A 142,436-nucleotide genomic window follows, 5' to 3' on the forward strand; every position below is an offset into this window, starting at 1 on the left:
GTAGTATCACTGAGATGCCTCTATAATGCATAATCCATAACAGTAAGAGTGATGCCAGACTGCACTTTCCTGAATGAAATGAGAATGAACCATAAACACTCACATGAATCTTTGGGGGGATATCTCATTACTGCAGGAGATAATGGCCAATATTGCATGCAATTTTCTGGTTTTAAATGATAGTAAACTGTCAGTAAGAGCCTAATACTAATAAGAAACCATTCCTTTGCCAGAAGGATTGCTCCTTGTAGTTTATCCTGTGTTCCCTGCAGTTAATGTTTTCTATAACATTTCTGTTGAAGCTGAAAAACAATATGTGATTGCATGCTGTATTGTTATAATTTGAGCCCCTGGGTACTGTGTTAGTGATGAGATTTTCTTTAAGCACTACACTTTTATAGTTCTTTCAAAAAGATTATCTTCCTCAAATTTCCCCAGAGAATTTTAATTATTAAGAGTACAGCCTCTACCAAATGCTGTTGATTCAAACAGTCAGAATTGAATCACAACAAAGGTGTTAAAGAGGTGGCATGGTGTGAGTGCAGTAAGATACAGTTTTAAATTTTTTTTCTCTCACATTAAATTTGCCCGTAGTCTTGGACAAACCTTAGAATTGCCTTCTTTCTAGGGTATGCTAAGACATGTTTATAGAATCTCAAAATTATCATCAAGGTTGAAAGAGACACTCGGGATCATCCAGTCCATGTGTCCACCCAGCACTGCCACTCTAACACCTAACCCACATCACCCAGAGCCAGAGGCCTCATAAACACCCCAGGGATGGTGACCCCAACATCTCCCTAGGCAGCCTGTTTCAATGCCTTAACACATTAACACTGATTTATTATTTTTTCTAATATGTAATCTGAATCTCCCCAGTTTCATCTTAAGGCCATTCCCTCTCGCCCTCTCACTGCAGGCCCGGTACAAGAGACCGGCCCCGCATGGGTACAGCCTCCTTTCAGGGGCTTGTAGAGAGCCATGAGGAGCCCCCTGAGCCTTCTCCTCTTGGAGGTTCCCCCCTTGAGGGAAGAAGCTTTTCCTTGATTTTTTTCCTCAGTCTTAACCTTCACCCACCAACCTGACTAAACTGTACTGAGACACTCCTCAGCCTTCTCTCTGGGCTGCCACTAATCCGTAGGACCGGCACTCGCCGATCGCAGAGACCTTTCCCACGCTGGCTAGCCTTGAGCTCCGGGAGGGTTGGGCGGAGGGCGGCGCTGAGGGCCGTGCCCGCCCTCCCGGGCCGGCGGTGCGGAAGCGCAGGCGGCCGGGGCTGCGTCCCCGCCGGACCCCGGGGGGCGGAGCGAGAGCCCGGGCACGGCGGCATCCTCCGGCGCGGCCATCGCCGGGCTGCTCCATGGAGAAGCGGGGCCCGGTGCTGCACATCGTGGTGGTGGGCTTCCACCACAAGAAGGGCTGCCAGGTGAGGGGGTGCGGGTGTCCCTCGCCTCTCCGCTCCGCTCCTGCTTCCTGCCGGCCCTCCCGCGGTCCCCTCCCCCGCGCCGAGCGGCGCCTGCCCGGCTGCGGGAGCCGCCGCCGGAGGGGCGCGTCCCGCGGGGCCGGGGGGCTTCGCTCTGCTCAGGGGGCGGTGAAGGACGGGCTGGGAGCCGGCGAGGCCCCGCTTGGCCGCGGCCTCCCCTGGCCGGGGGATGCCTGGCTGGGCCGTGACTCGGCTCGCCCCGGGCAGTTCGTGGTCATGGAGCTGCCTCCATTCCCGCCCCGCCTCGGCGCTCCGCCGGCAGCGAGGCGGAGCTCCGGGAGTGAGGGGCACCGTGGCACCGTGTCTGTTTCGAGTCGTGCGTGCTTGATGCGTTCAGACAGAGAATCCTGAGGAAAAGACTCCAAATGGTGTTTTAATCTACCTTCCTCTATCCCTGCCGGCCCATCACTGAGTGCTCAGGTATATCTTGTACCAAACAGCCCTAGGGTAATAAGCCTGTCCTGGATTTAAGTTTTCTTTGCCTGTCTCTTCCCTGCTTTCATAGATGCTTGATTGCTTCATGTCGCCTGTAAGGTTAGAAGGATTTTATGTCATGTATTTCATAGCTGGTTTATGTTGTGGTTGTTTTAAATTTTTTTTAACCCTTGAAGCAGGAGATGCGATTGCCCAGCTGGGCTGCCCACACAGTTGCTTTGCTATGACAAGAGCAGATAGACATAATGTTGGATTTCCAGTGAGTCTTCTTCTGTAGCGAGTTCTTGGCATTTATAAAAATTGCCAAGACATAATCAATGTGATGGCTATTGTTACGCAAGGGTTCATCTGACATAAACACATTCCACACAAGATAGCTGAGAATTAAATTATTGCTTCAACAAAAAATCCAAGCGCAATTCCTCAGAGGCTAAGGTGCAATAACTCAATTTCATGAGTTTGTGTTCACGTGCATGGTTTTCAAGTGCATCCTTTCTCCTCAGGGTGTCTGAGTGCTGTTCACATGTGGATGTTCACAGGATCAGTTCCTGTGAAGTAATTAGATCATCTGGGTTGTGAGGTTTGTGATATTTATCAGGCACTTTCTTGTCAAACACTGTTACAAGATGAGCCTTAGTTGGATATCTGTAGGAGGAAGAGCACATTTTTGCCCTCTCCTTGTTGTTGGCCTCTTGGAAAAGACCTAGGCTTTTGTTTCTTCTGTTCTTCTGGAGTGTGTATTAATTTTATTGCACATTAAGTGGTGTTGATGCAAGGAAAAAAAAGGAAAAAAACCCAAACAAACCCCTAAACTATAAATTAGTAGCATTGATTTTTTTTTTTTATTGCCAGTAAAATGTTTATAGAAGTACATTTTGAAGTTGTCAAAAATTAGGTTGGAATACCTCTGAACTGAAGTTTTCTTTATCTCAAGAAATGACCTGGAGCAGCTGGAGAGGAAGGCAGTTTGGGAAGGGGACAAGGTAGCTGAGTCACAGGGAGGAGAACTGCAGGAATAAAGTGACAGCAGTAGAACCACAACCAGGCTTGAATCTAATTTTAAATGTATCCTACTTCTGACTTGGCAGATTTTTTACTGAACTCTGGAGAACGTTTCCTGAAAGAGCTGGAGGTGAGGAGTGGCACAGCTATAGCCTAATGAGTTTGACATCAGTAGTATGCAAGACTCCAGGGAATTTGTGAAGGAAAGAATTAATTAACAACATGAAACTAAGTAGACTGGGTCCTATGTGCATTTGCTAAAGATAGATCATGCTTGACTGACCTGCATCTTTTGTAAGAATAAGTGATTGAATTCCTTTCTCTGTGAAAGAAATGGAGTAGCTCTAATCTGCTGGGAACTTGATAACAGATCACACTTATTCTTAAGGCAGAGATACAAGAGAATTAGTGCAAGAGCTGGTACTTGGGTAAAGAGTAGTATGAAGGAGAGGAAGCAGAAACAGATTTGAGTCAGAAGAGGAACCATTGGTTTGAAAGGTACTTGCAAGAAGTGTTTCTCAAGATTAAAAGTGGTGCTGGTATTGTTTACACCATAAAATTGAACTATGATAAGCAAACTTGAGGAATCAGTATTTCAAAGGAAAACTGGAAAGTTGTGCAAGAGCTGGACAATAAGGAATACTGGCTTGATAAAAATGGGGTGCCTTATGAAGTTGTGCAATGGGAAAAAGTAATAACAGTATAAACTTGGGAATTGACACAGAGAAGTGCCTGGAAGAGAAATGAGACCACGTGTGATCAAGGCTAAGTCACCAAAGTAGTGTGATTTGAGGGCAAGAATGGCAATGTATGTAATCCTATTGTGTGATAAAATGTTTATCAATGCATGTAAATTCTGATCCACTTTTCAGAGAAAGGGATTTGAATTCTCTCTTCCAGAACTGGATGAGGTAGTCCCTGGGCAGTCTGTATTAAAGGAGAATGTAGAAGAGCTTCCCTAGCTGGGCTAACAAAGTAGATTTGGAGGCTGTATTCACCTCTGTAGGTATGGGCACATTCTTCCCTTTTCCTCTCCTGCCTCTTCACAACTGGTGAGCAGAGGCAGTTGTGGGAAGCTGAAATGGGGAACTGAGGTGACCAAAAAAGCAAGCCTTGTTTTGGTGGGTTGCTTTTGAGGTAGTTGTTTCACAGGTTCTGTTTGCCAGATGCACAGCTGCAGAGGACAGACACAAGGGCACTAGAGGACCAGTGAGGGTGAATCACATCTTTTGACGTGCTGGCCACATTCCTTAGGATGCAGCCCAGGATGTGGTTGGCTCTCTCGGCTACAATGTGCAAAGTGCACGTTGCTGGCTCATGTTGAGTTTTTGGTCAACCCTCACCCCCAAATCCTTCTCCACAGGGCTGCTCTCAATGACCTTTAAAGTATTGATAATGGCCTTTGAAGTGTTCATTGAAACACTGCCTTACATGTAGTTACATTCCAAGAACTGTTGGAAAGTTAACTATGAGGAAGAGAAACCACATGTTTAATCTAAATGAGTGTTGGCACAAGAATCAGTGGATAGGAACTGTCTGAGCGTGTGCTGCAGACTGCATACTGAAACTGTGAAGTGCAGAAAAGCAAGGAGCACTACAGCAGTGCTCAAATGGACATCACTCAGAGTGAATTTGGAAAGCTTAAGATGGAAAGATCATAGAGCTAGGCTGCCTAACAGGAATCCACCTGGTTTGCCTGAGAAGGCTCCTTTCAGTTTCTGTTCCCACCTCTTTTCTCTGTAGTCTTACTAGGAAATGCATGTGAGGTTAGGATTTCTATGGATTTCTTGATGCTAGGTTCTTTCATTAGCTGCCTTTGCTTCTGAAGCTTCATGACTTGAAATATACAGCTCTTCCTTTTGGTTAACTTAAAGTGTGTATCATGTAAAGGCTTTGATGTGCCGTTTGGAAATGTATAGGAATATCTTTTTCTTTCACAGACTTGAAAAACAATCCATATGCATTTGTTTTTGAAAGAGGAGAGTCAGAGAATCTCTGTGTGCCTTTGCATTGGGAGTATGAGTGCCACAATTGTTCCTCATGCTCCTTTCAAGGGGTGACTGTTTAACTGGGGGTCATTTTTGCTGGAATGTAAGATACAAAGTGAAGTTTTTCCATGTGTACATTGTTGAGTCTGGAGATCCAGTTACCTAGGCAGTTGTTAAAAGCTTGGGAGTTGCCACTCACTGTTGGGAAGGCTTTCTGTTATCTGAAAAGGAAAGCACTAAAAGTTGTGAACACATTGGGAGGAGTTTTCTCTAGCAAGTATGGAGTAAATGTTTGGAGAACCTGCAGGCTTTTGTTTGTCTACATGAGCAGATTGCCATACTGTTTCTTTGGAGTTACTGAGTTGAACTGTGAATCCAAGGAGATATACAAACAGTGCTGGTTGCTGTCTCTTTGCTAAGGATTAGAGGTAGTTATGGCAGTGTCCAGAGAATGGGAGGAGAAACTTGGCTGCAAACTGCTAGGTCCACCTAGTGTTTGACACACTTTCAACAGGCCCATTAAGGAAGGGAATGGCAATTGGCAGGAAGCAGGAGTGGTGACAAGTTTCTTGGCTTTGTAAGTGCTGGCTGACTTATTATGGGAACCTTCCTCAGTGAGTCATTAAATAGTAAATGTCCCACAGTGGGCAGAACTCATGGGCAGTATGCATTCAATCATGGTCTTTATGCATCTGAAATGAAATTACAAACATTAAAAATTCCTTTTTTGATTCCTCTTTGCTATGGATAAGAGGAATAGCCTCAGGAAAAAGTAACAGCAAAACCAGTGCTTCATAGTTGCTCAAACTCTTGCCCGTAAATATGAAACAGTTTTGGTGTAGTAGGAGTTCTACACACTTCTCAGGGTCTGTAGGACTCAAGGCACAAAAGCATTGGGGCACAAAGTGACAGTCAGGTAAGTCTGCCACAGAAATGGTGTGATGTGTTTTGGGGTGTCTGTAGCTGCTCAGCTCATTACCTACTGCAGCAGGTTCTGTTCATCTGCTGCAGTGTAGAGTGGCAAGTGATTCAGGACTAATTGTACCTTTCTACTGGAGCAGCTGAAAACAAATTCCTCAGTAGTTTTGAGGAACTGTAGTAGTGGTGACTAGTGATTTCAGAGCAGAAAAGGAGAAAGGTTTTTTTTTTAATAATAAAATACTTTCCCTCATTACAAGCGATAAAGCACCTGATTTGCCTTACAATGCTTTAATTTTTGAAAGCATTAACTAGTGTGGAAGGTTCCTCATCTACCTTGTAGTAAAAGTCTTTAGCAAAAATGCAACCTGAACAGACCTTAACTAGAAACTACACGGAAAGACCTTTGATTTATAGTCATGGTAGAAGACTGAAAGTCCTGAGGTGCAGTTCTCCCGTTGTGATCACGTGTGCTGTGACCGTCACTTTAGCTCTGTCTCCAAGCTTTATTTACATGGAGAAGCAGAGAGATAATAGTCTCTGAGGGTGTAGGAGGGCTTAAAATATCACGAGTACTCTAGAAATAATTCATTTTGAAGGCAGAGTTAAAATGAGAGCTGATGTATTTGTAAAGGAGAGGATGGAAACATTTCAGCAAAGCTGGAAAAACCTGTGGGTAGGAGAGCTAGGCACAAATCCCTGTAAACCCCCTGGCTGGTTGCCTAGGAAGTGCATGGTCCTTTTGCTGCTGCAGTGCTTGACCTGCCTTTTCCTGATGCTGCAAGGCTTCTAAGCTAATCACACCTGAGTGAACTCAGGCACTGTGTCACCAGCAGTGAGGCCACACAGAATCTCACTTTATTTGGTGCAAGGCCCACCTTTTTTGCACTTGCTCAATTGAGCCTTTGAGCACATCACTGCTGACCTTGTGCAGCAGGTGACCATTGTCTCATGTACCCTCTTAAGAGCTTAAAATTATTCCACTTTACTCTTGGCTCTCTTTAATATATGCACTTTTTACTGTGTTGTGGGAAAAAAATTGGATTGTGAGTCGTAGGAAAATGAGGAAGTGCCATATGTGTCCTGGAGTGCTCGCGCTGCTGGTCGGTTTTGTTTGTCTGAGATCTTTGATCTGTGAAATAATGGCAGTGTATCCTGACCCACTTCTCTGTACTTCTGTGGAGAATGACATTTCAAACTCCCACAGACATGGCAAGGGATTACTGTAAATACCAAAAGGCAAATTTCCATGGAATCCTAAAGTTTGCTGTAAGGATCTTCAAGGTACTGAACTTCATAGCATAAATGTGATGCCTGCTTTCTCCAAAGTAGTGTCTGAGTGCTTGTATGTGTGAGACTATTTTTGGGTGGACTGTGCTTGAAGAGCAGTCCCCCTCTCTTGCCTGACCAGAGGTTTTCTTCTTGGCATGCAAAGGAAACCTAAGATCAGGAATGAAACAGCTGATACCCAGTTTAAGAGAGGAGCCTGAATATAATACTTGAGAGGGGAGAATGTCCTTTAATTCTTCCTGAATTGTGTATGTGATCATCATTTGAGAGCTTCAAATACTTGAGCTCTGGAAGGTGGTGCTTGTTGTGATCTGCAGAAATTGGCACCTGACATGGCCTGAGCAGTCTGTGCACATGGCCTTTTTCCCAGGTGCCTGGGAAGGTGTCTTTGAGCAGAAATGTTGGCAACTTAGGCTTGACTTTGGAGGATTGGGAGATGTCTAAATAATGAGCAAGGTCAGTCTGCGCTTCTTATCAGCTCTTGTGAACCTGTCTACGTTTCCAGGTCTGCTGCACTCTTGATTGTAGCACGTTTTTTTAAGAGGGAAATACTGAAGTTGTTCTCTTCCATAGATTCCATGGGTGGGAAGTTTCAGGGGAAAACTTTCCAGCCTTAGTCCCTGTTTTGTTTGCTGCCTTTCTTCTAAGACTCTGCTTTACTGGAGAATTATTTTTTTCCCTTCCTGATCTTTGTCACTCCAGTAGTTGCTGTGATTCTCTTAGATGTGCTTGATGCTCTTAAACATGCAAGTGAAGTGTATGCTTTGTTGTGTTTAAATTCCCAGTGTCTTTGTTTCAGGGGAGCACAGCATGCAGGTATTATGCAATAGGTAATCTTGTCTAGTGATTAAACAAGATCTTGTTAATGGAACAACAGAAACAAAAATAAGTTGAAAAGGAACTAAGCTGGAATCAAGCTGAATTGCTTTGTTCCTATTTCTATTGATGATAACCTATAAACATTAGCACAATTCCTTTGATTTTGTTCCCTGCTTTAATAATATTAAAGCACTTTAAAGGACCACTATGAGCATGAAATCTTCTAATAAAGTTAATCATAGCATACATCAAGTATCAAAGATTAATCTTTTGTCTAAAATATGTGGATTTTATGCTCAACAGTTTGTAACTTTTAAAGAGGCTTTTAGCTTTTATTTGTAAGGCTACTCTAATTGGCATGGGGTGCTAATAATTTTAAATACACAATGAATTGCTGGTACACATGTACTTCTGTAAACAATACTGCAGATTCTGATCTCTTGTGTAGAGTTAATGATGAGTTCCATTTTTTGCATAACTGTTGAATCCACTTATATAATACTTGGTGTTCAGTGTTCAAGAAGAACTTTGTGGTATGGTTGATTAGTTTGTTTCTTTATTTTGTTTCTTTGTCTAGTTTTTCAAAGAACCCTTTACTTTGATTATCCTGCAGTTGCTTCTGTGAAGTGCTGCCCGGGAAGTGAAGTATTCCATACTGAAGGAAGGATTCCATACTGGATATTTTTTCCATAGTTGCCCTGATATGCAAGTTGAGAGAAGGTTCCTGAATACCCATTTGCAGTTATGTAATGCTTCCCATAGTCACCATACTTAACTTTCATCTTATGATTTGTCTGTTCTTTGTTTGTGTCTTAACATCTGACTAGCTATTTAAATATCCTGTGCCAGGAATCTCAGCCTTTCTCTTGAATAAGTGAATGAATGCCAAGTCAATAAAGCATGTATTTCTGTACTTCTGCTGCACCTTTCATTTCCCTGTTCAGAATGTTTTCAGACAGTGACTTGGGCTCTTAGCACTAGAGGTGGCAATGTAATTTACATACAGGTAGAATAGAGGCAGGTTCAAAGCTATAAAATCACTGAACAGAGGTCACTCCAGCAGGAGTAAATTGGAACTTGCAGGTCTCCACTTTGTGTTCCCTGTCCTAATATCACCTGAATTCATGATCTGTGCCTAATTTTGGTAATCCATTTTATAGCTTGTATGAGGTGCTGAATTAATACCCCTAGGCAGCATGCTGTTTCTAAAAGCAAAGCAAGTTGTGGGTACAAGATGTGAAAGCAAGTTCCTTGCTGCCCCAGCATGCTGGGGGGCAGGACATGGGGCTGGCTGCCTGCTTCCTTGGGGTCACTGAGAGCAGAGTGGTGTGTTCTGTGCTTCATTGTGTTACTGTGTTTGTGCACCTTCTCAGCCTCATGTGTGGCAGTGAACCAGATTTGCTGCCTCTCAGGAGTAATTCTGATGTTGAAACTTGTGAGGAAGGAGCAAATTGACTAAGAGCAGTTCTGGGCCCCTCAGATGTCCTGTGGCAAAGAGCCTGAATGCTTGTTGGCTCCTAAGGCCAAGTGATGGCTCGCTTGGACTGCATTGGTTCAGCAGTAGGTGCTGGGTGTGTGACACTCAATGGTTGTTTCTAAACCCATGAGTCCAAGTGCTTAGAAGTGTGCTGGCTGTCCTGGTCCTTACATTTTCCCAGGGGAAGGTGGATTCAGTGTAGCATTTGTCAACTTGTTGCCACCTCCTTGCTATTTGGAGCCACGGCCGAGCTGAGGAAAGGCTGCATGCCTGAGTCTCGTGTGAGCTGTGAGTGCTGTCCCTGGAGAGGGGAAATGCCACAGTCCTTGTGGCTGGGTGTGCTCATCAAGAGCCAGTGGGCACCAAGATGGGCATTAAGAGCTGATCTGTGGGTGAACAATTGGCTGCTGCTGACTCCAGTCTGCCCTGGCTGCTGGGTTGGACAGGCATCTTTGTTAGGGGTAGAGATTGGGGTGCCCTCGCTTGTTTAATCAGGGAAGCTGCTCTCTCTTGACAGTATTCATCTTGTATGAGTTCTTGCTTTCTGTAATGTATAAAACTTGTCTTCATGGCACAGAATTCCCTAGCAAGTCCCCTTGGCTGGAATGGTTGCAGTAGTATTAAGTTCTTTTTCTGGGCAGAGTGTGTGTGTCTCTTTGAAGAGACTAATAAGAGCCAAACTTCCAAAGCACAGTATTGATATAGGGCTTGAACCGTATGACTATAGAAATAAAGTGTTAAATAATTGGAAAGAGTGCTTAGAATACATGCTAGCATGGCATTGAAAACAAAGGTTTTGGTGTTTCAGGTTATTTTATCTTTTAAGGGCCTCAGTAAGAGTCAGAGCTTTGCTAATGTAGTCAGAGGTTTTGAAGCAAATTTGAATGGTGATATTGTACCTACAGATGGTGCCTTAAAACTTGTGTAAGTGGCCACTCTATGGCTTTAGCAGTATGGAAATGTGAGCAAGTACCAGCTTCAGGAGCTGAAAGGATAGAAGCAACTATGCCCTGCCTCCTGGTAATACAGGGATTTCTTTTGCTGTTGCTATTTGTGTATATAGTGTATTTAAAATATATATTTATGTAAGTATATATTATATGTATACTTCATATATATTTTTGCATGCATATATACATGTATTATACATAGTAGTTACAAATATTCATATTTATATAAATCTATAACATATATTTAAAACTCTGCTGTTAGATGTCATTATATTACTGCACAGGCATTATTGTCATGTGAATGGGCTCTTCAGCTTGCAGATCCTGATCTGTTGGTTTTGCTGTGCAAATATGGGAGAAGTTTGTAATTTAAATTCAATTGTTATATAAGTAATAAATAGTTCTTAGTGCTGAAAGACAAACAATGCTCTTAGATTTTCATTTGGCTGTGTGCTGCAGTTGTTATGGTGACTCAGATAAGGTCATTGCTGTGCTGTTCTTCTCTGGGTCTGGCTATGCTAGGACTAATAAATTATGAAAACTGATTTTAGAAATCCCTACTTTGAGTGAAGAACAAATACTGACTTATTTATAAAGAGGTATCAAGTTTTAGGTGTAATTTTTATCTATTGGGGTTTTTTGATTACTGCTGCATAGTTATACTCTCTTTAGCATACTTCTGCCTTTCTTTTTTGGAGAGGAGGGCTGGTATCCTTGAAATTAATTGTGTTGTAAGGATTTTTGAAAGGAAAAGATTCTCTAAATAGAAATGTAATTAGTGGGTTCTGCTGATCTCCTTTTCTTCATTTCAAGCAATTATCCAACCTGTTTGTTGCAGTTGAAGCAATGGGAGAAATCAAAGCAATTGTTTAGAGGATGGAATGGATTTGCTTCCTGTAAATTAGATTCTATAACTTACTGAAAGTATCCTGGGTCTTTAAATAACACTGTCATTCTAAAGATTTCAGATTTTTTGAGATTAAATAATCTCTCCATTGTATCAATGCAAAAACTTACTTGGGTCCAGATGTTTTTTCATAACTTATCTGAAGATAAATCTACCAAAATACCTGTTATACTAAAATGGAGACCTTATATTGTGACTATAATTCAAATGTGATAGTAGATGAAGTGAGCAGGGTGGGAAGGTTGTACTGACTTGCTAGAACATTTTAAATTATCACTGTTTGGTGCTCACTGCAAGCAATTTTTACAGATAAGGAGAACAAGCTTACCTGAGTGTAAAATTAATGCCAACTGCCTGTCAAATGTTTGAGTGCAATAGTTTAGCTGGACATGCCCATATATTTGGAAATCCCTTTTTTATCAGTGTCCTTTTTAAACCTCTCTTCTTATTGTGTACTTGCAATTTAGTCGAAGACACTATCAATGCATTTTTCTTAAACAACTATCATGTTAATTCCTAGACGTAGAAACTTAAACGTATTTTTCCTTGTCTGCCCTCATGTTTTCTTACTGTGACTTAATGAATGTGTAGTAAATTTATTCTGGCTAGGAAGTACCTTTAAAGAGAAGGAACAAAACCAAATTGCCTTGATTTTTTTTTTTTCTCCCCACTAGAATTGTGTGTTCATTGGTGCTTTGCATCCAAACTGTTAGGTTCAATGCAAACTGCATTTTGAAGGTTAGTTAATGCAGCAGAATTCCAGAAAAATAAAAAATGTTAGTTCCAGAAATTCAGTTGTACTTCTGTTTAAGGAGCTCTTATAAACTAGATTTTATTTTAATAATCAATCTTGATGATTTACAAGAGTTGAAGTATTCTGTGTAGTGAAGAGCACAGTTATTTATTTCTCCCCTAAACCTCAAGATAATATTCTGTGTTGTTTTTAGTTCTGAAATCCATCAGGACCCATCTGCTTAGAGAACATGACAGTTTGCACAGGCAAAAAGCATTGCCATCAAAACCCCTTGACAGGCGTGACCAATATTTCCAGCTGGAACGGAGATCCCTGACGCTTGGAAGAGGAAGAAATGCATGGAGATACTAGTTCATGTTTTATGTAGTTTATTTTGAAGTCTCTCAGGAGTTCAGCTTTGAATTGAATTTCATCTTGTTGAGGAGTCTTCTTTAATTCAATTAAGGTGGCAAAAACCTGTAAAATTTTCTCTGGCAGTCAGCTCTAAAAACTTATGTGTGTATCTTTGTTCCTCTTCACTACTGGGTTTTATGAAAACATTTGATTTCTCATATTTGCCGGCATTTTTGTAGTGATACATATATTAATGACATACAGGGACATTTAAGTGCATGTTTATGCATGCACATGCATATGTGGATGGATTTACATAACAAGCTGTTATATTTAAATAAAAAATGAGCTCCTCTTTCTTCATTCTGTGAAGAGAGTGAAAAAGAGGTATGAGACAGGTCTCTTCAGTAGTCCCATCTCTTCCCCATGTCATGGTTTGTCTTGTGTTTAAGATGGAAAATGATAAGAATATAACTTTTTAAGTTGCCCTCCCTAGGAGCACTGCTCTGTAATTTGCACACACAGGCTGGGAAGGGTTTTGCTGAGACTCTAGTTGTTTGAAAACTCAGAACTGATAGAACTGAAATTCTGTTTACCCCATTATTGCCACCTCTATACATGTGCACTGCTCAGTTAATTTTCAAAAACTGTGAGGTTTTAGCCATTTTTGAAGGCTGCTCAATATTCTTATAGCACTTTGGTTTTGAAATAATGGTTTCTTTCCATGCAAAGGATTCCTAACTGCAATTGATGCAAGTCTGCAAATTGAGCTGGAGAAATCAAGCAGAATATCTAGAGGATGGAGAACAGTTAGGGTGAGTTTCATTTGCATTAAGTCAGTCATCTGCAAATTAGACTTAGAGCTAGCTCTCTTCAGAGATGGTCAAAAGAAACAGATCAGATGAATCACCCTCTGCAGGTGTTTGTTTTCTCTGACTTTGCAGAATGCTTAAGAAAACTGCCTCGGAGATCTTGCTTTTTGACATACACTCAGCTGACATGACTCCCACCTGCAATGATTGCTTATTTGATATCAAAAAGTCAAACTTTCTCATCACTGGCAACTGTTAAGTTGGAGGAAGGATGGAAAGAAGTGCTTCAGGGCATTGCCTGCTCTTCCTGCTGTTGGATTGTTCCTTTTCCTGTTTCTTTGTTACTTCCATGCTTTGGGTACTTCACCAGCAGCAATTCTATTAAATGACGTGAATGTGGTTCCTCCTTAGAAACCAGGATATGTCCTATATGGGTCCTCTTGGGGAGGAGGAGAAATAATAGTATGTCATAGTGTAAATCAGGACTATCATAAAGTGTAAAATAGAGTATTTAAGGCCACTTAACTCAGGCAAATCAAAACTAAAACTACTTTTGTAATCTTCTCTCTTATACACACACATGCATACAGAGATTTATAATAAAACCGGTTTTTGAAAGAAGACAACTAATAGAAAACAAGATTATCATCAGTGTTATTAATGCCTGTACAATTTAGTGAATTTGGAACTGACAGAACCTGCAGAAATCCCTGTTGCTGGGATTATCTGATAGCAACAGAGGTGTTGATAGCATATTGTGAGCTAGAACAAAGTAGTTCTTCGTTAAATTTCACACTGTAAAAAGAACACAGGAGCCAGATTTCTCAGCTTTATTCTGCTCTTTAAAAAGGAGTGTTCCTTACTGAATACATGTTTTTCATGGAGCTTGAGTCCTCTTACGCATTGTTCCTTTAAATTTGTCTCCTAATTCATTATTTGGCTGCAGTGCAAAATACAGTGGTAATTCTGAAGGTGGTTGGAAGCAATGATGTCTTAAATCCTTAAAGTATTTCCTTGTCAGGAATGATGCATTGAAGGTATTTGCTGGAATCTAAGGGAACTCAGGGTTTCTTCTGTATTTGTTAGAAAGAAACTCCTCCAGAGGTGAATTTGAATCCCTCTCTGTTGGCCATGCAGTGAAATAAAATACCCAAGTCAGGACCTAAGTGTAGATGCTCCTTGACTATCTGTGTTTTAAACTTAGTAACTGTGCTATATTTATTGCTAAAGTTACTCCTGCAAGATTCTAGTAATAATTTTGTAAACATTGTTTTCAGCCAGCCACTTTGAATCTGAACATCAGCAAAAGGTATGATACTGCAGACATTTATGTGACGTTTCTACCATTTTAATTTTATCTACCATTTTAGTTTGGTGATTTGAAAAGGATAGCAGGGAATTCTCAGGTTGTATGTGCATACTAAGTGGCAGACAGTTTCTCTGCTCCTTGTATGGATGCTAATTCCAGTGTTTGTCTCTCATTTAGAAATATTTTTTTTCTTAGGGGCATATTTTGTTTAAAAGACACTATGGATTCCTCATAGTTACAGGGGGTTACAGGGGTGGCTTCTCTGAGAGAAGCTGCTGCCCCTGCCAGAAGCTTCCTCCATGTCTGACAGAGCCAGGGAGAGACTCAGGGCTGGTCAGTGCCCGTCAGGGGTGGTGGCAGCTCCTCTGGGTTCCTGTGTTTGAGAAGGAAGGTTATTGCAGAGCAGCAAATTGCAGCCAGAGAAGAGAGGAGTGAGAGTATGTGAGAGAAAGAGCCCTGCAGACACCAAGGCCAGTGAAGCAGGAAGGGCTGGAGATGCTCCAGGCCCGGGAGCAGAGATTCCCCTGTGGGCTGCCATGAAGGCCACAGTAAGGCATGGCTGACCCCCTGCAGCCCAGGGCGGTCCATGGAGGAGCAGAGATCTCCTTGTAGACACCCCCATGGCAGAGCAGGCAGAAGCCTGAGGGAGGCTGTGGCCCCATGGGAACCCTGTGCTGGAACAGGCTCCTGGCAGGACTTGTCACCCCAGAGGAGACCTGCACTGGGATCTGTTCCTGAGGGACTGCACTCTGTGGAAGGGACCCACCCTGGTGAGCAGTTCATGAAGAACTGCAGCCTGTGGCAAGAACTCACTTGGGAGAAGTTCATGGAGCAGTCTGCTGGGGGAGGGCCCCCATGCTGGAGCAGGGGAAGGGTTGCTCCCTCTGAGGAGGAGGCAGCAGCAGAGACAGCGTCATGTGATGAACTGACCATGAGCCATTCCCATCCCTCTGCACTGCTGGGGGAGGAGGTAGAGAATCAGGAATAAAGTTAAGTCCAGGAAGGGATTAACCCACCCCAGGGTGGGGAGAAAGTATTTTCAAGATTTGGGTTTACTTCTTATTATCTTACTTTGTTTTATTTGTATAAAGTTAATTTCCCCCAGCCAAGTCTGTTTTGCCCATGACAGTGACTGGTCAGCGAGCCCTCCCTGCCCTTAGCTCAACCCATGAGCCTTTCATTATATTTTCTGTCCCTTACCCAAGTGAGGAGGAAGGTGATAGAGCAGCCTTGGCTGGCTTCTGGTGTCCAGACAAGGTCAACCCACCATAACATGGAATAAGAAAACTTGAAATTGATACAAGTAGCAAGGCTGATTTCTCCTGGTGTTTTCTTGTCCTTTGTACCTTTTTGTCAAGTTGGCAACAGTTGCAGACAGTGACATCGTGTGTTAAGGTGAAGAATTTCACTTTTCCTTGGTACTTTCATCTTTCACAGGTTTTTTCTTTTGATGTTATTATTAGTATTATTACTATTCTATTACTACTATTCATTTTTACTATTTTATTATTACTATTTTATTATCCATCAAGTATTATTTATATGCTTGCTTTGTTGTGCTTTTTCTTTTCCATGTGTACATACATTTTACAGCTCACTAGTTATGCTCACTAAATAAATATCCTTGGAGAGAAGTTGCAGTATCAATAAACAGTTTCTTTTACTGAGAAATCTGTGCTTAGACTTTGTTCACTGAATTAAGAAATGCTGTCTGAAAGAGAGTTGGTGGAAGTGGCTGGAAAACCAGAGAGGTCTCCACAGGAAAAGAAGATTGCACTGTAAAGATGCTGATGGTGGGGTTCTGTGGTGGATGTGTAGTGCAAGAAATGGAAAGGTTGTCCCTATTTCTAGGAAAAAGGACAATGGCAATTAAATGAAAGGCAAAATTGAAACGCAGGATTTCTTAGTGAAAGAGAAAGGAGATACTTTTGGGCGTTGTGTAAAAAATGTTGCAGTCAGGGACATAGTATAGGAACCAGTGTTTTGCTGTTAGTACAGTTTCTGAGACAATTCAATGTCTTGCAGGGTAAAAGAGAGGCCTGCATGTGTCAGCATTACCCAGTCATGAGCACCTGAAGGGCTGGGAAGTCAAATCTGCTTTCAGGATATGTGTGCCCCAGCAATGACCCCTGCTGTTGTTGCAGGTGTGGCAATGTGCTGCTGGCTCTGTGCACACAGGGAAGAAGATATTCAGCTCTTGGGTGCTGTTTTCTGCTGGAAGATCTCTTTTCATTTCTCTTGAGGGAAAGGAATTAGACTCTAAAAGCCAAATCTGCCCAAGGCCTGTTAGTTAAACCACACAAGTCAGTCTGTGGGTGCATTGAAGGAAGAGACAAGAAATGCTAGTTGGAGGAAAACCATTTTTCCCCATACTATTGATAGGAATAAAGTGCTAGGCTGAATCATAGGGGCTTGCTTGTATGGTAACTGTAATGTATTCTCTCTTTCTCTCCCCTTTGTTTTCATTTGTTTGTTTAGGTTGAATTTTCCTATCCTCCCCTAAAACCTGGAGAAGGACATGACAGCCACAGTTTACCAGAGGAATGGAAGTACTTGCCATTTCTTGCCTTACCAGATGGCGCCCACAACTATCAGGAAGGTGAGAAATGAGAGAGAAAAGCTGTGTGTACTTCTGCTGCAGCCCAAAGAAAAAACCTGGTATCTGAACAACTGATCAGTGATTCTTTTTACTATTATACTTCCTGCACTTTTTGTTGAAGTTGCAAAATACATTAGCAGTGATATATTCCTTTAGATGAAAGTAAAGGTGTATCTCCTACATCCAGATGTTAGTAAAAACTTCAGGGTTACATATCAATTTTGCATAGTTCTAGCACAAAGCAAGGCTGCTGGCTTTCTCAGAAGTTCTTTGAAGGTTGAAGAAACACTCCTCCACTAATTTAGAGGTGCTTAAAAATTAACTACAAGTCGTGGAAAGCCATGTCAGTATATTGGTGTGAGCTTTAAAAAGGTTTTTGTTGGCAGAATAAAGATAGAAATATCCATTTGGCATATAGTCACCACCAAGTTTGTGGCACTTTAAATTTTTTTAGTATTGCATTTATTCCTTTATTAGCAATTCTGTTTACCCCTGACATTTTTATTTGTGTCCAGTTGTTTCATTTTTTTTCTGCGCAGCAGACAAGGAAGTCACTTTAAACAGCAAAATCACAGAAACACTTTAATGCTACTTTTAATTTGTTTAGTTTTTTAACATGATATACTTAGTTTCCTTATTGTCCAGCTTTTGGAGATCTCATTTGGAAACAAAAGAAGTTTATCAAAATAGTATCTTTCCTAGCAGCAGTAAGAGTGTCTCTGACTGCTCTGGGCCACTATTTTTGCTGAATTTCTGCATTGTTAAATACATTACAAAAAGCAGACAACATTCAAAGGTAGGAAAATCAAATGCAGCTGCATTTACCTGCTCTTTCTTGTCTCAGTACCATTCCAGTTAATACTCAACTTTGAGCATTTTTATTGCTGTGCTAGAAGAATATAAATGTTTATTTTTTTGTAAGGACAAAATAGAGTTGGCAACAAAGGAGAAATATATATCCTTGTGTTTTGTAGGCAAGAATACACATGAACTTGAACCAGGCAAATAGATTTTCTCATCATAATTGTATTTCATTTACTGCCACTTTATTAGATATCTGGTTTTGAGTTTTAAACTAATGCCTATGGGTAGTTACATTTGTGCAAAGAGGACGACTTGGTACAGGAAATCATCATAGAGATTTTCTAAAACCCTAGGGTGATCTCCAGAATATAAACTTGATCAAAGTGGTAAGCTTTGTTATAAGAAGTCTCCCTCTCTGTTGGTCATAATGCATGTGGGATTGTCTCTCCTGTTAATATTCTTACTGTGAAGCTAACAAAAAATTAATAGTTGATTTCAAAAAAGATTTCACTCATGTTTTGAAAGGAGAGGACAACTGTCTTTTGCTTAGGCTTTAACAACTTTTTTGCAGTAGCAGCAGGTGTGTGTGTATATAAGTGTGTGTGTGTATATCTCAAGCCATAAAAGTCTTTCTCTTGTAATATTTTATAGATACTTTTCTTTTTCATTTTGCACTTGCACAGAGACACTAATTATTTTCTGTAAGACTAGGTTTCACAAATTCTTTATGGTAGTGTAGTGCTGGTGGTGGTGTAGATATCTACCTTGGCGGAGGTAGGAACTGCTCTAACCTTTCAACTGTGTGTATCCTCCTTGCTGTTTGAGATTTTTTTCCCTATCTTGGCTCTGTTTGCCTTCTTAATGGCATCACACTCTGAGCTGTACACACTGACTCACAGAGCCTTGCCTTTGCTCCTTTGTGCTGAACTGGGAAAGCAGCTTGCCTGTAGCTTTCAGTGGTGCTTCTCTGCTGCCAGCAGATGCTTCTGAAAAGCAATGTTGGCTTTGTCTAGCTAAACATGAAGCTGTCCTGCACACCTGGAGATTCTTCCACAAATTGTCTTGCAATGTGAAAACTAATTTGGGTCCAGACATAACTTTATAGGTAACTTGTTCCTTTTTATTTTTTTAGAAATAAGTGTCTGCCAGTACTTTGTACAGTAAACCTTTAAGAGATGCTGTAAATAAATATACCAAACTCTTGTTAGTGAATGACCAAATAATCTTGTCTTTTTTTTCCAGATACTGTGTTTTTCCACCTGCCTCCGAGGTGCGGGGATCGAACCACGGTGTATGGAGTGTCTTGCTATCGGCAGATTGAAGCAAAGGTAACCTTCCAAGCTGGAAATTAATTATATTAATGAATAATAGGCTCAGTGCATTAACAAACCTAAAATTCAGTGGCTTACATTACACCAACAGGCAAAAGCTGCATGATTGTGTTACATTAAAAGTCTTTGAAAGTGCTCATAGTATGTAGCTCCAGAACTTGAGAAGTATTCTGTCCCATACATCAGCAGGTGTATTGTGATCTTCTGAAATGTTCGAGGCAATTGAAAAATACATTTTGTTTCTGGAAAGCCAATCTAGCCATCAGCACCCAGCAGCAAAACTCAACTGACTGTCTGTCAAGTGGCAAAGCTAAGTTTTCAGGTGGTAGGCCTTTTGGGTGGAAAAAGCTGAAATTTCTCCCCATTTCAGTACTTCCTGGGATCTAGCCATGCAAATGTAGGGATGTTTCTCTTCACCTGCCCCCATTGCCAAATGTACACTTGTAGAGTAGACTGGAATCTTCCCATTCAGGGTAGCTACTTAGTGATACCAATCTTTAGCAGTAAAACTGGAAAATTGAGGAGAGCCACAGTGTGCAGGTGATCACACTGAGAAAATTAGGTATTCGATCTACTCAAATCATTCCATGTTTTCAAAATAGTAATGGTAGTATGATCTCTGCACTTACAATTGAGAAGTTATTACAACTTTCTTTTAAAATTACTTATTTTTTTCAGTGAATTGCCAATAATCTGGAATGTCACATGGGTTTGATTCACCCTCTGAATATATGACTTGTTTATATACTCTATTTCTGTGTTAATTACATCTTGATTATATTTCAAGTTCCTTTTCTTGGAAAAATTTCTAGGAGAAATTTTACTCATGCAATTTTTAATTCCATTTCTTTTGAGCTAAATTCCATATTGGTTTTCGTTCGCTCATTATTTTTGTACCAGCCTTCACTGTATTCTGTGATTTAGAGTCTTGCTGTATTTAACTATACAATAACTTAGCTTCATTGTGCTCTTGATTCCCGTTTATGCTTTTTAGTAACCAATTAAGAAGATAAATAGATGTTTAAAATGAACTCTTTGAAACAACTAGAATAAAACCCAGTGTGTTTCATATGACAGCTCTAGCACTCTCTCCATCTGTCCTTTTTGATGTGTGGGCTGCAGTCCATACATTTTCTGTTTTGTACAGTTAAGTGAATCATTTGTGTGTGTTCTGCCCTCACCATTTCTTGGTTTGCTGTTAAGTGCTGGGACCATTTGTTCTGGCTGAGAATGTAGCTTAATTTGTGGATAAGCTTTTATTTTATGAGTGACTCAAAAAAGATGCTTGAATATGAAACAAGAAATTTCTAAGCAGAGACTTTGTAATCTGGTCCATTTTCACAGATGATGTTAGAGAAAAGCAAGTGATGTGTTGTGGTTTCTCTCCCATACATCCCCCTGAGTTAGAATGCCATTTCCTTTTCCTATTGCCTTTTTCTCACACTAGGGTCTTTTAAATGGTGCTTTGCCCATCATCACAGCTGTGTTTGGATCTTTGCTGGATGTGGTGAGATGAGAATACAGCTCTGACATGTCAGTGTTATGACCCTTTTTACTAGGTAGAATCATAGAATCGCCATACAATGGTTTGGGTTGGAAGGAGCCTTAAAGATCATCAGGTTCCAACTCCCTGCCGTGGGCAGGGATGCTATCTGCTGGACCAAGTTTCTCAAAGCCCCATCCAGCTTAGCCTTGAAAGCTGCCAGGGATGGAGCATCCACAGGCTCATTGCTTTCCTAGCCAACATCCAAGTGGTTGAATTCCCCCATTAGGATGAGGGCTTGTGAGCACAGTGCTTCCCGTTCTTGAAGCAAGGCCTTGTCAACAGGCCCCCCTAATCAGGCACCTTGTGGTAGACCCCAACCAGGTGTCCTTTATAGGTGCTGTCCTTGATTTCTACCCACAAACTCTTGACCTGTTTGTGACTGTTTTTCAGAGGGAGTTCTTCACAATCTTACCATTCCTTAGCATAGGGGATGACACCCGTGCCCTCCTTCCCAGCCTATCTCTTGTGAAAACATAAGGGCATACTGTTGCATGGTTTGGATGTTCCACCACTGAAGATAGCTAGTTTTAGGGTCTTGTTTAAATGGGGGGGTAGTATGTGGAAACTAGACTTGGTAAATAATTATTTTTGAAATTATGTTTGGGTAAAAACACTGTAATACTTCTATTTCTTAGGCTTTAAAAGTACGGCAAGCAGACATCACCCGAGAAACTGTACAGAAAAGTGTCTGTGTTCTCAGCCAGCTGGTAAGAGTGTTTATTTGACTCCCAAAACACTTTCAGGTTATTTTAACAATTGTTCTTCCATATTCTTATTTGGAACATTTGGCTTCAAACATCTGTCTTAGCTATTTCAGAGTAACAAAATACTGGAGTAAAATGGAATTAGAAGGCTGTGGCATTTGAGTGAGCTGCCTTGATTTGTGGTATCTGCTGTGGTAACTGGAAAAGTGTCTGCCTGTTGTCATTGATGAGGATACTTTCTTAAACACTGCTAACTCAGTTTAATGTGGTAGAAATGAGGAGTTTGGCTAGTATAATCATGGAATGTGTAGGGTTGGAAAGGTCCTCAAAGATCATCTAGCATAGTAGCTTGTGAGAGTGGCCACCACCTTCAAGTGTGAGGGAGGTTTTCTGATAGCCACACATGCAGCATATTCTTGTTTGGAAGAGATATCTTTTATTTCTACCTATTAATCAGAAGCTGCTGGTCACCAGGCAGGGAACAGAAATTATTTTTCCGCTTAAAGCTGAAGAAAGAACTATTACTGAAACTCTTATGAACGGTGTTAAAGCAGGAAACTACTTTTCCAGAAAGATGTTCAGTGAGGGTATGGTACGTGCAAATGGGAAGAAAATGAAATTATCATCATTTAAAATGAGCACAGGAGAAAGATGCTGGGAGTTAGCTACTGAGGACTGCTCATCCGTGAACTCAGTATATAATAAAATGTCAGTATTGCAACATAAGCATGGAAGAAGATTAAAGTTCAAAATGAGTGACTAAATAGTTTCATTCACTTGCTTTTTGTTTGTTTTTCTTCCAAGCCTTTGTATGGGTTACTTCAGGCAAAGCTGCAACTCATCACACATGCGTATTTTGAAGAAAAAGACTTCTCACAAATTTCAATCCTAAAGGTAACTTTCCAGTAAAATGCACACAGAACAGCTTTCAGTGTATAGCCACAAAGTTTAGTATTTTCATTTAATGCTTATGATGACTTCTGCTTGTGCTTGCATAAGTCATTCAGTTGTTCAGCTCCTGTAATACTTTAACATGAACTAAATGTACTACCCTAATCTGACAGAGAGTCCACTTTCTGATTGTTATGAGATACAAGTGTGGTTGTCAGCCTGTATCTCTGTGGATTCCATTAGTAAAACTTTGTTTTCTTTCTGGAGTAAGCCATTAAAATCATTAAATAAGTGAATTTTATTCATACTGGATTTTGTGTGACCATATGCCATTAACACCTTTTTTTTTTGCCTTTGTTCTAACTTTTACAGGAACTTTATGATCATATGAATAGTTCCTTGGGCAATACTTCCTTAGAAGGGTCACAAGTTTATCTTGGTAAGTGACTTGTTTTGTACAAAGCAGCAGAGATTATGTTACACTAAACAACGCCTGCCTCTCCTGAGCTAATTTGTTGATATGCATTAACAGGTTAAGCACCAGAGGTCTGAATTTCTTTATTAATGGATTTAAATAAATGTAAAATGTATTGTTGCTTTCATAGTAGGAGTCAGTTGCAGGTTGAAACCATATTACTCCTTGACCTAACAGTCTGACTAGCAGCTGTTTATCTGCTTTTGGTGAACAATACCTTCTTAGGTTTTAGATTCAGCACCCCACACCATCCAATTGCTCAAGCTTGCATGTTATTACCTGTTATTTAGTGTATCTCACCAGCCAGTTCTGACTCTTCCCTGTGCTTTCTGAATGCACAGTGTAGTATTTACCTCAGTGGTTCCTGTGTGGCAGCCAACAGGTATTAACTCATGTTATTCTTGTCTCTATGGTCAATGAATTCTTGCTCCCACTAAAAAAAAAAAAAAAAAAAAAAAAGGGAATTTTGTATGAATTCTGCTATTGAAATAACCAGAATCCATAATGGGTATCTCCCACATGCTGAAAAATGGTGCAAGAAGTAAATTAGTATCCCCATCAGCTGTTTAATTGTAACAATTGCTCTCTTTTTGGTGTCTCAGGTCTGTCTCCTCGAGATCTTGTTCTCCATTTTAGACACAAGGTAGGTATTCTGTACTAGATTTTTAAAGGACTGCACTATTTAGAAATAGAAATATAATAGAAAAATGAACATATCTAGACATACCTGAGCTAGGAGTAAGAAGACTGTTTCCTAAGTACTGGTATTTACAGCCTCCTGATTTTTCCCTCCAATTCCACCTGCATAACTTCAGCAAAAGCATATTCCAGACTAAGGAGTTCTGTTAGTCTGAGAGATTCCTGGAGATTTCTAAGTTTGTAGGACATTTTTTAGTTCTGTCCCAAAGTGCAAATGCTATCTCATTGGTGATCTTGTTTCTATTTCCTGTTTCTTGTTTGATGAATATAAGAAAAAGACCATTGCTAAAATCTGTGCAGACACAACCTGGAGCATTTTTCCTGTGTTTTGTAAATTTTGTAGCTTCTGCCATCACAGAACTTGAAGGGACTTAGACCTGTCCTTCTTTATCCTAATTTCTGTTGAAATTGAGTATATGTGCTATAGCTAAAGTACAAATAGCATTTAGAATCTTTTATTAACTGAGATGCATCAAGGGAACAACTTTGAAGATCTGAATTTCATGGTATATTTGCACCTGTTCAGTAGATTTTTGGGGTAGAACTCATTTTTGTTTAACTTCAGATGTCTGCCAATCATATCCCAGAAGCATCTGTGTTTTTCCTTAATGTAGAGAATCTGGACAGCCACTTGTGATCTAGATGCCTAAAATTAGGTGAGGTGAATATTCTTCTTGGTATTTTATTGGACTTTTTTCAGTAATTCTGTGGAGGATCTCTTTTATGTTTATGTAGTTTACTGTTTTTTAAAATGCTGGAATTGTGCAACATATTCTTTCTGCTAAGCTACGTATGATTCAAATTATACAGGGTTTTTTTTGTGGAGGTTTTGGTTGTTTTTGGAGGTTTTTTTCCATCTCATGCTGTTTTTAAGTGTGTGCTCAGGTGGAGAAAGGGTATTGGAACACTGGTTTTCACTGGTCAAATGCATTTGGTCATTTGATTGTTATGCAGTGATTAACACAAAACCTTGAATAAGAGCTTATGCTTGCACATTATTTTTGAGAAATGGCACTAGTTCACTCACCATTTTTTTCTTTTTGTTTTTTTTTTTTTCAGGTCTTGATCCTTTTTAAATTGATTCTTCTAGAGAAAAAGGTAACATTTTGTAAGCTGATGCAGGTAGTTTAAATAGAAACATAGCTGTTAAATATTTTTTATCTGTAAAATAGAAGCATCTGAAGTCATATCAACAACTTTGCATCAATATATAAATTAGGTTATTAGGCTTAAAGAAACTGCTGTGTGTTGACCTATACATTTGCCTCCACTTCTATTTTGTCCACACTTTGTTTCTTTAATTTCTATCCCAGCCAAAGTAAAATGTGATGAAATGTGACCAGAGAAACATAAGCTACTGTAAAATATAGGATGGGATACAAATGAGATGCAGATAGGCACCTGTGTGGAGGAACTGACAGGAAATGTGGGTACCTAAAAAGGCACAGTTTTATAGAGATTCAGCAAGTAGAACTTCTGGTTCAGGCTTTAAATAGACACACCAAAAGAAATGAGTGCTAGAAGTGTCTTTCAGACCTGAATTCCATGGACACCTGCAGGAGACAATGAAGAGAGCTGTATCTGTTAGGTCAGGCTGAACTCAGATTATAAATTGGTAATAACTGCTGGATTCTAGGATCAGTGCTTGCTTTGGGCTATCTTACTGCCTCAGAAGCAATGCTGTTTTAGTAATTGAAGTGTAATATGCAAAATGTGAAAGCAGATGTGAAATAAAGACTTTTTTTTCCTTCTGTGCTCATATTAATGCCCTAGAGCAAAAACTTAGAGTGGAATGACTGTATCAGCTGCCAGACATATTTATGCAGAGATTTTGTTTTGTTTTGCTTTAAAAATGTAATTTAAAGCTTTGTTTCAATTTCCCAAATGCTGCTTTTTTTTCAGTGGACCTGCTGTATTAAAACCCAATTTCTTCAGAGTGATGGGAAGGCATGTTAGGATTTCTTGTTAGCTGCAGCTGGAAAGTCAGTAGGATTTAATCTATAAGTTATCAAAACAGTTGTGGAGGTGTTTATTTAAGTCTGTATCCTAGACCTAGATATCTTTCATGAGGCAGTAAATATGCTATTCTGTTTTAAAATAGATCTAGCAGCTTCTCCAAAGTTTTTGCACTTGTCACTTAATTCTGTAAGTCAGATGCACCTTGACAGCCCTCAGTATTTGTTGATGAGAATAAATGCAGTTTCTGCATTAAGGAGGCATGTGCTGAAGATGACTATATTAAAGGCTGTGCAAAAGTACACTTGAGAAATACAATTATGGCACAGTAGGGGTCACCAGATCAGTTCAGCATTTGGACATGTACAAAGAAAATACTTCACTGAGCTGCAGTTCTTTTGTGAAACTGCTCAAACCACAAGATGCAAATGCACAGGAAGAGAGGAGAGAGAGGGTTTCCCAAGTGTGTTCACATTACTCAAACATACAAAATTGTTTTGAAAGTAACTGAATGCTTATGGAACAAACCTGCAGGTTGCTTTGTGTCTGGTTTTCCCTAAGCTCTGACAGGAAGACAACACTTGCAATTTCAAAAGAAAGTTTTGGTTTTCAGGCACTGCCTCTTTTCTGGCAAATGTTATAGTTTCATAATAGCTGTGGGAATCTGTGTGTTCAAAGACTTTAAATATAATATGCAAGAAGCCATTTGTAATGCCAATTTTCCTTGATCTGGAAAATGCCACAGACTAATTTCCTTTAATCTGTAGTAATTTGGTTGATGTTTTTCCACGGGCTAAAAGAATTTTTTTCACCTCTCAGTGGTTATTAGGCTGGAAGACTACTTCCAGATGGTGATCATTTCAATTTCTCCTGCCAGGACCACCCAGTTTGCTGATTTAAATGCAGTAGGCTGTGTAGTGGGGTTGGGAAGGGTAGTGAATCCTTATAGACAGAAAGATGGCACAGGGACCTGATGAAACAAATATAGAAAAGTATTTGCTTTAAGTAAGTGGTATACCCAAACAAAAACCTAGACTGGAATAGATTTCTTTAAAACAAGGTACTTCTTTATAGGCTTAATTATTTCTGTAGGCTTAAAAATAAGCTTGACTAAGAATGCATGGTGTCTGAGAATCTAAACCTGTTAGGCTTTCTGTTGCAGTTCATTGCTATTAGGCTTTCTGTTGCAGTTCATTGCTATTATATCATGCATTTTTCATGCATACATTATAAAGCAACATCTTCAAAGTTACACATTTTAATTCCCATTGGAGTCAACCAAAACTCTTTCCACAGATGAGCTGCTTGTTCATCTCATCATACTTTTTCAGTGGTTGTTGGTATTTGAATTCACTTGCCTTGCACAATTTTTTTGGTAGTATGTTTAGGATCATATACAGAGTCTGTTTTCAGCTGTGATACCACTAAATATCATTTGGCCTGTGTTAAGGCTGTGTAGGTCTTTCTTTGTCCCATCAGTTCACTAGCTTGAAGATTGGCAAACACTAGTGGGACATGAGCTATTATTCATCAGTCTCTTCTAAAGTGTCCTTCTTTCTTACAGCAGAAGTCTCTTATGAAGACTAAGTCCACAAACTTGCACTTATAATTACATCATCTGCTTATAAACTGGACTGCAAAGTCGTAAAGTTAGATTATTCTGTATTCCTTTGCACTCTTGATTCCTTGGAATGCTCATCTATGGTTTTTTACTGATATTGTGCTGTGTGTTGATTAAGGATGTAAAAATGGCATTTTGGACAAGTTTACTTTTGTGGGGATTTTTGGGGGTCGGATTGTTTTTGTTTGGTTTTGTTATTTGTTTTTTTTGGGGGTTTTTTTTTCCTTTCCCCCCCTCTTTTTCCCTGAAGGCATATTTTGAAGAAATTTTAGTAGTAATATTCAGTCTGGCTTCTATTTCTTCTTTCATTGCTAGCCTTTGACACCCCCTTTTGAATTCCTAACTAATTTACTAATTCCAGTCTCTCTGATTTAATTAAGGAGATTCTGTTTTCCCATGTTATGCCTTAAGTGCTTTACCAAAGTTAGTACCACTCATGTATTCTGTTTCTAAAAAAAACTTTTTTGTAACATGTGAATATTACTGTAATAAATGCATGCAGCAGTTATCCTGTTTTTAATTTATCTACATATCCTTAATATAACTCCTTAAAAGAAATGTTTTTGCATAGGTTTGTATCAGTGTTCTGGAATAGAGATTATTTGGCCTCTTTGATTTATAACAGAGAATTTAATGTGCTACAAATGAGCAAGAATTTATGCAGCATGCCAGGAACAACTTTTTTCTGTCAGTTCTTCAGTAACTGGATCAATTTGGAAAAAGTCTTAAAAACCTGTAGAAAAACCTGAATAACTGAGAAGTGTGTTACAAACACACACATATATATATATATAAAAAACATATGTTACAAGTATCATATAAGGATTCTGTAGGCATATCTAAATGTTTACTTTGAACTGTTGCAGGAAGTTTTGTTAGTGAGCAGACTTTCTAATATAGCATAAAAAGCAGTGCCTTGAATAGTTTGCATGTGTCATTTGTCATGCATAAGTATAATGTTGTTTTTCTCATTCTCCCCTCCCTAATTCTGCTTTCCTCTCTTGCACTCTCTCTTCCTCCCATTGTCCTCCCTCCTGCCACCAGGTGCTGTTTTATATTTCTCCTGTAAATAGATTGGTGGGAGCTCTGATGACTGTCTTGTCACTCTTTCCTGGTAAGAAAAGAAGTTTGAACTTCTTTTTCTATGTTTTCTGGTGATAACTGAGACAGGTTGTGCTGTCACTTGGAAACCAACTCATGTGATAATAAAGTTAGGTTGATATGTTGCCTGAAAAATGGGTGACTTGTGTGCATGTCCATGTACTATGTACACACCTCCTAACACTTACTACTTGCATTTTATGGGTTATTTCTTGTGCTTCACTGGAGCCACTGGATTTTCTGTATTTCCTGTGGGTAACATAGGTGGGGCCTGAATAAGTAACACATTCCTGTTTAGTTCCTTAAAGCCCCGAAATATGAACTTTTCCTTCCACATATGCTCATAAAAACAAACAAACAAACAGTCATTACCCCTAACCTTGCTAATCCTTAGCTTCTAACCAGTCTTCTTAAAGCAAAATGTTAAGGCAGATTCTTTAGGAAAGAAAGTGTAGGGTTTGGGTTATTTAAAACACCCCTCCCTCCCCAGAGTAGTGTTATAAATTACATTATTTCCTCTATGTACCCAAAAGCAAATTTTTTCCTCCACAAAAGTCACTAAAATTTTGATTGAGTTGCTGATATTTGTGTTTGCTGTTCTTCCCAGGTATGATTGAACATGGTCTTAGTGACTGCTCACACTACAGACCAAGAAAGAGCATATCAGAGGATGCTGGCTTGCAGGAAAATCCACCACGGTTAGATGACTATGTTTCTGTGTCTGCTGCTGATGCTTCGAATGCAAGCTTAGGAATGGGGAAGGGAGACAGGAAGATGGCAGGAGATAATTCCCTGGAAGGTCAAACAGCAGATATGCCTTTCTCCCAGGCTGAGAAGGCTTGCAATGGAGCTCAGTCCTCCAACGGAGCTGTGCAGCGCTTGAAAGTTCCTTCCCGTGCTTCCCCAGCCTCCTCAGAGAGTGACTGGGAGACCCTGGACCCCAGCATTTTGGAGGAGGCTCATTTGAAGGAAGAAGAACGTGAGAATGCAGCGTCAGAACAGGCGGGAAATGTTCGGAGCAAAGGCGTGAGCTCCGAAGGCCTTCCCATCACTGTGCAGCCCCAGGCAAACACGGGGCACACGGTGCTTGTGCAAGGACTGGTGTCTGGCCTGGAAGAGGACCAGTATGGGATGCCTCTGGCTATTTTTACAAAGGTAAGCATGTTCTTTGTGGTACTTGGGAACTCAGAAAGACTTTTTTTTCCCCAGAAGTTATTGTAAATCAATGGCGACTCGGACAAAGAGAATTATGCATCTGACTCTATCATCAGAAGGCCAAAGAATTATTCTATTATACTATGCTATGTACATTGTATCTAAACTGAATCTGCCATGCACTCAGTCTTGCTCAGAACTGCTCACACTGCACTCGTCTCTGATTCTCTCCTGACTGTCCCGTGACAGTCCGACACACACACACACACACACACACACACTTGGTCCTGACAGGCCAAGGGAACAAAACATCCTCACTTTGGGTAAACAATCTCCATATTGCATTCTACTTTAGCACAACACAGGCACAGCAAGTGAGATAGGAGTTTTGTTTTCCTTCTTCTCTGCTTGTCTCACAGCTTCTCTCTGTTCAGAGGGCATGTGAATACCACAAGAAGTGGCTAATAATTTTGCTTACTGAGCTCCAGGTGGACAGTAGGGTTCTCCAAAACATGTGGAGTATGGTCTCCCCTAGGTGGAAAGGCTTGAGAGGGCCTTGCAGGCATATTTGCATTCCACTTTCATACCTTTGCTTTAATACTATTTGCAATTTTTTTCAATTTTATGTGGTGGTAACCTGCATCTTCTCTGTGGTTAATAAATTGTATGTAGCAGAAACTACAGTTTTCTTTTACTCTGAGGAATTGGTGATCTAGCCTATATAGGGCAAGATCAGAGTGCTTCAGTAGCCTTTAGATATCTTAACCTAAACAAAGATTCTGAAACCTCTACCTTTGCTGACACCTAAGTCTGTTTTCCTCTTTTCATTTGTATCTGTATATGTATTTTTAAATGCATATGTGTATATATGCACAAAATGTGTATATAAATACATATATACACACATAAAAATATATAAAATGAAATTTCACCCTCCTGTGTGAAATTTCATCTTATATAAGATGAAATTTCACACATATTTCATCTTATATATTATATTATATAACTCTTTCTGTTTGTCTGTGTCTCTTTCTCTGTACATGGTGCTGAGCTGCTGAATTTTAAGCTTGCATTGATATCTAACTGAACTCCAGGTGTTTCAGAATCTCTAAGGACTTTGATAGGCATAGTCAGATAACAAGCAATAGGTCTGGTTAGTAGGGCTGGTTTCCCATAAAAACCAGGTAAAATGCATCCCTTTCAAAGATACTGCTATGAGTACAAGAAGTTATTTAGTACATTTCATTGTTTCGTTTTTAATGTAATAAACTTTTAAATGAACATTTCCCCATAGTAGAAGATAGAAGATTCAGATTTATTTCCTCAAGCTGCTGATGTTCAAAGTGTTTTTTTCTTCCTTTGGAGGGGTTTATTTGCATTTCCTTGCAGAATATTGTATTTTATGATTGTGTTTAAGTTTCCCCCTGTAGCTTTTGTTGAAAATAGTACACTGTGTGGGCCCAAGTGAGCAGCTCAAATGTCATTGCCCTCAATGTATTGCCTCATGTCACCATTAGAAATGTTGTTTCAACAAAGATCTGCATTTGATGTTTGTCTCATGGTCGGTCTAATGTGAACTATAGCCTGTAAATTGTATTTAGTCTAGTTCTTTGAAAATACTAGATGGAAAACAAGAATAAAATAATTGATAAGGGGGCCTCCAAGTGCAAACTTTTGTTTGCTGCTGTGCTCATCAAATGGAAAAGAATTTTAAGGAAGCTGACAGTTTCTACATGTTTGCCTTCTGTTCCACAAAGGCACTTTTCACTTGAGTTCAGCCAGTGTAATTAAAGCAGAAAGGGCTTTGCATGTCTGAGTTAGCAGAAAAATCTGATTCAGAGTTACAGTTTTAACCACTTACTGGAAAGTTTACATCTCATTTAGAGCTCTTAACACAGGGTTGTTTTATGCCATGCCATGGAAAGACTTATAAATCTGACAAATTTGAATGGGAGGAGGTTTTGCCAGGTGGCATAATACATTATCCAGGTACACCTGAGCATAAGGGAAAATAGCTTGTGGTACTTGTTTCTTTAGTACCAGTTCTGTCAGATCTAATAGTCATTTCATCTGCACTCTTTTAAAAAAGAATGGAACACGTTCATGAAAATAAAAGTTGTTGTACTTACAAATGTGCATTTGTAAACTGACATTTGATACTTTAAACAGTGAAAGATTTCCCATACTTTGCTACTTTAGTATACAGTAATTAAGCCTTTCTTTTCCTGCTTCTTAAGCTGTATTTTTTGAAAACTTTCCATCTTAGGTTTGTGATTCCTTTCAAAGCACTGTTGTTCCTTTGACACAAGCTGTTTCTTTTCTACTGATAAGGGCTTGTCATCTCTAAGGCCATCCCTGTGTCTCACAACAAAAGGGAGTAGTTGTGCTCCTTTCTTCCATATGTTTCCAATTACCACGTACTGGGTGATAAAGTGTGTATGCTCTTTGTTTCTGTCCCAACGTGCCATTAGCTACAGTGAATAAATTTGCTTTGGGCTTTATGCAGTTGAACAGCTGGAATTAGACGTCAGGAGTATGTTGATCCTATGTTTAAAAAGGAATTTACCTACATCTGCCTCTCAATAATCCCTCAATGACTAGCTCAAAGCCTTTTTTCAAATTTTTTTTAATTATTTTTTTTAATAGGAGCGTAGGATACTAGATGAATTTACAACCCTGAAGTGGCTGAAAAGCACAGTGTGTTACTTTCTGTCCTCTCCTTCTTAAAGCAGGCTTGCATATGGTTATCAAAAATTGATTGCTATCTCTGGTGTCTGGAAATCCCCACCCACAAAATGTGGATAAGCTGTCTGTAGCTTTCCTGCATTTTGTGCCTCACAACTACCAGAAGACATCATGTGCACTGCTGGAGAGATGAATCCTTATCTCCATTGGCTTCTTGTCTCTGAACTGACCTGAGACCTCATTCTTGTTGCTTATTATTGCTCTTATACTGCTTATTCTGTTGCCTTACAAACACATTAAATTCTCATTCTTTGCTTTGGATTTCAGTTTCAATCCTGAAACTGAAAGGCAACACAATCTCCTAAAAAATTCAATTCACTTTGCAAATGTCATCTAGCAGAGCAACAGATGATTGTGGCTGAAACTGTAATAACCAAGGTTCATTCTGGGTGAAATATGCTGGCTTTTATTATGAAAACTTTTGAATCCAGGCACGTTTTAAAATGTTATTTCTGTGAATGTCTCTGGTTCTGCAGGGGTACCTGTGTCTGCCGTACATGGCGCTGCAGCAGCATCACCTCCTGTCGGATGTGACCGTCCGCGGCTTTGTCGCGGGAGCCACCAATATCCTGTTCCGTCAGCAGAAGCACCTGAGTGATGCAATTGTGGAAGTAAGGATCTTTGCATCTGAGCTGGGGGCAGCTGAGATTCTGTTTTAATTGTAGCTTTGCAGTTTCACATGCTTGCCTGAATTCTGAATTCCTTCCATATGAAATAAATTCTCAGCTGCAGAAGTTTGTTAAATTCCTATGACTTGAGAGGATTAGATAGCTGTGCAAAACTACTATCCATGTTTTTATATATGTCTGAAATTTGAATTTTTAAGACACTTGTTAAATTTTTTTTGTGTTGGTGATATAATTTCATTTTTCATATCATGGGTTTTTTCATGGCTTTTTAGTGAGGTCTTCAAAAATAGATGCTTGCAGATGAGAATCACGTGCAGGTGCTGATTTGACTTCCATCTGATTTAATCAGGAGGGTAAATACACAGCATCTGAAACACCCACTGTGCCACTTCTAGCAAATAGACACAACTGTATAATCAGCATCTGGTAACATAAGATAGTTCCATATAGGTAATCACCTTAATAAACAGAGGTGATAATCAAAGAGCACCATGCTTCCCCTGCCAAACTTTCTGCAAAATTCTGTCAAATAAGCAGCTTTTACTGTGTGCCAGGGAAATGATTGAATTCTGGATAAATCAGAGCAGTATCTGACTTTCTGAGAACAGTTAGTTCATTGTTTCTTTGGCCATTTGTTTCTTCTTGGTATTTTGGGGGAATGAGGGTTAAGATTTAGGTAGCAATATGTAGTAGTGTAAGTTTGTATAAGCAGTTTTATTTAGATAAATGTTTACCCTTGGAATCATTTCAAACAGATAGAAGATGCTCATGTGCAAATCCACGATCCAGAACTGCGTAAGATCCTGAACCCAACAACTGCTGACCTGAGATTTTCAGATTACTTGGTGAAGCACGTCACTGAGAACAGAGATGATGTGTTCCTTGATGGCACTGGATGGGAAGGAGGAGATGAGTGGATCAGGGCTCAGTTCAGTGCTTATCTTCATGCACTGCTTGCTGCTGTGCTGCAACCAGGTAGAACAGATCCCTTGTCTAGGGATGGAGATGAGGGTGGACATGTCAAGCATTTGCTCTGTTCTTACTCTCAGTGGATCTCCCTCTGCCTAAAGTTTCATTTTTAGGCTGCTTTTTCACTTGTCTTTGGCTATCCTTGTTATTTCTTGACAAGCTTGTTATTAATCCTTAATCCACAGCCTTACAGACATTTTTTTATTAGAATGTTTTCTTCTCCTTGATTTAATTAAGTTTTCCTCATAAGTAGAAGTACCTGAAACCTGTATGTGATGAGACTTACAAATCTGAGTGTCTTCTAGACTTTGTTGCAATCTGAAGTTAAGTTTGGGAAACTACTTGGATTCAAGGAGACATGAAGTTAAGCATCTGTCTTCAGGAAGTTTTGCTAGACTGTTCCAGCCCTTTCCCCTTCTTGCCATGGTCATAATTAGGGATTCACATACTATAAAGTGTCATCTACAGGCTTTATAAGCTTTTGTTTCCTGGAGCTCAAAATTTTTTCTTTACCTCAGAAGGAATTCTCTATTATTCCAACATTCTTTGTGAATATAAATGAAAGAATAGTGTTTTTTATTTGTGGAAAATGTTTAGTTTGCCCTGCACTCACCCTATTAACTTCATTCTCACAATGATTTTTCTCTATTCACACCAATTAAATTCACATTTTGTTTTGTGGTATATGTGAGAAAACATGGGATTGAGAACCTGATTTTAAAGTCTGGAAGATGCCACGTTCTTGGTCTGACAAAATTAATATTTTAAGATGACTAGATTGATATGAAATATCAGGGTTTTCTGGGAACTCATATTACATCACTGGCTGGCTGTCAAATTATTTCCTATAGGCTTCAGTGTTTTAAAGGGGTTGTTGTTATGCTAAGTTCATTCCACAGTATTTCCTACTGCAGTTTTGGAATGGATTTGGGAGTTACTAAATTTGAATGAGTAATAACAGTACAGCAAAATCCAGTGTATCTGACCAAGACCAGTGCAAATTGTTTTTGTTCTTGGTTGCTATGTGGCCATTCTTTTCCCTTTCCTGTCATCCCCCAGAGGAAAAGTCAATTTGGATTATTTTTTTTCCCAGTTGAGCTCTTGGAGCTTTATAAATGAATTAAAAATAAGAAAAGTAATTTTTAGATTTTTTCCCCCTCTTACCCTGGTACTGTATATTTTTGACATTTTAAAATAAAAATAAACCATTTTTGAAGTATCCAGGTTTTAGTACTGGAGTTTTGTTATGGACTTGATAAGAGCCTGGAAAATGATTTTTTTTCTTACAAGAAAAAAATTAATTTGTCATGTAATTAATAAATCTCTAATGAATTTCTTCAAATTCTCTTTATTTTAATTTACCAGACAATGAAAAGATTTTGTCAGACTTTGGAACAGGATTTGTAACAGCCTGGAAAAATACCCACAACTACAGAGTATGGAACAGCAACAAGCATCCAGCTCTTGCAGAGGTAAATTCTAGGTAAGGAAACTTTGTAGTATTTACTTGAATTTTGGGCAGTAGTTTTATGAAGAAAAACATATCCAGAGTCAGGAGAAGTGAAAGTTGTTCAAGTTGATTGTCAGCTGCCCACAGCTACAGAAAGTTTGTCATTCCTCAGGAATTGTCCTCAGATGGTTCTGCTTTGTGTTAATTGCTGCCAGGTGTGCAGGGAGTAGCTGTGTCCAAGGCTGTCACTGCTGGGATAGAGGGGAGCTGCCTGTTCTGGGTGTGTTTTCACTGGGAGATTTGACCATGCCAGGCTTGGTGCCACTGTTGGCTGTGCATGTGTTCTGCTTAGTGTGGGTTATTGCTCTGCTGCAGGGAGTTCTGTTTGCTTTTACTTTGCCAATTGCTGTAGTGTGAAAAAGGTTTTTTCTTAGACCTACAAAGCTCTTTTGGTCTACTTAAGGGATGTTTTCTATTTTCTGTGTGCTGCTGGAAGGAGGTGCTTTTGACTTAGTGTGGAAAGGTTGTTAATATCTCATCTGTAAATAGAAGGCACCTTTTAGGTAGTTCATAAGAAATCTGTCATAGAACAATCACTGCAGCCCAGACTTCTGTGAAGTATAGAGCTATAGAGTATGAAGTATACTGCTATAGAGTAGTATATCTGCAAAGTATCTTTTAAACTTTCTTTTTTTTTTTTTGGTAAGTCACAGAGGGGAATACAGCTAATAATTGTGTGATACAGATTCATCATGAAAAATAAATTAATGTTTTCTTGGGTTTTTCCTCCTCTTCTAGCCATCCATTCCAGGGCCAGTACTCTGTATCAGATGTTAAGTTAAGGTTGTCACAGTAAGTACATAGTACTTTGATTTTGTATTTTTTAGAAGTGTGGTCAAATATCAATAACTGCATAACTGTTCCTATAATGAACTCAACAAGATATTCAAATTGCCCATCTTCATGAAACTATACTCAAAAGTTCTGCTGCAAAACAGCACCGCATCTAAAGATGAAACATTTGCCTGAAATAAATAATAATTTTTTAAAAAGTCAAATGCTCTATTTTGTGTTGGATTTCACATAATACAGCCTTGATTTTTTGCATTGCAATTATAAGGTTTTTGTACATCTACTTGTAATTTGTCAGCTAAAGCTGTTAAAACTTCCAGCAGTGATTTGACTTTAGGTCTCATTATTAGGAGAAAACAGCTTTTTTCTAATTAGCTGGTTTTTAATTAAGCATTGTTCTAAAACTCAGTTCACTATGTATGCATAGTGAGATGTGGTATAGTTCCTTCAATTTACAAGTTTCAAATGAGTTTTGCATAGTGGTCTTGTACCACAGTCATCTGAATTTTAAGTTGATCTCAACTGCTGCCTTTAAAATCCAAGTCTACCACTCAGTGGTGCTTGTTTTTTCCATAGCTGTTCAGTTCTAACTGAAGCCAGAATTCAGCCTGGGGTTTATGCACCAGGCAAAATGGATTTTTTTTCTCACTTAGCTCTGCTGACCATTAAACAACAGTCTCTCTCTCTTTGATTAATGGATGATCTTTATACAAAGTCTTAATTTGAAGGCTCTGGAGGTGTCTTTAACATTTGCCTGTTTTTGTCCCCTTGTTTGAAAGGGGAGTTACTAACTCTTCTGGGTAGTGTGACATCAGTTTAAAAGGACCAGTAGTTCATAGTATGTTTCTAATAATAACTATTTTTACAACAGTGCCTTGATTCTGTAGGTGGGACTTAGATACCAGCTCCTCATCAAAATTACTTGCCTTTGCAAACTGAGCCTAGACTTGGTTTTGGTGTATTCTGTTTTTTCTGCTTTTTCCATCTACACTGAAGATTTTGGAAATGGGGAAAGAATAGGCATGATGTGTTGTTAAGTTTTACATTAATGGGTTTGCAAAGCCTTGGACTTTGTGGACTTGAAAGTTACAATTTAAAACTAAGTGAAATTATTTTCAAGTGATTGTATTTGTGCAGTAGAACTGATCGCTTTTGTGCTCTTCTTTCCAAATGATGATCATGTCTGTCATTTTCTTGCATTTCTTTAACAAAACCATGAGTGTAAACTGTCCTTGATCAAAAATTTAATCTTGGACAAAGATACAAAGTAAGCTTTATCTAGAAAAAAAGGACTGATCATTTACACTTGTTCTATTTAAAGGTTATGTTTTAGGGCTAAGAATTGCCAAAACTAATGAAAATATGACTTTGCAATTTTGATCATAAATGCATTTTGGTAAACATTTAGGAAAGATTGATTGAATATTGGAATGGGCTGCCCAGGGAGGTGGAGTCGTCACTGTCCCTGGGGGTGTTTAAGGAAGGACTGGACGTGGCACTCAGTGCCAAGGTCTGGTTGACAGGGTGGTGTTCAGACCTGGGTTGGACTCCATGATCTCAAAGGTCTTTTCCAACCCAATGGAGTCTGTGAAAGGTTTAAAGTGTGCTGTGTAAGAATGAACCACTGGGTGTTTTGATTTCCTGTCCTGCCGGCAGCATCTTTTCCTCTTCTGAGGAGCTTGCCTAGCTGATCTCTGTGGCTAAGACGAATGCAGGAGTTGGGCTTGACCATGTGAACTATATATATGTATGTTATGTAAATCTGTGTGTAATGATACATAATTTAACTAGTTTATTTACACCTGAAAGTAATGATAAGTCAGCTACTAACAGTCTTCAGTATCTCTCTTGTTCAGTTCAGTGCAAAACAGTGAGCGTGGAAAGAAGCTTGGAAATGTGATGGTTTCTACCAGCCGGAATGTGGTACAAACAGGAAAAGCTGTAGGTAAGAAATCTGTTTAAAATCACTTTACATCTATGCTGGATCTTTTTTGAAAGGCATCCTTTTTCTCAGTTGTATTTTGTTTTAATCCGAGTGTACTTTATAACATGCACAAATCAGAGCAACATTTTGAAGGGTACAGCTGCTGATTGAGGCCCCATAATTGTGTAATAGCAGAAAGAGAAGCAGCTAGGTAAAGAAATTAGTGTACATCCCTTTTCCAGTGTGGCCTGGAGGTGAATATGGGAAGAGAGATGTTCAGGTAAGAGATTCCATGTAATCTGGTAAATACTTTGACCACCATCTGCATTGAGTTATTCTCAACTTTGATATCACTTTGACTGAAACTATCAAGAGCTGGCTGAGATCAGAAAAAGTCCTTGTGTCAGTTTCTGCAGATTTCACAGCAGTCTGTAACTTTCTGGAAAAGCAATTGTTGCATTGGACAGGGGCATCATCACATTGTCATCTTGCAGTGTGAGTTAATGGGAGTTAATCCATTAAGAGGTCTGATAGGTGTTTGGCAATGGCTGTGCCAAAAATTGTTTAGCTTTCTCTTAAATTCTGTTGGAGTCTGTCTTTTCTCTTTGCTGTGGTGCACTCTGGTCAGGAGTGCCTTTCAGCCCAAAGTCTACCAAGTCTTCCCAGGCAAAGCACACCATAGGCCATTTCTGCTGAGCTGCTGTGTTCAAGTTCTTAGAATATTTTCTGGCACAGACTCTGTGCCAAATCCCAAACTGGACAACTGATTGAATAATTTTTTTTTTTTTAGTATTTCTTTGTAGCAAATCAGTAAAGATAACACTTCGCTATTGATCTTTGTTTTGTGTTGCAGGTCAGTCTGTGGGAGGAGCCTTCACAAGTGCAAAATCAGCAATGTCATCATGGTTTTCCACTTTCACACACTCAACCCAAAGCCTTGGGGACTAAATGCTGGTTTGGCAGAATGCTGCTGACTATTTCAGGTGCAATCTTTCTCTGAGCTGTAAAAAGACCACTCCAAAATGTAGGAGTGGAGATTACCTACCCAGGACCAAAATAAGGTATATGTTGCTTGCAAGCAGATGTGGAATGTTATTATTCACTTTCCCTAGAAGTACAGAAGAATGGTGAGTGTCACCATACAATGGGATGGCATTTGCAGTGTATTGGTTATATTTAAAATGACTACTTCTCTTTAAAACTGAGCCTTTATAAAGACATTAGCAAACGGGGCTTGTTATAAGCCAAATGTGTTTGACTTTAGATTTGTACATTTTCTTGGATGTTGAAGATATTTATGTAAAGTAGTTCTATTTTTCAATCCAGATAGCCAAATGTTTGTGAATTCTTGTTAGAAATAAGCAGAATATAAATAATAATTTGTCTTTTAGGTTGGATTTGAGAGAATCTCTGCAACCCTTAAAGGGTGGAACTTTCACACTTTTACCTGCAAATTAAAATCAACAAGGTGCAGAGTAAGACTGTGGCTGACAAGAGTTTTCTTTTCCTCTATCCCCCTTGTATCCATATAGAGTTGTTTGAATGAATCTATCTCTAGCTCTCTTTGTGTCTCCAAATCTGTGTGATAGTTGCAAAATCAGTAGTTTTTTTCATGTTATGCAGTAAGCCTTCATACCTTTGCCTATGTTTTGGCTGAGTTTTTCCCCTGGGACATGAATGGGATTCCAGTTGGAGAGATCTCTTCAGGGAAAGAATTACAAAGCATTTCTCCCAAACTGGGATTTGATCATAGACAGTTTTGTAAGTTAGGATTACAACATTGATGTAGTTGCACACATTTGAATATGAACTACTAAACCCAACCAAAACTAGCACAGTAGCAAACTCTGTGTGTTTTTTGTTTTTTTCCCCCCAGTAAAGTTATGAGGACTCTTCCAAATGAAAATCAGCAATGTGGATTTTCTGTGTCGACTCAGGGAATGTGCTGTTTGGATAATTGCTTTTTTCATAAGGAAAGTAACACTAGAATTGAGAGTAACTAGAGCAGCTCTGTTAGTATCCTTGTATGAAAAAATACAATAGTTTATTTGAAAAGATGTGGCATAATGCTGTATTTCCTATGTAACATGCATGTAGTGGTTTCTGTATGCAAGTGTATTGCACTTCCCACATTTCTGGATTCCAAGGGAGATTATTTCCTTTTTTCTTGCAATGTGTGTGCCTCTAGATGCCTTCTGACATCCCCACGTGTTACTTTTACCATTTTCTACATTACATTATCCAGTGTTCCAACTTTTCTGTACCAAAAGGCTCTTAGTTTATTGCCTCATCAGTATCTGTCAGCATTTTGCTATGTTCTTTTCTGGGGCCAAGATTTGTGGTCATGGTTATATTTCCTATTCCTCAAATAAAATTAAGCAGCTGCACAACAGATAAACAAGAAGGCTCGAATGTTTTTAGGAAATTATGTTTTAATTCCTTCTGTGCATTTGTAAAGTTAATAGAAAAGCCACACTTGCATCACACTGTCACTGTCCAGCAACTTGGTTGTCAGTTTTTTTGCTTCAGTGATTTGAAAAGGATCTGATTTAAAGCCTTCTTTAATTTTTTTTCCAGGACAGACTAGATAGAATGACTGTGGAAAACCTAAAGACAAGCAGCCACTTTGAATAGTTTGATTTGAGAAGGGCAAAAAAGGCCCCTAAAGCTCTACTAATTTATTGCTTCTGACACACAAATAAGATGTATCTATCAAACTGCAGCTATTGCTCCTCATCTGTGTGTCTTTGTGTCTCTCCTCAAACTTCTGATGCTCTTTTCTGTTTTATTCCACAACTCTGTAATAGACATTTATATCTTTTAAAAGACTAGATATTATTTATATGCAGTGAATTAAGACTAGAGCTGTTTTATTCATGGTGTGTCTAGAGCTTTCTGAATCAGCATGCAGATAAGAAAATAAACACTTGCTTTTGTGAAATGACTAACATATCTGCACTCTGGGATTTAAGTGGTCACAGTCCATGTTCTAATGAAGACTGAAGAAAGGTGCATAAAGGATTTGATCACCTATAAAACTAATTCCAGCAACTGAAGGCATACCTAGGTAGATTTAGGCTTAGGAGCTTGCAGTGGTGAGTTCTAGAAGCCAGGCAAGTGGTTGGTATTTACATGTACAAGCTATAGAAGCAGGACCTTCAAGGATCCCTTTTCAATATCCTTGTCTTTGTTACCCCTTCAGCTGAGTTTTCTCTGTTGAGTAATCAAATGCTCCAAATTTATATGGCAAATTTATTAGCTCTCTGCATTCCCCTTATTCCCACAGGTTCCCTCGCTGGCCTAGGAGTATTAGAAAGCTGACCTTTGTTTGTTTGTTTGTTTTCTGGTGGATTAATCTGAGGAAAGACAGAAGGAGGTGCCCTCATTGGCTGCTTGTTGCTTTGTACAGTGATTCTGTTGTGACACTCCACAATTTTTGTTATGCACAAGAAGACCAGACAGATCCTTCTTTGCAGCCTTTTTCTCACTGTCCCACCTGTCTCTGTTGTGGAACCAAACATACAACCTGATTAAGAATATTTTCCTTTGACAAATGACAGAATAAAAAGCTTTTCAGTCTTTTTAAGAACTGACACCCTGCTAGCAAGTTGGACTCAGATTTAAACTCAGATTTAAAGAGTGATTAAGACTTAATGAGTGGGTGGAGGTGCAGTGATCTTCATAATTAGTTGTCTTCATTAACATCTACGTTTGCTCTCCAACATTTGCTTAGGTTTACTTTGGGGCTGTAGGAAGGCATGCAGCCACTGAGGTTCTAAACTCATGTAGTTCTCTTGTTAACTTAATGTTTGTAACCTCTTTAGTTAAATCCAATGCAAATGCCAGTTATTTTCCTATCCTCTGCTTTAATATTTCCAGGGCAGGCATTATTAATTATTCAGAAAGATTTAGGCAGTCGACTTCCATCTCAAAAGCCCTGACATCTTTTTCTGCACTGTAAGAAGCAAAGGGTCCTGAGTGAATTGGTGATAGTGCCTCCATTCAGTCAGCTGGGAAGATATTGTTACAGCTCTGTCCTGATTTGATGTTGCAAAGATATTTCTGGCTGTCAGCATGCAGCTGACTGACTTACAGGTAACACAATAGCAAACCTCTCAACTTTCTCTCATCACAGCCATCAACCTCAGCTTTTTGTATGTGCCAGCATTTGAGAAACTGCCTGTTGAGCATAAAAATGAGATTTAAGTCCCCCAAAGCCCACAAGACTTAAGTGTTGCTGACCTTATATTTCATTTGACTGAATTGTTCAGCATCTTTCATCAGTCATTTACATGTCACGACCTTAATTCCTGTACACATCTCACACCAGTTTCCTTAAATATCACAATTTAATTAGAATTTTTAGGTCAGTGTTCTGGTACATTGCACTTGTTTGACTTTGTACTTCTGTTTTAAGCACCTTTATAATTATATATAGTATTTTGTGTAAACAAGCTTCTGATTTCCATACAAATTATTACTAAGCAGAGAAACTAATGTGGCAGTATTTAATTGTAAAAGTGAAGGTGTGAATGCAGTTTTTAAACATAGGAACTACTGCTTGATAATTGAACATACAAGTAATGTATTTGATTTTTCCTGTGCTGCTTGAAAAATAAAATACATCCAGCCTGTTTAAAGTTCCATCTGCTCAGAAAGCTGTATTATTTTAATAAATTAATTCCACCAGAAGACACTTGCAGGCATCTGGTTTTTATATTGGTAGCTGCTTGTAATTCACTGGCAGTATTTTTGAAATTTGTCTTCCATTTAAACTGGTTATGGATGCTGCTTTTTGAAAATTTAGGACAAAGGGCTCCTCTAGAGTGACTTTTTATTCCCTGTGGGGTGCTGCATCTTGTGGATTGATTGAAGTCCTCAGGAGGTCACAGACCTCTCTTACATCAGTAAGAATTTCAAGTACAACTAAAATTTTGGTGTAGATTTAGCTTCAAAGTAACTTGTAGTTTCTGTGGATTGTGACATCTGGTCAAAATCAAGATGCTGTGTAAATTAATTGCTGCACATCCAGTTCTCTGCCATAGGGAGCTGTTTGAAAACTTCAGAACTTCTATTGCAGCTGTCACTGTACCTGTCTGAGGAGGATTTGGTAAATGGGTTTTCCAGAAGGAGGAAACTGACTGCCTTGGGTAAGGTTTAGATGTGAGTTAGACAAAGGTTCTGTCTAGAGAATGGTTGCAATTCCCTAAAATTTGTTAAGGTTTTTCTGACCATGTGCAAGTAGTTGGGCAAAGACACTGAAAGATAAATTAACATCATGCTTTTTATGCACTGCAATTTCACTTTCTTGCAGGTATTTGGTTTTCATTAAAAAGGGCGACATGGAGATTATTCATTAAAGGGAGAAACACTACATTATTGTATTATGATTAAAGATGTATGAAAAATTTCTTCCTGGTGTTTCGAGTCTTTCATGCTATATTAGAGAAGGGACTGACTTAAAAAAGCAGGCAGAGAGCTTTACTTCTGTGATGTTTCTGGTCTTGACCTCATTCTTTAACAAACATCAGCAGCAGTGTTTGGATTCATAAAAAATAGGGAAATGGATCACTTGTGTCAGTTAAATAGTGACCCTTACTCAGATTACCTTATTCCCTGCAAATTGGCATCATCTGTGCATAACATCTGTACACAGGTGGCTCAGTCTCAGTTGGGGTGGAACTTGGAACTCAAGCTCTCTTGAGTCAAAATTGTTGGATCATACATTGTTCCTCTTGTAATAATACTTCAAAATCAACTGATCAAGTAATGTGGTTTTTTTTCTTCCACCCTTGAATTTATTGACTAATATTGATGAAAGCACAATTACTGTTTGCCTTAATAGTAGCAGAGAATGCCTACAAAATCTTTTTTTTTGCTCTGAATCCAAATCACCAGTACTGTGGCACTGCTTTCTGGATCAGGTGAGCATAATCAAGCATGAATGCTTAGACTGGAGGAAGAACAGTTATTTGAAGGGAAGGGCAGATGTACAGCTGTCATCTTGTCTTTAAAACTATGGGAAATAACATCACTTGCACACTATATGAAATAGATGGAAAATACTGGAGAAGGGAACTTAGTTGCTCTCTCACATCTGAAGAAATGCACACAGAAACACAGTGGGGAATTTAAAAGCCCAGGCATACCAAAAAGTGGCAAAAAATGACACTGAGCTTAACATACTGCGTGATATAACCTGTGGTTTCTGACTTTGCTGCTGTGAAAAATGTGTGTGTCTATATGGATATTGCCATGTGCCAAAGAGCTGGCTGAAGCATATGTCAGCTCTTAAATTTTGGGAATTGTTTAATGTTTTTTTTCTCTTCAGACTCCTCCTCTGAGTTTTAAGGCTCTGTAAGAACTCTGCCTTGTTGAACTGTACTCATGAGAAATGCTGTAGGAGGGAGGTATTTAAAATACTTCTGAAAGTGGAACTAAACAGAACTTTGTGTGGCTAATGTTAAGCATGAAGTGGAAAGAAACTGGTTTTAAGGGTGAGCCTGGTTCAGAGTCTGCCTAAATTATAATTCCTTTTATGTAGGAATTCAGAGCAAAAAAACAGGAAACAACTGGAAGGTAGCTGGAAATGGGAAACAAAGGAGGAAAAAAAAAAACTCTCTTGACTAAGTTCAGTGGTCTGCAGGTCTGTCCACACGTGTCCCTTAGCTGTATGCAGTGTGGCAGGTACTTGTGCATCTTAAAGAGGCACTGAGAAGTGAAATGAGAAAAACAGTAGTGCTTTAAATGCTGAAATAATCTCTAAAATGTTATCAAATTATTTTCCCCCCAAATGTAACTATCTGTCTGAGCCTGGTTTCTGCAAAGCTTGGCACAATTCACTGTCCCAGCTCTGGCTGATCCTTTACAACAAAAATTAAACTTGCAATTACGTATGTGTTTAAACAACTGCAAAAAATGATTGAATGCATTAAAAGTTAGCAGAGGCCAGATCACTTCTTTTATTACTTTAGGTAAGGGAAACTGAAACTATGTAGGACTGGCTTAAATTAGCTTTACCAGGAAAGAGGCAAACTTTGCAAATGCAGCAGAGCTTGAGGACATGAGTTGATTCACTGAAACTTATATGTAAATGTACTTGAAAGCCAAGTACATGTTGAATAGGCTAAGATTAGGCTGAAGCTTTGTAGTGAGACACTAGTTAGACCTCTGTCGAGGCTTTAATCATATTTGCTCCATTTATGACATGAGAACTGCATTTTTTTTCAGCTGTTGTCTTTGTTCCTGCAGAAGTCTTTCTCTAATTCTACCACTAGTGACCACTTCCAGGCAGATGACAATGCTTTGGCTGCACAGTTTCCATCTTCAATTATGCAAGGCAAGAATTTAGACTGGAGAATAGCATTTGCCAGCTGTTTTTCTTTGGGGATGAATACTGGCTCAGAAAGCAGTTGTGTAAGTGAACTACTAGTATGTCTTCAGCAGTCACTAGAGAACTGTTCACCACTTGACTAGTCTTGTCTTTAGGTGCCATATTATTAATAGCAAATACATTTTACATAAGGTACTATATAATCTTGGGCCACATAAGAAACAAAACATACTGGTAATGTACAGGAAAAAATTATAAAAGGTGCAGATGAGCAGGAAGCCATGCAGACTGTCTGCATTTCAAAAGATGTTCCTAAATGGATAAAACCAAGTTCTTCCAGGTTCTTTGAGGCAGTTGTGACTTACAGCCATGGCAATTTAGTATTTCCTATTTAGTATTTCTTATTTTGTACTCAAGTACACTTTTTTTTGTTTGTTTTCCTCCAGTAAGAAACTACACATAATGTTTCAAACTCAAGATAAATGTACTCAGCAACAGAATGAGCCCACTTTGCCCCTTCACTAGCTATAGATCATGTGCAGTTAAAACAACAAAGCCTTGTCCTAAAGCCTAATACAGCCTGATAACAGTAGGGTGAAGTGAGAAGGAGCCACAGAAGTGAGCAGCCCATGCAGGCTGCAGTTACTTGGATACAGCTCATGTTTTTGCCTGAGGTATGTGATTCTCCAAATTGCATTATAAAGGAGTATCTATCCTTCTTTTTATGTATGCTCCCTTGCACAGGCTTGCAACATGAAAGCAATATAAACAGACCTATCAGCAGGAGCTCCTGAGTCACCTCACACCTCTTATCTAAAATATGTAGGTGTTAAAAAAAAAGTTTATGTAATGGTAAATGCAAACATGTTATGTCACCTTCATACAAAAAATAAAAATTGGTAGCTTGCCATTGTTACTGTGAGTCTCATAAATCCTCATATGGCACAAAATGCCAAAGCATCTGGAAGAGTTTTAGATAAGGCAGCTTTCTTATTTAAAGCCCCTTTTCTAGTCAAAACTTTTAATAATTGTACAAGACAAAACTTTGTAAGGCCCCTTGAGACCTAGCCCAAACAATACAAAGGTGTTGTCTTTATTGAAGGCTGCAGTTGTATCTACTGCAATAGAATACAATTAAGGAAAAGCCAGTGACAGTCTGGTCAATGGAGTAAATAAATTTGCTTTTGATTACTCGAGACTGAAAATAGGTCTGCTATGTTCTGAACTTACAGAAGATGTTCCTCCTTAATGCCTGCTGTTCTTCGCTTTCCGTAGGGCAGAATTTGTACGATAACCAGAGAAGTGCTCATTTACAAAAATGATAGCAGGGGATTCTAGTCCTGCGTAATCCTCAATTTCACTTCAATACCTAATTTCCAGCTTCTGCTGAGTAGTAGTGAGCAGAATCAACTTACCGTACTCATCTCCAGGCTTTTTGCAGCTTAACTATTTCTAGCTGCCTTCAATAAGCAACTTGCTACAAGTGTGCATGTGGTGGGAGGGTGGCACAACTCTATTTATTTCAGCCAAAAAGCACACTCAGGCATTTAGATTCAGTCTTTTTTAATAAATTAATGTCATTCAAAATACAGTGCCAGAACATGATGCAGCTGAACATGCTAGTAAGGTTTGTCATGAAGCACCTGTGTTCATGTTAGGTTGGCGGCACCCCGCTACTGCTAGTGGTTCCTGGGATTAATGCCAGAGCAGCACTAGGCATCTGCTCTCCTGCACACACAGCACAGGATATTCCTGAAGTTTGCTTCCCCCCCCAAAGTAAAAAACCTGACAGCTAAGGGATATCTATACACAATCACACTACAGTAATGCTTGTTATTAAATTAACAGAAAATAAAGACCAGGTTAATCCACACTAAAACTTCGTTTTACAATGGAAAAATACATCAGCAGCAGGAAGTAATATACATGAGCCAATGTTACTGTAATACAGAATGTGGAGGCATTTACTGATTAAAGCCCCACATAGACCCGCACTATGAGGGCTGGCAATTCCTATCGCAAGCCCAGCAACTTTAAGTCCACACCTGGTAATCTACCAGCTGCTTGGAAGACCTGTATTCTAAATAGACAGGTATAAGTTAGTGAAAATAGAATACATGCACCTCATCATACAGCTTGACTGAACCTGCAGTCATTTTGCCCAGCATGTTACCATACAATGGAAGATCTACCCTTCCTACCACAGGTGTAGATCCATGGGATTTGTTTCTTTTTCTTTTAATGGCATTACAATACCAACATAGATATTAGTATTTAGTAAGTGCGGCACAGTCCTTTAATTAGGCCACACTGACAATTATATAACTAGCACTTAAGCAGAATATCCAGAAGTAGTTAAAATGTAACTGGAAGATACTTTCAAAAGAGTTGTGACATCATCCTAGAAACAATAACTACTTTTTTTCTTAAGCTAATTTTCCTGAATGGAGACTTTATAGAACTAGAATTAATTATTTAGACAAGTCAGATGCTCAAGCTCATGATATACATATATTTTTCTCAATTATCTGATAATAGTATTTGAGATTATGGAAGCATATCTGCTCTTTTCACTAATTCATACTGAATGGCGGCAAGTGTTAGGTAGGGCATAAAAATACAACTCATGAAAGACAGCTCTGAGATTTCTGTCCCCAGACCTGTTCTTTCACAGCCATTTATTTCTTTTATTATTTTATAACTGAGCACAGACTCAGTTGTGCAGTCTAATTTGGGAGCTATACAGGTGGTAAAGTAACCATCTCCCCATCCAGCTCGAATTCATCAGCTCCATCTGGCGAAAAGAGATACGTTGGAGGTTTCCACGGGGACTCTTCAAGGCAGGATGGATACAGCTTTCCTACAGTGCACCGGAAGTCTTTGCCCAGGTCCCACAGCACGCGCTCCGATATGTGCTGCCTCAGGAACCAGCGGTCGAGTTCCAGGTCATACTGGTAGGTGGCATACTTGGCTCTCTCGTTCATGTGGGTCTCCCGTATAAAGACACATAAGGAATTGGAGATGACGACGGCCCTGACGCACGGGTCGGAATAGCGCTTGGCAGGGATGTTGGCTGCCATCCTCCATTCGTTTTTATTCACGTCGTAGATCTCCACCGTTACAGAAGACCCATCCACAGTACTGCTGGGCAGCCTTATCCCAGAATTGCTGGCAATATGCAGCCCTCCGATATAGAATATCTTATCGCCAAAAGCAGCGGCTGAGGCAAAACATCTGCTCGTCTGCCGCATGGCCATCTCCACCCAGGCATCCGAGCGGGGGAAGTAGCAGTACATCAAGTTGTGCGCCATGACGTAGATGCAGTTGTGCACCGCCACGGCCGTGCTCCACTGCCACGCGCAGGGCAGGGGGCTCACCATGGTCCACTCGTCCTTCTCAGTGTCGTACCTCTCCACAGTCCTCCTGTTGAGCTCCCCGCCGACGCTGTCGCCCCCGATCGCGTAGATGTATCCCTCGCAGCACACCAGCGACGGCTTGATGCGCACAAAGAGCATCGGCGTCTTGGGGAACCAAGTGTTCTGCTGCGCGTCGAACCAGTAAAAGCAATTCACAGTCCTGAAGGCAGCCTGCAGTTTGCTGCTTTTACTGTGATTGGTTTTTGTGTTCTTCAGAGGAACTTGCCCACCTGCTATATAGATGTCATTATCGGGAGTTACCAGCGTCCCAACCTTATGCAGGTCGGCGGGAGGGTTGCAGAGTTTGTAAACTTTCTCTGCCTGTGGGCTGTAACAGACAGAAGAGTAAAGACTACCAGGGTTTTCAGCAGCAGCTTCGATGAATATCATCATCTCCTCTTTTGTCATGCCAAGTCTGGGCTTGAAAAATTTGGGCATCGATTTGTACAGTCCTTGCACCACCACTGATTTATCATTAGGTGGCAAGCCTTGAAACCAGGCTCTCTGTGTTACTTCTGAAAGTGCATCGATCCGGATTTGGCTAAGAACAGAGGACAAATACTGCGAGCGGGATTCCGTGTTGTACTCCAGCCATAACATAGCAGCCTCACGCACTGTCTCCTCCTTTTCCACATTTAAATTGTCACTGCTTAAAATATCTATCAGTAGATCATGTGACAGTTGCATGAAAGCCTCCTGGTGGTACACAGCTGTGAACTTGTGCTCCACCATTCTTTTAGCACTCTGTTTTAACTCCTCACAGCTGAAGAGATCAGCAAAGCTTAACAGACGCACACAATTTTCTGCGTTAATTTTTTTGATTAAGTATTCTCTACATCGTTGTAACACATCATCTACCTGTAATGCAAAGAAACACACAAACTATTACACACACAGTCTATGCTTTCATGTAGCATCAGCACATAAAGTACCTGTGTCTGTTGAACAACACAGTTCAGGCATGGAATAATATACATACACAAAAATACAGCAGTGACTCACTCAGCTGCTTCATACAGAGCGAGTACACAACGTGATTATGTCTGCTGGCAAAACTAATTTTCTAAATGTTAGAAGTACACTGATTTAATTCCAGCCTTCCAAAGGGACTGTCATGCAAGGAGGGATGGCTACATGAAGCAAATTTGGCAAGCAACTGTCTATACAGAGCGAATGGAGCAAAAGTGTTTTGAAATGACTGAAGAGGAAAGATCTTTTAACAAGATAAAGTGGTTCAGAGCTTAGGAGCTGTTATTTCCTCCTGTAAACATTCCTACCTGTAAGAAGCAGGCAGTTTCATAGAGCTGCTCTACTGTGCTGTCGCTTATTGCCAGGTTACCCGTGTACGCGTAAGTGATGATGATCTGCAGAGTGGCTGCATCCACATTCCTCAGGTGTACGTGTGTCTGTTTGCTCTCACTCAGCCCGCTCATGAACATTGCTCTGAGGAGAAACACACATATTAAGACAAGGATCAGCAGTGAGTAATCTTAAACAGTCACCTGTAAGCCTCTGGTGATTACACTCCTAAAGGTGAACAGTCCTTTTGCAGGCCTGTTACCAGGTGTTTAGAATTTACCTTAGGCTGACATCTGCTATTTACAATATAACATTTGGACAGCACATCAAAAGAGTAACATCAGTGTCTTCTGCAGAAATACTTTATACTAATGCAAACCCTTCTGTGTTAATCAGCAGATAGCGCTAATGATTTTGGAGTTTTAATGACACAATTTAAATATTTTCTATGATAGGTGATAAGAGGGAAGAAATATCCTCCAGAAAACACTGTTGAAACATACACAGTTAGATTTTAGATTCTAAACCAAAAGAAGCAGATTTATGTAATGGACTGAGCTAAGTCATATCAAAAAGGATGCTCCTCTGGGAAGAGAAGAAATGGAGCAAGGACTAGCACTTTATGAATTATTTCTTATATACCATTCATCACAACATGCAGTAAACTTCAAATTTGCAGGCAACAATCAATAACAGAAAAACCTATCAGATATAATCTGGGAAAAAAGAGCGAGTATTTCCATTACATCTTCCTGAAGAAGACTAGAAAGGCAATTAAAAACATTATTATTGTTTCCTTAATGTTTCACACACCTCTTGCCCATCCTGGTATTTTCATTGTAACACAGTTAAGAACTAACTGCAATCTGGTATTATAAGCCATGTACTTGTCAATTTTCTTAAAACATGGGACATTGGTTTCAAGAGCTTTATATTGATTCAGGTTTGGTATTTATGGTTGTGCTAAAAATTCAGTTCAAGGCTCTTTATATTTATTTGGGCTTTTCTTTTTAGGAAACCAGGCATGAGAGAAGTTAGAAGGGACAGTGAGTGCACCTTTTAGTCCTGCTTCTGGCTGCAGAGATGTAAGGGACATAGAGATACACTCCCTAAGCAAAGTATCCCATCCCCTTTTCTCTGTCTTCTTCTAAGCTCCTTAACTCAAGGAAACTTGCATTTTAGGAGGGATCACTGACTGAGTATCAACTTGCTGTGCAGCTGTTTAAAGATAAACAAGAAAGTACAAGAGGGTACAGAGACTCCTCAGAAAGGAAGAGGGAGCTGTTGGAGGCTGGCTCTTGCTCACACACCGCTGAGCAGCCTGTGCTGGAGCAGGGCTGCACATCATTCAGACACAAAGATGGAAGGGAAGGTAAGCTGACTGCAATCACACACAATGGCTGGATCACACAGAAAGATGCTTTGCTTTTCTTCCCCCTCCTTCAAGGCTATCAATTTTTCATAATAAAGCTAAATTTAGGAAGCTGAACATCTTTTTGTAAACCAAAGTAGAGAAGAAAAACAGAACATGACAAAACCACAAGTTTGATACTTCTTTTAACCAGTGCCAAAACCTCATTCCATAAATAATAAACAAACACATATGAATAAGAGATTTGACTGCACATTCTGATGCAGCACACTGGGTGGACTCATGACAGCTTTCCAACCTTATGATTAGCCACCCACATTAAATTTGGCTACATTTTCAGTGGGTGTTATTTTACAAATTGTTTGAACTATGTCATCTGCACAGGGCCAATGGTAATAATTATTATCTAGTGATCACACAATACTTGTTGCTAAAAGTTGAACCAGATTCATCTGAGATGAAAAAATAAACAGAAAAGCCAGCAGGGACAAATTTTCTGTAAAAGTAATAAATTAATCCTTCCACAGTTTTCTACAAGAAAGGAGACAAAGTACAGAAAACATCTCTGATGTGTTCTGTACAGTGAGCCAGTCTCAGGAAAAGCAAATTTGTAAACTTTCCAGGGATTGAACAGGAAAGAAAAGTTATAATCCCTTTACAATGCATCAGGAAGGTAGAACATGTGTGGATGTCAGACTAGTTTCAAGCTTCAAAATTCCTTCCAGACAGATTAATGATATTATGTTGCCAACAAAAATGATTAATCACTGCAGAAAACTGTTGGTGCCTCATCATCCAGGTCTTACTATGAAGGCATTTGCACAAAGTGGTACCACTCAACATATCTTATTAATAAAAATGTTTTAAAAGACCAAAACCAGGACATTTGGAATACAAGAGCTACTGAACTAAGAATTTCAACAGTATCTTGGGGGGACCATGATAAAAAAAAAGAAACCCAAACCACACAGAAAAACTTCACTTGCATTGGCACAACACTCAAGCACAAGGGAAGAGTTTCCAGCTTTGCTGAGCAGGGAAAACCAGATGATTCAGAAAAGAAAGCCATGAACTTGCACAGCAGTCCCTACTTTTAGCAGATGCTTCTACTAACAAACTGCAGTTAAACATGACAATGGGATTCCTGCGGCCAAATCTCAGTAATTCCTTGTTATCCTACCTTGGGAAATAAAAACAGATTAAGTATTTTAAAGATTCAGTGTGAAGAATAAGAAATTCACTAATTTTTCAGACCCATTTAACTCCCTAAAGAAAATGAGCCATCACAAGTGTGATTTTTTTTCCCCCCACACTCATTGTAGGAACTACAATAAATATCTAGAATTAGTCCCAGGAAGCCAGAAATTTTATTTTATTCTGTGTTGGAAAGTAAGGATATGTAGGTTTTGTACTTAAGTTACCGATCTTTAAGTCTCTGCAAAATGTTGTCAATCAATTACCATTACACTTAAAATCAGGTAGCACAGATTTTATAGCATTTGAATACTCACCTGAAATATGAGCTGCACGTTGCAAGAACCATCTTATGGCAGGGAAATTCAGTGCCCTCAACAATCAACACTATGTCAGTTAGCAACTGCTGTTCATAAAAGAATTTCAACTGCTCCAGCAAGGATACAGCATACTCTGTATTTATCTGCCTCTCGTCCTGGGTAGACATGACTGTATTCCATTAATATTTCCAGGACCAGAGAGAAAAGTCAAGATTTCTTCACCAAAGAAAGGTCAGCTGAGTGGTTTCTGAAGTAGCCAGGAATGAAATGGCAGGAGGTCTGTAGCCTTCAGAAGTGATACTGATAAAAGGGCAGTGTTATCTTGAACTGCTGAATCAATGTTTCAGACTTTGACCTCCTATTAGGTCATCATGCTGTGACTTGATGTCCCAATCTCTTCAGAGGCTTTCAGGAGTGTCTGCAGAGCTCCTGTTGAGATCTAGGGCGCAGCAACTGACTGAACAAAAGTGAAGTCTGAGGTAGATTTTGTGGTAACATCTCGTGATCAGTGGCTGCACTTGACTGACTGAAAGCAGGAAAATAAAATTAATTCACACATTAGCACATTTTGGAAAACCTTTCATAGTTACCTCTTAGAAGTAATTATCTAATAAACACTTCTAAATTAATACTTCATTACTTGCAATAAAACCCTTCTAAGAAAAAAAAAATTAAGCAACAAAGGTATCTAACAGAAATGAAAAGCAGAGGAGTTTGTACATTAATTCTCATATGACCTAAACTCACAAACTAAAATTCTTTATTTTGTCAACACAGTCCCTAAAGCTGGAGAGTTAAAACAAGTTTCAGTAAGACTTCATTCCTCTTCAAAGAACTACCCAGATTTCCCACTGAGTCCACCTGTGAATTTCATTCAACCACTGATAAGATAGCCACTTTCCCCCCCATTTCTACATTAAACAGCAGGTTTTTCTGCTTCTTTGTTTTTGTCTACTAAAAGCTTATCAATACCAGGCCACTAAAAAGATAAATGCAGTAATTTTAACATTCCATCACTTTCCAACTAAGCTCTCATCATCATGATCAGCCTGTTTATTTCACCCTTGGCATTCTAGTAGAGATGAAGCAGAACTAGCACTAAGGATTAAAAAAAAAAACCCAAACAAACAAAACAAAAAACCCTAAAAGTCTATATTTCCAATGCATATTAAATTTATCTGCTGCATGCAGAAGGGCTTCACCTATTAATTTTTCACATTCCCTTGTTTTTCCTTCTGAGTAATTTCCATACAGCCAGGTAAGCTTCACTGCTGCAGACAGGAGCAAAGAAAAACAAGGAAACAGGAGCAAAGGGATGCTGGAATAGCAAGGCTCAAAACACCTACAGTGGCTGCCAAGGTCTATTATCTTGTTTGGACATTTCTCCTCTTAAAAATAGGGTCAGGTTTTATTTCATCTTCCACTTGAACACAAAAACCTAATTAAGAATAGGATAGTTGTGACAGTAAAATTACCATCATAATGGGCACCAGAGTACCACAGCTATCAAATGCTTCCAGATTTATTTAATCTTGCTATGTTCTTCTGCATTCCAGAACTGAGGAACAGCCAGGACATGTTTGTCTTGTGTCTAAGATATCACTATCACTACAGTTCATGATGAACAGAGAAACAACTTGGGTGAAATGACATTCCTTAAATTCCACACAAAAACATAAGATGTAGTGTAAGACCAAGACAGTTGAAATACCTGCAAGCCACACCAAAGATCTACTGTTTCAACACATCCCTGCCTGTAATACAATTCAGAAACAGCTGTCTTTCAACATTCACTCACTTGAAACAGATATACTTAATTAATGCCACTTTAATTACTACTAATTTAGTGTGCCCCATCTTTTTCTTTTTCAGTGATAAATATACACAAACAGAAATCTCAAACTCCTAGTGTTCCCTGGTTGTTTAACTGGAAAACAGCTCAACTGGTCAAACCCAATGCTCACTGTTGAGGTGAAGGCAGTTAATTGAGGAAAACAGAAAAGGCTTTGATACCTGGGGGAAGGAGTAGATACTACAGTGTGCTACAATAACAGATACTAGCACAAGTCTTGACTGGAGACCTTCACCTTCCAGGTAACCTCTGAAGTCACTAAACCATAAATGCATGGAGGATATAGAGATACTGCTCCATCTAAAGCATGACCTTCTGCCTCAGATCACAGCTCCTTTCCACCAAGACAGTGTGCATCTCATCTCTGCACTACTGCCCACCCTGCTGCTACTCTGGGAACAGCTCACCATGCAACCCAATCCACTGACAGACTTTGCACTGAACTTTAAACAGCTACAGACACAGACTCCCTACGTGTGCTAGGCCCACAGCAATAAATAGCTTGTGGCTCTGCTGGTATCCCAAGTCTCCCTACAGCATTGTTTGTCCTGGCTTAGGAGTAAAGTTTCAAGAACAATACAAGCTGGTGGATTAAGCTCTGTATGGACAGAGCATCAGTAACACAAAGCTTTAGCAAAAGAACTCATTGATACCATAACTTCCTTTTCTGATGTAATGGTAAAGAATAGAAATATTTTTTCAGAAACAGGAAAAAAAAGAAAACCAATATGCACTGGTTCAGTCATTAGGTACCAGAACAAGTCAAGGATGCCATGGAGGAATTGATATACACCTGCTCGTAAGATTAAAGACATTTTTGGCAGAAAGCTGCTGACAGTCAATAACTGAAAAAGCAGACCTGTTCAGCAGAAGACATGTTGAAACTGTGAAATTAATTACTATAAATAACTGGAACATTTGAGTACGACCCTCAGTAGCAGAAAAGATTGAGGAGATGACAGGAATCCTGTTGCAGAACATTTATGTGATGTGGATCACCTTTGAACCATACACTCACAAAGCTGGAGCCTTTGGTTTACAGAAAACCATCTGTTGTGTACTCCAGGGAAGTGCACATGGTAGGAACATGCTACATACACGATTCCTGTTTTCCACATCCACACTGCCAACAATAACCATTTGCTAAAGAACAAAGTTTTGTATTTGTCACAGAGTCAGGACTCGCATCCCATTCCCTTGTAATGGAAACAAATACATCAAGGATCTCTGAATTACTGGTCCAAAATTGCCATAATTTACATTGTCATTTGCCCAAGAGAATTGAATCTGTTCAAAACATTAGGATAATGGTAGTAACATCATTTAGTGCCTGGAAAATCATCCAAGATTACCTCTCACACCTCTTTGGAGAGTTCAAGACTATTTTAAAGGAGATACTCTCCTCACTTTGAGGCTGAAAAACTGAGGCATCGAAATAAAAAGCAGCTTGTCCAAAGCCATGGACTTCCAAAGGAGGAAAGCAAGAGCCTTAGCCAGTCCCAATCCAACATCTCTCTCATTGCTCTGTGCCTGGCTGGCTCACAGTCATTGGATTGGAGATAAATGAAAAACTGTGGACTTGAGGAAATGTCTACAGATGCACTACTGTCTGCTGGTGTCCCAATAACTATGCAGCAGTGGACATTTCTCATTTCTGGATTAAAAGATCTATGGCTAAAGTTAGCTTTATATCCTGAACTGAAATTCTGACAGAATAAAAATAATCCCTGAATGCAAGTTCTAGGAATGAGACTTTCCTCTTCAGAAATGTCACTGGAGTGTCCATTTTGTTCTGGGTTGTTTCTTGGAAGGCAGCTATCCCAAACAGGACTGGCAGGATGGCTGGAAGGCCACAGGGTGCTACACTGCAAATGAAACCATGTAATCACCAGGTGATATAAAGTACCTCCCTATCAAGCTGCAGAGCAACATTAAGTAACACCTTGATAAGAGGGTTTGTTTTTAAGTAATTATTCCTTTTTGCTTAAGTAATTTTAATGAGGTGGCTTGTTAACACTTGTTCATGTACTTCAAATCTGAATGAGACCATTCAGAAAATAAGTCATCAAATGTTAATGAGTTATGGGATAGGCTATTAATTGCCTTCCTTGAATCTGTTTATTTTCTGAGGTCAGGCAAAGATTGATTGATACATGCTGCACTACAAACAGGTATATTGACTATTTCCAGTTTGGTAGGGAAACATATAAGATACACAGACATAATATTCTTCAAATGGACTTATTAAAAAAATTAATTTATTTTCTACCCAAATTAGAAGCAGGGAAAAAGATATATAGGCATCTTTTGTTTGGGGTTTTTTAAGCGATTCTGATTCCTTTTGAAAATCCCATTAATTAGTCTGTCAGATTGGATGCCTAACTTTCCATAAAATGATGGGAAACATGTAAAAGATCTATGAAAGTGTTACAGGTTCCCATCTGCATCTTCAGCCATCAAATACTTCTTAAATTCTAACTTTACTAACGCAAATTCACACTTTAAAAACACACTTCAATTTCCATATGTCTGGAAGAAAATTTAAAAAAAAAAAAAACAACACAAAAAAACCTCAACAACTCTAACCTATCTCCCTGGACATTCAACTTATTTAATCTAGTTTTAACTAATTAAAAAAAAAAACAACCAAACAAAAAACAAACTTTAAAAACTACCTTTGTGCATTTTTAATCAAAATCCTATTTCCATCCAAGGGCAGCCTCATACAAATCACAAGTAAAAACACATCTAAAGAAGTGAGTCATTCACTATTTTTAACATAATAAAAGGTCAGAATTTAGACCTGAACAACCCTAAGCCAAACTACACAAGCCCTGGTGTGTGCAGATAGCAATCCTCCCAGCTAGCAACACAGTGCCCAGCCCAGGCACTTCAACACTTAGTTACTATGAGGGATATTCTGAGTTAGAAACCAGCCAGCTTCAAACTTAACATACCAGCTAATAGCAAGGGGGAATGTGAGTACTCAAACTGATTAGAATCAATTATGTAAATCCACACACCTAGCCAACAGATCTCAAAGATAGGAAAGAAAGAAGAAAAAAGGAGTTGGAAGCTCTAGATTCTTGAGTAATGTATCAAATTTGCATCCTTGGCACTGAGAAAGAAATAGGTAATTGATGAAGCAGTTGCAGACTTGGAAGTTTTCCTCTCTTCTAAAGCCATCAAAGGTGTCTTTGATAGCACAGTAGTCCAGAAAACTGAGGACATCAAGGAGATTCTAATAAGGCAACAATGTGAAATTTCACTAAAAACAAGGAAAGGTTTAATCCTACAATGTTGTCTTGAAAATGACTATTCACTTGGAAACTACTACTATTTTCCATACATACTATGCTTGGGAGGCAAGTTTTCTGAAGCTGCACAGAAACTAAAGAGTGGAAGTGTCACACTCCATGTTAACAACATGCTTGGTCACAATGCACTCCTGTTTTTCTGCTCCTAAAGGAAGTTATGCACTAAAGGAAATACCTGCTCAGAAAGAAAATTAGCATTTATGACATGATAAACCAACAGCTTAAATTGACAACTGGACTTCTATGCTGAGCACAGGTAGTTTCCATCCCCAAGGGTGTTCCTGTTTCGTGGAAGACTTGACCTGTTTTCGAAAATTAACCTTTGAAGAAAAGTGGGCCATGGATGTCTCCAGTAAGATCCAGCCATGTATCCTACATAAACAAATTTTTTTTTCTCTGAACTATAGTACATTAATGAAACTAGTCTGTTTTATGTAACAACTTAAATTCCAGTTAAAAGTACATGTCATTTTCTTGAATATTCACTATATGTCACTTAACTATAAATTCAAGCATTTCTACATTAAGAAATTTATTAGTCATTAATGTAGCTTAATTAATTGTAAGTTAGCTCTGGAAAGGTTAAGTATTATAATGGATATCATACTCATGCATATAAAATTTATTCTCAAAGCACAACAGTCAGTAAACTAAGAGAGGGAAATTTTAGGGCTTGCACCAATTCTGGTCTGTTTCATAATCACATGACCAAAACAAAAAAGCCTGCTTCAGCAAAGAAAAAAACAACAACAACCATCTGTCTAAAATGCAGTCAAAAATATTAAATAAGCAGCAACATCTTTTCTTCCTCTTTGGACTGTTCCTGAAAGATGCTGCTTATACATCTTTGCGTACAAAGGGCCCCCTCTACTCGACACACAAAAACAATTTGGAAAAAGGACACCTATACTCAAATCGTGAGAATACTTGATGTATACACTTACTATTTAATGTAATTAAATACTAAATACTAAAAATTACCTATTCCTCCCGATAGATTTCTGAGAAAGAGAAATATACTCAGTGTGCATCAATCTCTGAAATCCATCATCTGAACAAAATTCATGTAGCTACAGCCCTAGGTGAGCTCATAACAGCACACAGCCTTTCAGCCCCATTATGATCACAAAGTAGATGTACACGATGTAGAAAAGCCAAGCTGGGGCTTTGCAATAAAACCTCTAAAAATGCACATGCTAAGTACAGCACAAATCCATTTCTAAATCATAATTAAAGTTATTTCAAAAGCAGCAGGTAGGTATCCCGTTTCACAGCAGAAATAATGGTAAACGCCGGGAAAACGTGACTAACGTCAAAGCGATACTATGTGTTTATTTAGTCCGGAAAAGCTTACTAAGAATTGTGACTCTTTACTAAGAATTATGTGACCTTTTAAAGCTACATCCGAGCACGGCAGCCACCCCGGTCACTGCAGGTACCCACGGCATACACATGCCCAATGACATGGATCAGTAGGGAACGCAGGGGCAGCTACAAGGACCGGCACTGCCACTCCACCGCTGTTCTCCCCCGAGACTTCACAGTGCGTGTCCCGGCGAGCGCTGCCAACACAAGCACCCGGGTCTGAGCCATCCCCACCCGCTCAGCGAAAGGGGAGCCCCGCACGCCCCGACCCCCATCACAGCCCCTCCTGCCTGCGGGACGCGCCGATGCCGGACTAGGGGCAATGAAACACATCCCTCCCCTCTCCCCGATGCTCAGGTGCGCCGTCCCGTCCTCCACAGCCCTCATCCCGTTCCTGCTTCCCCCAGAAGGAAGCGGGCACCTTCCCGCTCCTCCAGCACCGCCGCACTCCGGGCTTAGGAACGATCCCCACGGCCTCTCCTCCTCTCGGGGCTCCCGGGAGCCGGCCCTGCCCGAGGGCGCGGACACGGCCCCCGCTGCCACCTCCGGCGGTGCCCGGCGGGCCCGGGGCCGCGGCCGCCGGGCGGGAGCGGCCGCGGTGGGAGGGGGCGGGCGGGAGCCGCGCCCGCCCGGGCGGGGGGAGCGGCTGCCGCAGAGCCCCCACGGGCGCCCCCGGGACCGAGGCCTCCTCGGGGCGGCCGCTCCCCCCGCGGGGACGGGAAAGGGCCCGGCGGCCGCGGCGCGGCGGGACGCGAGCGCGGGAGCGCCGCCGCCAGCGCCATCCTTGCCCCCCCCACCCCTCCGCTCCGGACAAACCTCCGACAGCCGCTTCCTCTCGTGCCTGGCCGTCCCGACCGCGGGCGGCCGCGGGAAGCGGTGGGGGAGGAAGAGGATGCGGCGGCGGATCCGGTCTCTCTCCCAGGCTGCGGAGGCGGCGGCGGCCCCTGGGCGCGCAGGCGCTGCTGTTGCCGCCGCCCCCCCCCCACCTCTTCCTCCCCCTCCTCCTCCTCACCCGCCCGCCGTTACGGAGCGCCCCGCCCGCCCCGTCTGCGCATGCGGGGCGCGAGGCGCGGCGGCGCGGGGGGCGGCCGGGCCCGCCCCCGGTTTCCTGTCCCTGCTCCCGGCCGCGAGCGCCCCCTGCCCGCGCGGCCCCGCAGCGGCGCCTCCCGCGGCTGGAGCGGAGCCCCCGCGCCCTCTGCCGGGGGGAGCGGCCCCTGAGCCACCGAATCCTGCGGCTCGGGAAAAGCCTCCGGGATGGCCGGCTGCGACCGGACACCGCTCTGCCAACCCGAGCCTGGCACCGAGCGACACATCCAGTCTTCCCTTACACACCTCCCGGGACGGGGCGGTGACTCCACCACCTCCCCGGGCGACCCATTCCAATGTCTAATCAATCCTTCTGGGAAGAAATTCCCCCTGATGTCCAACCTAAACCTCCCCTGGCAAAACTTGGTGCCGTTTCCTCTCATTCTGTCGCTGGTACCTGTAGAACCATAAAGTCCGCCCTGAGCCTCCTTTTCTCCTTCTCTAACAACATCAACTCCTCACGGGACTTGCGCTCCAGACTTGCTGCAACCTGGAGGCCTGTGGGCTCAAGGGCTAACACCCGGCTGGGTCCTCTCCCCCTGGGACCTCCCTTTGGTCCTTCAGCCATCCTGGAATCCTGCAATGTCCCTTGGCCAAGTGTGGGTTTGCTGCCCTAAAAGCAAAGTTCACCTGTGGGAGAATTTGTGGGGACTGGAGCTTACTCTGGGATGGAAGGAATTGACAGGGGCACAGGAGGCTGAAGGGAGGTACGAGAGAAAGGAAAATCCTGAGAACACATACCTTTTTAAAAGCCATCCAGTGTTACTTATTTTCTTTATTTCTCTTTGGGTCCATCCACCAATAGAAAGGCTGGGAAGTGCACTTCAAAGAGCTGAAAGTATGATGGATGCAGAGCAGAGGTGGGGATTTAAAACATACCAGAGAAGTCAGAGAGTCATAGACTTTTAAGGGTTAGAAGGGACCTTAAAGACCATTGAGTTCCACTCCACTGCCACAGGCGTGGACTCCTCCCGCTAGGTCAGGTTGCTCAAAGCCCCATCTGACCTGGCCTTGAGCACTTCCAGGCAGAGGGCATTCAACAATGTCCTTGGGCAGCCTGCTCCAGTGCCTCACCACCCTCACAACGGAGAATTTCTTACTAACATCTAGCCTAAATTCCCCATCTCACTTTGTACCCATTGCTCATTGTCCTGTCACTACCAGTCATACAAAGTGCAAGAGCCGCTGTCAGTGGAAAGGACAAGCTTTGGCTAGGAAGGTCTGCAAGGAATGGATCAGTAACCTTTCTCAAACATTTTATGGTTTGTGTTATGGTACAAAGGAGTTGGTTAATCTGAATGTTATAGAAGGAAAAAACATCCATTTTGAGAACTTCCCAACACAGGAATACAAACAATCTCTAAGCAACCATACCCCCTTGTTTACCACTCACCAGCCTGCATAGCACATACACTGTGCTTTCCTCTCCTTCCACCTGCCCCTGTACCTGCAGCCTCTCATTTGGAGATGTGCAATTCCCAAGCAGCAACTCAGAGTCTCGCCTCCTGTAAAAAGGCAGGGTAGAGTCAAAGTGCAGCTTCACATTTCATAAATTCCCATGACACGTGGTGGAGTACACTGTATGGGAAGAAGTGCTTCTTTTGTTCATATGGAAATAACATTACATTTGTCAGCCCCTTCAGCCATGTTAGGATAGAAGAGCATTGCTCCCTTTACTCAGTACTGAACAACAGGTAAACCCTGAAAGTAAATGTAAACTTGGCCTTGTGTCTTCTGAGGGTTTTTTTGTCTGGAAGAAGTGTTTTTAACTGCAGTTTGAATCAAAAGATTGGTAATGTTTCCTTTTCTTTTTTAATTTACTAAAAAAAAAAAAAGTAATTTCCAACATTATAAAAGGGAAATACCAGATTTACTTAGAGATACAGCCTAAACATCTGCAAGATGAAACTGCTAGCTTTCTGTACAACAGCTGAAGGCTTTTACAACTATTCCTATCCCTGTGTTTTGATTTTCCTCCCACACAATGATGGAAAAACGTTCCCTGCATCACTGTTAAATGAGCCTCAGGTGGGAGGAGGAGTGGACAAGCAGCAGCTGCCTGCCATAAAGAGGACCTAACCAGGTTTCTTCTGGGATGTAAGCTGCAGCAGCGGTGGCAGCAGCAGCAGCAGCATTGGACTGTAGGTTTTGGGGCTCTAAGGGGGGGAGGAATAGATTAGTTCTTGTAGGGGGTTTTGTTTGGTGGTTTGTTTTGTTTTTGTGGGTTTTTTTTTTTTTTCCCCTTCTCTGCACCACCCTCCTTCTCAAAGGTCAAAGTAATTCTTTGGCCTGAGGGAGTCTGTAGGCTTTTTGGTGCTTTCAAGAGCTGCACAGGCCACCCTAGATGGAAGCTGAAGAGGGCTCCAGCATTCCTAAGGCATTCTGAAACTCTAGGCTGAACAGCGTGCTAATTTCTAACAGGTCTCAAAATAATTTTGGTTCTTTTGTAGCTTTGAAGTGCTTGAATCTTCTAAAGAGTTAAGAGTCCTCTGATTTCTTATAGTCTTGCTTATAAACTCTGTGTGATAGTGTTGTATTGCTTGCAAGTATTAGTTAATTGAGGAGACATCCAAGTGTGGGAGGAAGTTCTGTCTTGTGAATTTTATATGGCTCTGAATGCAAACCTCCACATAAGGATTTTGGTGGGGTTGTTTTTGCTACCTATCATTTGGTTTAAGCGTAGGAAGCAGGGTGTCACTGAAATACTTGGTTTACTATGTTAGTTAGCTGTCGTTCTTAAGTATAGTATAAAGTACAAATCCTGAATTAATGGAGTTCTTATTGTAATGTGTAACAACATATGCATTAGCATTAAGGAATTAAGAAGAGTTTTCTCTATGAAGCATTAAATGTCTGATTGTGTGAAAGTTTTTTTTTTCTTTGTGTGTGTGGGGCCTCTTGCTCAAGGCTAATTCACTGAAGGCTTTTTTATTTAATTAGCTGGAATAGTACTTATAGAGATGTATGCATCTAAGACTACTGAAGCTCTGTAGCTTTAGAGCATGTTACAAGGTTGCCTTGAAGGACTAATATCAAGAGCTGTGTACAAAAGCTTGCTTTGCAAAGCCCAGCTGAAATATTTGACCTTGATAGCACGTCAGTTTGTTACCTTCTGTTTGGAAGGCAGCAGCTTTCTTTTAGAAGGATATGTTTTCTCTGGGCAGGGAGAGGAATGTCTGCTAAATTCTGACAGAGCACAAAAATAATTAAGTCATGCAGTTCTTAAAGTAGTTGATAATGATTACTTCTCTCTTTCATCATTTAAAGAAAAATGAATAGTGCCCCAACTTCAGAAAGTGGATCATATTCCACAAACCACCCAGGACCCTTTATTTATGCACAGCCATCAGCTCAACAGCCTTATCCAAATCCATGGTACCTCAGTTATGCATACAGTCCATACTGTGTACCTGCTCCAGGTAAGACAAACAGCAGCTCTCTGTGGGATCTTTGCTTACTTAGCTACATTCTTCTTTCCCCCACTCTTGCAGTATCTGTGTTAATGAGCCTCTTGGGAGTTTAACTAATACTTAATAAATCAGATTTTTGACAGCTCTAGCACTACATTAATTCTGCCTTAAATATGTAGCTTGTGGGTGCTTCTGGAGAAGGGAAGCTAAGCAAAATATTAAGTAATGGTCATCCTGCAGACACAGAGCTCCAGAATATACTTAGCAATTAATATGTGTGGGTATATATGAATTCCACATGTGCATGCATGATCGGTATGGATAAATGAAAACTTAAGAAAATAAGAAAGATATTATTAAATAGACCTTGTAAGTGCTATACTTATGTGAACTTCTACCTGGAGCTGTCTTTTTCAAAATCCATGCTCTATAATAGTCTGTGAAATAGCCAAAAAAAGCACAGAAAACAACTTGGTGAATTGGCCAAGGGAGGAAAACAAGCCCTGGTTAAAGTGTAGATGTTGAGATAAACTATTCCCTAATGAAGAACTCTGTTTTTGCACCAGATTTGCTACTAAGCATTGAAAGGTGGCTTATTTTATTTACAATGTGTCTGATCTTGTAGCTGTCCCTGTCTATGCAAGTAAATATGATTCAGGATGACTAATTTCAGAAAGATATTTGTCTTTTCTTTTTGTCACCAATGTCTAGGCTTCCGAAGTGGAAATCCATATTTTCCATTTTATTCTGTTGCGCTCCATGAGTACCCTCGATTTTTTGTCCCACAGCATCCAGTGCATGCAAGAATTAACAGAAGGCCTTATTTTAATGCTGCCCCACCTTCCCCTATGTTTTATCATGCAACAAGATTCAGACATTATAATAGCCCTGGGAAGAAAATGGAGACAAAAGAAACACAGACTGATCCTAGACAGCCTGAAAGCAAGCAAAAAAGGCATCAAGATATCCGTACAGAAACGAAAGGTTGTGATGCAGGAAATACAGCCTGTGTTTCTCCTGGTATAGGTACAGAGACTGAAAGTACTTCAGAGAAACAAAATTCATTTGGCTCTTCTATTGTGGTAGACAGAGAGTTTCATAATAAGAACCCTGCCAGCTCTACACAGTATAGAAATCTTCCTACTGGAAGCTATGCCTTTGAGAAGGAAGAAGTGAGGATAGAATATGGAAATGGCTCTCCAGCTATTCAGCTGTGGAAATCCTTCAAAGAAACAATCCCATTGTATGACATGGCAAATGGTAAACCAGTTCCAGAGAACATAGTGCCACGTGACTTGTTTTCTGTTAGCTCGTGTGAAGGCATGATATATGGCCCTCATGAAGGGGAGAATATGCTGCCAGGAGCTTCCTTAGATGAGAGAAAAGCTATTGTCACCTCTAAACAGGGTGCTGAAGCTGTACAAGAGAAAGATGTGCAAAATAATGAAGTGAAGCTGGATACAGAAAAGATGGCAAAATCCCCCCCAGGTGAAACCATGGCAGTGCAAATCACAGAGCTGGCAAGATCTGTTGGTGTAGACCAACCAGTGGTAATAGCTAAGAAATCTAACACTAAAAGGTCTGCAGGATCAAAAACTTCTCAAGAAGAGCCTGGCTTTATTCAACAAGCAGGACTGCTTCCATCTAATATGGAGGTAATGAGTGACTTTCAGCAGAAAAAGCTGAATTTAAGCCACAGTGCAACCAATGGAAGTCAGACAGAAAAAAGTATTTGGTGTGACAAATCAATTGAGAAGTTTGCTCCCTCTAGCAGCTGGCTGGCTTGTTTGGACGGTATGGACACAACCTACAACGCTTGTTTGCCACAAAGGAAGCGTCGAAGTGTAATCAGTCTGTCTTCTGATGACATGTCCTCTGGAGAGGAAGGCTCATCAACTGATAATGCCCCAGTGTCTTATTTTGTGCCTGACTATGTGCTTCAGAAAAGCATGTACACTCTTCAGAAAAGTACAGAGGGCTCAGAGCAAATTAAAAGTGGTGGATCCCCTAACGTAGATGAAGTGGTAGGAAAGGAGCAGGTGAACAGCCTGAATGACCAAGATGTCGACTCTTCAAACACAAAGATCAAAGAGACTTCCAGTAAAGGTAGAAAGCTGGGAGACATTTCTAGGTCCTCTAGTCGGAAAGAAGTCGATCCTCCCAACAAAAAAGCAACTAAGAGTTTGTCAGAAGTTGAGGACTCTGAAGAATATTCTGTGAAGGAAGAAGAGGAAGATGAAGATGGAGAGGATGAGTATGAGGAGGATGAGGATGATGACATGGATGAAATTGAGTATTTCTTTCAAGAAGCCCCTCCATATGGCATCTTGAGGCCAAGTAAAGGAAATTTCTACCAAGTTGGCCAGAGAGTGCTTTGGAAACCACCTACAAATGCTGTACCAGCTCAACTAATTAGCTGGCCTGCTCAAGAGAAAATAAAAACTAGGAGTGGGCTTGTTGAAAACATTGGTGTAGTTTACAAGCCAAAGAAGAGAGAACAAGATGAAGTTGTATACAGTGACTATGGGTATTATGGAAGAAAGAGGCCTATGACAAGAAGAGAAGGACTTGAACACCAGCGACTGCTACGGAAATTCTTGAGAGGTGAGCTAATTGCTAAGGGCCGAGTGCTGATTAGTAGCATACACAAAGAACACCTAATTGCAGTTTCATATTGTAGCTTAAACTAGTGGGAAGATTAGAGCATGTTGCAGCTTCAAATTTGGCCAAGAGCCAGAAGTCCTGCAGAATACTTTTTTCTGAAGCAGAGGGAAGTTTGCTGCAACTTTTTAGCTATTGTATAAGGACTCTGCATTTTTACAGCTAGCAGAGAATAATGCAGAAACTCTCCTTTGTGTTAGATTTGATATATTTAACTGTCTGACATTAGTGGCAGTTTATTAATTTGTAAAGCTTAAGATAATTTGGATTATGTGTTTACTGTTGCTTAATATCTTAGAAGCTCTGCATTTAAGTTTATACAGTCTGACTCTCCTATCACAGACTCATGCTGGGTGCATTAAACAGAATTATTATTACCAGGTGGACATACCCTGTGTAACTTTCCTGCAGTTGAGGAGTCAAACATTTTTTTTTTTAATTGTAGCTGCTGCTTTCTTAGCAAAAACAGTTTTGTACTTTCAGAAAATTGGTGTGAAACATTATTAAATTTGACCTGGGAAAGGACATCTTATTTATTCCAAGGTAGATCCTCTTAGAGATTGGATTAATGTAAACTGAGAATAAGAAGAATTATCAGTTTGCAACTGGTTATATGGTCACTTCAGCAGGTGGCTGCTGTTTAGTAGTGTCTTGCATTGTAAAAAACAACCAAAACAGGGTGATTTACAGCTAATAGCAGGCTTAGTGTTCTTAAACTTTATTTTCTTTGTTCAAAATCTGTACACTTAATATGTCTTGTAATTTTTAAGTGTAATCTCCAGAAAACTGTTTCTATTTCAACAGATTGCTACAATCAGATCCAGTAGCTGGCTTTGCATTGTGGCTTGTGGATCAAACAGTACATCAGCATTACCAAGACTAAATACTGACCTTAATTTTTTTTTTTTTTTAATTTTAATTAGGAAGGCTGTTAAGAGAGAACATGGGGATACCACCTGAAGAGTACTGGATTAGAAGTGGTGCTAAACCCAGATTTACCAGCCAAATACGTGGTAGTTTCTCACCTCCACCAAGGAGCAAAGAACAAGGTACAGCTTTCTCTGTGTGTTTTTGTTCCTAAGGAACATCCAGAAGGATATGATACAAAATAGCAAGCATGTGATAGTTGCATAAGATTTGAAAACAATAAAAATAATCCTTGTTGCTTTGCTATTTATAAAATGCCTGTCAGTCAGTGTATAAGTTTATCTTGGATATATTTATAGCCTTCTCAAACTGAAACATGGTAATAAAGATGCATCAGAGATACTTCTGGGGATTTTTTTAAAGGTAATTTTATAGAAAATCAAAGCATTAAATGCTTTGATGTGGCCAAAGCAAAGCCTTTATTTGTGTAAAGTTGTTACTGCCACAAACTGTAATATTATCTCTTTATACAGATAATGCTACTCTTGGTAGCATGTGCAGTGGTAGCTCCTAATTTTGATCAGTAAAACATGAAGGGAGTTCTGTGTGGTAGCTTCATATGCCAATGCTCAGAAAAACTAGCATGGACCAACAGTTGTGTCACTGCTGAAGAATGATGGAATGCAAATCATTGTGATCTAGTTAAGAAAAAGATGAAGAAAACAGTTATTTTAAAAAGTAATAGCTTAGATAGTTTCTTAGCTCATGAAGCAGAATGTTTTGTTTTTTCTTCTTTATAGTTAATGTCTTACTTGGAGTTCAGATCTGGTTTTGATGCTTTTCAAAGGTGTTTGAGTGTAGGTGCTGTTGGAACAGCTATGGAATTTGCTGTAGTGTGGATTGCCCTCTCCTGGGTCATGTATTTCAAGTGTCTCAGGATCAGCCTATCAAATAATGGGGTGTGAGGCTATCTTCAGAACAGATGATTTGCTTCTCTTCAGTTCACTGATAATATACATCAGCTTTCCTATATCAACAACCAAGTAGACAGAGTGTTTTCCTTAGTTCTTTCTTTGCATTGCTTTCCTGCTTGAGCACATTGGGGTTTGGGATTATTTGCCTCTTGTATTGGAGGCTTTCTATATGCAGAGATCGGTGTTGCAGGGTTTTGTTTTTTAATGCTAGCATGCTCTATAAGACTTGAAAGCATTTTGCTTTAGCAGCACTGCTCTTGGTTCCACTACAATAATGTATAACAATATGGTAATAGTTCTAAAATAACCTTTAACTTTCAGCATGTCTCTTCTGCATCTTTGAATTCACAGATGGTGCAGCAAACTGAGGATGTTTGGTCTATTCCTTGCTTACTCTTCCTCTTTTTCTAGCCCAGGTAGTTGGAAGAAGTCATCACATTCAGTGTTAGGAAGCAGGAACTGTTTTTTTCTGAACACTGTTTGTGCAAGTGGATGCTGCAGAAGTGCTATTAAAATTACATTATCTTTAAAAATGTTGCCTATATTAGTATTTGCTTTTTCAAATTTAAGTGCCCTACTAGTAAGGAGGTTTGCCTAAACAAGATATATGGCTTTAGCAGTAATATCATGCACTAAATTTGACTGCTTGAGCAGTGTACTTGTAGTGCCGAACTTCACAGGTCTGAAGCTTTTTAAAGACAGTGGCTGAATTGGGTCACTTGGACAGCACCAACTAATCTTGAACACCTGAAAAGTGAACTAAGGCACAATTATCCAATGTTCTAGGTTCCTTTTTGACCACATTAACACCTATCCAAATTATAACTCAAAATACAGTGCATCCAGAATTATGGTTAGAAGTGATTAAATGTTGTAGATGTGTAAGACTTGCTTGGCATGTGTAGTGTCAATTTTATCTGCTACTTAAAATGGGTACAAAGAAGGGAGGGAGGAACACCACAGACCAGCTGGTGAAAATCATGGTTAAATTTGCTTTGAGACTATGCATTGGAGAAATAACACCACTTGTATCTTGTTATTTAGTGTGCCCACCTTTGGTTAAAGCAAAGAAGAAAAGAATGGGCAAGCCACCTTCAAAAGGCAGAGACACAAGACATGAGGTGGAAGAAGCAGAAATGTGGGAGCTGCCTAAACACAGCGTACACAAAGGTTGGTATACAGTGACAAGCTACAAAAATTACTGTTACAAGTATTTTTTTCTATCTTAGGGGCTAATCTTTCTTGGTTTGAACAGCAGGGATGTTGGATAGCTTGTGAAATATGCAGAAAAGGTGGGAAGGAAGCTAAACTATGAGCACTTAATCACCTTGCTGTGAATGCAGTGTAGCTTTGACCAGGCTAGGTTCCTTCTTTGTTTAATGTAAGGATGGGGGAGGAAACTCACACCAAAACCTGCTGTTTTAGTCTAGTTGCTCTTCAGACTGCTGTACTGTCTCTTGGAAGTGCTGGGTCCTGTGTCACTTTGCAGTACGTGCTTTTATTTAAGTTGCTAATCTGCCTCAGCCCAAATGATATTCAATTTGCTACAACAAAAATGCATATAGATAATTCTTAAGATCTCCAACTTTCTGGATAAGGAACTTCTGGCTATTTTGGAGGAGGACAGGGAAAAACAGTGGAGGGAAAAATCAAAATGAACTTGAGTCAGCAACAAATATGCTTTTGTGCATTTGTGTGAGTCTGAAAAGGTTATAAATTGAAAAGGGTCAGTTACAAGAAGCTATCTGTAAGATCAGTTTTCTTTCTGGAAAAGAGTAAGTTAGTGCAGAAAAACGAACCCACATATTCCATCAGGAAATACATGAGTAAAAGATAGTGTCTCTCTCTCATATAATAGACAAAGGCTTAGACTTTCATCTTAAAAATGTAAGGAAGCTTGGAAACTTAGGCTGAAGTATCTTACTAGTGAAAATCTGCACCAGACCTGAAGACAGATTGTTTGAACGTTGGTCTTAAAACTTTAATTGCTGACCAGCTTTTATTAAAAGCATCCAGGAAGCTTGCATAATCCCAAAACACTCCTTGTATTTTCCCCAGAAATAGCTGATGTTTCTTGGGTACATTCAACAATGCAGTTATATGAGCACACTGAGAATGTGATGTGAGCTTCACATCGAACTCTTATCTGTTATGCTGAGATATTCTGAAGTCCAAAACCATTCATGCACATTTTATACTAGCTGGGAAGTTGAGTACATAATTCTAGTATCAACCATCAGTGCCTACAATAGGAAAAGACAATCACTAATATCTAGTCTTTTTTTATTGATATACTTTTGAGGTGGAATATATACATACCTTAACTTTTTTCTTTTATTTTTTACCTTTAGGGCATGGAACAAAGAAGTCCCTCTCTAAGAAAAGATAATTGCAAATATTGGGGCAGAAGTGTGTGGGGGGAGAGGGGAATACCAAAGTGGTTTTTTGTATAAATCCAAGATTTGATTATAATTCTCTTGCATATTTTGTAAGTTGCTGTTCACTCTAAAAGGGCAAGAAGTGACACTGTGAAGACCGAGTACACAATTAAAATGGAATGAAGTATTTAACACCAAAGACACCATTTTATAACTGGCACATCCACTATTTAAATAATAAATTTAATGAAATTGCACTTTGAGACTTCTTGTGTTCCATCTTTACACAATAGCAAAAAAACCTTGAGATGGCCATGTATGTGCACAACTGCTATTACAGCATGACAGTTATTGCTGCCCTGTCCTTAAACTCTGCAGGTCTGTGAAGCCTGTCCCTGTTATCTCATAGTCATATGATCTAGACATAAGTACAAAATCCTTTTCTATCAGCTGGATTTGTTTTTGTCAAAGTGTAGAGGAATATAGTTACAGCTGTATGAAGTCAAGTGCTGTTTCAAACTTTCAAGGCAATTCCTCAAATCTTACTCTCATGATTGAGGACTAAAACTAAAGCACTGAGTTGATGTCATGCTTCCCTCTCCTCCCCTTTTTCTCTTGAGATTTTAAAGACCTTTATGGAGACCCTGAGCTGGAGATATGGATCTGAAAGGTAAAACAGAAGATTTTAGTGGCGTGCCCTGTTTTCTGACTTCCTACTGATGACTTCTATGACTTACAGGTGATACTGTCCCTGGAAGTCTCTTTACAGAACTAAGACTATAAAATTCAGTCTGTGCTGAGCTGTCTTAGGAATAATGGTAACAGACTGATCTAGATGAGGTGGATAGCTCAAAAATATGCATTTCTTTTTTTCCATGTCTAGGAAGGCTATTATTACTGTGTGAGAAGAATAAATATGATATTGCCAATCTTGAATGATTTGCAAATAAAATTATAGCATCAGTGAAGAAAATGGGAAAACAACAACAACAACAACAAAAAAAAAAAAAAAAAAAACAAAATAAAAAAAAACCCATCTAGTTTGCCTTAAAATAGGGTGGGGTGAATGGACAGACAGAACTTGTCTTTTGCCTCCTTTCCCATCTTCTTAATCTGTCTGGGCCCTAGAGTAAGCTACATGGGTAAAAGCAGCATTTCCTGTGACTATTTAGGTTTTGTGCCAATTTATTACTAGTTTGCCCTCTACCTGAAGTTATGCTGTTTTCCCTTTTAGTGAGGAGTAGTGATATTTCCCTACCCAATTGATCCTATCTCTTTATTATTTTTAATACCACCTGGTTAATTGTTAAAGCTCTGCTATAACTACAGCCTTTACCACAAGCTGTTAGAGGAAAGAAGTCATTGTGATGACAAGTTTTCAATTCCTTTTTACTTCAAGCAATGAAAGAAAATAAATGCACTAAAAATTCTTGTCTTCTGTGCTGCATGAAATCTCTGCACCAGAACAACAAAGAATAAAATGAGAAATTCAAGCATGGAGCTTTTTAACACCCATTTCTGCTGATAGCCTTAGCTGTATCTTTTGCTGCTTATCTTATAAAGGAGTATTCATGACCTCACAATCAGATGGCATTCTTACTTTTGGGAATGGGTAATACTTGACAGGTACTCCAAATGATCATGTTGGTCATCCTTTTACAGGTCTTGCACTACTTGGTGTGATTTCCACTCAGATGCAAGAAGTAATTTAGGACCTGGTGGTGCTCCTGAGAGGACTTGAGGGAGTAGCAGTAGGAGAGTTTACACAGCTCTTTGTCTGAAAAGAAATGCTATTTTAAACTGGTTATAGCTTGTACTATACCTGTGCTATGCCCAATACTTAAAGCAGTGTGCATGAATGTGTTCAAGAAATAATTAGTTGATAAGGTTATGTGCAGTGTAGTTTACTCTAACAGTACTAGTCCTCTGACCTTAAAACTAAATCTTCTACTTGGCTTTTTTTCCATTCAGCAGTAAGGACAATGTCTGGATTGCATCTTAATTGGCTCACAGCTGAAACTAACGTTTCAGTGAGTCAAAAGGCAATGCTTCACAAAGGCAGTGAAGTACAAACTGCATTTAAAAGGCTGGGAGCTCAAGCCTAGGCTCTTGTTTATTCAGCCAGGTAACCAAGGCCCAGTGCTATTTAGTTTTGCAGATGCACATACGTGTCAGCCTTTGTTCCCACTGCAGCCAGACTGACTGCCCAGTGACTCACTGCAGCGCTGGCAGCGCTGTGACTTTGTAACTGTCGCAGTACTGCATTGCCTTGGAAGTTTCACTTGCTTCCTGCAGCATCTCCTGAAAGGCAGCTGAAGAATCTATTTGCTGCTTGGCACACCAGCAACAAACCTTAGAGGCCTCTGGGATTGCCATACTGAGAGCATTGTTTGGACAGACTTACTGTCTGTGGCTCAGGATTTCTAAATCATTATTTGTAGCTGACTGAAACCTCCGTTGCAAAGTGGGTGTGGTGTAATTACTGACGTGGAGCTCTGGGTTCTGCTGGCTTGCCAGGTAATAATTCTGGATTTTAATTTTCAGTTTGGTAACACCTGGATGCCATAAAATTTTTTTTGCCTTTTACAATGTCTGGTGTTCTGCCTTATACTGGAAAATATTACCACAGGTCTTTCTATTAAAATCAAACAAAGGCAGAACAGAGCTAATGGCAAAAAAAAACCAAAAAAAAAAAAAAAAAACAACCAAAAAAAAAACCCCAAGGAAAACCCAAAAGCCTATAACACTCATGGCATGCTAACTGAAGGCATACCAAGGAAAAATGAATTTATTCCTTTTTTAGAGTACTAGCTTCCCCTGACTTGCTGCCACTGGCTGTCTCACTCAAAAAGACAATAAACCCCATCTAATTGAGTGGCCAAAGAATTAAGGAAAGCATCAGTATTTCACCTGAAATATCTTTCTTACAAAAATGATGCAGAGTTTGAAGATCAAATACCTGGGAAGCTGTATTGCCTTTGAGGGTTGTTTTAGCTGCATTTAACACTTCTTTAGTTTCATGGGACTATATAATTATGCTATTACTATCACTCGGGCTTCAACAGAACATTCAAATGGAAATAAATGTCTATAAAAAAGACAAGAAAAAATGTTTTTTGAAAAAAAGCCTTAAATGGTTATGATTTAAAAAGTAAGGCTAGTCATTTTTTCAAAACTATAACTTTCTATCCTGTGTTCTGGGTTTACTTCAACATAGAACTGCTTTTCATTAATCTAAAGGGGTGTTGGTATTTATCTCTAGTCTACATATTTTTAAAAGACTTATCTTAAATGACAGCTTTGGCACTATTTAAAATGCCAAATGATGACATGAATCATGCTTCTCAGCACTCTAGCCCTGGCTGTTAAAAGAGCTCCTATAAATCTTAGTCTATTGGAACTGTTAAAGTTTGAAATGCTACTTTTATGAGTTGCAGCAAAGACCTGCATGGGATATGACAGGGGCTTATAAAACTGGAACTGATATAGGGAGAACAAACAGGAATCAGTTACTCACGTACCCTCCAGTGTAAGATTAAAGGTGTGTGAAATTAAACTAGTACAAAGCAGTGGGAAAGCCAATTACTACAGAGTAATAAATAATGAAGATGAATTCATTGCTAAGGAAAACGGCAAAGTTTATAAGCAGTGCGTGGATATAAAATAAAATATATCCAAGGCCACTAAACACTAAAATCTAACCCATGATTCTAAGTACCTGCACCATAGGTACTCCCAGCAGTAGAGGGTGAGAGAGCAGTTCAGTGAAGTAACAGAAATAACAGCAGAGCTTGCACTGCTCTGCTGTGGAGGTGTGTTCTATAAACCCTGACTGGGAAGATACTATGCCTTTAGTCAGGCATAGAAAAGTTATTTGGCATCTCAAACATTTAAATTAGATTTGATACAAGTTAGAAATGGTCTCTTAATGTATTTTTCTTAATTGTTGTAATAATAAACCCAGACTGATACAAAGAGAGAGTTCCATTAACAAGGAAGGGGACTGCAAAGGAAGAACTGAATTTGTTTATATTAAACTGAGCTTCAGAACAATCTTAAATGACAAAAGCTGAAGTAACTGAAGAGATGCTAAGTTAGCCCTGCTCTAGACAAGCCTGAGTAAGAGTTTTCTTGGAATGCATCAGGACAATATCAAGCTTCCAGCATCTGTTCAATAATCTATAAATGCATTAATCTCAGCCCCAAGTGTGGCAATACAAGAATCCTAGAATGTTTTGGGTTGGAAGGGGCTGTAAAGATCATCTAGTTTCAATCCCCTGCCACACACAGGGCCACCTTCCACTAGAACAGGTTGCCCAGAGCCCTGTCCAACCTGGCCAAGAGAATCAGTCCATTATAGAGATCCCTATGCTATTTCAGCTGTTAAATCTTTTTCTGGTGAAAGAACAAGGCCCTTGGGATTTGATAATGCTGCTGATATAGGGAACTACCATGAGTCACCAGTAAATCCCATCACAGGGAGATCTGCTAAGTACAAGACAAAATACAACTCTACCTTCAAGGTCTGGGAATATGATACAGAAACTTCTTGTAAGTAGGCCTTGCTTATCTTGTTTTTCCCCAGAACATACTGTGAATGACTGGCAAGGAATGGGGGGGGGGTTATTTTTTCTAAACCACTCTAGGACATGTAGGAGGGAGAAAAAACATTTTAATTTATACTTTCCCTTGTTCTCTCTTCCAAAGCTTTGAAGAAAATAAAACAATCTTGGCTGCATTGTACCCTATGACTCCTTGATTTCACTGTTAATGTTCACTCTACTGTATTAGAGCTGTATCGTGTGGGGTTTTTTTTTCAACCTTAGCATACCCACAGAGACTAAATTCTATAAAGTTCTTTCAAAGCAAATCCAGTTTTCTCTTTCCTTTTGCACAGTACCAATATCCACCATCTAGTTCCTCAATTCACAGCTCTGTACTAACGTACCTTGAGGCTTCAAAGAGAGTTGGTTACTGTAAACTGATGTTTATAGCTATCTCCATCTTCCTGGTTGAGTCTACAAGATTATTTAAAAGTGTGGTCAGTATGTGAGGTCTAATAAGTACAAAAAATGTTCTCTTCTTCCTGCTTACAAATTCTTTACTATTATTGTGGTTTCATGCATAGTTGAAAACCATTTTGAGAGCCTTACACATTTATATTCTTGTGGGATGATTCAAAAAAATGTTACCTCATCAAATCTAGTAAATATAAAAAGTGTGAATTTATTACCCCTAAGCCTTTTAAAAAGGAAACCTCCCTCAACTTGTACCAAAACAACTGATAGTGCAGAATGTGCAGAAATGCATCTTTTTAATTTCTTATGTGGAACCTTCCTTTTAAAATAACTAAAACTACTACCTCTTTACAGTTAAGTTGAATATTTAACATCATTACACTTGGCTCCCACTTCTATGGTTTAGACACTGGACATGTTTCACTTCGGGTGTTTCAGAGCTGCGTATTAATGATGGTGATGTTGAGATTTTGTTACACACACACCAAATAAAAAATCAAGTCTTGCAGATGCTGCAATTTTGTCATAAAATAAATCTCCTTGATTACCTTTTGTCTCCTGCAGCAGAACTCTTTATTTCCCTAGCTGCCAATATTAGGATAAGTACACAGAAGTTCAGCACGTACGCGCAGAAGAAAATACAGTACAACCTGCTCATTACAAGCACTGGAAGGGAACCCTCAGTGCTCTGCATGGTGCAAACAGCAGTCCTGGTACAATGAGGCTTTGTATGTGATAAAATAACTTCATGGAGTAAAGACACTTCAACAGATAGTCTGCTAATGCTACAGGTTTGTCGGTGATCCCTTGGTGGTCGCTGCTTTCTGCTGCTGGTCACAGGCAGCAATGCAGAGGCCCCATCTGACCAAGCTGGGTGAGTCTCAGCACGGCTTTTACAGCACAAAGATATGGTTCAATGCAGCTTTCTTCTTTCTGGCTGCAGAGGGGCAGAAGAGAATGCCGTATGCATACACATGTATGTTTCAAGTTTAATAAAGCCCTTTCTGGTGTTTTCCTCCTCATTCTTTGGATCTTTCCTCGCAGTTCACAAGTAGAGAGGTCACTGAGCATGCAGCAGGTGACTGCTGTCAGTCAGATTCTGACTTGTCATTAGATTTGGATGATTTATGCTTCCTCTTTTTCTTCTTCTTCTTTTCTTTCTTTTTCTTTTCCTTTTTTCTCTTTTTCTTCTTGTGTTTATGTTCTGAGGAAGTGGAGCTGCTGCCATCTTCATCATCGTCATCACTGTCATCACTGCTATCAGATTCTGAGGTAGAGTCCTCCAGGAGCTGCTTCAGTTGCTGTATCCTGAGTTTAAAATATGTGAATGAGAATCCTTTCTAGCTTGTCTTTCCCCCCTAGCTTTCATCCTTCCTTCCTGGCCTGAGGAATGGTTGAGCTGCATGCAAAGGGCAGGGGAATGCTTCCTCTTTCAGTTAATTACACTCTCATTACAGATAATATCATGGACTCACAAAAGCAACTCCCTTGAGACAAGCAGATGTTCTGCTTTCAGGGACTTTCCATCCCATTGGATAGGAAAGGCAGACAGGCTTATTAGTTTATTTATGTGTGCAAAATAATAAGGCAACAGCTAACACCAGCCCACCTGGTGATAAGAAGTTCTATGCTTATCCCTACAGAGGCATATTGGGATTAGGATGTTATGACATTCATTGTCCTGCTGATACAGAGGGGATGTCAGTGAAGCTGACAGAGCAGGTTCTATTCTGGATGCAGAAGTATTTTTGAAAGGCATTCTTCTTTTGTACTCTCAAGGATTAGGGACAAAATATTGGCTTATTTTATTGTTGTCTTCTGTATCCTCTTCAAGGATTCCTCTCCAAGAGTGCTGCTCTATGGGCTACCTATAGTTTGTTCAGTTATCCCACTGAAGCAGCTCAAGCAAGAAAGCAGCAAAACCTGCCACTTTATGCACTAAATAATGACCTCACAAAAGTAGCAATATCAGGGGCCTAGAACTAGCTTTCTAAACCCCCACTTCATTTCTACTGAAAACATTCTGACAAACCACATTTTAGAAAACACCTCAGTGAAGTCAGTGAAAGAAAAAAAATAAACTGTTTCTTCAGGCCTAAACCAAAACTACACCCAAGTACCTGAATATTATGGCATAAATGCATATAACTGCCCTTTAAACTTTGTTTTGGGGAGAATACAAAAGCTAAAGAATTGAAGTGATTGGAAGTATTAGAGAGTGATTATTTATAAAGTAGAAATGCATTAGTCTATCAACATAAAGAAACTGCCATTAAAAACTGTTCTGGACTAAAAATAAGCTCCTATAAAAAGGTCACCTATACATTAGTGCCACACTACCAAAATAAAAATGAAATTGAAAATGCTGTTTACTACAGGCACACTCACCTCTTTTCTTTTTCATGACGCTTATTTTCCCTTATTATATCATACATTGGATCTTCATGTGCCTTTAAAATGGAAAACAGGAAATGCAATGTTATCACCAATGGTTTTATCTTCTAAAAAAATAAACCAAAGCAACCAAATGCAAGAGGCTTTTATCAAAAGACAGAATATGCTTAGCAAGCTCTTAATTCACTGTCAGACTTAGCACTGCTCACCTGAACTTTTCCTGTATTTGCTTTAGGGAAAGGTTATCTAGCTACATCTCCAAAGAAGGGGACCTTCCTTAGGTATGCATCGCCCTACCTCTCCAATCACAGCCAACTATGAGAATCCCATACATAATCTGTGGGAATAGCTAGACTTAGATAGAATACTCAAGTTCAAAATAATGATCTGTACCCTCACAGTACATTTTAAAAATCTGGATATAAACAAACAGGAATACAGGAGTAAGGAATATAAGATATGGACAATGAAGCTGGAGTTGTTCCATTATGCTGTGCACTAAAATTACTGGTTCTAAAATCAAATTAAATGGGCACTGCAGCAAAAGATAGCTGTGAAGGAAGACAGCAAATAAACTTTGCAGACATTTAAGGTGGGTTCATGCCATGCAAGAATGCAGAAAAAAGGTGGGGTGGTCATTTCTGTTGGAAGATTAAGCAAACAAGTCCAACAGAGAGGAGAGATGGCCGATGCTGGCCAGAGGGGGGACCTGAAATTTCAGGAGCAAATGAAAGATGTTGGGAATGCACCATGAAGGGCCTTGGACATACAACAACAGCTTGATGCAACAAAGAAGCCTGAGGGAAAATGAAGACTAGAGGCAGTCTGGTCATGGGAAAGGACTAAAAATACTCTTTGCAGTTGCATATAATCAGTACAAATCCAGAACCTGGACAGACTAAGCCAAGATTACATTTCTCAAGGACAGAAATGAGGACATAAGACATGAAGTGATGACAGCTTGAAATATAGGTCAATGATGCAGAGCAACAGAAATTGTTAAAGAGATCACACAGGAAGAATTTGCAGAACTGAGATGTAGCTTCATGCAGCAAGAGATCAGACTTGTAGACAATGACTGGATAACAGACCTAGACAACAGCATTCATGATGTGGTTGTTCACAGTGAGAGCAGAAGGCTTGAAGCAGCTGTAATGTGGGCAGTTCAAGCTCGACTAAACATTTTTTGTTATGTTGACATTTTGATCACAAAAAAAAAATAATTGTTGAAACAGGTTCTTGAAGATTTCCAATTTATATGTAAAAATTATTAATTTTCCTCTTGAAGAGTAGATTTTCTGCAAAGTAGTCAAACATCCAACCACACCTGTAGCTTTTTCTTTATTAGAAGATTTTCGGCATCTATGTTATACTAGAGACAGAGAAAAGGTCCTTAATAAAGCATCATCTAACAGGCTTATCTTCAGCTGCAAGATTATGCATTATCAGTACTAAAAAATACAAGCAGTAATACTACAATATTGGTACTCACTACTCTAAATTGTTCCAACTTCTGATTGCCTTTAATAAAGAATGGGCATTCCTTATCTCCTGTTCTGTGTCCATAACGTTTACATCTCCAACCTTTAAAAAAAAAAAAGTAGCAGTGAACTGCACCTCTGAGACAGATCAGAAGAAGCATAAAAAAGCCAAAACCACATTTTTGCAAAATATTTTCCATCTGTTGGAAGAAACAAGAGAAACACAACCACTATGTTGATAAATCAATGCATAAAATACTAGGCTATTACAGCCTTCAAGATACTTTTCTATCAATATGATGTCAATCTACCTGGACTTCATCATCTGTTCACCAGACATTCTGCCCTCCCACAGTGTGAATGGATGGTATATGATGGTCTAATGACATCTGGAATATTTTCAGCCTTACACTGCATAACTTTGACTTCTTTTCCCAAAGGCATCCAAAGCCCTTTGGTTGGGGCATGTGCCAGGAATTCCCGTGCACTTTCATTGCCTGGTACATCAGGTATGCAGTCTTCTGGTTTTGTTTCATTCTCCTATGGGAAAAAAAAAACCAAAAAACCAGAAAGATAAGGACAATAAAGTAACTTCCTTTTTTTAAACTTTGCTAGAATTAATACTTCAAGTGTACAGACCTTCACTTTACAGGAAACATATTTCCCCCATTACCTTTTTTCCTGGTAACACACAAAAGATTTCAAATACTTGACCCTTTCTTTTTTTCTCACCCTTGAATTTTGCAGCCAGAACTTTGCTGTACAGGAATTTCAATCCTTCCCATCCATTTATTTGAATAAATAATAGAAATGAAAACTTAACACAAAGCAGAGACTTTGTTATCCTCTTCCTGCTAGAAAGACATAACAATTACAAGGAAGCCTTTACAACACGGAGCAGCTATTTTTTAGGTTAAAAACATTACTTTATTGCTTAGGTATATAACTTTGGCAAAAGTAATGACCATGATGAAAGAATTATTTTGGCCTAAGCAATAGAGAAGAATCCTGAAAAGATGTCATTCAAACCAAAAATCTGCTTTCCTTAAATGGCTCCCCTCTATCCACACTATTAAATACTGCATGAAGTATGCTAAGAGATGATGAAAGACCTGGTCTCCTTCTATCTGATCCTGGGCATTTCACTCTGGATCACCAAGATAAAGTAGTCAGCTTGTAATGATTCTCTGAGTTTTTTCTGGGAAGCACTTCTCTCTGTAATTTATATAGGTGTCATAGACACTTAAACACCTAAGAATTTATTGTGAAAATCCCTCATAATCCTAGAAAATGACTGCTTTTTACCAACCTTAATTAGCCCAGGGGGAGGTTTCTCATAGCTGAAAAGCAAATGAGATATTGTTACTCTCCAGCTTAGCACAGACAAATGAATTGAAAAAATACATTTTTTCAGTGGTATTGAGTTAAAGCCTTCAGCTCATATTTTTCCTAAAATTTTACCCTAATTAAGTTATAAGTAAGAACTACAGCAGAACATGGATACAGCAAGCTGAGAGACAGCATTTATCATATTAGTACACACATCTCTTGCAATATCCTTCAGATTCATATTCTTGTGGGAGCACAACTACTTCCTGGGGATATGTGGTACACTTGATCTAGCTTCAGTTAACACACATGCATAATTCTCTTTTTCTGCTGCACCCCTCCCCAAGGTCTCCAAACTTCTTTACTCCAGCACGGCTGAATCACAGACATAGCCAGCTGAAACTGTCAAGTCAGACAGTTCCTTACATCTAGCTTTGACAGCCAAACCTAATACATAATAATTTCATCATCTTCTGTGCATTAAACCTAAAGACAGAGCCCTAGTGACCAAAGTACCATATTTTCTGCAGCATTTCTTTGGGGTCAACAGTAGATAAAACATTTGCTAAAATCTAAGTAGCAAACAGGTACTACATAGAGCACACAGCACCTGAGATAATACATGTGCTAAGGAGTTAAATGCCAGGGCATTTTACAAAATGGTCCTGGAGGTAAAGAATACACATTACTTAGAAAGATGCATGTCTGTATAACTGAATTTGTACTGGGTATTTCCCCCCCTCAAATCCCATCTGTATTTAAACAGATACACTGTTTTCTGTAATCTGCTGCCTTAGTGAATGTGTAGAGTGATCTTAGAAGAGAACTGAGATTTTTTCAGGGCTGTTTTCCAATGAAACAAGAAGAACAGCACTGTGCAAGCCCGGAGTCCCAAAATCTTCTGCTTTATGGCAGACTCTTTTCAACAGGACTCTCCAGACATTATCCACATATTAACTCAGCAGCATATGAAAGGTTTGTACTGCCTGTGCATCATTTTAGGCCGTAAGTTTGATGGCATAGGCAATATTTCATCAGCTTAGCTGTGCACACACAGACACCCCTACATACCTACAGGATTGCTAGGCACAGTCATACTAATACAATCAGAACAGCAGGGTGGTTAAAGTATGTTCATCCCATCTTTATAACACTAACTTTGCAGTGCTTTTTGGTGCATTTAATAACAAACTGATTTTCACTTGCACGTGGAAAAAAAAAACAAAAACAAAATCATGTTCTTGTACATCTTCTGACCTTTTTACTCCATTAAAACAGTAACTCCTTTTCGGTGAAATAACATAAACCTCTTACAGCAACTTTTTATCCAAATTTCTTTTTGTTTCTTTTTTGGGGTGGGTTTTTTTTGGTGGTTTTTTTTTTTTTTTTTTAGTCCATTCTAGTGGAACAACCTCTGCTCCTATGCTGCATCTGTCAGACGTGGAGGAACCCGGGGGGCTCCGGGTCTGGAGCCTTCTGTGCCCCAACAAGCCCTTCATAAACCCCCAAGCAACTCTGCAAGTGGCACCTAACTCATTCTGCCGGCTCACCCCTAATGGGACAGGGGAACAATAATCACCACTCCCAAAAAAACCCTAAACTCTGCACTGGAAACGAGCCCCAAATGCCAAATGCAGGGCAGAGCTGGGGGCGGGAGCCGCGGGCAGCCTCCCCTCCTCCGCTCCTTACAAAGACTCCAAGTGCTGGATCTTCTGCAGCTGCTGCGCCTCCTGCCTCTTCCGCTTCCTCTCATGCCGCTCCTGGCTCCTGCCGCCGCTCGCCGCGGGCTCCGCATGGCTCCTGGCCCGCGCCTGGCTGCCCCTCGCCGCCGCCTCCTCCTCCGCTCCCTCCTCCTCGTCCTGCCCCTGCCCCCTGGGCGCCCGCTGGGCCATGGCCGCGGCGGCCACAGCCGCGGCGGACGGCGGGGCCCCGGCGACGCCCCCTGCCCGCCCTCCGCATCCCGGTTTCCGGCCGAGCGCCGACTTCCTCCGGCGCCGGCAGCCCCGGCTCCCCGCCCCTCACGGAGCCGGCCGGGCGCGGGGCTGCCCCGCCGCAGCCTCAGGCACCCCCGGCTGCTTACCGGGGGTTCGGAGTAACGTGCGGAGTGTTGTGTCTTCCAAACACCGATATATTAAAAAAAGCAACCAAACAAAAAAAAAATCCCCAAAAACCCAAACCCAAAACCAACCAAACAAAAAACTCCAACCCACCCAACGTCTCAGTCATTCCTGCCGTGCGGGAGAGCTGCACTTCCGGCCGGTGAGACGCCACCTGCAGTGCTGCATCCAGCTCTGGGGTCCCCAGCAGAGGAGGGATGGAGCACCTTTCCTGTGAGGAAAGGGTTGGAAAATTGGGATTGTTCAGCCTGGAGGAGGCTCTGGGATGACCTAACTGTGGCCTTCAGAACCTGAAGGGAGCTACAAGAAAGCTGGAGAGGAACTTTACACAAGGGTGTGTAGTGACAGGACAAAGGCGAGTGGATTAAAACTGAAACAGAGTAAGGTTAGATTAGCTAATGGGAAGAAATTCTTCACTGTGAGGGTGGTGAAGCATTTGCACAGGTTGCCCAGAGAAATTGTGTCTGCCCCATGTGTCTTCAAGGCCAGGTTTGTGACTCAGAGCAATCTTGCCTAATGGAAGGTGTCCCTGCCCCTGTAAGGAGGTTGGAACTAGATGGTCTTTAAGGTCCCTTCCAACTCAAAGCCTTCTGTGATTCTGAACTGAGAGGTGTATGGATACGCATGGAAGATGGCAGTGGGCTGGCTATGAGGTGTCAGGGAGCAGGTGACTCCAGGGTGGAGGGAAGGCTAAGGGGGTTGCTTCCCTCTCCAAGTTGAGGATGCAGCTGAGGGGCCTCTGAGGTTGGGGAAGGGGACTGGGTATGCAAGGAGGGCCCCATCACGGTGCTCATTGGGCATTCTTTACTGTGAGGGTGGAGAGGTACTGGAACAGGTTTCTCAGGGAAATTGCGGATGCCCCATTCCTAGAAGTGCCCAAAGCCAGGCTGGATGGAGCACTGAGCAACCTGGTGTACTGAAAGGTGTCACTGCCTGTGGCAAGGGAGCTGGAACTAGATGATCTTAAAGGTCCTGTCCAGCCCAAACCATTCTATGGTTCTCTGATCCTATGCTTGCCAGTGACCAAAATACATGTGGCTGGAGGTCAGCATGCAAGCCAAAACCCAGAGCTGGGTTTGGTTTTTCTCTCTTTTATTTGTTTATCAGGGGGTGGGTTGCTGTTTTGGAAGGTACATGTTGGTTACACGGCAAGGTTCTAACGCCAAAAAGTCTCTAAACAGAGACTTTATTTTGGAAGGAAACTCAGCCAGGTCTGGCTGGGACCTAGCTGACAAGCAAAGGGCAACCTGCTCTTTGCAGTTTCCTGCCTTGGCTGTGGTCTCTGTATTGGAGGATGAGCAGCAGAGGTAGATCGGTATTGGGAAGGCAAAGTTTAATTTTCTACTTTTGTTTCGTGCTGAAATTCAAGGGCACATGAGATTTTGGGAATTGCTTAAGAGCTGAGGGAAAGGCAAAAAATATATATCTTAGAAGTTCAGGAATTGAAGGTGTTTTTAACTGTGATCATTGTGGTGCTTCAGAAGTGCACATCAAAGGCAAAGGATGGTAATTGCTGTTATAGCACCCTGTGATTCTGAAATGCAGTAAGTCAAACATGGTCCTGAAAATGCCTATCTTTTACAAGGTAAAAAGCAATCTTACACATGATCTGACAATGTAATATTGTTAATCAAGCACTACTTTAATATTACTTTAGCTTTTACTTGGTAAAACCTTATCTGAGATGAACATTCACATGTCATGTTTCTCACTTGCATTCAGCTAAGTGGCTGCCATTGTAACTTCAGGAAACTATTTTTGTCCAATTAATTGCCACAGTCCTTTTCAAGGCAAAAGGTGCTTATTTTACTGTTTAAACAAAATAACCTAGCTTTTGCAAGACATGGCACTAATATTCACTATTGATGAAGATTTTTATTTCATGCACCACATTTTGTAGGTTTACTGGCCCTGGAAAGAATGCAGTGGCTATTCTTCCCCAGAACAGCACTCAGCAGCAAAACAATATAACCTTGCAGATAGACTTATCAAAAAAACCCAACTCCTGCTCTACATAAACTAACTCCAACCTATCCATCTGGCTGAGATGTCATCAGATGGCACAAAAGTTTTGAGTAAACCATTTTCATTCACCCCATGGGTTTTTAGACAGCTTGTGTATTTTCCTTAGCAGTGTGCTTTTGGGAGTAGCCTTTCCTTGGGCCTAAACTCAGAACAGGCTGAATTGCTGGCATGTCTTGAAAAGTCAGATCACAGCAGCTGACTCAAGGTGCAAAACTCCATTAAGACCTCTTGTCTAAAGGCTTAGAGGCAAAATCAGTATATTTGCTAATCTGAGTTAAATATCTGTGTATGAGGCAAATGCAAGGTGATGTGGTTTAGTATAATCCACTGTGAAGCAGGTTAAGTAGATGCCTTGATGCTTGCTGCAGGCTAAGAGATTTGCTGCTGTGACACTCCTAGCATGTGGGAACATGTTAAATTGCAATCACTCCCTTACATGGCCACGTATCTTCAAGCAGCAAGCGAGGTAGGAGAAATATTTTTGGGTGTTGCAATTACATTTTAAATGTCTGAAAGAACTTAGGTGAGACACATTATCAAAATTTCAGTCTGTTTAGAGAAATGGCAATAGTTACTAACTATTACCAATAGTTAGGAACGAGCTGGACTGATGCCTACTAAATAGAGACTTTATCTTGGAAGCAAACTGAAGTGATATAATAGAGTTTTTTTGGCCCCCCTTTCAGGCTGGTGTTGTTATTTTCAAGTGCTTTTTACTTCACTTTTTCAAACCAACAGAGTAGTCAGACTCTGAAACAGCTTTCCAGCGTGATAGGACAGTGACAGAAAACCCATTATGATTCCAAGATGCAGTGTTTCCAGTTCCTGAATGGTATTCTGTGGGAGAGGTGTGTGCAACAGCAAAGGAGTTCTCTAGAAACCTGCCAGTCTTGCTTTCATACACTCTTGACTGTCCTCACTTGGCTGAAGTAAGAAGACTTCTGCCAGTTTGGAGAAGGTAAGGGCCTGGCTTACATGGCCTCAGATTCAATGACTTCAGCCTTGACAGAATAATTGGCACAAATTCAGGAATGAAATGCATGGTCTCAACAGAAGTGTTCCAATGGAGGCAGACAGACAGATCATAATATATAGAACCCCCTTCTTACTGTTAAATCAATGGGATCTTGGCTGTGTTTTTGTGTCCCAGTGGCTTGGACAGCCAGGCTGTAATTTCTGATCAGATCAGGACTTTTGGATGTCATCTTTACTGCAGTAACTTTAAGGGGAGCACAGGAGGTGAAATTCAATAGATAACATAAACCCGCCCAGACACAGTGGTTTAAATGTCTCCTTCAGTTTGATACAAATAATTTTCAATGCATTTTCCCATCTGTCTTGGAAATGAACTTTATCACTTTATTAGCTGTCTTAGAAGTACCAAGGTCAGGCTTTTTTAGTGAGAGGAGATTATTTAAATCTATTTAAATCTCCAAAATTTCTTTTTTTCCTCCTTTGCTGAGAAGAAACCCTGGATTCCTGTGTTGGACACTTACCCATGAAGGCAATTGCTTTCATGTTAGTCCTTGGGAAAGATCCAAACAAAATTAATTGTGAAAAGGAGGGAATAGAAAAAAAAAAAAGTTACTTTCATTTCTATTTATTCTGAAGCAAAGGTGCTCAGTATCTGTAAATGGCTTAAATCCATTCTATTTAGAGGGTTTATATTAAATGAGGGTCTGGTTTCTGGTACTTAGAAGGGTATTTATTTGAAGTTGTGGAGTGGGTTTCTTTTCCTTTATATGAATGCAGTGCTTCAGACATTTCCAGAAGTTAATTTTTTGGGGAAATTCTGTCTTACAACTGGTGTCATGGCACTGTAATTCCAGCTTGATCCAAACATCTAAACAGAACCATTAATTGCTGTTGCAATGTGAAGTATCTGAAAAGCTGTTATTTTTCATGGCATCCACTACAACTTTATAATGTTTCAGCTACAAGTGATAATTCTGGGATCAAATGAATTTACATCTCTGTCATCCCATGGGCATCAGTATTCCTGTGAGAGTGTAGCTCTGGCACAATGTCAGCCAGTCTGCTTTTCTCCATTTTTGGCTGGCTAGAGCTTTGGGCCAGGATCTGTTTCTGATTATGTGTCAGATATGACGCATGAGAGAGGAATCCAGAACCCGTGTTAGGCTCCATGGGAAGTTAAGCACCTCCTAATGGGATCCAGAAGAAGCAGATCTGAGCAGGCTGAGCAGAGCACAGTCCAAATCCAGCATGGCCAGCCCATGGCTGCCTGAATCTAGATGGAGACATTCAGAACAGAGTGAGTCTAAGCTCTGGACCACTTCTGACCACAGGGAAGGCTGCCTCAGAACAGCAGTGGCCCTTTACCACCTGGGAACCTCAGCTATTAGGAGAGGAGCTGACATTCTTTCTTACAGAGAAAAGTTTTGTCTGAAGTGGAAATGCTAGCAGTTTCTTTTGGTGCTAGTTTAACAATTAGAAAATATGATTCCCTCCTTGGTCTGGGTATTCAGTGATGGGAGGTTCTGTGTCGCTGGGATAAAATACCCTGTAAGCATCAGGCTAACAGCTGCATCAGAGGGGGCCATGCACCTTTTATATTGCCCTCTTTGGAAGCAGTAGAGGAAAGCATTTGAGATTCATGGGGCCACAAATACAAATGTGTTTGAATTTGGCTGAGTACACTAAGAAGAGTGCCCATCCAACAGTGGACACTGCACTTCTTTCTGTGAGATACAAAATCAATACTCTAAGCAGGGACCAGAGTGCTGTTCTTGCCTGTTTAGCACCATTGCACCAGGTGACAATGTTGTGCTCCTAATTCCTGCTTCTCATATTAATCTCATATTTACAGTGATACTGCCCAGCAGTGAAGTGTTCCTGCACACCTTTACTGTGGTGTTTGCTGCCATATATCATCACATAACAGGAATGAATGAGTGGTATGACCCAGTTATTGAGAGATGCCTCATCAGAATGTACTAACCAGCCTTGCCTCTGTTAGGCTTGAAATTAGCACCTTCCTGTTGCAAATTCTTCTCTTCTGTGCATATTTCAAGTTCCTGATGTGGTGGTTTATCTTGTAAGCAAGTTCCTTCTGAGGCCTTGACAGTGTTTGAGACAGGCAGTTGTGATCTTTATGCCTTTTACAGGCAGCAGATGTCTGAAAGAACATGATGGCCACAGCTGAATTTGTGCAGTGCTGATGCTGTTGGTATTTGATATTATCTGTAGATGTCCACAGGGATAAGCCTTTTAGGAAAATTGGGCAGATGGACATCAAACTTTCATCAAAGCTGGATTCAAACCAAGCACAGGTGTGAACTAAGCATTGGATTGGTTATTTCTATAAAGACCATGTTACTATGTGCAATTGCAGGGAAGTTTTATAGCTAAGGAAGCATCTCTGGAAATTAGTTGAGCAAAGTGATTTGAACTGCAGTTTTAGTTTGAAGTTCCTTCAACAGCTACATCCCATTTTAAGCATTCAAATATTTTTATTGGATCTATCCCAAAGTCTGATAAGCTGGAACTTAAAAGAGGAAGATTTGTCTTTCTTTTTGTAAATTCTGTCCTCTAAAGCTTTGGTAGGTGATTGCATCAATGAACTCCATCCTTCTGTGGAGATGGAGTTCATTGTTCTTATTTATCACTTGGAGTTTGTAAAGTCACCTGCTCCATCAGAAGTGTAATGCATACCCAATGCTCTTCAAGCCACTCAGTGCAAATAATCTTTCTTTAATCTTTCTTCATTATTTTAATTCACTCAAGATTTTGAAGGCATGGAATCATTGAATAACTTACATTTTTCATTGTTTTTTGCTTTTTCCCCCCCCGTCTTTATAAATAAATACAAATAATTGTATATACACTTGATATAGCATTGTACCTCTGTGTATACACTGACACTGAATCATGAAATAATTAAGGTTGGAAAGACCTCCAAGATTATTGAGTCCAACCTGAGACTGATCATGGCCTTGTCAGGCAGACCAGAGTGTCATGTCCAGTAATTTCTTGTACATCTCCACCACCTGTCTGAGCTGCCTGTTCCAATGCCTGACCTCCCTTCCAGTGAAGAAATTAATCCTGATGTCTAAGTGGAAACTCCCCTGGCACAGCTTGAGGCTGTGTCCTCTCATACCGTCACTTATTGCCTTGAAGAAGAGACCAGTGCCCACCTTGCTACAACCTTCTTTCAGATACTTGTAGAGAGCAACATGTTGTCTCTTCTGCTAATGGAAGCCCCAAGTACATAATAAGAGAGGCAAAGTTTTATTTACCTTCAAGGGACTTTACCTGAGTAAGGACTGATCCCATTTGGGAGCTGTGTGAGCAATAGGAGCACTCAGACACTAATGGCACTTTATGTAACAATAAGGAAGGGAGATTTTGGCTGACAATCCTTGGACAGTCTCCCAGTGTCTCACAAAGCATACCATCCTTTGTGGGATCACTTGTGCCCAAGCTTAGTGGCCAGGACTTTGGTTTCACCAGAAACAGCCAAATGCAATGAAATCCATAATTCTTTATTTATCTGTTTTTTTACAGATGAGAGTTTGAGTCAGGATTGCTGTAATTTGAACTGCATATGAGGGGGATGATAATTATTCCAGATTGAGTGTTTCTCTTGTATTGAATATAAATCCATATATATATATATATATATATATATATATATATATATATATATACATACATATACACACTGCTTATTAACCCCTAATGGTTACAGTTTTACTGTCATCAAAGTTGGCAGGAGTTTTGCTACTGAGTAAATAAGAATCAAGGCTAGCTTCTTTGCCTGGTAGCCAGTTGGTTTTTGGTTTTTTTCACAGCAGCAGGAAATTCCTCCTTCTGAGCTTTGGCTATATTCTCAAATCAGTGATTGGTTTACAAGAGCTTTTTCCTTGCAAAAGCAGATTCCTTTCCTGAATTTTGTCTCTGTAATATGGTGACTGATAAAACAGTTCCTGTTTAAACGATGCCCAGTGTATCAAGTGAAATAGGCATCTTCAGTGCCAGCATCTGTCCTTGGTATGTTCCCTCTGAGCTGCCAACTTTCCAGTGGAACCTAAAAAGGCTCCAGTGTTTCCTAATGGGTCAAAGAAACTGCAGAAATAAAGTGATGAAAATAAAATCTAAAAAGTTGAAGGCAAAGATTCTTGGTTCTGCTTGCCACCTCCATTAAATGAGAAGATGACTTTCTCTGGTTAAAGCAGCTGATCTGATGGTTCCATGCAAAACAGCTATTTGCACTTAACAGTAGTTTTTTTTCAAAACTATCCAAAATTCACAGCTCTTTAGCCTAACATACTTCCCATATGTCTGCTCACCAACAGCTTTCTAGCTAACTGAAATGAAAGGAATGGAAACTCACAGTTCTAGACCTTCTTCTTTCCCTGCACATCTCAAGGGTAATGCTGAAAGAGTGGTGTAGCACTGGTTCAGCACTGGTGAAGCAAGGATTAGTTAAGCAAGCAGACCTAGTAGTGTCTCTGACAGAAATGAGAAAAGAATTCTCCTATGGGACAGTTGCAACTCTTTGCCAAACACACAGAAATAATGTTTTACAACGGTGGCCCAGAAATCTCAATGTTTCTATTCCATTATGTTAGTTTTGTTATGAATGACATCCAGGAATACTCCCTCATAGTTACTTTTGCTTGAAAGTTACTGTCATGTGTAGTTATATAGATATAGAAATGAATAGATAAATATAGCATTATAGATAAAAACACATTACTTCCTAGTACACTCTGTATCTAGGCAGATTTGTGCTTGGCCTATGTTTCTATTTGCCATTTGTGGAGTGTGCAAAAAAAAAATCAATTTAGCATCCTCTAACAGGTCTTGCTTCTGTCAGCCTTGCATGATGCTTTTTGGTCATGCTTAAATAAACTAAGAAATGAGAGGTGTTCTGCCCAGTTATAAAGTAATTTTAATAAAGTACCAGTGTTCTTGCCAAGACGTGTAGATGTTGGCTACAGGTGGTTAGGCTGTGTTCATAAGGCATTAGTTAAGCTATCTGGTAACCACAGCTTGAAGGCTGTAGATTAAAAAACCAGGGTGTTTTGGGCCTCCCAAAATGCAAGTACAAGATAAGAAAATTCAAGCAGGATGGTAACAGAGGCCTCAGACCATGATAAAAACCACAGTCTGTCAACCACAGATGACTAAAGAAATGAAGCTTTAGAAGTTGAGTCAATAGATTTTGGGATTTATCTGCAATGTAGGTAAAACCTGTAACCTGCAGTAAAGTGGGATATAACACTGAACTGTGAGCCAACGAGGAAGGAGCAAGGTGACAAACTTGTGAACAGGTGACAAGACAGTTGACATGAGTTGACAGTTGACAGTAAGTTGACAGATAGTGAACATGAAAAATGACCCTAAGCAGACCTTGAGTGAGGAGGGGAAAATGCTCAACATCATTTTCCTGGCAAAGAGGAAGAAGAAATCATTAATATTAGCACTGTAATAAAGGCAAAGAACTTAGGATGCTGACAGCTTACTACAACCAGCCCTTGCTTTTCCTAAAGCCTGATTTTATTGACTTTTGAACCCAGTGGGAAGGGGAGCATGAGACCAGAGAAAGGCATAGGCAATATTAACTTTCTGCATAGTAGTTCTAATTATATCACTATTGAATTAGCTTCAATTATTAGCTGATTTGGACAACAAATCTTAGCATTATTGTAGCCAGACTAATAATAACAACTCTTTCATTTGCTAAGACTTTGATTCTCAGCTTTATGATTATGGAGTGTTACATTAGTCCACTTAGATTCCATGAGATGTTTGGTCTGAACCATAAGGACACACAGACAAAACTTGTCGGGAACAATTAGTTGAGAAGGCAGGCAACAAAGCCTCCTGTGACCGGAGCTGCAACAGCCCAGCAAACCAGGAATGGGTGCAGAACATGCCCAGCACTCAGAATGATCTTACCAGCTCTATGCAATCACCTAAGGACTACTCTGTAATGTACGAGTTCCCAATTTTGTGAGCCTGGGCCTAAAACTCTTCTTTAGTACACAGATCAGATGGCTGGAAAAGTTATTGGAATACCACTCTGAAGTTGCTCTGCAGATGGACTCTTCTGTTAAAAACAAGCTCATAGATGCAGTAAATATCCAATAAATCTGTGTGAATCTGCTTTCAAAAAAATGCTGACATTTCTAGTAAAAGTGAAGTGTTAGGAGTTGATGTCTGAATGCATGAGTCTTTCTCTCTTGAGATGCAAAATGTTAATAAAAATTCACACAAGAGTCACTAAATGCTTACTAATTAGGAGAGAAGACTGCTGCAATCTTCTTGCACTGGACTCCGGGTAAGCACCTGCTTTGATGCTTTGCACACACACGAATAAGAACCAGTGAGCACTATTTTGTAACACCTACGAGCTTCAGGGAGTTCCCAGGGGATTCACGCGTGAATATTAATGAAGGAGGGGAAAAATAACAAGGTGTCCTGTTTCCAGTTTGTTTAAGCACTGGCAGCTAGAGCCCTGGTATGCAGAGAAGTGACTGACCTTACTTGCCTCTTTTCCAATCACTTCTGCAAATAATCCTTTTACCCAGGACGTGCAAAGTGAGCTTTGTGGTGTGCTCATTTCAAAATGCAAGCAGGCTGTACCCCTGGTGGAACAGATACCTTTACATTTCAGGGAAGTTTGCATAGTTTGTTTTGTGCCAAGTTGTTTGCAGATGAACCATTTTTTCTTCTCCTTCCAACACATGCAGCTTTCAGAAGGCATTTTATATGGAAAATGCTATAGGCAGGGGATGGGTGGATGTGGGGGTGGGGGTTAGACTGGAGCTTGGATAAAAGAGAGCTGTCTTTCTGAGCAGGAGTCATAGTCCACACCTAATTTGCAAACCAACTTTATTAAGGCAGCTTTGTTTAAAAGAATGTTGGAACAAAACATTACTCTTTTTTAATTATAGAGCCGTAACAGTTCTAGCAGACAGAGTACAGATCAGGCATGAAAACTTAGGCATGATATCTTAGTTATCAAATTGTGACCATTTGCTTTTCAGACCTTAGTGTCTATTGTGCTTCTTGAAAAGCTTTTTAGTCTTCAAATAAGTACAAAAAGGCTTTTGCCTTCCCTTTTGACTAAGTGAAGACCCTTTATAAAAAGCAAACTATCAGTAATTGTTTGATTGTTTTTAATGCATTTAAGGAAACCAGCGTGACCCTTGTTGCAGGAACCACCTCTTTCTGCACAGTTTGAGCAACACAATTCTGAGGTTGTTCATGCTGCATGTGAAGGTTCAGTGGGACTCACTCTTTTGCATTTTGTATGGCAGAAGGCTGCAGTTCAGCTTTTTTTCCTTTTTTTCCTTTTTTTTGGTGTGCAGTCTCCTAGATCATTTCCGTTCTGTATGCAAATCCCCATTAATTGGGAATTTAGGCCAGTGGACAGCAGGCTTCCCTGCCACTTCTGCATGACATTGTAGCAATCCAGAGACCCAAAACCTGTTATTTAACTACATGTATCCTTTAGGAATAGGAATCTGTTGTATCCATTAGGAATATCCAAGTCTTTCTGCAGTTTAGTATAAGCAGTCCATTGTTTCAAATCCATTCTCTGACTTTGTGAGTACCTGCAATATATTTAGAATATGCTTTAGTTTAGGTGAGTTTTAATAATTTTTTATCCAACACATTTCTCATTTTGTCTTCATCTACTTATGTTACATTTGGTATGTCCCTTATAACCAGATTTTTTAAATTTTAGCCCCTCCATAGATTAAGTTTTCTGAAAATTTGGTAACTGATGAAATGGTTACCAGAAATGGTGAAATAGTGAGTTTTAACATCTGTGGTCTCTACTTTCAAGGGTATTTAGTTCTGAAAACCCCCTTTCTTTTTTGTGAGATGAAGGTGAAGGCATTTTGTTGGAAATACACATATATTTATCTTGCCTCATAAATGCATGAACATTGAATGGAAATGGGTAATGTTTAAATATATATAGTTGTGAGAAATGGTGGGAAAAGCTGGATGCATAGGGTAGTTTTTCTGCAGTTTTACACTGGCACGTCTGCACTGAGGCCAACACCAGCGCTCCAGGGTAATTAGAAAATAGTTTTGCCTGCAGTTGGCTTGCTACAGTTATTTGTTTGTTTCTAGTAGAGTGCAAACACAAAAGAAGGAATGACTGATGCCTCGGAAGTGTGCGATCCGGGCCGGTGCTTTAGAGAGCCGTTTGCCTTACAAACAATAGCAGTGTTGGTGCAAGACAACAGTCAACTGTAATTTATCCTGGTGCTTGGCTCTTGGGAGCCGCTGCCTCATCTCTGGTGGCAGCAGCCTTTTGTTAGTGCTGCCCAACTGGTTTCTGCCAAAGTGAGCCAGACTTGCTAAATCACTCGGATACTAATTTAGCGTGGCACATTTGGAATGACAGCGATTCATAAGCACTAATTAGGACAGCTCTGTTGGTGTATCTCGTTGTGCTGTGACATCCAGCAAAGGAATTCCTGAGTACCTATGGCAAGTGTGAAAAATGCCAATCACTTGTTTTTAAAATTTTTAAAGTTTAATAGTAATAAAATGTTTATAAAAATAGTAATAGAATTAGAGTAATAATAATTTGGACGATTTGAATTAGGACAATATGAGACAATAGAGACAAAGAGTTACGGATGTCCGGGTACCTTTTTCTGGGCAGCACAAGCCCGAAAAAGGACACACGTTAACAGAGGATTAACCCTTAAAAGCAATGGCCTGTTGCATATTCATACACTTCATACATGATGCATAAATTCCATTCAAATACAAGATTCTGTCTGGTCATCATCAACTTCTTCCTCTGAATCCTAACAGTGCCTCCGAGGCAGGAAGAAGTTCGTTTCTTCTGATAAGAGGGCAATAAATTCTTTTTCTCTGAAAGGTTTAGGTGTCCTGTGGCTGCTATATCGCTGAAAGTCCTTTTTTAAAAAAATTATCCTACATAGCATAGTTTCTATTTTAACATTTTTTATAACCTAAAACTATATTTAGCACACTACTTAAGAGAATTAATACAGCATTACTTTCTAACACAACGCATATAATATTCATTTTAATATTTGCAAAAAGCCAATCATAAAATACGCATTTTTCACAGCAAGTGAGACCCTCCTGGCAAGGCAGGGTCTGGAAAAGAGCACTGGTTCACAGTGTTACCCTCTGTTTGTTTCACTTTCCTTTGAACATCCATAGCAGGTGGAGTAGAGATAAACTGAAGATGGATTGGAGCAAGTGAAATGTATCTCGGTAGCAGAAATTTAAAGTATATCCATTTCTCTGATGCTCTGTTCTTTATGGTCACTCCTAAACCACTACCAGTAATAAATCAGGATAAAATCTGGGTGTTAAATAGCCTGTGGAAGTGGCTTAATTGTCCAGCATTACTGTCTGAAGAGTGAAGAGCTCCATGTCACAGTATTTCTCATGACTCACCAAGGAAGAAAGAAGCCCAAGTCACCTGAATCAGTTGGTCACCAAAGGCATTTAGGGTCATGTCAGTCCCTTGTGACTCACACCATTGACTATACATTACATGAAATTAAATCACGTGTGACTGAATTTATATTGCAATATTTTGGGTACAAAGAGGTATTTCAGATACCAGATGCTCTGGAATAATGGCATAGGTGTATAAAATAGAAATAGTATTTCTTCAAAATCCTGTTTACTAAAACCAGTAATAAAATAATACAAAATATTCTACTAAGAATATTTGTAGTTATAGTTTAGCCATATTTCATGGTTAAAACCAGTGTTTCCATTGTTGTTTCAAAATAACTGAAGCGTTCTACAACCTTAGATCTTTAGAAGCAGAAGCTTTTAAATTACAATTGGTTTTTCCCCCCCTTTCTTGAAATACAGTTCAGCAGTGAGAGCAGCATGTTTTTTTCACATTAGTTGTAACCCAAAACTATTCTCTGTGGCCTGTGTGCTTTGAAAACACAGCTCTACGAAGCTCCTTAGGATTTTGAAAGAGAGTACATACTGAGGTGAACACCTGTGGAAAACTGCAGAAGATAAAAATAATTCAGAGTCCCTTGCCACAATCCCCCAGTAGATTATACAGCCAAAACCAGCAGTATATTTTGATCTTTATGAATATTACCTACCTGTTAAAAGTAGATAGATGTTTCTTAAAACTGGATTTCATATCAGTTCAAGCTATGATTTCCATTCTTCTCACTTTTTTTTACTTCTAGTATCTTAATTATCTCTAAATTTGCCTGCCAAAATTTCAGTGTATCCACAAGCTGCAGCATTTGACATACTCTTTCTAGGAAAAAAAGGATTACCTCTGTTTTCCTTGATCTATAATTGATAGGGTATTTAGAAGACGTTGCAAATCCTCTCTGTGTTTTTCTGTCTCAGTATGTTATCTTTTTAGAAAACCTCTGATCAAAGCACCATGCATACATACTTGAGGGCATCCAGGGACTGAATCTTCAGGCCTGTAATCTCAGCTGGGAGAGGGGTAATTGACAACAGCCTGTGGTTAAGTAGTGAGTAAGTCCAACAGCTACTCAGCAGAATGTTTCACTAGTCACAACTCCTCCTGTGTTTATGTGACCAAATGTGTTGCAAACATTTTCATTTACATTAGGCTCACCATCTCATGACTGCCTGGTGCTTGGTTCAAGCACATTCCAAGGAGTAGGGCAGCATCTCAAGTTACAAACCAGTGGTATCTTGCCTACCTCAGACTTAAGCTGAGGCTTTCTTTTTCCAAGTTACCATAAATTCATCTTTAATTGAAGTGACTCATCAGCATGCTCCTCAGCTTTCTTCAGTCCTTCTGAGACATGATTTGTATCAAGTACTGTATGAAGGAATTTTCTTATCTACCTTCTTGGAGTTTGAACTTTTGGATTTCTCCTCTGTGTGATGCACCTAATGGTAATGCTGGTGTGATACAAGAGGTAACAATGAGAGCCAACATTTTACTTCCTTCCAAAAGATTTGGGAACAGCATCAAATCTCTTTTAGATTGATAAAGCATAGCTCAAAGCTACGAGAGCTGCAGCCCCTTGGACACTACACGAGGCACATGGTGTAGTCCAAAGGGAGATGCAAAGACATGAATCCCAGCTCTTTAATCCTCATTTAATGTCTGACCTGTAGCTTTCCTGAAAGCTAACTTTTCAGAGGGAGACTGGACTTCAGCTGAACTGTGTTGTAAAGTCTGGAAAGGATGATCCTCCTTCTAGGACCTGCTTTTCTAGGAGGTTCAGGCATGTCTGTGCTTTTCTCTCTCCCTTCTCACAGTGTTAGCCATTGTTGTGTGTCAGGCTGACTGAAGAACAGGTCTGATAGAGATCAGCATCCCCAAAATTCTTCCCCTAGGGAAGCTGGGTTGGTGTTCAAACAAACTGACATATAAATAAGAATTTGTGTGTGCTAGCCTGTGTGTGCTTTGAAAAGACGGCAGAATGTTTAAATTGACATTTCTAAGGAAAATACCACATTTGCACATTTGCTACCTCTGAACAAAACTTGAGGGACAAAAGGGAATGCACCTTCCTGGCTGACAGCTGTCTGGAGCTCTGTATGAGCTAATGGAGAGGCACATGAGCCATGGGGCAAATGGAACTGAGACATCAAACCAGCAGGTTTGGTAGCACAGAAGGGACATTTGGCTCTTTTAGGAGTTAATAAAACTGGCAACTCCTGGAGCAGTGTTGAGGCAATGGTAATTACATCAGAAGTGGAGAACTGTTATTGACACAGGTGAAGAATATTGGATTGAAGAATACTTATGCAAATCTGCATAAATATTAAGAGTCCAAGGAATTATTTTGAAAACATAGAACTTCTTAAATAAACATGCAAAAATAAAGATTGTGTCACTGCCTGGCAATAAGAAGTACCAAATTCAGGGTAAGCTTTATCTTTATGTTGGTTGTATCAACATACTCTAATGGTGAACTATGAGTTCTCCTTGAAAAAATAAATTGTGTCCACATAAACCAACATCAAAAATAAACTATTTAATTCTAGGCAACTGCCAGACAATTTACATTGCTTGTTTAAAAGACTGATTTGGAATGTGCAGTGTGACTGTTTTTGGAAGGAGGATGTGATTTGTAACTGCAAATCTTGTTATCTTTAAATAACTGCCCAACTTTTGACTGGTTAGGTCATCCAGCAGCACCCTTTTCCTAGCAATATATCAATATTATACAAGAGAATTTTTGAATGCACTTAAAAAACCTTTGATTTGACTGGATCCCTTCTGTTGCTGGGTTGGTACAGCTGGGTGTTAGAGGCACAAAAAGTGGGGAACTGGGCCTGTGAGCTGTTGGCTCCCCAGCTACAATGCTCAGGCACACCCTCTTCCCTGGTTTTCATGGGTTTGCAACCACCCAAGAGTACACTGTGCTTGTCTAATAATTTGTCAGTAACAAAATCTTATCATTGGTGGTTTTAACATGATATTCCTAGGATGCCTGCATTTCCAACTGGTTGTCCCAATCATTTACCCAGTGAGGTGGTGGAGTCATCATCCCTTGAAGAATTCAAAAAAAGACTGGATGTGGCACTTGCTGCCATGATCTAGTTGAACAGTTAGAACATCGGCTGGACTTGATGATTTTATAGGTCTCTTCCAGTCTTGAACTTCAGTGATTCTGTGATTCTGTGATTCTATCATAAATTTCTCTGCTTTTCAGAAATATTGTGTCATTTTACTTAATCTTGCTTGAGGTCGGTGCTTTACATGCAGATGCTTAGCTTTCCCATCCTTGTTCACTGAAACCAATTACAACAACAGAGAAAAACCCAAAGTTCCTCCTCATCAGTGTGTTCAAGATCAAAAAGGGAGGGGAAGGGGATTGCTGGCACACTGGGATGGTGATTCCTTTCAGATGCTGTGTCTTACTGGGTGCTTGTCAGGTCAGGTTCATGACCACATGAAGAACCTGAATGTACATCAGTCTGTGGGGCCTGATGAGATGCATCCCAGAATACTGAGGGAATTGCCTGATGTAGTTACCAAGCTTGATATTTGAAAAGTCATGGCAGCCCATGAAGTCCCAAGTGACCTCTTTAAAAAGGTAGAAAGGAGGACCCTGAGAAGCACAGAAGTACAGACCTGTCAGCCTCACCTCTGTGCCTGGGAAGAGCATGGAACAGATCCTGCTAGAAGCTGCAGTGGGCATGTGGAAGGCAGGGAGATGATTCAGGACAGCCAGCACTACTTCACCAGGGGCAGGTCTTGCCTGACCAACCCAGGGCCTCCTGTGATGGAGTGACTACAGCAGTGAGGGCTATGGGTGTTGTTTATCTGGACTGCTGTAAAGCCTTTGACATGGCTCCTCACAACATCATTCTCTCTAGAGTGGAGAGAGATGACAGATTAGTAAGTAGGTGGATGGTCCCATCTGGTCAATGGCTCAGAGTCCCAATGGACATCAGTGACAAGGGGTGTCCCTCTGAGGTCTGTACTGGGACCAAGTGCTATTTAATGTCTTCATTAAGCACATTGGTAGAGTGCATCAAGTGCCCCCTCAGCGAATTTGCAGATGACATCAAGCTGTGTGGTGTGGCTGACACACTCAAAGGACAGGATGCCATCCAGAGGAACCTAGACAGGCTGGAGAAGTGGACCCGTGAGAAGCTCATGAGGTTTAACAAGACCAAGTGCATGGTGCTACACTGGGTTAGGGCAACCCCTGGTATCAGCACAGGCTGGGGGATGAACTGATGGAGAACAGCCCTGGGGAGAAGGACTTGGGGTGCTCATGGATGAGAGGCTGGACACGACCCAGCAATGTGCATCTGCAGCCCAGAGAGCCAAACGTGTCCTGGGCTGCATCCAGAGCAGCGTGGCCAGCAGGGCAAGGGAAGGGATTCTGTCCCTCTGCTCTGCTCTGCTGAGACCCCACCTGCAGGGCTGCATCAGCTCTGGGGTCCCAGCACAGGAAGGACATGGACCTGCTGGAGCAAGTCCAGAGGAGGCCACCAAAGCAATTGGAGGGATGGAGCAGCTCTTGTGTGAGGAAAGGCTGAGGGAATTGGGGTTGTTCAGCCTGGAAAAGAGAAGACTTCAGGGTGACCTAATTGCAGCCTTCCAATATCTGAAGGGAACCTACAAGAAAGATGGAGAAGAACTATTTACAAGGGGGAATGGATTCAAATTGAAAGAGAAGGTTTGGATTAGGTATTAGGAAGAATTTCTTTACTGTGAAGGTGAGGAGGCACTGGCATAGGTTGCCCAGAGAAGTTGTGGATGCCTCATCCCTGAAAGTGTTCAAGACCAGGTTTGTTGGGGCTCAAAGCAGCCCGGTCTAGTGAAATATATCCCTGCTCATGTGAGGTGGTTGGAACTAGATGATCTTTGAAGTCCCTTCCAACCCAAATCGTTCTGTGATTCTGTCTTTTCTCTGTGTCATTTGGAAAGGTCCCCTGCCAGGGAGTTGCAAATCCCTGAGACAGCACTGGTGTGCATCAATACGCATTTTCCAACACAGCCTCGTATTTTTGAGAGTTTAATCTAAAATTGAACATTTGCGATCGGACTTGAAGCTTGCAAATACTCGAAGTCGTGCACGAGTACGTGTGCAGGTAGAGGGACAAGACCCCTTTTGCAGGGGGTCAGCTGCCGTGTTTTCGGTCCCTCCCAAGGTCCAGCAGCTCCGCTCCCAAGAGCTGCGAGAAATCTGCGAGAAATGGCGGGGTTGTGCCTGCCTTGTTTACGACTCTCGGGGTCCGCCCGTCTTCCGTGCTACCTTCGGAAGGGAAGGAGCGCCGGCAGGGCGGCCGGGGGCAGCGCCACGTCGCACCTCCGGCCCGGGAAGGAGCGGGGCGGGGGCGGCGGTGCCACCGCTGCGCTCCGGACTGCGCAGCCCCGCGGCGGGCGGGGGGAGCCGGCGCCGGGGCTGCTCCTCCCCCGTCCCGGGTGGGAGCGCTTCATCCACGTTTGCAAGTTTGCAGCGGCGGGAGGAGGAGGAGGCGGAGGAGGAGCGGGCGGGCCGGGGCGGGCAGCTTTTCTGCCTTCCCTCTTTTCCTCCTCTCCATTCCCACCCTTCCCTCCATCCTCCCTTCCTGCCCTCCCCGCCGAGCGCGCCCTGCGGCTGCCCCGCTCGCTGCGCTCCATGGCGGGGCCGGCGGCCGTGCGGCGGCGGGGCCCGGGCTGCGGCTCGCTGCTGCTGCTGCTGCCGGCGCTGCTGGAGAGCTGGGCGGCCTGCCAGGCGCCGCCGGTGCCCGCCGCCGAAACCCCTGCGGACGGCACCGAGCTCGGCGTCGAGCGGCGCTTCGTGCCCGAGAGCTGCCCGCGGGCCGTGCGCCCCGGGGACTTCGTGCGCTACCACTACCTCGGCTCCTTCCCCGACGGCACCCGCTTCGACTCCAGGTCTGGCACAAGCCCGACCTTCGTTGGGAGGGAGAGGAGGGAGCGAGAGGTGCTGTCCCCCCCGAGGGTGGGTTTTTTGTGGAGGTTCGGTTCGGGTTCCTCTGTTTTTCCCAGCAGTGCCCCGTGGGCGCTTTTGGGGTGACCGGTCGGAAGCAGGTCAGCGGCAGGATGGGCAGTGTCGTACATGTAGGACCTACAGATCACCATGGGAAGATGCCTTTGAAATATGAAGGGCAGAGAGCTGGGGTGTGACCGCTGGGGTCATGGGGCAAGACCTTTGTAGTGGCTGGGTCCAGTAGTTTGCTTGCCCTCGTGGATTCCTAGCACGTTCGTTCAGCTGCTTTTCCAAGGCGCTGAGTAGGAGTTTTCTGCTCTAGGAGTGAAGACTATAAAGTTATTCAGCTAGCCTTAGCCCGGTAAACAGGAGTGTATATGGAATCACAGTCTCTCACAGCAGTGATTTCCTGCCCGATTCATTCTGTACATTTCCTATGTCTTCTCCAAGCTCAAACCTGCTCGAATACGATTGGTTCTGAATCATTATCCTTGCCGGAAATATAGGAATTATCAGGCTGTACTTCCATAGAATTTTTTTGATACTTTATCCTTGAATAAATGTGACCTATGCACAGTGAAGTGCCTGGCTGCTTTCCTGCTGTTATTTTAGGATCAGGAAGCCTAAATAGTGGGATCAGGAGATTGTGAAGGATGCTGCTACTGCTGCCAGCTTATTTGTTTTTTCTTACTTCATTCATTGCCCCTGATCAAAGTATTATTTAGAAAGATAAAGCAAAATGTATTTTCAGTAATCCTGGTAATCTCCCTTGTGCTCCAAGGAAAATCTGCAGCCTTAGGGAAATAACTGTCCTTCAAAGCTCAGTTCTCCCTCTGGAGCTGTCTGTAGTTAGTGTGCCAGAAGTGCCATACAACCAACACTTCTCTGACTAAAATGTGGGATGTGATCGCTGGCACTTCAGCTGGTGTTGGTGCAGTTTCCGTGAAAAGGCACAGTACAGATGTTCAAAATTCACAGACAGTGAATCCATTGGCAACTGATGGGCTTGGAACACAAGTCTTTGCTGTGGATGTGAGGACACACAAAGGCAGCGTCCTCGCGGCTTATTTCATAAATACGTGACAGTGGGAAACCTGGCCACGTGTTCAGAAGTGTGTTTCTGATTGCTGCTTGTGCATTGAGGCAGGGCACCTGGAGGGGCTGCCCAGGTGCTGGCTCTTGTTTTAGTTCCTTGTCATTTCGTTCTGAATTACGTGGGGCAGGAACAGATTGGGCAGAACTGTACAGCATTTATCTCATTGGATCCTCTAAATATTACTAAATAAGTAGTAATGGTGATAGTCTAGTCCAACTTGAGTATTTTTGTAGCTGCCTTCATTTCAAATGAGTGCAAAATATTAGGTTTTTTCAGCTTGGGATTTTTTCTAGATGGCAGCTCATATTGGAGTACACTTTTGTTATTCACTATGATCTTTTTTAAGACTGGTAACAGTGTTTAATCATTTTCAGACATGGAAAAATAGGAATGTTTTGTCTTCTGTGGGTTAATGCAAGAAATATTCTAGAGTGTTTGTTCTAAAATCTTTGGTGTTCCCTGCCTGTAAGTTAAAGAGATTTAATCAATTTATATAAAAATAAGCCCATTTTCTTACCTGTTTTTTGTTTTCTTCCTTTTTATTTTAAAGTTTATAGGCATGCTTAGCAGCATCATTTTAATCGAACACTATTATGAAATCAGTCTAGAAAATACTCTAGATGTTGACCTAAGGGCAGTTTTGCTTTGTTCCTTCTTCAACTCTTGAAAATATTCCTGAGTTTTAAAATTAATTTTCTGTATTTCCAAGGAGCAGGTAGCAATACTGCTCCTCAAGTTACCAGGCTGTTGACAAAGTCTTATTAATCATGACTGTGTTATGATAAATTACCATATTATTGTCATTAGTTGTTTATATTTTTTCCCTCAGCATTGGCAGTTTTCATTTCAATAGGCATAAAATGATTCACATTTAAAAGTCTGAATTTAGTTGCCTAGTCATCTACTATTAATTTGGTCAATTCCACTAATAGAAACAAATTTTGCTTAGTTTTAAGGAATCTGCAAAGTCAATCCTGCAAAGCTGTGTGGTCTGATCAGTACTTTGTTCGGTTCTCTGCTTTGCATCAATGTTCTCTTAATTGTACATTTATTTTACTCAAAAGAAAGCTCTTCTGTTCTGAGTTCATCCCAGATGTATTGCCAAGCTTTGTCAATTGCTACAAAATACTATTCGGAGGGTTTCTTAGAACTTATTATATTACTAGTCTTAACATCTAAATTATGGTTTTGTGTGTATAATAGAATTTGTCAGGGCCTAATTTAAATATTTTCCATCCTTTACTGGGAGTGGGAATATTACTGCAACTGAAAGTGAATGCTCAGTAATAGAGGGTTGTCTACTTTTAGAGAAATGTTTGTCAGAAGGAAAAAAAAAAAGATGGAGCAAACAGAGAGTTCACTCAGTAAAATATTTGAGAGATGCGAGGCTGTGGGACTGTTAGGAGGCTCAATATGTTGTGGAAGTGATGTGTACAGTCTTGGAAGGAAAGTTTGACATCATTTCCCTAGGGATGTCTAGCTACTGGCTGCTTTCCAGAATTTTAGCATGCAAAAGGCAAAAGCCTTTTTTTTTTTCTCCCCCCAGGTCTGACTTTTATAAATATAAATGTAAAAAAAAAAGTCCTTGAAATTATAAAAGGGATTTGGGAAAACGGAAGTTGTAAAAGTTTAACAATAAGCATGAAGCTTTTGAGGTGCTTCTTGACATGTGTTTTTATACTGCTTCAAGAGGTTCAATTACAGTAATTCAGGCACATCTAAGTGGGGTCATTGTGCAGATTTAAGGTGGCTGAATGAAGTGTGTAATACAGTGTTCTGCTGTGGTAACACTGCTGTTCTCCATCTCCTCTCTAGGAAACAGAATAATTTAAGCATAATTTCTTTTACCTTTTGAATATTCATGTATTATCACAGAGGAGAATAATTTGTTTCTTGATTTTTGGTCAAATGGCAAACCTGCCATTTAAAACATGTCTCTGTGCTTTAACTGAGTGCTGTGAAAGTGGAGGAGAAAATAAACCTGTTGGCAAACCTCACAGCTACTACTTAAAAAGCATCTTTTCTCTCTCCCTTTCTCCCACAGAGATTGGAAGTGTGATTTTCACATTGTAAAGCTTTTAGGTCTTACATAATATTTTTGTGATGTTGCGACTGAAATCAATATATCGAGATCCTACCCTGGGAGCAGTTATCCTTTCATATCTCATAACAGTGTTTAACTTTTCCTTTTCTTCCCTAATTTTCCAGTGCTGCTTTTAATGTTAGTGTGTGAATTAGCTGTATGTAGTTCTGGCCTTCATGTGCCTGTAGTACCCATTGCACTCTGCTAGAATGTGTTTCAGATAGATGATGTGCCGTGGACGGAAGGAGAACTGTGTTGATGTCTCAGGAACACCTTGGATTTGCGCTTTCCTTTAGGAGCTGATCCTTTAGGACTGATAAAGTTATTCTAGTGGGGCAAGAGAGAGGCAAGGTGTAAATGAATCACTAACATTCTTTCCTGCTTTTCCCCCTTCAGCTATGACCGGGGATCCACGTTCAATGTGTTTGTGGGCAGAGGTCAGCTCATTGCTGGCATGGACCAGGCTCTGGTGGGCATGTGTGTGAACGAGCGCCGGTTCGTGAAGATTCCCCCCAAGCTCGCCTACGGGAGTGAAGGCGTCCGTAAGTACAGGGTATTTGGTACTTGGGTAAGGGATTCAACAGGGCAGATAGGAAACCTGTCTGAGACACAGAAGGGAAGGGTAGGAAATGCACGTAGTGAATTTCTGGGAGGTTATCCCCTGTTCCTCGGAGGTGTTTGTTAAGCCTATAGCCTGCAGGGATCTCTCCAGACTCCCTCTGTGCGCTGAAGGAAGAGCAGTTTGCTGCAGAAGACCTTCAGGTCCTTCACTTTTGCTATGAAAGTTAACTATTTATTTATATCTACCTCCCTGTTAAATACTTAATTGAACCAAAATTGTGGCTTTGCAGTGCTGCACAAGGTCTTGTCAGTTCCAAAAGTATCTTTGTTCTACAGCCTCAGAGAGGCAACAAATGCTAACTCAAGATAGTTTGCCTGATGGACAGCTGTGATAAGAGTTCATCTTGCCAGATTTCCGTCCCATAAATAGCTGCAGCAACGGCAAGGGGCCAAGCACACCAGGAAATAAGGTGTGCATTATGCAGATTTTTTAGGGTAGGCATGGATTGGTTCCTTTTTGCTGGTACCTTGTGTAAAAAGGGAAAGCAAACTGTGTGTGTGTTTTGCTTTTGCAGCTGGTGTGATACCCCCCAATGCTGTGCTCCATTTCGACGTGCTCCTGATAGATCTGTGGAACTCTGAGGATGAAGTGCAGGTTCAGACCTACTTCAAACCTGAGAAGTGTCCTCGGACAGTCCAGGTGTCTGACTTTGTACGGTACCATTACAATGGAACATTCTTGGATGGGACCCTGTTTGATTCAAGGTATGCAGCTGGGTTGTGGGTCTTTGGGTAGTTTAATAGGTATCTCATCATCATTTGCTCCCCTTTTACCTGTGTTACAATTAATACTAACTGCCCAGAAACACAGGAAATGACATCTGGCATTGGATGTGCGTTAGTAATTTTTTCAGGGATTATAGGATAGCAGTACTGACTCAAACCAATAAAAATATCCATTATTTCTTCATGGGCATTACCAATCCAGATGCTTTTTTGAATTTTAAATTTCATTCCCTATATGTATATTACAGTTAAAAGTCTCTGTAACCAGTATAACTGTTCAGATTAGATGCAAGTTTTGTAAACTTAGCAGGGTTTGTAATGAAAGTGATCCACTAACACTTTCTTACTGAGATTTTACGTGTACAGCATCTGTGCTTCATTAGAAGCCAGTGGAAAATGATGCTTTAGTAACAGCTGCCTGAGAGCCACTTTCCAAAGCCTCTGTGAGGTTCCTGACATAGCTAAGCACTCTGGAAAACTTCCCAGCCAGCCCTTGGCAAATGAAGCACCGATTCTTTCGGACTAGCAAGTTGTGAGCTGCACTGTGCAGAGTATGTGCATTTAAAGGTTCATATTGTTCTTTCCTGTGCCAGTCTGACATTTGGTTGTGATTTTTTTCTCCTTTCTCATGTTCAGCCATAATCGGATGCGAACTTACGACACCTATGTGGGGATTGGATGGCTGATTGCTGGCATGGACCAGGGGCTCCTGGGAATGTGCGTAGGGGAGAAGCGCATTATCACAATACCGCCTTTCCTGGCGTACGGAGAGGATGGAGATGGTAAAAGTTATTCCTTTAGTTGTTTCTCTTTTTTTTTCAATCCCTAGTCATGCATATTTAAAACAAATTTTCTGTATTTTAAATTTATGGGCAGCATTGTTACCCTGTTCAGAGAGACACTACTTAACAACTTAATACTGTTGATACAACTGTAGTATTTATATATTGAAATTTTATTTCAGTCAGTGAATACAATCTGTGATTAATATCTAGTGGCACCAAAAACTTGAAGAGAAGTGACTACATAATCCTTTCAGACTGCCACAGAAAACAGAAAAATTTTAAGAAAAAATATGTTAAATGTATTTTTAATTCCAGATGGGTTTGTTGTGGTTTTTTTAACAAATGCTCTAGTGATAGCTACAAAATAGATTGTCTTGTGAGACTGTGCAGCCTGCAGATTATACATAGACATCCCCATGTTGAATTATAGTTTGTGACTTTTACTTATATTCTTTCTCTGCTCTGGTGTTTAAGGATGCGTTTGTGATGTATGAGGTTTCTTACCCTTCTGTGACTTCATTACCATTAACTGTGAGGCTGAAGAGGCCTTTGTTTTCAGTGAGGCTGTGCCATCACTGTGGGAATAGAAGGAAATTACTCAGTTGGAGAATTCAGTGAAAAAAAAAAAACAAACCTGAACCAATAAATGACTGACTAGAAGCAAATTTGCAGACAGACCTGGATAAATTAGAGCACTGGCAATCACCAGATAAATGAAATTAAGCAAACTGGATTCTGCACATGGGGTGGAGCAACCCTGGTTGTGCGGAGAGACTGGGGAATGGGAGGCTGGAGAGCAGCACCATGGGAAGGAACCTGGGGCTCCTGGTCCATGGCAAGCTGAACATGAGCCAGCAGTGCCCTGGAAGTCAGGAGGGCCAAGCGTGTCCTGGGAGGCATCAGGGACAGCATCACCAGCCAGGCAAGGGCGGGGATTGTCCTGCCCTGCCCTGCTCTGCTCTGCTCTGCACTGGGGCAGCCTCACCTCCAGTGCTGGGGGCAGTTTGGGGTGCTAAAATATAAGAAAGACATGAAACTATTGGAGAGAGTCCCAGGGCGAAGGGGCTTGAGGGGAAGCCATGCAAAAAGCAGCTGAGATCACTTAGGTTGTTCATCCTGGAGAAGACTGAGGGGAGACCTCACTGCAGTCTGCAGCTTCCCCATGAGGGGAGGAGGAGGGGTTGGCATTCTTCTCTGGTGACAAGTAACAGGACCTCTGAAGTTGTGTCAGAGGAGGTTTAGATTGGATATTAGGAAGAGGTTCCTCACTCAGAGGGTGGCTGGGCACTGGAACAGGCTCCCCAGGGAAGTGGTCACAGCACTGAGCCTGACAGAATTCAAGAAGTGTGTGGGCAATGCTTTCAGGCCCAAGGTGTGACTCTTGGGGTGCCCTGTGCAGGGCCAGGAGTTGGACTGATAATTGTAGTGAGTCTTTTCCAACTCAGATAATCTATGATTATATAATTTATTTTGGAAGGGGAGGTGCTTGATATTTGGCAGTACGTTACTTTTTTTTCAACAAACATGTTTAAGCTTCTGCTAGAACACCTGCTGTTTCTTACCAATTTTCTGCCCTAACACTTTCATAGGTAAGGAGATCCCTGGCCAAGCTTCCCTTGTCTTTGATGTGGTTTTGCTGGATCTGCATAACCCCAAGGATGGCATTGCTATTGAGAACCAGCTCGTGCCTGAATCCTGTGAGCGGAGAAGCCAGACAGGAGACTTTGTGCGATACCACTACAATGGCACACTTTTGGATGGCACATTGTTTGATTCCAGGTAACCAAAACATTAAACTCCACAGACTGCATTTCCGGTTTGACTGCGCTGTTGTGTCCACAATATGCTCAAGCACTGTTCTTTGCTTTTTCTTCCTTTTTTGAAAATTTTAAGTGGACTTTAAGTGGACTTTTGAAAATTTAAGTGGAGTCTTTTTAAAAGACTCATAGAAAACTTTTCTATATGGAAAGGAAAAGAACTCTTTTGTACCATGTCATTGTCACAGACGCCATCTAGGGGTAGTGGCCCACCAGTGAAGCCAAGTGCATTAGGCACACAAGCTTGAAGACTCTTTTCCCCATAGGGTTAATCTGCCAAATAGGTAATACCACTGAAGAGAGAGAAAATAAATATGATTCCATTTTATGTCCTGAGAATTGTGAGTTAGTGTGCTAGTGGCTAGTGAGGTTTATAATACTTATACTTGGAAACTGTTTGCATTTTGAAGGCTGATGTCTTTCAAGACTGAATTATGGGTTTGCAGAATTCAGTCAGATGAGTTTTCTGTGATAAAGGATGGGGGATTACTGTGACAGTAAATTCAAAGCTCTATGAGAACATGAGCCTCGTGTACAGAATCATATGAATAATACCCTTGTAGATTTCTGTGACTTTGGTTGCTTTTAGTGGTACAGTGCTTTACTATCCTACTCCAGCTTTCAGAACAGCTGGCTAAAAGGAGGTGAGAGTGAGCCAATGTAAAATGTTCTACAAAATAAGCTCAGAGAAAAATGTTTAACACTACTGCAGCAGCCATCTCTGTAGACCTTGATTTACAGTTTGTGAAAGCTTATAAGTTAAGAACTCAAAGCTTATCCACAGTGTACCAATTTCTCTTTTTTGAAATATGAGTATCTTCTCTAGTAACTAATCAATTTTTGAAAATAGCTGTAGTATTTTTATGAGGGTTGCTGTCAAGAAATAGTAATAAATGCTTTGTAGACAGCAGCCTCTGCATCATTCTGAAGTGATGAGGGTTGTTAGAGAGCTTGTTCACTAAAACATGGTTTCCTGACCTCCTGCAGAATTCATAAATGAAGAAATAGAGCAGCTAACAATAGGGATTGAAAACCCTGGAGCTATCCAGGACAAAGTTTCTCACTGGTACAGGGAACATGCCAAAAACTCTGCAGAGGGCTGGGTTTGAGAGCTCTAATAATACTTTCCTTTGCCTTTTTACTCTGAAATATTCGGCTGCAGAACTGCCCTGGGCAGCTCAGCCAAGGCTGTCTGGACTTAGAGTAGTTGAATAAACCTTGGAATTACATCAGGGCCTGGTCTTGTACTGGTTTAGTTCTTTCCTAGAGCTACCCTGTAAAGATGAATTAAAGCCTTTCTGCCTTCTCCTTCTTGGGCTGTGCCTTTGTGTAACATGCCTTGAAGAAAGGCAGAAGACAGTCATGGCCATGTAAGAAACATCATTTTTGTTATAGCCTTGTTTTATTCTATCATGAGGTGTTGAAGCAGGTCCTTCAGCCTGTGTGTTAAGTGGCTGGCTTAGGTTTTGTTGTCATGACTCATTTTAATGTTGAGCATCCCAGGAGAACCTATTTATCCCACCTGGTCCTTCTGATAGTTGAACTACATAGCTGTGGTTGCAAAATGAGGTAGTCTGCAGGGTGTCTCATGAAAATGAAGCACTTATCAACCATAGCTAGTTGATAAGTGCTTATTAAGACAGTGTCAGAGCAGAGGAAATTTTAAAGGAGTAAACCAATTTTTTTTTCAGTTACTTGTCAAAATCTGCTCTCTGTTTCATTTAAAAGACATAAATAAGTGTGATTTTTCTTTCTAGATGCAGTAGAAATGAACTTGCAGATTTGCTGGCTGTTCACTAGCCAGGGTCTCACTGCTGGGTAATCAGTGACCTGTGTGTCACTGAGTGATGAAACCTGGTGGCCTGGATTCAGGGAACATAGTTCCTTTGTGCCTCCCTGGTGCTGGTTAATGACTGTGTGTTTGACCTTAACTGCTTTAAGAATTGTGTTGCAGAGCTATTGCAAGAGCCCATGTTTTCTTGAGTACACCTGACACTGCTGAAATGCAAATATTTCAAATATTTTCCGTAGTTATTCCCGAAACCGTACATATGACACCTATGTTGGGAAAGGTTATGTGATTGCTGGAATGGATGAAGGTTTACTAGGGGTATGCACTGGTGAAAAAAGAAGAATAATAATCCCCCCTCATCTTGGATATGGAGAAGAAGGGAGAGGTGAGCTTGGCTTTGCATTCAAGTCTTCTGTAGTTAAACCTTTATTGCTTAGTTAATCTACGTGTATTTTCATTTTTCTGGCATTTGAAAGGTTTATGAATTAGTTCATTATTTTGTGGGTATCAAACTGACAAGACCACATCCAGAATTTGCAGGATTATTTTGATTAGCTAAGTAGGTAGAACAATAAAATACAGAACAATCTCACATGTAACTGGTAGCCTGAACTCATTTGGGTAATTGATGTTTCAGGCAGACTGGTACTTGGATGCCAGGAGCTCTGCAGTGTGAGATCTTCCTTCCTGCATGTCTTAAACTCTTTCTCCTGAGGGAGTCCATCATGCAAAGTTTTCTTCCCCATTCCTTCCACAGCCACAAGTTTTGTGGACTTCTAAGCCACCTCTGTAAATGGTGGATGCATGTAACAACAGTGAAGTAACCATGTATGTGTAACATACAATTAACATTTCTTTGGGAAAACTCATTGCTATCTAAACAGATTGCTGGGAGAGGCTGAATGTGATAACCCTTCCAGCTGATCCTAGTGTTGTGGCTGGTGTTTCAAAAAGTGCCTCCTGGGATGTTACTTGGATAAGTGATTTAGAAAAAAAGCCTTTCTTCTGGGAATGCAAGTTCTGTGCTGCAGATTTGGAATTACTGACAAACCCCAATCCTAGGCCTGGATGTGTTTTGTTAATCCTGGTAATGCACATAGTCCTGGGAAGAGGGCGAAGAAGTTGCCTGCTTTTGGGGTATTTTAAGGAACTGTAACCTTTTACATATAATGATGTTCCTTGAAGCAAGAGTTCTTGAGAATTTTGATGATCAATATTGAATTGGTACATGAAACACAAATGAGTTATTTAGGATAGTCACAGGAAATACATGGTTATTGCCTCATTTGTGGATAATTTTAAAATTCAGGGTAACAAATGTTTTTCTTTCACCATTGAACTGCGTGCATGCTTAGTGCTTTCCCACTGGTTGTCTTTCCTACACTGGATGCAGCTTGCATCTGTCACATCCTTTAATTCTGAATGAGAAGAGCAGAATGACTCAACAGCAGGCGCAGCAGGAATGCATATTCCTACAGGGTGCAGTACCTGGACATCATCTGCCTCTTTGGGTACCATTTCTCCCTCTATTTGCCTAATGTGCTTCCTGTTTAGGAAAGATTCCAGGATCTGCAGTGCTGGTCTTTGACATCCACGTGGTGGACTTCCACAACCCCTCGGATTCGGTCAGCATCACTGTTCACTACAAACCCTCCAACTGCACCGTGCTCAGCAAGAAGGGGGATTACCTGAAATACCACTACAATGCTTCCCTTCTGGATGGAACCCTGCTGGACTCCACGTAGGTATTTGGTGAGGAGAATGCTCCCAGCAGCAGTGAAGGCAAGAATGAATTCCCTGCAAAGCAAGCTAGCAGGGAGTAAAGTGTGGTGGTGTTCTCAGGGGTCCCAGGATGAGGGAAGAGATGAGAATGTTGACTCCATGTTTCAGAAGGCTGATTTGTTATTTTATGATAAATATATTATATTAAAACTATACTAAAAGAATAGAAGAAAGGATTTCATCAGAAGGCTTGAAAGGAAAGGAATGATAATAAAATCTTGTAACTGACCAGAGTCCGAGCCAGCTGGACTGTGATTGGCCATTAATTAAAAACAATCACATGAGACCAATCAAAGATGCACCTGTTGCATTCCACAGCAGCAGATAATAATTGTTTAAATTTCATTTCTGAGGCCTCTCAGCTTCTCAGGAAAAAAAAATCCTACCAAAAGGACTTTTCATAAAATGTGTCTGTGACAATAAAGATTTATTTTTTTTAACTGAATATTTATGTCGAATGTATTTTTCTCTTTATGGCTACCTGCCAAAGGTACATAGGAGGAGGAGAATTTAAAGACAATCTGTCATAGCATAATGAGAGAACCAAGAACAAAAAGGATGTAGGAGTGTGTTGGAGAAGAACGTAAACAGTATGCGTGGAATGGATGAAACAGTATGGATGAAACTTGTTGTATGGCATTCTGTTTAAATGGGCCAGCTCAGGTGTCTGGGTGAGTCATGCCAGGGCAACACAGGTCTCATCATGAATGAACTGTCCAGGTTTATTCAGTTTCTTGGGGAGCATTTGTGCTCTGTACTGATTCAGTGCTCCTGAGAGAGATCTGGTAGGGCTACTTGTTGTGGTCTTGTTAAAGATACCTTGAGTGTGGTTTACAGTAAATGGTCACTTGTCATGTCTGTGGCACACATTGCTGCTCCTATTGTAGTGTGGCTTTAAGTGTCAGCATGGAGCAGCTATCAGAGGCCTTGATTGTAACTGTGAGAATATTATGCATTTTCCTCCTCTCTCTTGGCAGTAGATGTATGAGGGAAGCAAAAGATTGCTCCAGTCTGTCTCATGTAGCACTGAAGTGAGCCTGGCACACAGCTACAAGAGTATTTCTGTTAGCTTCCTGTTCTTTTTGCCCTAATCTTCAGAATAGTGCAAGTCATCCAAACAGTATTTTAGTTTTTGGAAGGGAAGTTGGGAAAAGCTATTTTTAACCAGGTTATAATTAACACAGGAAGCAGCTCATGGGTTTCACAGTGTACACAGTAGCTTGCAGAGCTGAAAAGCTGCCCTAATTTGGAGCACGTGGTGCAGTGCTGTAGGCAAGGATGTATACAAGTGATGTGTTTGGATTCAAAACAGTTTATATGTCAGGAGTGCTCAATTTCCATTTTGTAGCAGGAACCAAGGGATGTCGCGACTGTCTCACTCACAGCAGTTTTTAGAGAATGAAAGATTGGTGAATCATGTGCTTCTAATTTTAAGGCTGACCTCTTAGCCACTGAATTGTTTTCTTTCCAAATAATACTCTGTTGTACAAGCATGTCCTGCAGAGGCACAGCCAAGCCAAATAACCAAAGAAAGGCAACCAATAGAATAAAGAGCCTTAATGCTGCATACTCTGCCTTTAGAATCACAATATGTGTTTGACTTTTGGGCTTTTAACTGGTGATATTTTCTAATTTTAGAAATGAGCCACAGGCAGCAAGGTATTATTCAAAATTTAATATGGTTAAATAGCAGCAGTAGTGGTTATTTGTGTTAATAGCTACTACATTATAGTGGCTGATTTCATTAAAGACATGGCTGATCCATGAGAATGCACTCAGATCCCTCCATGGAGTTGGTGGTCCTGGGATGAATGTACATCTGGAATTCTTACATCTGCTGAAAGTCCAGTTACAACAGTTAAAAACATGTGAAAGGCAAAAGCCCCTATTTCAAGATAAAATACCTTGGGGTTGTAATTGGCATGATTAGTGATTTTAATTGGATTTCATCCAAGAAGCCTATAATTTTAGTGCCAGAGGACATGTCAGCAGCAGAGACTTGTCTGTTTGGTGCTGGCTGTAACTTGAGAACAACTTCAGGTAACTGGTAGAACAAAGCATTGGGTATTAAGTTAATTTTTGGCAATGACAGGACACTACTAGAAACTGCTCCTTCTGTGGTAACTTTGAACAACAGAATTTTTCTATTTTATGTTGATTTTTTTTTTTTTTCCATTTTCCCTTCCTTTCCAGACACAGCCTTGGCAAAACCTACAACATAGTTCTGGGATCTGGTCAGGTGGTGTTGGGAATGGACATGGGCCTTCAGGACATGTGTGTCGGGGAACGACGGACAGTTGTTATCCCACCTCACCTCGGTTATGGAGAGGATGGAGTTGGTGAGTGCACACTTAGCCTCTCTAGAGTGACTGAAACACAGGCATGGGGATGTTTTAGAGGTTTTTCATGTCCTTATTTTAGACATTGCCCTCCTCCCTGTTCCCCAGTGGACATGCTGCCGGTGTTGCATTTCAAGCCATGCTGTTGCTGTAGCCAACAGAGAGACCATCGGAGTACAAAAGGGAGCACGTGTCCCCAGTGATGTTGCTTTGTCAGAACAGAAAGCTCCAGGCAGTCTGGTGTTGCAGAGGGATGCAAACACTGTTTTCCATGGCAGGGAGTTGGGTGCTTGTGTTTGGACACGCGGCGTTATTCAGAAGACAGAGCCACATTAGTCCACATTCGGGTTGACCAGGGGACTGGTCAGCCCTAATATGTTAGGAAATTCAGAAGATACATAAACTGAGTGTAAGATGTGAAACTGTATTGGTGCAGTTAAAACTCCAACACAAATACATATTGAGGCAGCTTTAGGGCATTAAGGCTTATCAATTTTTAATGATGTGGACAGCAGTAATAGAAAGAATGATACAGAAGTGACGACAACTTTTATGTCCAGGTACGTTGTTTCTGGTCTTGCTTGTTAAAAGGTTTGAGGGAAAGGAGTCTATCATGAGATCACCAAGATCATCAAATTCTGATGTGTATGGAAACAGTTGCATGAGTTGCTGGGTTCTTTGAATAGCTCCAGAACAGTTTGTGGTTTATAAAGAGTGTCAGGCATCACGTGCAGAGCTTAATGGAGAATTAATTTGCATTAAGAGATAAGAAGACATTTCCACTTTTACCTGTCTTCTGTGAAAAAATTAGGAGTTTACTATATATGCAATGTTTTATACAAGATTGTATCTATTAAACATTATATGTTATTGCATAGCTATACATAATAAATTGAAAATTTCCTCATAATGTGAAAAGTCTGCTGTGCAAAATATCTGTCGTAAGTATTTGCCATTGTTAAGGGTACATTTGATACACATTCTGAAACATTGTATGATTTGTTACTGTGTTGGTATATGCCCAGCTATCTGAAGAAATTGTTTGTTTGCAATTTCTGTCTCTTGCAAACAGATTAGAGGTGAGTTTTCTTTTACTACACTAAATTAAACTCCTTCCATGGCTTCCCTGAGGTAATATCCCAGGCTGTTGAGTCTCACAGCAGTGTGCTGGTACACATGTATTGGCAAGATAAAGTAAAATGGATTATTCCCACAAGTTTAGTTTTTAAAAGTAAAAAAAAAAAAAAAAAAGGATGCACTTTGTATCATGGACTTATAGAATGGTTTGGATTGCAAGGGGCCTTAAGGATCACCTAGTTCTAACTCCCCTGACATGGGCAGACACCTTCCACTAGAACAGGTTGCTCAGGGCCCCATCCCAACTTGGCCTTGGACATTCCTAGGAATGGAGCATCCATGCTTCTGTGGGCAATCTGTTCCAGTGCCTCAAGTTTTATTTTGAAAGGTTCCTTTTATGATCACCCTTGGTGAAGTGATCAGGAAGATTTGATGGGCTGGGGATCACACTAGAGAAGTGTCTTTTGGAGCAGGAAGATAAATTTAATTGTGGATTAAAAGGAAATATCCCCTTCAATGTAAGTGAGGATAAATACCCCTCTTTGCCATTTGTTGTGACAGAAGGAGAAGTGCCTGGTAGTGCTGTATTGGTTTTTGACATCGAACTGCTGGAATTGGTGTCTGGCTTGCCTGAAGGATACATGTTTGTATGGAATGGGGAAGTCTCTCCCAACCTTTTTGAAGAAATAGACCAGAATCATGATGGAGAGGTTCTTTTGGAGGAGGTAAGCTGAGATGATGTAAAGACCTGGAGTGGTTCTCTTCTACCACTGTCAATGCCAATGTTGAAGGATGGAGTCTTTCCTCATTTTCTTCTCTTCTTCTTCTGGAATAGTGTTTGTCATCACAGGAACAGGAAGGCAAGGTATGAGCTAAGAGAAGGCTATTCAGCTTTTGAGTTAAAGAAAAAAGGACAGTAAGAATGGCCAAGCTGCATAAAATCATTTTCTGTTGTGGTTTCCTTGGTCAGCAACAAATCCTTAGGGCATAAGTGTAAGAGGCAGAGTTGGTATCCAACATTCCTTTGCTGTATCAGCCTTCTTGGTGTCTGTCTCAGTGTTAATTGGCAGTTTGTGGTGAATTCTTGAGCCAAAGCTGAGCCTGCAGCAGTGCATCCAGGAACTGTCTAAGCTCTTCTGTAGCCTGGCAGTGCCAAGTGGCCACTCCTTACACATGTGAATTGTGTGCTGTGCAAAGCTCTTCCCCTTGCTTGCTTGCTTTTAAAATCTGCATTGTGAGGATGTCATTGTGTGCCCCAGTTATCTTATCTTTATCTTATCAGAGGTGCTTTTGCCACGGCACCTCTGATAAGATAAAATTCTTTATGTTCTTTCAGATTCTATTTTTTAAATTCTCTTCCGAAGTCTTCTTTGTCACCTTTATCCTTCTGTTTTGTCTTTTCTTCTTTGTCCCTTCTTTACTGCCTGGAGTGGTGCTGCCTGCAGTGCTCACAGGGCAGACTGTGGCCCTGTGAACAGCATGAAATGTCTTTGAGGATTTAAAAACTAATATGGTAAAATCGAATTCTTGTTTTCTCTTTTCCTAGCACTCTCTTCCACCTCTTTGTTTTCCTTCCATCTCCATCTTCCCTCTTATGTTTACCTCCACATCTGTCCTTGCAGAGAAGAAAAAAGCTTTTACTGGTTTAGAGAAAGAGGTGGGGTGAGGCTGTTGCTGTCCACATCAGCAATCATCCTTGTGTGTTGCTCCCTCTAAGATGCAGGTGGGTTTCTGTTTTACAGTGAGCTTCATGTATCGCCATGCAGAATTACTGCCCTCCATCTGTGTAGAGCTGTTCCTGTTGGACAGCTGTCCAGCTGTCCAACCCATCTTCCTCCTCAATGATGAAAAAGAAGTTTTCTTGTCATGGGTCCAAGACCCACTGGAATGAGTGAGGAAATCCCTGCTGGGCTCCACAAAGAGTCATTTAACCTCATGTTAAATTACTCTTTGTGGAGAGTTGCAGGGTTGCAGACCCAGTGTCTGTTCTAATTAGTCCAGTTTGGGTGGTAAACTATATAGGGTAGTAACAGTGTCCTGTGTACACTTAATAAGTAGTAAAATGCTGGATGCTCTTAATTTTCAAATATCCTTTTCACTGTGAGCTGTTTTCTTCTCTTTTTCCTCCCTTTTAGTTTTCAGAGTACATCCAAACTCAAGTTGATACTGGCAAGGGAAAATTAGCTCCTGGCTTTGATTTTGAGAAGATTGTTAAAAATATGTTCACCAATCAAGACCGGGATGGAAATGGTAAAGTTACTGCTGAAGAATTCAAGTTGAAAGATCAGGAGGCCAGAGAGGAGCACGATGAACTGTAAAGATAAGGAGAAAACCAAGAATCCTGAGCTGACCTGCTGTTCAAACACGTGTACCAGAAGGAGTTTTGGCAAGCATGGTTCTGGAAGGAGAGCCCTCGGATAGCCTGTGTCTGCCTCTGCCTGGGTGTGGGTAGGCTGTTAAAATAGGAGCAGATTTTCAGTTGGAATGGTTAGGAATATCTGAAAAAAGTGTTAAGTGCCTCAAGGTGGGGTGTATAGACAGGTAAGGAGTGTCCTGCTGTATGTGGTGCCATGAACCACATGTGTGTGTGGGGTCTGCTTTTATGCTAAAGATCCAAAGTTCTCATTGAACAATTCATGGTCAGTTGGGTGGATGGTAGAGAGAAAACCTAGCAAGTGCTTTTAAAAGAGTTTTAAAAACCTTCTGTATCAGAAATATTTGTGTAGGAAAATGAACCAAAATATTCCCCGTAACAATAACCTGTAAAAGTTGTCAGCTGTTGATTCCAGTTCCTTTCAGAAGGCATGAGCACTCTTCCCAGTAAATGAACAAACTCTCATGGATTTTTGCCAGCAGAAAATCTGATTTGCAAATTGCAGAAACATGGCTGTGCCATTGCAAAATTTACATAAGCTGTGATTTACATTAAACAGACCTAGAATTGATACTGTGTATTATTGTTATCTTATTGTATTTCATATTTCTAGAGTCCCATACTCTTGTTATGACATTCTTAAAGTCCATACCTTCTAGCTGGTTTTCCACCAAGCAGCTCCTTTCTGCTGTGCAGTTCCTCATGGCTTCACAGGGCCTCCTCCTGGGCTCTCGATACTGGTGTTGTTATATTCTTAAAGTCCATATCTTCTAGCTGGTTTCCTACCATGTAGCTCCTCTCTGCTGTGCAGTTCCTCATGGCTTCACAGGGGCTCCTCCTGGGCTCTCAACCCACCCCCTTTTTTCCCAGTTATCTTTGCAAGCCACAGCTGCTGCCCAACTAAGGGCTTCACAGCTGTGGCTCATTTGGAATAACTAGGACCCACTTATCCAACACATAGATTTTGTAGGGACTCTCACTACATTTCCCCCTTTTCTCTATTACTAACAGATGTATTCAAATACAATATAGATAAAGTACAATATATTCATTTCCTTTACAATACATGTTTTATCCCAAGACTCAAAGGCCTCATACACCACACAAGTACAATACATACAATCTTCCACAGCTCTTCAGGCTGCTACAGCTCTCAGGCTGTCCTATTCTCCACAGCTCTTCAGGCTGCATACCTCCATCATGTCGGGGTCACCAATTATTGTTGCTATCTTATTGTATTTCATATTTCTAGAGTCCCATCTTAAAGTCCATACCTTCTAGCTGGTTTTTTACCATGTAGCTCTTCTCTGCTGTGCAGTTCCTCATGGCTTCACAGGGGCTCCTCCTGGGCTCTCAACCCACCCCCTTTTTTCCCAGTTATCTTTGCAAGCCACAGCTGCTGCCCAACTAAGGGCTTCACAGCTGTGGCTCATTTGGAATAACTAGGACCCACTTACCCAACACATAGATTTTGTAGGGACTCTCACTACAGTGTATGGGTTTTTACCTCACTTAATAAAAGCTTCCTACCATCTGTACTGTGCTGAATTAGTAACCATGACTCTTGCTGGCCAGTGTTGCCATCAGTCATTCCAAAACCTTTCTAGTTGCAGCCTCATTTATAGTTTTGTTAGACATTAAATATTAACATGCAGGGTCCAAATGCTGTCATAAATACTGGACACAGTTGATTCTGTGTTGGGCTTCTGTCTCCTGTTTTGGGAGTTGATAGATTAAGGAGTAAATACTTACAGTTTAAGCAGCAGAGCAGTCTGCAGTGGCAAACAAACAGACAGACAGTGATAGAATCAAGAAGCAGCCCCATCTGTTTGTGTGTGCTAACGTTCTGGCCCAGCCCTCGACACAAAGTCAGCCCTGGGAGTGCTGCTCAGACGCTGTGACTCGAGGCAGTCACCCCCGTTAGCTCGACAAACGCAGCAGAGCTGCTCCCTACTGAATACACCAAACAGACCCATTTTCTGGGAGGCCCTGGGAATCCCCCTCAGTACACAGCATGCCAGGAGCACAAACACATAGAGTGAGACACTGACAAGGAGGAGTGGGCAGGGAGTTGTGTTTTCATTATAAGCTTTGTGTCTAGTTTCTTGCTTTCCTTGATCTGTACATGTGGGATGTAAGCTCCCTGAGATGCTTTTTCTAAAAATTGGTATTTCAGATGAGAACATTTTGTAATGGTTTTTAATGCAGTTCTTACAAAAAGTGCAGTGAAATATTTTTTTGAGTTTGATACCATTAAATGTTGGATAACTGATCTTTTTGTTAAATAAAATATTGATCAACTATTAAAATTTCTTTTCTTTTGCTGGAGTTTTGGTGGGTTGGGACCAGGAGTTGAAGCAGATGCTCTTCCTGCAGCTCTTTTCTCTTGTACACAGCAGGCTTACCCTGAATATATTGAATACTGCCATTAATGTTCAGAAAAAATATTTTAAACTATGATTAATGGATGATTTTATACCAGATGTAGAAGTTGTGGCTATCAGGGACAGGCACTTCCATTCCAGAGTTTGGGTCCAGAATGGCTCCTTACCATCTTGTGGAAGCAGCTCTCTCAGCAGACTGTTTTTCCCTTTTGCTTTACTTGCAAGCAGGTTGCTCACTTTTTGCTGTGGTTCAGATGCAGTCCCTTCTGTGTGCTGACAAAGCTGAGAGAAGGAGTGGGAAGCAAGTTGTGATTGGAGTACTGCCAGAAGCAGAATTCAGTGTGGAAACAGCTCCTTACTCTGTTCTCATATGTGCCCCCAAAAAACCAAGTCTGTCTTGTGGATATCCCCCCTCCTTTTGGGGGGATGGAATTCTCTGGTCTTTAAGGTCCCTTCCAACCCAAAATACTCTGTGGTGTCCTGAATTGTTTTGTCTGAGAAAACCTTAGTGAATGAACCCCATTTCTTCTGCGCAGAGGAACATTCCAGATGGATCCCAGGAGATGGGCTGAAGAGCTCCTGGTAAACCAGGATAACAGAGTTGTCCTCCAGGGCAGATGCAGGAGAAAGAGCAGCCCTGAACTGCTGTCAGTTGGTGATCCCAAAAATTGCTGTGCTGGTTTTTTTGGAAGTGCTTGTCGGTGATGGGATAGCAGGGATGACTTTACCAGTGCCTCTGGCTAGAGTAAGTGCATTTGAAATTCTCATGCTCCTTGGGCAAACATGGCTCATGATTCATCTAAAGATGTTTTTCCTTCAAGAGGAAGTCTTTGTTGCCTCCTCACCTCATCCCTTGAAGCCTGCAGGTTGCCCTTTTAGAAATAAGAATGCAGCTTTGGGGAAAATCAGAGACTATATGGAAAAACTTGCTATGAAATAATGATGTTTACATGGGGCATTGCCCAGACAAAGCCAACAGAGGCCAGGTCTGCCTGGCTATTTTAGGCTAAAGTGCTTAAAATCCAGACTTTCTGCTCACTAATATAGATCCAGTCCTTTTCCTTTCTTTTGGCAGCTATTGGCTTCTCCCTTGAAGGAAAGTGTGGGGCCACCTTCTGCTTTGTCAAAGTGTAAAATATTTTGTTAAGGAGAAACTAGCTATTTAGAATTAATCTAGCTGTCTATTTACAATTCATCTATTTAGTAGCATTTTGTTGTTAGTATTTAGAATTTGCCTATGTAGAATTTATCTATTAGTATCTACTATCTCCTAGTATTTAGAACTTAGCTATTTAGAATTATCTATAGAACCTCTCTATTTTGGATTTATTTATTTATAGAATTAGTATCTAGATAGCTTTTTACCATACCTAACTGTGATTACTTTATAAAAATAGATGATGGCTCTCAAGGGTCATTAAGCACCAGATGTAACTGGGCTCAGCTAACGAGGGGCTCTCCAGAACTCAGGCTGTTTCTGCTTCTCTAATGAAACAGGCGGCTGCTATTCTCAGAGCTGGCAGCTGACTGCTGTTAGGAAAGAAGGTGCTGGCAGCCAGGGTTGGCAATTGGTGACTGAATTGTCAAGGGCTCAGTGGAAAAGAAAAGCAACAGGGGTGCGTACCCAGAAAAGCCCAGGTATTTATGAAATCTTTTCTGTGTGATTTTTGTGTCCTAATTTGATAGAAATGCTTTCTGCCATGTAACTCCACCTGGTGCAAGTATAACAGACATTATACTTCAGTCAGAATTTGCAGTTGTTGAACTTCAATATTATGTTTTTCTTTGTGGAAAAAATATTTGAATTTTCCTTAAAACTTGAAAATGAAACATTTATGTAGTATGGGGTGCAAGTTTTTAGCTCAGTACAGCACTATCAGTATTTGTTTGACAGTGGGAGGACATTTGAGCTGGCTGCAACACCCGCTAAGAGGAGGATTCATTTTCAGCTAAATAAAGGTCCCAAATACTTGACCTTGGACATGTACTACAGACAGAAGAGATATTGTAAGTAGAGGAAGAAAAAAGAGTAACAAATCCACTTAATTTTGTTTATTCTTTTCTTTTAACTTTGGATATACTCTTTTGGCTATGGGAAAATAGTCTGGGAAATGCATATCTTTCTTTTCAAACCAAATCATAAATACATTTTTAGGGTTGCAAAATGCTTCTGGTTCGAAATTTTATTTGGAAAGACATACTACTCACAGTATTTCTTTCTTAAAACTGAAAGGACAATCTTGATAGCAATTGCAGGAATTAGACTGGCTGGAGAAGGATGGCTTAACCTGTAGGTGTAGAGTTAATTTTGTTTGCAGGTAATTTTGGTCATGGTTTTAGAGAGGCAACTGATAATACAAATTCTAATTTCTGTACAACAGTCTCATGATAAAACAATAGGATTTTGATAAAGTGGAGGAGGATATTTAAAAATGCATCTTGTGTTTTCCCTTAATTTAATACTAAGCAAGAGTTATGGCTGGCAGTGGGATGTGAGACAATGAACAGACAATAATAATCTGTACAGCACAATGCAGGTTTTTAAAATCTGACCTCCTACTTCAGGTTGATTGCATAAGTAACTTTTTTTTCTATAAATTGTATGAATGGCATTTCAAGAAGTAAATTATTTGGCACGGAGATACCGCTTCTACAGCAAATGTGTTCTATCAAGGAACTGCAATGTGGCTGAATTGCTTTCAAGTCCTAGCAGAGGTTTACTGCTCTAGCAGATCCTTAACACAGGTTCTGAGACTAACAGGATTTAATGATAGGAGAAAAGTGTGCTGGAGATCTTAATTTACCTGCATCTTTGTGGAAGGGCAAGAACGCTTTTCTTTAAGTGATTGTCATTATGGATTGAACATTCATTGTCCACCTGCTTGGAGGTGAGGTTGGAAAATCTTCCTTACAAAATGCTTGAAAGATGGTGGTCATCTGAAATCCTCTACCAGTTTTAGATGTACAGTAGAAAACCATCTCATTTCCTTCTGATATGGGTGTGTTCTAGGGAGGCTGAGTACTAATTTCAGTAATTCAGATTAAGATTTAGTTGGAGATCTGTTTTGGTAACTGCTTTTAAAGATGCTTCCTAGTTTTTCTAGATTACTCTGCATTTGCTCTTCCACGTGGTTTTGTTTATTTGTTGAGGTTTTTTTAATTGTGGGTTGAACAAGACCTTTATCGTGGTGAAGGAGTGGTGGCCTGCTGAGTGAGGCTGAGGAAAAATTCTGCAGAGAGGATCAATGAGTTTATGTGTATCCTGAGACAAGTTTGATGAAAACATGGGACATTTCTCAGAAACACTGCACAGAGAGACAGAACTGTCCCCTCCTTTTCACCAGTGCTGGGGTAATCAGGGAAATCCATTACACCTGTAGTCAGAATGCCAGAGTGTTGCTGACACATCTTGTGCTGTGAAGCTGTGACTATCAGCTACAAGTTGTCTAAATTTTAGCTCTTATCTGTATTCCAAAGATAAAATGCCTGTAAATGGAAAACTTTGTCCCAGTGTAAACTTTGGTAGTTATGCCTGGTAATTAAGACTCTTGCAACTAGAGGCTGGTTGAGTAAGCAGTGCATCCAAACACCTTGATGTTTTTCAGAAGGCCTTTGCCTTTTGGACTTTTATTTGGCAGCTATGACAAAAGAGTCAGCATGATTGCCTGTTTAAAAAAGCTCTAAACCCAAGATTCACTAACCCTACTCCCTCCTCCCAAAACTGTAACATTAGCCCAGCCAGTGTAAGTTCTGCAGGTGTCTAAAACCCCAAATGTGAGCTGTTAAATAGTGTTTGCAGAGATCCCCTGGAAATGCTGCAGCATTCCCCAAATCCTTGCTGTGCCTGGGTGGTGCAGACCAAGTCACTGGGTGGGCAGCTCATGCTGATGCCTGTGAGGAGTCCCACAAGCCCTGCTTGTCCTGCCCATGGTGCTGAAGCTGCAGTGCAGGCACAGGGGAGGCTGTAGGGAGGCTGCTCCCTCTCTCTGTTTTGCCATGACCATCCTGCCCTTCTTCCCACCCCAGGAAAAGGAAGCTGACAGGGAGAGGCCACAGGGACTGGGCCAAACTTCACACCCAGTCCCTGAGACTGCTGCCTCAGCAGCTGGCACTGCTGCCATCAAGCTCTCCCCATCTTTTGGCTTTGGCTGACAGGCTCTTTGCAGCTGTTGCTCCCATCTCCTCCTGTCCCTGGCACTGCCAGGGTGCCTTCAGCTCTTCCAGTTTGCTGCTGCTGCTGCCTGAGTCATGCCTCTGGAATGGAAGGCAGCCAAGGCATTATCCTCAAGGTCCTCATCTTGACTGTCCTACTGGTTTCTTCTAAAGGGTCCCACCTCTGGCCTCGTGGCTGCCCCTGTGTCAGGCCTAGGGAATTGCATGACTGTAGGTTTTGTACAAGGATATCATCCCTCAAACACTGCCTGTTCAGATGCAGGATGGAATTTCTAAAAGGTCCCTGTGCTCAGCAGTTCCCTGATGGCACAGCATTGTGCCGTGAGATTTGTGAAAGGATGATCACACTACCTCAGATTTTGCATTGAGCCTCTGCCCTGCATTCAAAATACAGGGATGAATAATTTCATTTTACTGCAGAGGATGGGGTATGGAAACTATCCTCTCTCTTCCCTTCTTGGAAAAGTTCTGGCAGCGGTGGTAACAGATGTAAAGCTGCTGATTTGGAAAAAAAATGTGTCTGGTAATACCAAGTTAGAATTTTAATAATAGACCAGAGGCTGTAAGGAAAGAGGCCATGTCTTGAGATGTGTTGTAATTCTGGTGGAAGAGAATGCAGATCTAAACTCTCCCACATTTTCATTACAATTCCTCAGGAACGGAAGATGGCACAGTTTCTGTTCTGTATAAAAGAAAGCAAAGGGGAACAATGATTATATTGCACATTAGGGGAGTTGTATGATTTGCTCTCTTTTATTAATGAATAGATTTAGTGCAGCCCAGACCTCACAGGAGCAGGGTCACAACATCATCTTTAACTCATCCTGCAGCAAGCTTCTGAAATTGCGGCTGTTTTAAGCTGTACTCTGTACACAATGCTGAGAGGTGCTGTAATGTGCTCAGTACAGAGGAAAAACTTTCAGAAGATTTTTTTTTGTGTTAAGGGTGGTGAAACTGGCACAGGTTGCCCAGAGAGGTGGTAGATGCCCCATCCCTGGAAACACCCAGGGTCAGGTTGGATAGGGCTCTGAGCAGCCTGGTCTAGCTCAGGATGCCCCTGCTCATTGCAGGCAGGCTGTGGACTATCAGCTTGTGAAACCATCTGTTGTTACAAAGATGAGAAAATTTATCTCAGACACACTAACTTAAAACATTCTTCCCATTTCACAGAGGATAAAGAAACAGTAAGAATAGAGAATGTTGTGCGATGATGATGCAAAATATGAAGAAGAAACACTTTGCCTGAATTGGGTGAATAAAAGCATTTTTACTGATGAAAAATATATGTATGACAAACTTCTGTGTGAAATTATGTAGCATATGAGTAAGATCCTTCAAAGTACAGCTGAGACCAAAATGTCTTTGCAAAGGCAACAAATGCACACTCTCCTTACAGAGCATTTACACCTTCAATTTTACAAAATAGCCACGTTTTCTAAATGCTGCTCTGAAATGCCTGATTAAAAAGGACAGTGAACCACAGTATCCCATCAGCAGCAGTTTATCACATCTATAAATCCAATTTAGATCTTGTTATAACAGGAGTGTGAGACAATAAAGAACAGTGTAAGAGCAGTAAGAGGAGCTTGTTGTTGATAATTGATACAATATATATTTCATAATACCAAAATGAAGATAAAAGTTTTAAATTAAATCAAACAGTTCCGTAAATGAATAATAAACACATCTAAGGTAGCACATGTGTGCTCTTCTGTCCAGTTGCCTCCTGGAAGGAATGGAGTGACTTGAGACTGCAATTTACAGGATTTTCTGTAGAATGGAGTTGGCAACTTCCAGGGATTCATCTTTCACCAAGACAATATCATAAGAGTCCATGTATTTTTCCAAAAGCTCATCTACCTAATTGCAAGAAGGAATAAAGAGAAAGACCCCCTTAGTTATAGAATTAATTATTGAAAGAGTTTTTGTCATTAAAATATTGCCCAATCTTTCCACCAAATTCTCAGAATAAGCCATGTAAATAATGTATTACTCCTACAAGTGAATTCCACAGGAGGACAGAGTAGGAGTGCCCTGACCTAAAGTGCATTCCAGGATATAATAATCATGTTTATTCCAGGATCTCACACATAGAGATACTGAAAGAAGAACTACTCCTGGGGAGGGCAGGGAGAAATAAAACTAAAGTTTTCTCTCTCATCAGTCCAAATGGATATTCATTATAAATTAGCAAATAATCAGTTGAGTGTTACTTAAAAACCCCAAAAAGTAAAAAGAAAAGAGGAGGGACTGCCTGGATTTGTTATTTGTGAGATTATAATTCTTCTCAATTATCAATTTAGTACTGAAAGGAGGAGAAGCCACAGGAATGTAACAGAATTAATTTTTATAGCCTCTGAATTTTACTTCTCTAGGAAACACCTATTTAGAAGTAGCTCTGTACAAAAACCAAGGCAATATATACTTGTGGCTCTGAGCTTATTAGGGTTGGAAAAAAATCCATGAAAAAATGTTTGAAATGTCAACCCAAATAGCTTAAACACTTGGTTTGATATGTGAACCACATTATATGTGAACCAGTGCTTCATTCAAAGCTTACAAGGTTATGTAAAGCTACTTACTTTATCATTGAGATAGCCAATCTTAAGAATGTGCTCAACATTTGCTACTCCATCTGCCATACTCAAGTCTCCTTGAGAATCACCCAGCAGTATGATATTGCTGTTGTCTTTTAGCTGTTTGAAGTACTCTGTGTTCTTCAAGGCACCATCATGTTTGTTGTAAACATGAATCAATTCTCCTTTAAATCCTTTTAATATTCCCTATTGAAAAAAGCAACACTGAAGTTATGTCTGGTACCATTCAGGCAGGACAGCATCTAGAATGAAAGAGGTGATGTTACTGGTGAGCCAAGACTGAACTGCAAAATCTGTCATGATGAACAAGATAAATTAGTTTAGAGTAATGTCATGGCTGTGACAGCACAGTTAAGAGCAGGCAGACAATGATTCTCCCTGCTTGGAGGACTGTATAGATCTATCTCTATATATATCTGTATATATATCTATATATATCTCTCTATATATGTATCTTGTAGTGTGTATAAATAGATATTAAATACTACACACAGTGTGGTACTTATCAAACATGTTTGAGAAGAATGTGTTATTTCATACGTACGTTTTCATCAAAGTCCATGAAATTGGAAACCACTTTGACATTAGAATGGTAGACCCCAGCCTGGTGGATTACTTCCTCAAGAATGTCACCAATCCCAGCAGAAAATATGAACACAGGAATATTATGTTCACTGAGCTTATCAAAGAAGTTCTCATACCCTTCTCTGCAACACAGAATGAAAAAATGAATCAAATCTCAAATAAAATAAGCCAAGAAAAGTTCCATTTTTTAGGAGACAATCACATCATCTTTGGAAAATAATTGATATTTCCTGAGCACTTTACTGCATTTCTTTTAATTCACTTTTTCAGGTTAGCAAGAACCATCAACCTAACACAAGGCATGCTTGCAAGAAACTTTTGCATCAAGCTGTTTAGTATTTGTCTGTATAATTTCTGACCCCAAAATATCTAATCACATTTCCCTCCCTAAGTACTCCAGAACAAGCAATCAGAGCTTACTCTAGCTACTATCAGGCTGTACATCTCTTTTCAATCTTCCTTGCTTAAATATGTGACTTTCTTTAGGGTCATTACTGTAAAACAAATTTTGTCTTTAAATCTTCAAAACATTTATTGTTTTGTTTGCTGAAAGATTTTTAGTATGCAGTACTCTATGTATAGCATTCCAAGAACAAGATAATATTATCTCTATATGCTTTCTCCATACAGACATAAATTGGTAGAATTTTACATTTTAAAAAAAGTATTGTGAAAGTTCTGGAAAGAATTTTAGCTTGCGGATGAAGATTCAATCAACATGGACTTAAGCTTTCAAACAGGCAGAGACTGGGTCCTTGTCTTTTGTACAAAAAATAAGGATTCAGTCAGTGTTACAAACAAATACTTTCACAATTTAAATTCTAACATCCTGTTTCAGTATTCCAAAATTTAGTTTTACAGGGCTTTCATAGATGGAAATCACAGCACATTTTGGACAAGGATTTTGCTGTCTTTTAAACTTGCCTTCAGCCATAGAAGAACAATATTTAATACAACATATGAAACATGTTCCTCAAGTGCTTCTCAAAGGAATGAAGTTACACTTCACATTGCTCTTAAAAAAAAAGGATCACCAGTGCCATTTAAAGAGGATGAAAGTCTACAGAAATCAAATTTGTAGAGAAGGGACTAAAAAAACTTTCAGATTTCTGCTTTATACACTGAGATTATTGTCTGCATTTAGATAGATACAACAGAACAATTAAGTGGGAGCATGGAGAGCTCAATGTGGTCCAAGGTTAAGGTGTCCCTTTCTCAGGAAAATGTGTTTTTTAATTTCCCTTTTCTTTTTTTTTTGTTCTTCCCCCAACACTCAGGAAGAATCTACAGAAAATGCTCTGAAACAGATTGATATAATTCAAATAAAAAGGAACTTACTTCAGCATAACATCAGATTCCCTTACAATTTCTGCAAACTTGTCCTTCTGTAAGCCTTGTTCAATGAGTAGTGCGTGGGATTTATGGTACCTAGAACATAAACAGAAAATGGGTTGAATGTTGCTTACATCACACTGCAATGCTTACTAAGGATCGCCTTTCATTAAATTTCATTATGAAAAACGCATCCTGTATGGTTAATTCTTGCTTATTCAGGTTAAGAGCAAAACAAAACCAGTTGTACAAAACTTAAAGAGATTAATTCAGTTAATGTAATAGCTAAAAGCTAAATACTGCCATTAATTTGCTTTTAAAGACTTACTAAATCTAATATTAATACAATCTGAAAATAGGAGGTGTCTCTTACCATTCTACCATATATGGGTATTTCTCTTCAATGGTGAGAGCTGGATCAATTTCAATGGCATAGTAAGTTTCTTTCAGCTGAAGTAACTGAAGGGGGAAAAAAACCCATCAGATGTTTAATGTATTTCATAAAATACATTGGGGTTTGGTCTAAGCAATCAAAAGAACTCTCTTGTCAGGGAATAATGACAAATGTCTGTACAACAAACCAAATGCTTGTAGGTTTTTTGTTTACCTTTTTCCGACATTCATCTGTGATGATCTTAGAGTTATCAATGATGTCTGGGAAAGGGGTGAAAAAAAAGACAGTTAAACAAGATGCTACATTTCTTTTACTTTGCTCTACAACACTGTAAATGGCAAAGATGACAATGTCTGGTGACATACCAATATGTTTCCTCAGAACCTTTCTTACCGGCAACCAGCAAAAAGTACATTGTTCTTCAAAATTATAAAGGTGCCCTTCCCTTAATCTCTGATTTACAAGGTCAGTTACAAGCTTTTGTATCTATTTCTTGAGATTTAACTGTTTTGAAAATCATCCTGAGGCATTCTGTATGTTTTAGAGTTCCCACTTCTCCTTGTTTATTCCAAAAGACTACAGCATAAGGATAAAACTGCCAAGAATTCTAAGGAGTTTACAATCTGGTTCTTGCAGATGTCAGGACTATGATGGGTTCTTGAAAAATAAAAGTCAACCATGCCATATTTAGCCCCTAACATCTGAGTGTTCAAAACTTAATGTTTTAATTGTGAATGGCAACTTATTTGATTTAATTCACACAGATTTTGATTATTATATATATATATATACACACATAAAAACACAGTCACTAGAATACTTTGTCAGTAGGTTGTACAGATTAGGTAACAAGTCAATATAAAATCTCATTTGGAAATAAATTTAATAGAAAATTAAAATATAGGAAAAACTAAAAGGAGCAAACAAATCAATCTGTTTTAAAAAAAATAAAAGTACTCACTATGACAAGTTGGACATCTTTTTCCATTGTAGGAAAATCTACTTAATGTCATATCAAAATCTGTAATAATCTATTTAAGGAAAGAAAAAGCAAAACTGTCTTACAACATGGAGGAACAAAATAAAGAATGGCTAGAAATTCTGAACGATCAACAATAGCTGCAGCTGAGTAGCATGTGTGTCACAGAAGCCTCCCTATTCTATTGAGCCATTGTCATGGAAGCTAGCATATCCCAGAAGAGTCATGGATTTTCTAACAAAACTGTTTTTCTCATTTCTTTGCTGAGAATAGTTTCTGAAATTACTAAGCTTCTATGCTTATGTCATTTACTTAACTAGTGTCTGGCTGAATTACACTTGAATCAACAAGGACTATTAAAAGAGTTAACATGTCTAAATTTTGGAGATTTCTTGAAGGTTGAATTCTATTACATATATACAGTTATGCTTAAATTTTTTGGCATAGAGTAACAATCCCACACTTGCTTTTATTCCAAACTCTTTGGACCTTTACCTGAAGTTTGGCAGCTCCACCTTTGATGAGGCCACAAATAATCTCCTCTACTCTTGCTGGATCCTTAATATGGACAGTCTTCTTCTGAAATTCTGGCATCTATGAAGAGTAAGAACAAAGACATAAATACACTTGCAGAGGAAAACCTCCAAGGCAACAGCTGCTGTCCATCAGACTGGAAGCTCTGCATCTACAAACAGTTTCATGTGACATCAAGACATGGTCAGGTCAGAAAGACAAGAGTAAGAAGAAGCAGAAAATACTCTGGATGCATTAATCAATGACTGCATACTGTTCTGTTTGCTTACAACACCTGTTTTCATTTCAATGCCTAATATCACTTTATTCAATAAGTTGACACTCAGAAAAGGTCATTATAGTTGTAGGAAAAAAGAGAGATATGTAGGAACAGGACATATAGGATCATCTTGTGATTCAGATATGTCATTAGGAGATGGTAAATCTTAAAACTAACTCTCTTTGCAAATAATATGCCATTAAAGTATCAGAGATAAAGAAGACATCTATTGTTTCCTTGAGAATGCTGAATTAGTGTCAACTGGGTATTTCAATACAACAAGGCTGTGCAGCAATCCCTCCTCCCTAGCCAGTCCATCAATTGCTACCATTACCTATTTCACTGCACACTTTTGAAATAACATGATATCACTCTATACATTCCTTTTGGATGAAGTATATTTCTTGAATGTTTTGATAAATGAGGAATTTGGTATAAAACAAGAAAAAACTCCCTAAAACCCACAAACCCCCATTCTTTCCCAAACAATTCCCAAAGCCTTTGTTTACTATAAGAGTTTATCTTTAAACTTGCATAACGGTAGAAGAACTATTTATTTACAGGAATTTCCCAATGTAGCAGGTATTTATTTCCTTTATAATCATGTATGGACCCATTCTTAAGAAAAGAATCTGCAATCTGTCTAAACAGGCATTTATGAGTAGTAAACTTTATTTTCTGTTTATAAAACTTCAGAGATGCTAAAGTGTTAGGAATTAGATTTTTAACATTCTGATCCTTCCACCTTCCTTTTCTTATAGCTAGCATGTAATCAGTGCTGCAATGAGCTAATTAAAATAAAACGTGGTGGTGGGGGGAAGATTCTATTTCAGGAAGTTTCTGGACCCAGAGTTCTGGTATCACCAATTGTCAGTAAGTCATGCAGAACTGTTTCTTCCAGCTCTTGATGCCAGTAAGTCTTTTCTTCATTAGTAACAGCCAACTTGCAGTCAAATTGCAATTTGGTTATCACATAAGAAACAGGTGCCATTTTAAGGTATGCAAACATATGTTTTTGTAAGGGCAAAGACACTTGTGTGCCAGACACAAGAAGGATCCGAACATACCTTGAAATATCAGCTCTAGTCCACTCTGTTCTCAGGTGGGAGCAAAACATTGCAGCTACATCCTTATCAGATGAGCACAGGCTCATCTAACTCTTTGTTCAAAACCCCCACTCTTACATATTCTTCACATTCCTCAACTACCTGTGTGTTTGGAAAAGTTTGCTTAATGTCTAATCTTCCTTACTGTAATTTCAAGTCATTCAACTTGGAGAAAACTGTTCTTTTTCTCAGATGCTCACTTCATAAATTTTTCCCTTCTGCCTGAAAGTGAAACCCCAGTGTTCTTCGATCTTCTTTTGCAGAACACAATTTTCTAAATCTCTGATAATTCTTGATGTTGTCTTGGCCCACCCAGTTGAACCACATTGTTTTCCAACACAGCATCCATGACTGTGGGTAAAACCTTTCTGCTCTGCTCTGACAAGGCCTTGGCTGAAGGGCCACTTTGGCCTTGTCTTCAGGTAGCATCTTTGCATGTACATTAAAACACATGCCCTGTCCTAGCAGTAATATGGTGAGAATGACTCAAATTCACTTGGAAATGACCAAATATTCTCCAAAATGACTCCTAGAAAGAAATGGGTATTTGTACAAAATGTTAAATTTTATATTTAATCATTCTGGGTTGTATCTTTTCTTCCATGTCAGTGCTTCTTTCTTTAGGTAAAACAAATAATTCTAAATCCACCCTGTGCTTACTGCTACTTTCTGGCTGATGTCCTCAAAAACACTGCTGAAAACCGAAAACAGAAATCCTTCTAGAACCCTAATCATGAGTCTCTGATAAATTTCCAAGTTTTTCTGCCCATTCAAAAAAGTTTTACCTATACCACAGTACCTTGTCAAAAATTCTGTCCTGAACAGGGTACTCACTACTTCTTTGCTTTATAAATCTCATAAAGAAACAAACTCTATTAATTTCACTTTGATTGGAAGAATTAAGGTTTTCCTTTCTGATCTTTTGGCAAAGACATTTTCTGTAAAAGTGGTATCTCCTAAGGCAATATCCCCTGAGTTCTTTGTGTTGTTGCAGTGCCTGGCTACTACTTCTTTTAGCACAGCAAAGCCACAAAAAATACATCAGGATTGACTTCCAGCTCTCAGCTACTTCCCAGGCTGGGAGTCATTGAGAAAGCTAATGAGAGTTGACAAGAAATAGAAGTCCTGAAAAATATCCATTAAAGGGTTCACTAATCTTTAGAGATATACCTTTACAAAGCATTTCTTTATTCACAATTAGCAACACATCTAGCCTCACAAAACAAAATATTAATAATCTGTAACTCTTTAAAGGTGCTTTATGGTTTTTCTTTTGTATGTTATATGGTGCTGGTAAACAAAAGTAAGCTTTCTACTTTTTTCTGCATAGACAATATTCTTTATAATGAAGCACAAAGCACTTTGGCTTGGTAATTTTTGTACTGTAAATTGACTAATGTAATTCCTTTAACTTTCAGCAAATTATATATGTATTTTTAGATTTGGAATGCAAAAATCAAACAGTGAAATCTAAATGCATGCTTTTTAAAGAAGTAGTTAAGCATTATTTGGTTTACTTAGATACTAAGCAACAGATTTCCTAATATAATTAACTTAAACAGATGTTGGGGTTGATGGAGAGATCAGAGGAAGGGACTGGATAAGGAAAATTGGATTGTTTGGTACTGTTTCAGTTCAGACTGAGCCCTTTCATAAGTTTCTGAAACAACCTGAGGAAAAATCTTGGTAAACACTTTAGTAGATCATGTCAAACAAGAAATTGCTTAAGATTTTAGTATGATGAAAACTTCCTGCTTTGATGTTGTAAACTCATACTCAAGATCAGTTTATAAGACTAATTTATTTCTAACACACTCTTCATTTTTGCACACAAATTGGTTGAAGAGTATTTTAATTTAGGGGTGGGAGAAAGTCTTCTACAGCAAGTATAACCCAGACATTTTCATTCTCACAGACACTCTTAGAGGAAAAAACAAGTCTACATTACAGGTGTGACATCTGATAAAGCCTCAGACAAATAGGGTTAGACAAAATAGCCACTTTTTCTATCACTAGTTCCTGGTATTAATATTTGCAACTGCAATTCTTTTATTTATTCTTTATCATTATTATAGTAGAAGTAAATGAAACTGTCTAAGGACTGGGTAAATGAAACTGAAACTGCAGCCACCAATTTTCTGGCAAACTGTTTCCTCCAATGTTTTACACTCCTGCCCAGTTTAGCTGTTGTTTTGTTGTTGCATATTTGCCATTCTTCCCAGTTGAAAGAAAAAAGCAGATTCTAGTTAGAAAGAGCTGATAAGACAGATGAAAGAGTTAAGGGTGAAAAGTTCAGTCAATTTGATAAAATTAGTGTTTCTATTTACTGTTTAAGAAAATTCTAGCAGTCAATTCAGTGTGCACACATAAACCTCCCAAAATTCTGATGCACCAGTTGACTGGGATGAGCACAGATAGAGAAGCAGCCAACCAAAAATCTCCACAGCACTTAACCAAGTCAAGAAAGCTTTTCAGAACCAGGAGCTTCTACATACAGAGCTAAAACTACATAAGCACAGGAAAAGCAATTCAAAATTCATTGTGACATCTGAAAATACATAATGTTAAATCACTTAAGTGCCCCTATTTATTCTGTCATGTTATAAAAGTGTGAGAAGAGTTTTGCTTTCTTACCAAGAGCATCTATATGCTAATGAATAGCTCAGAGGCTCGTGTGTCTTAAAACATATGTATGGCAACTCCCAAAGGTAATTAGTGGTTGGCATATACACTGGCCACAAATACACTTTAGTTTCTGGTCTCTGACATATTTAGGAGCCTCTGAGAGAAGGAAGAACAAAACTGAAAAAGATTATTTTAAAGGTTGAGCTTAGTTGGATTTATGAAAAAGAAAACAATTATCTGCTTGTTTGTGATAGCAGGTAACTGGAATAAGGATGTAGGAAATGATTTTGTAGCTAAGAATGTTGTGGTCATACCTTGAGGAATGAACAGTAATGGATTCACGCAGGTTTGGAAATCCCCCAGTCCTACAAACCACAGAATGGGTCATTTACCACAAGGATAGTTCTGAAAATTACAAATCTATTTAGTACATGAGACATGCATCTGTGTAGCTGGGTTAAGTAAAGAGAAGTATTTGCCATATTCAATTCTAGTTTTGAAATGAAGTTTCTTATATACAACTGGATATCAGAAGTGCAAAAGAACTGCTTTTATGTATCCAGGTGCTGCTTAGTACATAAGTTGTCTTCTTAGTATGTGAGGCAGTGTGTATCTAAGTGCATGCTGTGTCAGTTTGATTATAAAACAGGAGTTGGTGATAAGACCTGTCATTCATTTCAGTGATCTAAGTGAATTTACAGCTGCCATCATAGACATTTCCAATTAGGTATTCCAGGAAATTAAAAACTGATTGTGTCCACAAGGAGTAATGTCATGTTCTGAAGCTAGGATTATACCGAATTTTTCAATCTACTGAGTGTTGGAGGTACAGCAGTTGCTTTCCTCCCCCTACCCAGTAAAACAAGTCCTGATGATTCACACAAAAATTAAAAAAAATCTAATAAAAAGTCCATATAAAGGACAACTGAGTGACCTTTTGTGTTCACTGTCAGTAATTTTAAGTAGGGAAGGACGAGTTGATGAATTACTTGCTATCTTAACTACATAGAGATATGGCTCATTTCACAACCGACTCTAGACACAGAGCCTAAAATATTACAAGTACTAACTCAATCTGTAGGAGGTTGTCATCATAAGTCTGCTAAGTAATGCTCTGACGAAGGACATAAAAAAATGGTGCAGAGTATTTTTATACTGATACCCTGTAAGCCTACACTACTTGGCAAATATCAAGTTTTCTTATTTTATAAAGACTCATCTAGTATGGAAGCCTCCCAAAAACCAAATTGTTGCTAAGAAAACACCCTGGATTATAAGTGGGAAAATTTTTAAGAGAACTTCTCTATAAATTTCAATGATTGATAGAGTACTTTGTTAGATGTCAGTAATTCTGAATCACAGTAAGAACTGCTCTCACACTTGTAAATGTATTAAAAATATTCCACAAAATTTCAGATTACCATAATGTCATGAAAAGGACAGGGTAACAAATAAGATCGAAATAAAGATCTAGCTGTAATGCTATTGATGGGATGTGAATTTCAAGTATAACACAATTTCTATTTTCCTACTTTGTTGGTAAACTTGCCTTAGACTAGACTAGGTTTCAAACCTGTCATCTGTTGATATAGAGAACACACAAGGGTGGGCTGGCAGGGAGAGAGAGCTATCCATGTTATTTCTGAGCAAGGCAAGCAGAAATCAAAGTGATAAATTGGTTAGGGGAAAATTATTTGTAAATTTGATTCTAATCTATGCTGACAGCTTCCAGATACAAGAGTATAAACCAAGACGAAATGACATTTTGGGAATTGCAGATGCCCAGTTTCAAGGTCTTAGACTAGCTATCACATACATTCACTTATGAACATGTACCAAAAAAGGCAGAGCATGGCAGCAGTGACAGCTGTGAAATTTGATACCCAGAAGCTACAGAAAACTGTTTTTGGTGATCTTGGTGGAAGAAAGAAACAGTTTGGTAAAAATACAAAGAAATAGTGTACATTCCTTAATTTACATGTTATTTTCCAATAATTTTTTTTCTCTCTATTAATACAGAACATGACTTGCTCTGGAAAACAAAGCTTAAAAAACTTCTGAAAGCATGCAAGCTTCTCTATGTAATTTCTGCTGCTTGCAACATTTGAATTGCAAGAAACCGGGGAACTATAACAAAATCTACATAATGACACTGTGAGAATCTTTTCCTCCAAACGCTTATGCTCATGTATGAAGCAAGACTGCCTATAATTCAGACAATTTGAATTCTGGCCCATGAATGCAACAGAGGTCCCTCTTAGCTGCTCCAGCTGTTAGTAGGCTTATATTTTAGACAGGAACATCAAAAGCTACTGGACATGAGTGTAATCACATCAATCACTCCATTATGTGCAGGTAGTCAGGAGAACTTCACTAGTTATCGTGCACTCTTCTAGCATAATCTGAGCTCAGGACAGAGACTCACTAATTTATAATTCCCAAAACCATAATACATGTTATATTCAGATGATGCAAACTCAAATATGGTAAGAAATCCTTAGTAACTAGTAATTACCAAATTACTATTTTAGTAGTTCTGCCAAGAAATAGCCTTAGGACTACTTAGTTAAAAAGTAGTTATTATGGGAATGAAACAACAGAACACTAAGTATCTTCACAGTTACTTGATAACATGCTGTAAAACTAGATACCCAGCACAGGTTATATGAAATAACTGAAAATGGGTTCACTGCTTAAGCTATTTTAAGACATGGCATAGGATGCACATTAAAAATAATTTTTCCTGGTTTACGGTGTTTCTTTATTTACATATTTTTATACTTAATATGCTGGATTCTGATACTGAATTTGGAAAAAAAAACCCTTATAAAAATCTGGAGAGAGCGCTTTCACAGAAAACATGACAACAGCATTTTCTCTTGTGTTTTTAAAGGAGAGTACCTGTGCGTTGAGCTTAGGGCACTCCTGATTCTTCTGTCCTTGATTTTGTCCTACTGCAACAGCATAGGTGGCAAGCAGAGTCCAGAGATGCAGGGCTTGCATGCAGGCTGCCAACAAAAACCAACCAAATCCTTTTAAGAATTGGTCTGCTATATTATGTGGTCTTTCTATTCCTGCTGCATAAAATAAAAGCCAACATGCATGGTACATAGCGACATCACTGTGAAAATACCAAGACTCCAGAACAGTCTGATACATAGTTAGAAGTAGAGGAACATTTAAGCTATTCAATGAAAACCACTAAGTATATTTATTCCTTTGATGCTGTTGCTCATTCTGTGCTATCACATTTTTAATTTAAAAATACAGTTTTTTAGGTTTTTTCACAGTCACAATTAACAACTGTAAGTAAGCCCTCTGCTCATAACCTTGGCTTAAAAACACAGGCAAGAAGACAGTCAATACTGCTGACAGAAGCTGTGCACACTTACCAGAGGGTTTTGCAGGAGCAGCTGCAGAAGCAAAAGAAAATTCCTCTTGCTTGAGACACACTAATATAGCAGCCCAGGGTGCAGTTGAGGGCGTTTCCAAATACAGCCTGACTAATCCCCGTGCAAAACCCCAGGGTCCTGTGACGCACGTCAGCACTGCACAGCAGTTTGTTATGCTCAGCAGTACAGCCCGACGGGCTTACAGATCATCAGCTGGTGCACCAACAACAAAACCTTTGACCTTCACTGAATGAACAGCTTTCATGGATGCAGCAGGCAAATTTGGGCGGCTCTAACAGAGGAAGGCAGCTGTTGTTCAAAACAGAAGTTTACTATTTTGTTATTTTTTAGTCCTTTTACAAAATCTTTCCAAGTATTTTAGGATTTCCTGTTGCACAGTGCCACAAATTTCTTAGAGCTTCGTTGACATGGTTTCAAAAATGTTTACTAGGCAGCACACATTTATTCATGTAGAAGGAGCAAATGAATTAATGAATCTTTGTTTTGGCTGTAATTATCTGTGTGATACTGAAACAGGAAATCAAGGAGCCTTGTGTGTCAGGATTTTTGAGAGCCAAGGCAACTCCACATAGTTTTAGAAGTTTGTCATTAGGCATGCTGCCTGATCAAAGACCATAACTAGGTGACAGAAGATGGATTAAAAAGAAATGTTTTTTAGAGTGAGGGGATGAAAGACCTATTGTCTAATTGTATTTTACATTTTGGAGTTGTGTAAATGCTAGTGTCACGCAAAGCTGACTATTGCTATGGCAGCAGTGCAAGCTTCTCTACTACTACCATAACTCATGTTCAACCTCAGGTTTATGATCCCTGTTTCAGGATGCCAGGACTAACCACCAACATCAGGCCAAATCATACATGGCCACTAATGTGACCAGTGTAATTGTCAGAGCTGAAGCAAGGGCAGGTTACAAGTGTAGCATGTACAAAACCCGTAATGCTATAAAAAACCCCAACAATACCAGGGCTCTAGAAATTAATTAGTTATGAAAATATCTGGTGTGCTTTCTACACTAAAAAAACCAAACAAAACAACAGACTTTCTGAAGGATACAGTTTTGTGTCTGCATTCCAACTGTAGGCTACTATGTAGTCTATCAGGATTCCTCAGTGTATCTGACCTACATGCGCACTTTCATTTTGTTTTCAGAGGTGTTCACTGTTTTGAGCCAATGAAATAACTGAATACTTGAGCTAATACAAAATATGCAACTTTACTCAACACTTATCCTCTTAGAATTGACCAAGATCCCCTGAAATGTACATGTTAAATTCTGCTGTATCCTGAAGCAGTGAAAGAGTTTGAAAGATATGTTCAAAATATAACATAATCCCTGCTATGACTGTATACAGTAAATTGAATTTACCTGGCATTGGTATTGCCAGGATTCATAGCTAGCACTAAACTACTTGTTATAGCATTTGTACACTGTTGTAACAGGTAACATTCAGAGAATTTTACTCTTAATAGTATTTTAATATAGGCAGCATGCTTTTCATTAATATTTTTATAATCATATTTGGGGAACATATGTATAGCGCAGTGTATTGAATAAATATGAATTATTTGCACAAAAAAAAAGGATTTTATGTCCCTGCTAGATTTCCAATGTTAAAAAATGTTACAAACAATGATGTAAAATACTATTGCTAGATGATTCATGTAGTTCAGGTAAGACATCACTTGATACATTCAGTTTGCAAAGAACCTGCCTTTGAGCTGTCAAGAATCTAAAGAAAGCTAGTTTCCCTTTCAGAAAGCTGGGGAAACAAAAACAAGATGGTTTTAAAAAAATTATTTTATTAATAAAAAAAAAATAGTTACAGAAATTAAGTCCAACTCTTACAGACTGTTTTTGGTATACCAGACTATTTAGAAAGCATTCTAAACTATTACAGCCTCAGTGAAAGCCCTAGAAAATGGCGTGAGCAAAATTTCTGTAAACATTATTACAGCCAACACCTAATTCTTAGAAAAACATCTACACTATCTTTATCAACAGTGTACTTTCACTCTAATGAAAATGCCATACATGAAATTTCTCAGCTACAAAACCAGACTGTCTTTGCAACTCCAAGAAATCTTTGTGTACAACACTTTAATTACCACAGCTCCTACTAACCACATTCTATTACTGCTGATTTGAGCCTGTTGAGCATTTTGTTTACAGTGTTTAATGTCTGGTAAAAGAGGAGTTAAAATGAACACTGATTTTTTCACAGAGAGAGAAATAAACTCCAGCATGACATTTCTACTCTTGAAATATGGAAAGACATTTCAATATATTTCAAGAACCACAAACTGAAGAGGTGTAGTTATTTCAACAGATAGATTCTATTTTAACATTTTCTCTTTGGCTGAGGGCCATATCTTGACTACAGAATATTCTATGCAGAAAAAGAGAGAGAGGAAAAAAAGAACAACACTGAAAACACTAGATGATTTATAATTTATATAAGACTGGGAAAAGGTTCAACTTTATATGCTCGTGTGTTAGGTGAACTTGGTTTGTAGAGGATGCTCTTGAATATGAAGCACTGCAAGTTTTAGTCTAAAGCAAAGAAAAGCTGGTTCTACCAGTCCTTCCACACCCGTGACCTAGGTTGCATCCATTTGTGGAAGGAATTAGCACAGGTATATTGCCTAAGCAAGTAAGCTGAGCTTTTTCTTTAACTAATAAATGGAATACTTCAACTAAACTGACATAAACTTTTAAAGATCAAGAAAGAGATCATACCTTTTTAGAATATTTCCTGCAATATTTAGAAGTTACTGAATTCTGTGTAAGGTGATTGAATCTTTGGTGTAAACATTAGCTACTGTCTTCTCATGAACTTACTAGCTTTTATTCCTGTTTAGTGACCCTACCACAACTGAACAATTTTTGAATATATCCCTATATATTTAGTATGTTGCTTGACTTTACTTGGGCAATACCTTGCTTTATTGTAGGGATCAATTTTAAACATTAAAGATCTGTATTTGTTGCCTAATTTTGCTTTTGTACTAAGTTTACTTAGTACATATTTTCCAAAACAGCCTACTTGATATAACCTCATGACACAGGGAAAGGTACCTCAAGTACCAAGACCAAGCAGAAGAAAGGAACCAACACAATCCTACTGTACTCAAACATGATTATTATTCATGCCCTAGTGAATTGAGTTAATGAGCAGCATAATGGCTCCAGGAATAGCTTTTTATATCTGTGACAATTACAAGGAAAGTAAGATCAATGGTCAGTTTGATGAAGCTGGGGTACATAAAGGTTTAGAAGGTTGCTTGCAGGAACTTTGGATACCACTTATCTTTGCAGTACAGGTTTGGTGTAAAAACCCATGGCAGCCATATTTACAGTTGGTATTATGCAAGGAGCTATGATTTGTATATGAAAGTGTGTGTCTGTCGCAGAGATCACTTGTGAGGAGTTAAGCAATTCTAAAAAGAAAGAGCTTGAACAGCACATGTTATGAAAAAGTGCTAAGAACATATTAAAGACTGAATTGAACAAATTGTGATAAATCCAGAGATGGCACATGCTAAGTAGGTGAGGCTCTTAACCTGAATGGTATCACAAGACATACTTGTGATATTAAAGTCTCTATATCTTTTAATAGAGATTTTCTTGATCTGATCAGAGATCCAGGTTTCTTTACAATTGATGGGAAAACTGGTGATCATCTAATAGTTGATCATTTATGGCTGTACTGAACACAAAGCTTAATGTCAACACACACATTAAAACAAGTCCTTAAGCATTTCTTCTTCTGTTTAATACATTTCTCTGATGATAGAATAAAAGATATTGCAGCATCATTGTCCCTTATGCAGCTTCTTCTTGCACTTACAAAATCATTCTAAAAGAAGAGATTTCTGTTGGTGATGGATCAACAGATATTTTGGCTCTTACAAGAAAATGAAGAACTAATAATAACTAGGGTCTACATTTCCAGTATTTCCTGTGATCCTGTCAATTACGAGTTTGGGCAAGAATTTAGTCTGAGAGAATAAAGGAGGTACAAAACATAC

General features: G+C 40.1%; 6 protein-coding genes across 13 annotated transcripts in view; 3 read left to right on the forward strand and 3 right to left on the reverse strand.

Annotated features, from left to right (window-relative positions):
• The first annotated feature begins 1,256 nt into the window (after nucleotides 1–1,256).
• Nucleotides 1,257–43,339, forward strand: AVL9 (AVL9 cell migration associated). The gene is made up of 16 exons (XM_059478530.1): nucleotides 1,257–1,426; nucleotides 16,956–17,076; nucleotides 19,123–19,208; nucleotides 21,393–21,464; nucleotides 22,266–22,355; nucleotides 22,725–22,791; nucleotides 23,430–23,470; nucleotides 24,586–24,624; nucleotides 28,148–28,217; nucleotides 28,812–29,359; nucleotides 32,581–32,715; nucleotides 33,489–33,708; nucleotides 35,068–35,185; nucleotides 35,951–36,004; nucleotides 37,861–37,949; nucleotides 38,782–43,339. The coding sequence occupies exons 1-16, from the start codon at nucleotides 1,361–1,363 to the stop codon at nucleotides 38,874–38,876; spliced, it is 1,911 nt and encodes a 636-aa protein (XP_059334513.1). The 5' UTR covers nucleotides 1,257–1,360; the 3' UTR covers nucleotides 38,877–43,339.
• Nucleotides 43,340–46,807: 3,468 nt separating this feature from the next.
• KBTBD2 (kelch repeat and BTB domain containing 2) lies at nucleotides 46,808–61,896 on the reverse strand. Of its 2 annotated transcripts, XM_059477652.1 has the most exons (5): nucleotides 61,876–61,896; nucleotides 61,224–61,314; nucleotides 52,860–53,388; nucleotides 49,955–50,120; nucleotides 46,808–49,535 (listed from the first exon to the last, which is right to left on the reverse strand). In XM_059477652.1, the coding sequence occupies exons 3-5, from the start codon at nucleotides 53,027–53,029 to the stop codon at nucleotides 48,000–48,002; spliced, it is 1,872 nt and encodes a 623-aa protein (XP_059333635.1). In that variant the 5' UTR covers nucleotides 53,030–53,388; nucleotides 61,224–61,314; nucleotides 61,876–61,896; the 3' UTR covers nucleotides 46,808–47,999. The 2 variants fall into 2 exon arrangements, with proteins under 2 accessions (XP_059333635.1, XP_059333626.1); XM_059477643.1 differs by lacking the exons at nucleotides 61,224–61,314; nucleotides 61,876–61,896 and adding an exon at nucleotides 60,213–60,396.
• Nucleotides 61,897–62,582: 686 nt separating this feature from the next.
• Nucleotides 62,583–71,029, forward strand: LOC132084493 (uncharacterized). Of its 2 annotated transcripts, none has more exons than XM_059489637.1 (6): nucleotides 62,583–62,623; nucleotides 63,750–63,901; nucleotides 64,604–66,496; nucleotides 67,477–67,602; nucleotides 69,439–69,564; nucleotides 70,746–71,029. In XM_059489637.1, the coding sequence occupies exons 2-6, from the start codon at nucleotides 63,754–63,756 to the stop codon at nucleotides 70,781–70,783; spliced, it is 2,331 nt and encodes a 776-aa protein (XP_059345620.1). In that variant the 5' UTR covers nucleotides 62,583–62,623; nucleotides 63,750–63,753; the 3' UTR covers nucleotides 70,784–71,029. The 2 variants fall into 2 exon arrangements, with proteins under 2 accessions (XP_059345620.1, XP_059345609.1); XM_059489626.1 differs by lacking the exon at nucleotides 62,583–62,623 and adding an exon at nucleotides 62,662–62,903.
• Nucleotides 71,030–76,339: 5,310 nt separating this feature from the next.
• On the reverse strand, nucleotides 76,340–82,912 carry RP9 (RP9 pre-mRNA splicing factor). Its single transcript, XM_059487427.1, has 6 exons — nucleotides 82,684–82,912; nucleotides 80,975–81,005; nucleotides 80,076–80,205; nucleotides 79,677–79,768; nucleotides 78,179–78,240; nucleotides 76,340–77,098 (listed from the first exon to the last, which is right to left on the reverse strand). Exons 1-6 carry the CDS (start codon nucleotides 82,884–82,886, stop codon nucleotides 76,879–76,881), a joined length of 738 nt encoding a protein of 245 aa, XP_059343410.1. The 5' UTR covers nucleotides 82,887–82,912; the 3' UTR covers nucleotides 76,340–76,878.
• Nucleotides 82,913–101,202: 18,290 nt separating this feature from the next.
• Nucleotides 101,203–120,334, forward strand: FKBP9 (FKBP prolyl isomerase 9). The gene is made up of 10 exons (XM_059477092.1): nucleotides 101,203–101,478; nucleotides 105,109–105,254; nucleotides 105,849–106,038; nucleotides 106,696–106,841; nucleotides 108,434–108,623; nucleotides 110,693–110,838; nucleotides 112,008–112,194; nucleotides 114,429–114,574; nucleotides 116,213–116,376; nucleotides 117,787–120,334. The coding sequence occupies exons 1-10, from the start codon at nucleotides 101,222–101,224 to the stop codon at nucleotides 117,967–117,969; spliced, it is 1,755 nt and encodes a 584-aa protein (XP_059333075.1). The 5' UTR covers nucleotides 101,203–101,221; the 3' UTR covers nucleotides 117,970–120,334.
• A 5,495-nt stretch (nucleotides 120,335–125,829) lies between these two features.
• NT5C3A (5'-nucleotidase, cytosolic IIIA) overlaps nucleotides 125,830–142,436 on the reverse strand; it is a 25,757-nt gene continuing 9,150 nt past the window's right edge. For 2 of the 6 annotated variants that reach the window (XM_059473548.1, XM_059473566.1), the window contains exons 2-10: nucleotides 137,895–138,001; nucleotides 130,965–131,063; nucleotides 130,452–130,521; nucleotides 129,704–129,750; nucleotides 129,470–129,555; nucleotides 129,103–129,192; nucleotides 127,724–127,886; nucleotides 127,165–127,365; nucleotides 125,830–126,442 (exon numbers count right to left, since the gene is read on the reverse strand). In XM_059473548.1, the coding sequence (XP_059329531.1) occupies nucleotides 126,341–126,442; nucleotides 127,165–127,365; nucleotides 127,724–127,886; nucleotides 129,103–129,192; nucleotides 129,470–129,555; nucleotides 129,704–129,750; nucleotides 130,452–130,521; nucleotides 130,965–131,063; nucleotides 137,895–138,001 (965 nt within the window). In that variant the 3' untranslated portion in view covers nucleotides 125,830–126,340. Of the gene's footprint in view, nucleotides 126,443–127,164; nucleotides 127,366–127,723; nucleotides 127,887–129,102; nucleotides 129,193–129,469; nucleotides 129,556–129,703; nucleotides 129,751–130,451; nucleotides 130,522–130,964; nucleotides 131,064–135,307; nucleotides 135,399–137,894; nucleotides 138,002–138,385; nucleotides 138,519–142,436 lie in introns of those variants that run through there. The other 4 variants (XM_059473575.1, XM_059473585.1, XM_059473594.1 and 1 more) reach the window with 4 other exon arrangements.

This window comes from Ammospiza nelsoni, chromosome 1 (genome assembly GCF_027579445.1).
Source record: "Ammospiza nelsoni isolate bAmmNel1 chromosome 1, bAmmNel1.pri, whole genome shotgun sequence".
In the NCBI taxonomy this organism is placed as follows: Eukaryota; Metazoa; Chordata; class Aves; order Passeriformes; family Passerellidae; genus Ammospiza; species Ammospiza nelsoni.

Coding starts and splice junctions, on each gene's coding strand:
- KBTBD2 (XM_059477652.1), bottom strand. CDS start 53,029: ATGTCTACCCAGGACGAGAGGCAGATAAATACAGAGTATGCTGTATCC. Junction 50,121..52,859: donor ACGTGCAGCTCATATTTCAG/GTGAGTATTCAA, acceptor GTTTCTCCTCAG/AGCAATGTTCATGAGCGGGC. Junction 49,536..49,954: donor AAACTGCCTGCTTCTTACAG/GTAGGAATGTTT, acceptor TTTGCATTACAG/GTAGATGATGTGTTACAACG.
- AVL9 (XM_059478530.1), top strand. CDS start 1,361: ATGGAGAAGCGGGGCCCGGTGCTGCACATCGTGGTGGTGGGCTTCCAC. Junction 17,077..19,122: donor CGCCCACAACTATCAGGAAG/GTGAGAAATGAG, acceptor TTTTTTTTCCAG/ATACTGTGTTTTTCCACCTG. Junction 22,356..22,724: donor CACAAATTTCAATCCTAAAG/GTAACTTTCCAG, acceptor TAACTTTTACAG/GAACTTTATGATCATATGAA.
- LOC132084493 (XM_059489637.1), top strand. CDS start 63,754: ATGAATAGTGCCCCAACTTCAGAAAGTGGATCATATTCCACAAACCAC. Junction 67,603..69,438: donor ACCAAGGAGCAAAGAACAAG/GTACAGCTTTCT, acceptor CTTGTTATTTAG/TGTGCCCACCTTTGGTTAAA. Junction 69,565..70,745: donor TAAACACAGCGTACACAAAG/GTTGGTATACAG, acceptor TTTTACCTTTAG/GGCATGGAACAAAGAAGTCC.
- RP9 (XM_059487427.1), bottom strand. CDS start 82,886: ATGGCCCAGCGGGCGCCCAGGGGGCAGGGGCAGGACGAGGAGGAGGGA. Junction 81,006..82,683: donor ATCCAGCACTTGGAGTCTTT/GTAAGGAGCGGA, acceptor TTTGCTTTTCAG/CTATGAGAAACCTCCCCCTG. Junction 79,769..80,075: donor AGAAGTCAAAGTTATGCAGT/GTAAGGCTGAAA, acceptor TTTTTTTTAAAG/GTTGGAGATGTAAACGTTAT.
- FKBP9 (XM_059477092.1), top strand. CDS start 101,222: ATGGCGGGGCCGGCGGCCGTGCGGCGGCGGGGCCCGGGCTGCGGCTCG. Junction 106,039..106,695: donor GGGACCCTGTTTGATTCAAG/GTATGCAGCTGG, acceptor TCTCATGTTCAG/CCATAATCGGATGCGAACTT. Junction 108,624..110,692: donor GGCACATTGTTTGATTCCAG/GTAACCAAAACA, acceptor TATTTTCCGTAG/TTATTCCCGAAACCGTACAT.